This window comes from Peromyscus leucopus, chromosome 1 (assembly GCF_004664715.2).
Source record: "Peromyscus leucopus breed LL Stock chromosome 1, UCI_PerLeu_2.1, whole genome shotgun sequence".
NCBI lineage: Eukaryota > Metazoa > Chordata > Mammalia > Rodentia > Cricetidae > Peromyscus > Peromyscus leucopus.
The window spans coordinates 153,165,935-153,284,585 of NC_051063.1; the positions used below are offsets into that span (position 1 = coordinate 153,165,935).

General features: G+C 43.2%; 5 protein-coding genes, 1 non-coding gene and 1 pseudogene across 9 annotated transcripts; 3 read left to right on the forward strand and 4 right to left on the reverse strand.

Moving 5' to 3' along the window:
• Positions 1–4,912: 4,912 nt before the first annotated feature.
• Gtf2h1 (general transcription factor IIH subunit 1) lies at positions 4,913–34,236 on the reverse strand. 2 transcript variants are annotated; one of them, XM_028860287.1, is made up of 15 exons: positions 34,049–34,236; positions 26,741–26,909; positions 22,573–22,765; positions 21,562–21,724; positions 19,458–19,551; positions 18,082–18,231; positions 17,873–17,952; positions 14,790–14,917; positions 14,591–14,678; positions 12,785–12,873; positions 11,756–11,873; positions 10,318–10,408; positions 9,743–9,858; positions 7,654–7,746; positions 4,913–5,877 (listed from the first exon to the last, which is right to left on the reverse strand). In XM_028860287.1, exons 2-15 carry the CDS (start codon positions 26,892–26,894, stop codon positions 5,791–5,793), a joined length of 1,644 nt encoding a protein of 547 aa, XP_028716120.1. In that variant the 5' UTR covers positions 26,895–26,909; positions 34,049–34,236; the 3' UTR covers positions 4,913–5,790. The 2 variants fall into 2 exon arrangements, 1 of the variants encoding a protein (XP_028716120.1); XR_005089981.1 differs by lacking the exon at positions 9,743–9,858 and having other exon boundaries at positions 5,788–5,877; positions 34,049–34,217.
• On the reverse strand, positions 17,675–17,778 carry LOC114685656. Its single transcript, XR_003733482.1, has one exon. It is a non-coding gene; the product is annotated as a U6 spliceosomal RNA (small nuclear RNA).
• A 116-nt stretch (positions 34,237–34,352) lies between the features above and the next one.
• On the forward strand, positions 34,353–78,646 carry Hps5 (HPS5 biogenesis of lysosomal organelles complex 2 subunit 2). Of its 2 annotated transcripts, XM_028860288.2 has the most exons (23): positions 34,353–34,914; positions 39,814–39,969; positions 42,997–43,107; positions 43,233–43,297; positions 43,960–44,152; positions 45,743–45,876; positions 49,335–49,547; positions 49,840–49,911; positions 55,517–55,605; positions 56,585–56,763; positions 57,378–57,536; positions 58,581–58,767; positions 59,426–59,549; positions 62,256–62,405; positions 62,921–62,992; positions 63,267–63,844; positions 69,247–69,367; positions 69,560–69,715; positions 70,641–70,760; positions 72,144–72,257; positions 74,971–75,077; positions 76,300–76,570; positions 78,020–78,646. In XM_028860288.2, the coding sequence occupies exons 2-23, from the start codon at positions 39,862–39,864 to the stop codon at positions 78,078–78,080; spliced, it is 3,384 nt and encodes a 1,127-aa protein (XP_028716121.1). In that variant the 5' UTR covers positions 34,353–34,914; positions 39,814–39,861; the 3' UTR covers positions 78,081–78,646. The 2 variants fall into 2 exon arrangements, with proteins under 2 accessions (XP_028716121.1, XP_037054994.1); XM_037199099.1 differs by lacking the exons at positions 34,353–34,914; positions 39,814–39,969; positions 43,233–43,297.
• A 6,767-nt stretch (positions 78,647–85,413) lies between these two features.
• LOC114685652 (serum amyloid A-5 protein) lies at positions 85,414–88,327 on the reverse strand. 2 transcript variants are annotated; one of them, XM_028860284.2, is made up of 4 exons: positions 88,225–88,327; positions 87,730–87,824; positions 86,163–86,301; positions 85,414–85,759 (listed from the first exon to the last, which is right to left on the reverse strand). In XM_028860284.2, the coding sequence occupies exons 2-4, from the start codon at positions 87,818–87,820 to the stop codon at positions 85,621–85,623; spliced, it is 369 nt and encodes a 122-aa protein (XP_028716117.1). In that variant the 5' UTR covers positions 87,821–87,824; positions 88,225–88,327; the 3' UTR covers positions 85,414–85,620. The 2 variants fall into 2 exon arrangements, with proteins under 2 accessions (XP_028716117.1, XP_028716118.1); XM_028860285.2 differs by having other exon boundaries at positions 87,730–87,821; positions 88,225–88,322.
• Positions 88,328–99,304: 10,977 nt separating this feature from the next.
• Positions 99,305–104,445, forward strand: LOC114685650 (serum amyloid A-4 protein). The gene is made up of 4 exons (XM_028860281.2): positions 99,305–99,487; positions 100,180–100,274; positions 101,287–101,425; positions 101,781–104,445. The coding sequence occupies exons 2-4, from the start codon at positions 100,184–100,186 to the stop codon at positions 101,941–101,943; spliced, it is 393 nt and encodes a 130-aa protein (XP_028716114.1). The 5' UTR covers positions 99,305–99,487; positions 100,180–100,183; the 3' UTR covers positions 101,944–104,445.
• Positions 104,446–113,671: 9,226 nt separating this feature from the next.
• Positions 113,672–117,004, forward strand: LOC114685651 (serum amyloid A-3 protein-like). Its single transcript, XM_028860282.2, has 4 exons — positions 113,672–113,759; positions 114,299–114,394; positions 116,251–116,389; positions 116,740–117,004. Exons 2-4 carry the CDS (start codon positions 114,304–114,306, stop codon positions 116,876–116,878), a joined length of 369 nt encoding a protein of 122 aa, XP_028716115.1. The 5' UTR covers positions 113,672–113,759; positions 114,299–114,303; the 3' UTR covers positions 116,879–117,004.
• Positions 117,005–117,950: 946 nt separating this feature from the next.
• Positions 117,951–118,651, reverse strand: part of LOC114685642 — a 3,324-nt pseudogene continuing 2,623 nt past the window's right edge.

Sequence of the window (118,651 nt, forward strand, 5' to 3'; positions counted from 1 at the left end):
GACAAGAGTCTCATGTAACCTAGGCTGCCCTAACTTACTATATAAGAGTGTCCTAAGAGTTTCTTTTGCTGAGAGAAAATCATCATGAATAAAAGCAACTTGGGGAGGAAAGGGTTTAAGGGTCTTATGTTTCTGGATAACCATCTATCAATGAGGGAGTCAGGCAGGAACTCAAGTAGAGAAGGAGTCTGGAAGTAGGAACTGAAGCAGAGGCCATGGAGGAGCGCTGCTTACTGGCTTCCTCAGCCTGCTTTCTTAGAGCAACTAGGACCATCCACAGTGAGCCTCCCTAGTGCTAGAATTACAGGTGTGCCATCTTGCCTGGCAAGGGACTGGATCTTAACCCATAGTCTGTTGTGTATATTAGGTGAAAGACTGTGCTAAAACAAAGTTCTGTGACTATGAAGTTTGAGAACCACTAGATGGCAAGGTTCCCAGTCTCTTCTGTGACTTTAATACACATCCAAACAGGGAGGTGGATTATACACAAGGCTAATCACTCCTTAATCAGGTTAAGGCAATGTCCCAGCTCTGGGCAGTTTAAGGGCTGAAAATAACTAAGACTGCCCTGGCCTCTAGAACTCCAACAGCTGAGTCTTGAACAAGCTAAACTGGGAAAGGGCAGAGGTAACCCTGAGGAATCCCAGGCAAGACCTGACACTGGAGACAGAGATCTAAGTTTAAAACAGGCAGCTTTCCATCTTGTTCTGGTGTATGCAGCACAGGAAGGTACCTCCTGGGTAACCAGCAACCCATTACTTTTTGAGCTTCCAATATTGTTTCAGACCAAAGGAACTATCACAAGGTCACGTAGAATGACTTCAAAGCAGACTAACCCTACCAACCTTAGTTAACTCTATCAGCTTCTTTGCAGAAGGCAAGACATGTTTTCCAAACTATTGCAACTTGCAGCTCATGGGCTCTACTACCAGGTGACCCTGGAATGTACTTTGCAGAGAATGGAACCAGAGGCAAGGATGCAGCAGGACAGTTAAATTAAAAGCCAGGGCATGACAGCCTGGGCTTGGGAATTACTGCTCTATCACAGATACTTCATTCCTAAGGGACTGGAGGAGGCTTTGCAGTTCAGGGTAAATCCCAACCATCACTTAAAGTCAGTTACTCAGTTGTTTTTTTTTTTTTTTTTTTCCCCGAGACAGGGTTTCTCTGCGTAGCTTTGTGCCTTTCCTGGATCTCGCTCTGTAGACCAGGCTGGCCTCGAACTCACAAAGATCTGCCTGCCTCTGCCTCCCGAGTGCTGGGATTAAAGGCGTGTGCCACCACCGCCCGGCCCAGTTACTCAGTTTTAGTTAAAACTATTTTTATATTATGTGTCTTTATATTTTCCTCTCTTTTTATATATTTCTATACACATCTATATGTGTATGTATGTTTCTATATTATGAGTGTGTTGCCTATGAGTGTGCATGCTGGTGCCTAAGAGATCCCTTGAAATTGGAGTAATGAATAGTTTGAGCTGCCATGTGGCTTCTGGGAATTGAACTTGAGTCCTCTGCCAGAGCAGCAGTGTTCTTAACCATTGAGCCATCTCTCTAGCCCTCTAAACTCCAAATCACTTCTGATCTGTAGAATAATCTTTAGTATCCTCTGCTCCACTAGTTGCTTTGAAAAGAAGTGAGATAGGGCAGTTAACTGCTCTGGACAGGGCAGCCCTGTCACTAGCTGCCATTACTGTCCAGAATTTGGGGGGTAGGGTGATACTAGGCTTTGCAGTGGGTAAGGGTCGTTTTTTTTTTTTTTTTTTTTTTTTGGAGACAGGGTTTCTCTGTGTAGTGCTTGCTGTCCTGGAATTCGCTCTGAAGATTAGGCTGGTCATTTTTTTTTTTCTTAAATTACAGTTAAATTTTTTTTATTTTTTAATCAGTGTGTTGCCTGCATGTATACGTGCACTACATGCAGTACTCAAAGAGATCAGAAGAGGGAGCTGGATACCCAGAATTGGAGTTACGAATGAACTGCCATGTGGGTGCTGGGAACTCAACCTAAGTCCTCTCTACAAGAGCAACAAATGCCCTTAACTGCTGAGCCATCCCTCCAGCTCCTAAAGTTCACATTAAAAAAAAACTTATGATTATTGAGATAGGGTCTATATAGCCCTGGTTGTCCTGGAACTCACTATATAGATCAGACTGACCTCAAATTCACAGAGATCTGTTTCCCCAGTGTTGGGATTAAAGATGTGTGCAACCACATCTGGCTAAATAATTATTTTTAGTCACGTGTATGCGCATGAGTGCAGGTGCCCACAGAGGTCAAAGGTATCAGATACCCCTGAAGCTAGACTGATAGGTGTTGGGAGTTGCCTGATGCCAGTGCTGGGAATTGAACTCAGGTCCTCTGGAAGAGCATTATGTGCTCCAACTGCTGGAGCGTATCTCTAGCCCCTAAAGTTTACTTTAAAAGGATCCCAAAGTCAAACTATTTCATGTATAAGATAGACATAAAATAGAACTACTTTCTTGAACTCCTGAGACATGGTTATATATGTGTACTTTTTGAGGACAGGGTTGAGTAGCCAGCCCCTGGACTTGCAATGTAGCTAAGGAAGACCTTGAACTTCTGATTCTCTTGCCCCCACTCTCTCAAGTGCTCACATCACAGGGCACACCACCACGCCCGGGATGGTACTTGGGGTTGAATCTGGGGTCTCTGGTATGTTAGCAGGGTGCTATACAACTAGGCTACACGCCCCGCTCCTGGACTCCACCTTTGTCATCTTTCTAGTTCCACTCACTCCAAAGCGTGATAGATTCTGGCTTCCCTGTCTGTCAGGCCTTTTATTTAAATCACCACCAACCCACATAAACAACTTCATACTCAAACCTCTTCTTCCAGCTCTGCCATGCCTAACACATGGGGCCTGGATTTCTTTTTCTTTCATTTTCTTAAAATTTATTTATTTTATTTTTCTATTATCAGCTTGATACAGTATAAATTCTTATCCTAATAGTGAAATGTTTCATTGAGGCTTGCCCAGTAATTGAGTAAACCCAAAAGTTATTATAAGCCACAGTCATCCTAGGGTCCCCCCTGCTATATAGCCTCCCTGGTTCTGTGGGTTGCAGTCTGATTGTTCTTTGCTTTATATCTAGAATCCACTTATGAGTGAGTCCATACCATGTTTGTCCTTCTGGGTTTGGGTTACCTCACTCAGGATGACATTTTCTAGTTCCATCCATCGGGGCCTGGATTTCTTACTTGGGCATACAAAGCCATTTACAATCAGAATTAAAGCTGTGTTTCCAAATTAGGTATGGTAATTACTTTACTCAAGAGGCAGAGAGACTGCAAGTTTGAGGCCACCTCATCATCTAAACAGTGAGTTCCAGATTAGCCTAAACTATATAGTAAGACTATTTCAAACAGAACAATTAGCCCCAGCCCCCACCCCTCCTTTCCAGGCTCTGACTATACCTAAGCCTCCAATTTCAACACATTTTCCTCATTTCCCTGGCAGTTGGGTGTCTTTCAAATCTTCACCATGCTCCCCTCCTCCCTAGAACAAATGATTTACTTTATAAAGCCTTAACCCCTAAGGCTTAGCTGGAATGTTATAGGTTTTACTGTGTAGCTCAGACTGGACTGGGATTCTGTAGCCTCCTGTTTCCACCTTGAATGCTGGGATTACAGAAATGTTCTATCATGTATGGCAAAAATTTTTAATGGTGTCTACCCCAATTTCTTAAACTTGTCTGTTCTCCCTCAAGCTCCTTTATGTATATGTATCATTTCATCTTTTTTGTTTATTTCTTTAAGACAGTCTATGTAGCTCTGGCTGTCCTGAAACTCTCAATGTAAACCAGGCTGGCTTTGAACTTAAGAGCTCTACATGCTTCTGCCTTCAGAGTGCTGGGCTGAAAGGTATGCGCCACCACACCCATTGCTGTATCATTTCCTCTTAACAACACTCCACAGTTTTGTTTATGCCTGCTTTTCCCAACAGACATCTTTTTCATTTCAATTTTTTTTTTCCTTATTTGCTTTACTGGTATTACTCTGAGTAACTGTGTTAGTAACACAGTTGAAAAGCACTCTGTATAGGTAGAAAGTGATTGGCCTCTCTTCCATTTACCAGTTCACAGCCTACGCTTACTAGTGTGATAAGTGGGTCGAGGTGGCACAAGACTTTAATCCCAGCACTCAGGAGGCAGAGAGGCAGGTGGATCTCTGAGTTCAAGGTCAGCCTGGTCTAGAGTGAGGAACAGTGAGGGATACACAGAGAAACTGTCTCAAAACAACAACAAAAAAGAATAATCAGGCCGGGCGGCGGTGGTGGCGCACGCCTTTAATCCCAGCACTCGGGAGGCAGAGCCAGGCGGATCTCTGTGAGTTAGAGGCCAGCCTGGGCTACCAAGTGAGTCCCAGGAAAGGCGCAAAGCTACACAGAGAAACCCTGTCTCGAAAAACCAAAAAAAAAAAAAAAAAAAAAAAAAAAAGAATAATCAATGTGGATCTAGGCAGCGGAGGCGTACCTATTTAATCCCAGCACTCTAGAGGCAAAAGCAGGCAGATCTCTGAGTTCAAGGACAGCCTGGTCTATATGGTGAATTGCAGAATGCCCAAGACTACACAGTGAGACCTTGCCTCAAAAAAAAACCAAACCAAACCAAAATCCCAGCCATGCTCTCTCAGAACACAAACCCCAGCAGTGTCCAGTTAAAGGAGCACCTCGCCACCTGCAGAAGTTCTGCTTTTGCACAGTGTTTAATACAAGTACCTACAAGTTTGCAGAGAGGCAGGAGGTGACCCATGGGAACAGGATGAAGCACGGACTCTAGGAACAAGGAAGGTGTATGTTATCAATGTCAGTGTCACACTTAGGCTCTTCTGTGACTCTGCAGTAATTACCAACTCGCCAAGCAGCAGCAGTCAAGACACCAAGAAGAGCAGGTATGAGAAACTTCCTTTATTTCTTCTAAACAGGTGAAAATAAGCAATTCTTATATTTCTCACTTGTAAGATTTTTAAACTCTTAAAAATGCAATTTCTTCTTTTCAAAGCACATGCCATCTTTAAAAAATTTTCAGCAATATACATTTGCACCCAAGAAATACATGCAGCATCACTGTCGCCTGACAACAGCCTGCACTAGCTCACTGACTCCTGCAGGTGTGCCTTTACTTGGGGACTCCAGAGCACAGGCTTCAGTGCAACACTTATTTCCGTAGGAAACACAGGACCAATGGTACCTTCTGACAATTGTTTCCTCATGGCTACGCAACAGCCTCCCTTATTCAAAGTACTCTCTTTAACGTGCTGATGTAAGGGACAACTAGAATTCAGTAACATTTGAGGATCCTGGTGGGGGATGAGGAGGGATACTTAGGGTTACCCTGTGCCATAAACTTAGGGAAAAAATTTACCCAGAAAACAAAAATGAAAAAACTCAGATTTTATCAATGCACCCTTTAAGTATTTTTTTTAAATTATTTTTTCTTTTAATTTTGAAAGCAGCTTAACGTGAACCAAAAGCAGTTCCTGAGTAACTGCAGTAAACAGTCTTTAAAATACATATACATGTACACATACACATATATTTGCAACTTAGCTCATTTTGGTTCTGCCTTAGTTTACTTCCCCAGAGTTAAGTGAATCTCGTCCCTGCCTTCTTTCGGTTCTTATGTGCAAGTACAATAGCATCAGCTCTGGGAGTTGGCATGCAGCAGATGTTTCCCCGGTGTGAGCATCTGCTTGTCCTCAGCCAGGTTTCCAGAGTCACCGCAGGTCAGTTTTTTTCAACCCACAAAACCTGTGAGCACCATGAATGCTTCACGTCTTCTTCATCAGACGCCGTGATTGCCATGAGTGGAGCTTGTTGTAGGCTGTCTGCAGCATCTCTTCTATGTGACTTACCAGCTGAAAGTCAGAGGGAGACACTGAAGTGAGCAGTCACGGACGCTGATGCTTCACATCCAAACCTGGCACATACTTTCCAGTATATCTCTCAGTCAACAAGGTGCTGCACAAGCCCTCAGCAAAGGTGCAACCATATACTGTAGACAGGTGATGGGGTGCAGTGCAGGGTCTGGACAGTCACCTGCTCTGTCTGGGTCATGATACTGCCTGGCCATTAACCATCACTTGCTTCTTTTGTTCAATGAGAACCAAACCAAGTTGATCTCTAGATTAACAGACTGGTCAGCTAAAGAAAGAAGGCCAGGATGACAGTAGCAACACTTTTTCTCTTGAGACATGGTCTCATTGTGGGAAGCTCAGGCTGGCCTGTCTAAGTGCGGGATCACAGGCAGGCACCATCATACCGACTCAACACTCATCTTTATACCCCTTTAAAGAGTTCTGTCTCCACGGGTCTAACAAGTCAAGTCAAAGATCACACTGACTCTTGAGGTTAGAAAGCCTTGTAATGTGTTTCTGTAAAGGTATGAGTGTTCACATGGTTAAGTTTATCATTCTAGGAGGAGGGGTAGTTTTGAGGCTCTCAGTCCTTTTAGCAGTCAGTGACTCTGATCTAAAATAGAGATTGAAGTATGTCCCAAGCCCAGTTTGAAGTGCAAGGCAGAGGAGAGTGCTTGCCTAGGATGTATAAAGTACAGATTCAATCTTCAGCAACCCCCACCTCTAGTCCTGTTTTAGAGGGGAAGAGGGTGTATCATCTCTGTCTGGAAAATGTAATAATTTCTCTTTCTGCTTGACAGGTAGCAGTGGCTTTACAGTATCAGTGAGATGCACTCCATATCCTACTATATAGCTACACATGGTACTGCAAACAGAATCAACCGAGGTGAAACAGAGAACCTGCTTAGTGTTCTTGGCCTATTGTGAGAGACATTCAAGGCTTACTGGGAAAAACAGTAAGTGAAGATTTTTCAAAACCCTATTTCTGATCATCCCAGTTACTGAAATGCTGGCTGTTCTGTCGACATATAAGATTTCTCACTAAGTCAGTATCTCCTGAAGGAACCTCTTCTACATTTGCTCTACCTTTGCTTGGAAACAATGCTAGAGACCTTGTGCAAAACAACCTCCCCAATCACTGGCCTTCACTGCTGTAAAGCACCATTCAGTGACAGCTCAGTTTTTTCATCAACAATTTGCCTGTCCTTCACTGGCAGGTTTGTGAATGCTACTCAGTTTTTCCAAATTAGTAACAGATTTTTAGGATTATACACTTAATAAATCTATCAAGAACAATAAGGAGGGCTTGGTGGGTAAAGGCAGTTGGACCCAAGCCTAACAATCTGAGTTTGATCCCCACATCCCATTTAGTCTGAAGAGACCTGACTCTGCAAGTTGTCTTCTGAGGGTGGCATATATACACCTCTGTCCTGCCTCAACATACTATATAAAATAAAACAAAAAGAAAGAAAAACATTGGGATGGTTCTTATAAATGCTGGTAGAAGGCACTGATGTACAAACAACCAGATAGGGCACTCAGAATATATTCACAAACTGGCAAGTATTTTTTTTTTTTTTTTTTTTTTGAGACAGGGTCTTTCACTATGTAGTCCAGGCTAGTTTAAGTATATGTATTTTATATATTCTTTTGAATGCACGGCACATTTTAAAATTAAAAAGTATACCGAGCAAAGAAAAGAACAATGTAGTCATTTATATGAAAGCAAAGTTAATTTCATCATTAAATACAAAGAGGCAGAAAATTGGGACTTACATTTGTGCTTAAATACTGCCTCCGAATCTTTTCTTGGAATGGGCAGAGCTTTGTAACTTGGAACCGTTCCAAATTACTCTTCATTTTCACTACCTAAAAAAGATGAGAAGCAATGGATTATAGAGGAATAGCAAAGAACCTGTAGGAACCAAGAGAAAAACACTATCTTCTTCCTAAGAAGGTGATTTCTGTTAAACAAAACAAAACAAAACAAAACATGTATATCACACTACTCAATCATCTTTTAACAATGATGCTTACAATTCATATTCCACGTATTTGGTGTAGAGAAGTACATACTATTCCAAAATTTCTCTTTATTTAATTTGAACATCTTTTATTCAGTAAATACTTTTCCCTGCATAACAGCACTGTCCTAGAACTCTGTTTGTAGACCAGGCTGGCCTTAAACTCACAGATCCACCTGCCTCTGCCTTCTGAGTGCTGGGATTAAAAATGTGCGACATCATGCCCAGCTTTAGCCGTTTTAAATGGCTTCAAACAATGTTCGAATATATGAACAAACCACATAGTCAATTCTCTTCTGGTAGATATATTTGAGGCGTTTCTACTTTTTGATGGCACTGGAACATTTCTCTAGCTAAATATTTATACACATTTTAATTTCCTTAATGCAAATTTTTATTATTTATCTCAAATGGTTTTTAAATTTTATTTTATGCTTGAGTGTTTTGCCTGCCTGTATGACTGTGTGCCATATGTGTGCCTGGTGCTGTTGGAGGAAGGCATCTACTGGAACTGGAGTTACAGACGGCTCTGAAACACCATGGGTGCTGGGAACCAAACTCAGATCCTCTGTAACTTCTCTTGAGAGCCTTCTCCAGTCCAATCTTTAAGGCAAATTTTTAAATGATGAATTCTAAGTCAAAGAATGTTTATAACTGTGGAAAACAGACTCTTCTCTTACCAATTCAGCACTAGTAATCACTTTGAGTGTTTTACTTACTTCATTAAAAAAAATGTTCTTTTACTGCAATATGAGTGAGTCTGAGCTACCTGGGTCCTCTCCTCTTTGATAAGAGATCAAACCCAGGATCTTGCACATGGCTAGAAAAACTGCCACTGAGCTGAGCTGTCAGCCCTCTTCCTTCCCCACCCACTTAGGTGGTACAGGGAATCAAAATTCGGGGCTTCATACCTACTAAACAAGGGCTGGATGTTCAGCCTTTTGTTTCTACTTAGTTTCAATATACAGTTCAGAATTTTTCTTTAAATATAGGGTCTCATCATATACTCCTGGATGGATTGAACTTCCTATGTAGACCAGGCTATCTTCAAATTCAGAGTTCTGGGATTAAAGACTCCATTCCCAGCTGGAGTCTAGATCTTGAACTCAAGATTTTATCTCCTTTGCCTGAATGCTGGGATTACAGGTATGTATCATGCCTGACTGTCACTTAGATACTACCTGTTAGGTCCTCTGCTTATTGTTTTTATTAAGTAATTAATTTTTGACAGGATCTTACTATGTAGCTCTGGCTGGCCTGGAATTCACTACCTGCTGCTTCTGTCTCCCAAGTGCTGGGATTAACGGTATGCACCACTGTTTTAATTTTTTTTTAAATACATCTTTTCTCCTTTCTTTTGCTGCAGACTGAGCCCTGTGCCTCAAGCATACTTAGCACATGCTCTACCACTGAGCTTTACCACCTGTCCCGTCTTTTCCTTAACATTTGTTCAAAGAGCAGTTTATATAGGACAGTTTTTTTTTTTTTTTTTGGTTTTTCGAGACAGGGTTTCTCTGTGTAGCTTTGCACCTTTCCTGGAACTCACTTGGTAGCCCAGGCTGGCCTCGAACTCACAGAGATCCACCTGGCTCTGCCTCCCGAGTGCTGGGATTAAAGGCGTGCGCCACCACCGCCCGGCTATATAGGACAGTTTTGATGAGTAACAAATGTACCAAATAAATAGTGATCTGTGCTGAGTCTATGTAACTGCTATGGCTCAGTTTCCTAATCTATGAAATGGGTATTGAATCTAACAGTTACACTAATCTGGCACATGGTAATGCATGTTTACCTCTCAGTCATTACCACAGTAGCTGGCTGTATTTATAATCAGTTCTAACCTTTTCTTCTAGGAATGGTGTATTAACAGGAAAGCAGGACCAGAAATGCCGCAGAAGTTCTCCAACAGCCACGTACAAGTGTTTCAGTTCAGACTGAATATCGTTTGGCACCATCTCTGCAAAAGGAAGAGGGCCCTAGGGCAACAGCTACTTCCACAGTCCTAAAAATGACCACTCTAGGTGCTGAGCATATAGTTCAGCAGTGTAGTGCACGCACAGCACGCAGGTCTGGGTTATCATCCCCCAAACCCACTCCCACACACGCACTTACTCTCAGCAAAATATCCCAACTCTTAGAGAAAAGCCAATACAGTGCTGGTGAGGTGGCTCAGTGGATAAAAACACTTACTGCCAAGCCTGGTGACCTGAGCTCAGGCCTTACATGGTGGGAGAACTGACTCTTGTAAGTTCTCTAACCTCCACATGGGCCATGGCACTCAGACAACCTCCCCACCCTCAATAGAGAAACTTAGTAGTAATTAAAAAAAATAAACAAGACAAGCCAGCACAATCTTGCACTTCCTTAGTAGTAAGTAAGCAAAGGAAAGAAAGGGGGAAGTGGGCCCAGCACGTACGGTTTACGGACTGCTGTGTCCCTCCCTGCATAAGTGCTCCTCCAGGTGATAGGGCTGTGATGGTGCTACTAGCAGCACTGCTTGAGAGAACCTGAAAGAAACGAATCAGGAACTGACTTAGCTCCCTTTTGCCATCTGTCTTTTTTTTTTTTTTTTTTTTTTGAGAGAGGGTTTCTCTGTAGCTTTGGTGCCTGTTCTGGAACTCACTCTGTAGTCCAGGGTGGCCTTGAACTCACAGAAATCTGCCTGTCTCTGCCTTCCAAGTGCTGTGACTAAAGGCGTGTGCCACCACTGCCTGCCCCGCCCAGCATCTGTCTTTTTTTTTTTTTTAAATATGTATTTGTTTATTTTTATGTACAAGTACTTTGTTTGCATGTATGCCTGCATTACAGAAGAGGGCACCAGAACCCATTATAGATGGTTGTGAGCCACCATGTGGTTGCTAGAATTGAACTCAGGACCTCTGGAAGAACAGCTAGCATTCTTTTTTTTTATTTTTTTTTTATTTTTCGAGACAGGGTTTCTCTGTGTAGTTTTGCACCTTTCCTGGGACTCACTTGGTAGCCCAGGCTGGCCTCTAACTCACAGAGATCCGCCAGGCTCTGCCTCCCAAGTGCTGGGATTAAAGGCGTGCGCCACCACCGCCCGGCTAGCTAGCACTCTTAACTACCATTTCTCCAGCCCTCCCACTGGTCTTAATAGCAGGTTTTATTCCTATGTAAAAATATTATACATAGCAACCAGAATGAAAAACTTTTTTTGACACTAGAAATGGTATGTGTAGAAAATCCATCTGCCAGGAATACAGTAGATCCCTTAACAGAACCTTTGAAAAAACTGTACAATATACATGTGTGCGTGTGCTGTTGGAATCCAGAAAAGGATAGCAGATCTCTTGGAGCTGAGTTATAAGTGGCTGTGAGTTACCCACTATGGGTTCTGGGAGCCAAATGTGAGTCCTTTGAAACAAGAGCAGCATACATTACAAGTCTCTGAACTACTTATCTATCTGGCCTCTCTCCATAATTTTGATTTTTGAGGTTTTAGTTTCCTATAGTCAACTACTGTCTGACAATATTAAATAGGTGACATCAAGATAGCTCAGTTTGTAAAGGTGCTTGCTTGCAAGCTTGACAATCTGAGTTTAATTCCCAGGACTCACATGGTGGAGAGAAATGACTCCCGCAGGTTGTCCTGTATGCTTAGAGTTATGCAATTGCTTTGCTCTCAGTTTCCTAATCTACGGGTCCTAGTTTTAAATAGACACACACAATTACTTATGCGGCTCCTAGTACACTATAATGAAAATGGCCTCAGGCAACCCAGTAGAAAAAAAAGAACAAACAAATGTTCTGTTATGTAATTCACTCTGGCTGTGCTTGTAAACTGAGGTAGCAGCTATAAGAATTCTGGCCTTTAAACAGTAAAAATCACCTACCTGAGTTAACTTGGGTGTATAAGCTTCCATTTCTTGTCTAATACTTTGAAAAGAATTAATAATGTCCTGACTTGTTGCATACTGTAGTGACTGAATTGGAGTAGGACCATGATAATACCTGGAGGTTAGCACAGGAAAAATAACCAATTATACATCATAAAGGTGTTCAGTATCAGTCTTTCAAATATTTTAGCATCAACAAAACATTCTCTCTTGGCAAAAAATCATACAACACTTAAAGAAATTTAAAAAGTTATTAATTTCCTTTTAAAAAATCTTATTTTTGTTATTTTTAGTTATATGTATGTTATGTGGTGGTGGGCAGGTATATGCATACGAGTGCAGGTGCCTGTAGGGCCAGAAGTGTTGGATCCCCTGGAGACAGAGTTATATAGGTGGTTGTGAGCCACCTGTTGGTGTTGGGGATTGAACTGGAGTCCACTGTAAGAACATGAGTTCTTCACCACTGAGCTATCTCTCCAGTCCTTATAATTTAATTTTTTATAAAAGGCAGTAAGAAAAAAAAAAAAAAAACAGAATGAAGATCCAAAATTTGAGCCTGTGAAGTGGCTCATAGGCTAAAGGCACCTGCTGCTAACTAAGCCTGACAACCTGGGTCCCAAGTGGAAGCAGGGAACAGATCCCAGGCTGTCGTGACTTCCACACATTTGCTGTGACATGCATACACACTGACTTCCACACTTCTGTGACATGCGCACACACACTAATAAGTATAATAAGAATTAGTTTTCTTGGCATTTAGGATACATTCCAGGTATGTTAAAGTTAAAATAACCCAGACTAGCCTTAATTTGCTACACAGCTGAGGATATCCTTGAACTACTGCCCCTCCTACTCTTTCCTCCCTCCTGCTTAGGTCACGGTGCATTTGATCATACCCAGTTCACAAAACAAACTTTAAAGGAAATTGTATATTGTACTGTTATGGCAGCAAACTGACTTTAGACTTGCAGAGTACATTCTGTGCTAACTACTGATAAGTGTTTCACTTCCATCAGCCAAACTGACCTGTCTGACTTCTTGAGATTCAGTGCAATCGTTTTCACGGAATTGTTGTTTCCCAAGTCTTCATATTCAATGGACTCCTGTAACTTTGCCTACAATTATTGACATAGTATTTTTAATTTTGTAAGAAACTGACTAAAAACTGAAACTTCACAGAGCATGAAAAAGGAAGCCTTCCCACCATGAGCTACAAATGGCTAAGCCAGTGTTCTCACCAATAATGAAAGGAAGTACTGTTTCCTACATTCTGGTCATACCAGGTCCCCTGCACCCCACTGAGACAGGGTTTTTCTGTGTAGCCCTGGATGTCCTGGAACTTGCTCTGTAGACCAGGCTGGTCTGAAACTTAACAAGATCCACCTGCCTTTGCCTCCTGAGTGCTGGTATTAAAGCTGTACACCACCATACCTGGCTTTTTAAAAAATGTGTATAAGTGATATGCAGTATATGATATATAGACCCTCCCACCCCCCTCCAGAGTTTTCTCTGTGTTGTTTTGGTGCCTGTCCTGGATCTCACTCTGAAGACCAGGCTGGCCTTGAACTCTGAGATCTGCCTGGCTCTGCCTCCCAAGTGCCCAAGGGATAAAGGCCTGCGCCACCACCACCTGGCAATATATAGACTTTTGATCCTCTTAGTCTGCTAAAGTCTGGGATTATGGCTGTACACTACCATATCTGGTGCTATGAGCTCTTTTTGAAGCAATATAGACATTCTTTATTTTAAGTTGGGCCATACATATCCTACTATTACAAGCTGAAAATATTAAGTTGAAAATGTGTTCAATGGCCGGGCGGTGGTGGCGCACGCCTTTAATCCCAGCACTCGGGAGGCAGAGCCAGGCGGATCTTTGTGAGTTCGAGGCCAGCCTGGTCTACAGAGTGAGTTCCAGGAAAGGTGCAAAGCTACACAGAGAAACCCTGTCTCGAAAAACCAAAAAAAAAATGTGTTCAAAACCCTGATAATGCTATCACAAGAATCAGTAATTGTAAGATGGGGCTCATCTGTATGTCCTTATTCCTTTTTACAATTATTATTATTATTTTTTTGGTGCTTGAGAATCGAACCCAGCACCCTCTGAATCTTCAGTAAGCTCTTTAGCACTAAGCTATGTCCCAGTGCCATCAATTCTAACCAAGTTATAATGGCTGAATAGACCTCATCTATATGGTTATGCCACAGACATCAACATTTTGCTTTTGTGACTGCAGTCCTGTGGTAAGTATTTCTATCTAAATCTTTGCACACTGCTTCCATCTTTTCCACAAATGCGCAGAAGAGTATAAACCTTTAAACTTTTTGTATGTACTGCTTGACTTGGCTCTATGTAAGTATCCTTTCTGTAAACAGGGAGAAGGGACTCAGAAAGAAATCAAATACTGAGCAAGTAGCTACTTCGATTCACAATTCCTCATTCTCTCAAATGACTTTTAAGTGAGATGTTTTAAACCAAGAAATACCAGTTTAATGGGAGGGCCAATTAACTTTCTTTGCAAACAAAACACATCAAACTTTCTATCTACTGTCTTTGTTGAAAACTTTTTCATAGAAAACAGGATCACATACATGCAAAATTTATTGTGTATCCATAGGGAAGGAAAACTGAATAAAAACTGATCAGAACTGAGTCAATGAAAAGTTAGCTGGTTAAGCTATGTTGAGTTTCATAATGTTCTGTAAGTGATGGTAATGCCTCTGACATCTTGGTTAAAATCAAAACCAGCCTTAGGAAATAAGCAATATAAATAATTTAGATACCTTATACCCAGAGAAATGCAATCCCCAAATGGCCTAACTTGATGCCCATACCCTTTTGACTGCTGGCTGAAAGCAGTCTGCATCTCCAGAATTTCCATCTATGCAGCTGGGCTCACCATTCTGTCCATTTTGTGCTTGTCTTAAAAACAAATGGAAAAATAAGCTCATGTTAAAATTGCTGAACTGAACACCACCACTTCACCTGGTTACCCTGAAAAGGTCAGTAACAGTCTTGACATGTATACTTAACTGTTTCTTGAGACCAGCAGCCAGGACCATGGCACTGTGGTGGTTAAACCTTTTGATGATGGCAGCATTACTATTCTCCTTTATGGATTTGGAATTGGAAGTAGATGGCATGGAGGAAATGCCATAGCCCTGTGAGAGACAATTCAGTAGAATAAACATCAAAATAAAAATTTCATTTATTATGAAATACATGCTTGGGTAGCTAGATATGGAGCACACACTTAGAACCCCAGTATTGGGATACAGAAACAGGCGAAATCCTGGGGCTTGCTTACCATTCAGCACATACCACCTAATGAGAGATCTGGCCTAAACTATCAGGTCAGTGATCTCAACAGCCTGGCACAATTACACTATTGGTGTAATAGTGGCATGAGTATTATAGAGGTAATTAACTGCTTTCTGATTGGATTCCAGACCTGATCCACAGGCAGCAACTCATGCTTGATACAGGCCCAAAGCAGGGAATCCACCACTATTTAAACTGTTTTCTGAATGTCTCATGTCCACATCCATATACTGGTGCTGCCAGATTCATCAAAGAAGCTTTAAAAAAAAAAAAAAAGCCAGGTTTGATAGAGCATGTCTTTAATATTAGCATTAAGGAGCCAGAGGCAGGTGAATCTCTTAAGTTCAAGGGCAGCCTGGCCTACAGAGAAATCCTATCTCTAAAAAACCCAAAAACTTAAAAAAGAAAAACATTTTCTTTGACATTACAATATAATTACACATCATTTCCCCTTCCCTTTTTACTTTCCAAAACCTCCCATATACCCCCTTCTTGCTCTCTTCCAAATTCATGATCTCTTTCTTCATTATTGTTCTTACATACACTGATGTAGAAGCTTCTTACTGTAGTGGGTGGTGGTCATAAAGCTGAAGTGCTGAAATTAAGGGATGGTAGAAAGCTTGCTCTAGGTCATTCATTTCACACCCGCTAAGGCTCAGGGAACATTGTGGAAGGAGGGGCACAAAGAATGGAAGAGATGGAGGATGGAGAGGCATGCTACAAAAAGGCATCTTCAGGATATGATGCCACCACTGCACTCACTTCAGCTATTGCACAAGACCTGCCTAAGATCAGGCATGACCACTTCATCATGGGAGGGGTATTGACAGTTAATTGCCTCTGGGGAAAGGAGTGTCATTTTTTTTTCAGTAGTACAATCACTGATAAGCTGCCCATATTCCAGTAAATAAACTCCTATCATGTTCATGAAAGAAACCTTGACAAAACTCAGTGGGTCACACACATACAAAAGACATGAAAGGAGGACTTCTTATTGGGAAGGGTTTCAGCAGGAGTGGGGGAACAGCAGGGGTTGCTGTGGGTGAACATGACTAAAATTCATCATACCCATGTACACAGCTGTCTAAAGAAACAGAAAATGAAAAAGGTGGATGGAATCTGAGAAACAGTAACTGAGGTTGTCCCTGTCCCTGTGTACACATGTATACACACACACACACACACACACACACACACACACACACACACACACACACACACACACACACACGCTCAAAATGAACAAACAAGAAGATACAGATTCAACTTCTGGTTTTATTACATTTTCCAATTGTTAGTCGAGGCACGTGATCAACTTTCTAAGGTATAACTATAACCACCCCCAACCCCGGTAGTTATCTATACCACCCTTTCTGTTTTCTTCAAAAAAGACACTACTTTTTTCATTTGACAACTGGCAATCAATCTGCTTTCAGCAAAGTGTAGTTGCCATGAGTCTGCCTACTCTTGTTCACTGGCCTTCCCTAGCACATCATATAAATTCTTTGTAATTATTTGATGAATTGCTAAAAATGTACGCTAGTTCATTAAGGTTAGGAAATAAAGGAACTATGAGGGAACATGATCAACATTACTGGAGGGGAGGTGGTTCAAAGTCACCTAAGCAAATGTTAATGCTTTTAAAATAAAATATGGAAGAGCCAAGAACAGGTTCATGAGGATCATCAAAGGTTTGTTTCATTCTGCATGTGAAATATCTAAGCAGATGGACTGGAGAGATTGCTCAGTGGTTAAGAGCACTTGCAAAGGGAACAGGCCTAGTTCCCAGCATTCATGTGGCAATTTACAACTGTCTGTAACTTCAGTTCCAGGGTATATCTCTTTTGGCATTCATGAGCACCTGCATGTACATGGCACCCATTCAGATAAGACAAACAGGCAGGCAAACTAAAAAAAATTTTTTTTCATGAAAAGAAAAAGGAAATATCTAAGTAGTAAATACCAATTTTACAGTTGGGTAAATGATTTGAGACCTTTGGAGTTAGATGAGGGCTATATAGGATTCATCCTTACATAATTAGTATTCAAAGAAATGAACAGGGAGCCTGGAATCATAACCTGTTTAAGGGTTAATAGTACAAGTAGAGGCTAGCAGATAAGCAAATAGACGTATGCTTATTTACTGGAACAATGGGGTGAGTCTAGTTTCTGGAGAACTGCTCATGGGGAAGCTTAAAAATTATTTCTAAAAAGGTTAAGCAACTCACAGAGAACTCAGTTCTCTAAGGCATTTTAACTTACTTATAGCATTTGTGTAGTATGATGGATGTGTGTGAGCATGATTGCTCATGTGGAGGTCACAGGACAACTTTTGGGAGTTGGTTCTCTCCTCCCACTGTGGGTTCTGGGGCTCAAACTCAGGTGGTCAGGCTTGTGAAGCAAGTCATTTCCTCCACTGAGTCAACTCAATGGTATTCTAAGACAATTTTAATGGCAAATAGCAGTGCAAAAAAAAAAAAAGGTTGTTTTTTTTTCTTTTTTTCTAAATTATGGGACTCAAACCCAGTGCCTGTTGCATACTAAAAAGCACTTCTGACAAGTTAACAGTATTCTTTTTTCTTTTCATTTTTTCTTTAAAAAATATGGAATGCTTCACGAATTTGTGTGTCATCCTTGCACAGGGGCCATGCTGATATCTGTATTGTTCCAATTTTAGTGGATGTGCTGCCGAAGTGAGCACAAGTTAACAGATTCTTAAGTTAGGGCATATTTAAAACATAACAATACTGAAAACCAAGAAAAGATGATAATTTTGTCTCTTTATCACTTCTTACCTCATCTAATGGTTTATCCTCCAAAGCTGTCAAATCTAGCATTGGGTTTTTCACTCCTAATGAAACCATTGTTTTTAATCCTAGAAAATCAATGAAAAAACTGGTTCAAAGTTCATCTTTCTCAGATATATTTTAAAAATTTTACTAATAGTTCTAACAGTCAAGAATGGCAAGGTGAGTGTCAGGGTGCCAGGGAGAGAGACACTTACCCTTTTCATCTATTTTGGCACATTCTGCAAAGAGATCCTTTGATCCTGTATTTAGTCGGTCCCTGTGAAAATAATGGGACTGGAAAAAACGTGTCCAGAACTCCTTTTCTGTCATGTTGTGTGGTACAGTTTCTGCATATTTCATTTTTACTGTGGGGAGAAAAAAAAACGCATATAAGATATCTTATATAATATAATTGAGTTCCCATTTCTTAAGAACCTTCCACCTTAGGAACTGGATGAAGACTAAAAGCTCTCTTGACACTCTTGTACTACAGGATTGTAAGTATGGAATAAAATTTAACAGATTTAGGTAAGGTAGCATCCGTGAATCTTTATAAACTATAGACATCATTTACACACTGGGAAGGTTTTTTTCAATAACAAACCTGGAAATTAGACCTGACTAATACAAGGCAGTGTTAGTTGGTGGGAAAATAAAACTTTTAATACTCATAGCATTACCAGTTGAACTCTCCTGAAAGCTTCCAGTTTAGTGATTAGCATTCAGAAGCACCAGGTCTGTCATTTATTGTTTAGGTGACCCTGGAGCAGACTTTTTTCTTTATACCTTAGTTCCTTATTAAAAATATATTAACAGTACCTACTTCACAGATATTTATGATGATTAGAGTATATGGAAAGGGCCTTAGAATAGGAAACACTACAGTCTGCGCTGATAGTCTAACAGTGGTTCCCAACTTGTGGGTTGTGATCTCTTTGGGGGCTGCATATCAGATATTTACATTACAATTCATAACAGTAGCAAAATTACAATTATAAAGTAGCACTGAAATAATTTGATGGTTGGAGGTCACCACACGAGGAACTGTACTTACTAAAGGGCTGCAGCATTAAGAAGGCTGCGAAGCACTCATCTAGAGGTGGCAAGCAGGCATCTCCAGGCAAGTGAGACAAGACAGTATCTGGCTCAAGGAGTACTGTTCAGTGAGTAGAGTAAGCGAGCAAGCAGTGGCTCTCACTCTTGGCTGCTATCGCAAACCATCAGGGCTGGGGTCAAGGCATGAGTTGGGAAAGTCATTCTGTATACACAATGAGGGATGAGCTGGGAGTGGGGCGGAATAGCTCACTTACTGATATCTGTAGCATTCATTTTATTCTGGCTGTGCTGAGGGCTAAAGAGCCACTGACAGGAAGAATGACAAACATTACATGCATGAACTAATGACTGCACTGAACTTGAATTCATTTACTGAACCCTTAGCATCTACCATGTCAGGAACTGAGAAAAATATTTTTACATACTATGTTATATTTCATCAGGAATGAGAGGATTTTCATTGCTATAAATAGAATTTACCTAAATAATTCCCTTAATGATCTAAAGTTAAAATTCAGTAACTGACTCTTCTTACCTGCTGGATAGGTCCTAAATATAGATTCAATGATATCAGAAGTTAAATTATATCTCAAACCATTACATCCATCTGTTTGGGGCCGGACATCAGCCTAAAACAAAGATCACAAATATATGTACTTACATATCTTTGTTAGATATTTGCAGAGTATGTATGTCTAAGCTCCCAATGGATAACACAGAGGTGAAACAGACTTTCTGAGCAATCTGCAGACAGAGCAAGCCCCATACACCAACTCTATATAGAGAGACAGGGCTCAAAGAAGCCTGGACATGCTTATCATATTCTGGGGAGACTTGTAAGTCTGCTTCTTTGGAAGTCTGAAATGACTAAACATACATATTCAAGAGCAGCCAACATGAGAGATCTACTGCAGTTTTAATACTGAAGTTGTATAGTTGCCAAAACTGCTGTGAACCTAAGCTAATAGTTTAAAGGACACTGGCTAACTGGTTTCCTTAGGAAAGGCTTTATGAATTTGGCTCACTACTAATCACCCAGAAACGTACTGAATATGTGTAACAGCTACTCAGTTTTTAGCTTGTCTGTTGAGACAGAGACCAGCTTAGGCTAGAACTCCTTATGTAGTCCAGGTTGGCCTTGAACTCAAGAGACTTCTGCATTTGCCTCCCAAGTGCAGGGATTATAGATGCACACTACCATTCCTGGCCTCCTATTCAAATTTTTGTTAATGAGTAAATATTGTTATTCTTTTCCTATAAAAAAATTCATTTCCTAATTGAAAAGATAGCCCTAATTTTTCTATTAAATGTTTTATAGTCTTATTTTTTTCTAAATGATTGCAGTCTCTGTACAGTTTACTCTGTATTATGAGTAAAACAGCAATCATTTTACAAAAGTACCAGAGCTGGGTGTGTTGGCACACATCTGTAATCTTACTTCTCTAGAAGAAAAGGCAGGAAGATTACTCCAAGTTTGAGGCCAGCCAGGGCTACACAGCAAGATCTTACCTCGATGTAAAAATTTAAAATTATATTTAAAATTGCATTTAAAAGGTTATTTTAGAAGGCTACCATTGACAACAAAATTTTCTTTCTTTTTGAGACCAGGTTTCACTATGTAGTTGTTCTGAAACTCACTATATAGACCAGGCTTCCTTGAACTCACAGAGATCTACCTGTCCCCTGCCTCTTGAGTGCTGGGATTAAAGGCATGTGCCATTACATCTGGAGGCAACAAAATCTTTACTAATTTACTTCAAAGGAAATGTCAGAATTTTCAAGAGAAATGGCTTTTTTGGCTTGGGAAGACGACTCAGTGGATAAAGTACAGGAAGACTGAGTATCAATGCCTAAAACCTACTTAGATAAACTGGACGCTGTAGGGCATGTATGTGTCATCCATGTACTGCTACAGGAAAATAGGAGGTGGGAACAGGGGCAACTCTGAGTGAATGGGCCAGGATGCCTGACATATGTAGCAGAAAACAACAAAACCCCAAACCCATAGGAGACTTGGCTCAAACAAAGCAGAAGTCAAGGACCAACATCTAAAACTGTCCTCTGACCTCCACATACACACGATGGCACATATGTGCCTGTGTTTATACACACCTCCAACCCAGGGGTTGGAGCACTCCAACGTTCTTTTGTTGTTGTTGTTGTTGAGACATGTTCTCACATAGCTGGGTGGTCTGAATGAGATGCTCCATAAGTCTCAGGCATCTGAATACTTGGTTCCCAGTTAGTGGCTGTTTAGAGAAGATTAGGAGGTATGGCCTTGCTAGACCAAGTGTAGCACGGTGGTTGTGTTTTGAGGTTTTCAAAAGTCTCACACCAATCCCAGAGATGTTAAGTTTTCTAGCAGCCTGCTGCCACACCTTTGCTCACCTATCATAAACACTAACCCTCTGGAACTAAAAGCTCAATTAACTCTTTTATAAGCTGCCTTGGTCACAGTGTTTTATTACAGCTATAGAAAAATAATTACAATATTGAGACTGGCCTTGAACCACAGACCCTTCTGCCTCTACCTCCTAAGTGTTGGTATTACAGATATGCTCCTTCAACCCCTAAATGTCTATTATAAAAATACTAGAGTTTTCCTACTTTTCCCTCAGAAATCTAAAAAGGTCACATACCAGAAATGCTGCAGAAATGCCAACATCCTGTTTGTGACTGGATGCAGAACTATCTGTTGCATTCACATTTAAACGATTGGCCCAGAATTCCTCAGCACTGATCACTTGGCTCATAACAAGGTCTTTATAGAGCTGGAATAAAACAGGATCTTCTTGGAGCATTCTGGTGATAGATACAGTAAATGTAATTAAACTTCTGTGATATTCACATGACTACTTTCATTTTGTGATGACTGAGTAGAAGTCATTGGATTAAATCATTTTTAGAGTGATAAATGAAACACAAATAAAGGGAAGGAAGTTTTAAGAAGCAGACTAAATTTTCTGAGACAAAGAATTGTTCTTATACATCTTTCCATTCTTGCAATACAAAGTTCACTTTGTATTTGAACAGTACTGTATTCTCCCACACATAAGGGTGAACAAGAGAAGGGACAGCCACAGAGTTCCCAGTACTTATTCATCATTCTGACAAACACAAAGAACTGTAAGTACCAATAACTTGGACAGATACTGTTAATGAAATAATTTCTCTTACCAGAACATTTCAATGTTTTTCTATCTCAATCTTTCACAGTATGGATTTTTAAGATTATTAATTTTTAAAATAATTTAATAAAGGCTTTTATTAGGGGGTAAGGAAACACAGAACAAGGCACATGGGGAGAAAGACCCTCTGCAGAGGTGGGACTCAGAAGTCTAAAACCCCACAGTATGGGTTCTTGGTTTCTTATTCACAACACACCTCTAATAGTTTAGTATCGTCTCTGTAATAAGAGCTGGAGAAAGAGCAAGGAACCACAGTGTTTTGTAATGTCAGGAATCCTAATCAAATGGTAGGCTTCATGCAGTAATTTTGGGGCTGCATGGTCTTGTTTGCCGGAAGTCACACAGCTAACACATGGTAAAAGTGGAGAACTAGAGGCAGTAACAGCATGGATCCTATTTTCCTACAGAAGGGAGACGTGCCAAGCCCCTAAGAAAGTGGGGAAGCAGAATCTCCACTTTCACCTGTTCTTTTCTTCCAGTTCTTTATTGGCTTTCCGCTTGAACTTGGGCAGCAACTGCTGAAGGAGGTCCTTCACTGCATCCCGCTCTTTCACCGCTGTGCTTTCGTTGGAAAAATGGAAGTTTGTTGTGTCCCCTGCATGCAGGACCAGCTGAAGCTGAATTTTAGCTTTTCCTTCTGGACTGATTTTCTGGCCTAAAAGAAGCATGAAGCTAATTAGACAAGGACACTCAGAATCTCAAGGACATCCTGGGCTATAATTTCAAGCCTGAGCCTAGCTTATGATATAGGAGACACTGCCACAAAAGTGAAAATAACTCAAATACATTATATACATGTATGACCATGTAAAAAATGTTTTAATATGAAGAAAAAAAAAAAAAAAGAAACTTAAAGTGAATGATTAAGGAACAACCTGGGATGTAGTAGCAGTTAGTGGAACTCTTGCTCATCTCCTATTGCAGACCCTACATTTGATTCTTGGCAATGTCAACTTACCTGTCTCTCAACAAACCCCAAGCATACAGGTTCTGAGAATATTTGATATAAGCCTATTGTAGTATATGCTAGATGAGGCCAGAGTGCACAATCAATGGGACTTTTTCTTTGGAGGCAGGGCCTCCTATATAGCCCAGATTTTTCTCAAACTCTATTTGTAGCCAAAGACGACCTTGATCTTATGATCTTCTTTCCTCTAGCTACTATGTGCTAGGATATATAATGTGCTGCCACCCTGGGTTTATGTAATGCCAGGGACCAAACTCAGAGCTTTGTATATGCTATATAAGTACCCTACCTACTGAGTTATATTCCTAGTCCCTGAAGATTTTCTTCCTCATCGTAACCACCACATGTAGATTGAAAGTTCTTAAATATATGTACATAACAGAACCCGTGGTCTTTCTTTTTCTTATGTATTTTGCCTGCATGTATGTATGTGTACCATGTGTGTGGCTTGGTGCCCAAGGAAGCCAGAAGAGGGTGTTGGATCTACCCTAGAACTGGAGTTACAGATGGCTGGGAGCTGGCATGGGGTCTTTTGCAAGAACAGCAAGTACTCTTTTAACATTTGAGTCATTTCTCTATCCCCAGGATCTATGTTCTTAACAAATGGCTGTCATGGCAACAGTGCTTCTCCTTTCTCAAAGAGGAATCAGAGATGGAGGGCTCTGTCCCACTAAATAGGCAACTCATGGCAGCGTGGCATACTGTACAGAGTTCTCACTAATAAACAGATTTCTGATATGTGTGTGTATGGGGTGAGGGGGAAGAAAGACACACACACAGAATGTCTCTCTCTTTGTAGTCCAAACTGGCCTGTAACATGGAACTTTTTACTTAAGTCTACACTGGCCTCAAATTTTTGATAACCCTATTGGCTCTGCTGTCTCCTGAGTGTTGGGATTATGAAATGTGCCACTTTACCCAGCTTGTCTAGACAGATTTTATGAACCTTAAACAGAAATTTTGGTCTCAAAGATGACGCTTCTAAACCAATAGTTTAGATGAAATATTTTAGCAAAAATGAACATATTTAACCATCAGCCTTCATGCTGCATTATTCTGTCCCTCCGAAACAATCAATCGCTTTCCCCCAGGCTTTTTGTTTTGTTTTGAGACCGGGTCTCACTACATAGAACTTGTAATTCTTCTTCCTTAGCCCCTTAAGGGCTGAGATTAGAGGCATGTACATTATTCAGAGACGCTACACTTAGATGTTTAAAGACACCTGTAATTTTCTGAATTCTCACTATACATGCCTCCAGTGCACATTGCCACTGCTTCATCCTTGCTCTGGTTTGGGCTCCTGTTCTGAAAAGTCATGTCCCTCTTAAAAAAAGATTTCATTATTTTAATTACGTGCATGTATCTGTGTATGGCTATGTGCACATGAGTGCAGATATGTGAGGAACCTAGAAGCATCAGATCCCTCTGGAGCTGGAGCTTCAAGTGGTTATGAGCTGCCTGATGTGGGTGCTGGGAACTGAACTCAGTTCTTGAGAAGAGCAATACATGCTCTTAACTGCTGAGCCATCTCTCCAGCCCCATATCCTTTGGTTTAATTAGCCAACTTCTGTTATGATAGGTACATAATGCTCATTTTACTTGAATCATTTATTATTTATAACTTTCAATGGCTTCTTTCAGAATAGGCATTTTCCTGATGCAAACTATTCTGATACAGCTCTAGACTGGGGTATATACTCAACAGCTTATATTGTAGAAAAATGGGAGACTGGCATATTCTTTTTGTACACCATGGGTATAAAAGTATATATATTGTAAAGACATGGAGCTAATTTCCTATTCCCTTTTCTTTCTTCCCTTTTTTGGGGGTGGAGTGGGGTGGGTGGGCATGAGGCACAACAAGGTCTCACCACATAACCCTGACTGGCCTGGAATTTGCCATGTAGCTCTACCTGTCTCTGCATCTTGAGTGCTGGACTGAAGGCTTGCACCACCTACCCAGTCTTTCATTTCCTATTTCTAAGTAATACTAACACAAATAGCTCCCAGTTATAAAAGAAATTGTTTTAAATATTATTTCTTTGGGAAATTAAGATTCTAAGTTATTTCAATGGAAAAAGGTAGGTATCTTAGTCATTTCCAACAGTTACAGGGAGTTGAATCTCTGGAAAAGGACTGTTACTTACACATAAAGGATGCCTACCTGCATGCTCAGAGCTTTCTGCCTTTGGAAGTACCATGGTGCTTGAAATCTACACAAGACTTTTACCTATGAAAAAACTCACCCCCTCCCCGACCCCGAGAAGGGTTTCTCCGTGTTGTTTTGGTGCCTGTCCTGGATCTTGTTCTGTAGACCAGGCTGGCCTTGAGATCTACCTGGCTCTGTCTCCTGAGTGCTGGGATTGAAGGCATACACTACCACCACCACCTGGTGAAAAAACTCTTATATCCAGGGAATTAAGTGGATCTACACTAATGGTCACAGTTAAGGACTCTCCTGGGTTGTTCTTATTCAAGATCTTAGTTAAGGGCCATGGCTGTGGCTAAGTGGTAGAGTGCTTATTTAACATGTGGGAGACAATAGGTTTCTACCCAGCAGATATATATATAGTTTAGGAGATTGTAAGAATTGTAGAAATTGCTTTCAAATTAAAGATTCCAAATTTCTAATGCACTTAAACCTACTGTTCAACTCCAAAATACTATACATTCTGAATAAATTCCAAGATAACCTTGCAAATATGGAAAAAGAAGGTATGTTTATTTTAGCCTTTACAGCTGAATGTTCTTGGGCAGAGGATTGTAACTCAGTGGCAGAGTGTGCACCCAGAATGCAAAGAGTCCTTGGGTCTGATCCCCAATAGTCCCTATTGTGACCTCAAAAGCTCTGTATATCTCCCATCTACCTTCGTTATAAAGTTAAATATATTTTTTCAGCATATAATGGCCATAGAACAAAATTAGGTAATTTGTCTAAATGCAAAATTTTTGTGAAGGGACAATCTGGCATCATCTACCAATCTACCTACAAAACCTCAATGATATTAACACACAGATTTTTGTTTGTTTTGAGACAGGGTTTCTCTGTGTAGCAGTCTTAGCTGTCCTGGGACTCACTTTATAGATCAGGCAGTCACTGAACTCACTGAGGTCCACCTGCCTCTGCCTCCCAAGTGCTGGGATTAAAGGCATGCGCCACCACTGTCCGGCTAAAGATTTATTTATTTATTATTTATTTATTATACATTGTTCTGCCTGCATGTATGCCTGCACACCAGAAGAGGGCATCAGATCTCATTACAGATGGTTGTGAGCCACCATGTAGCTGATGGGAATTGAACTCAGGTCCTCTGGAAGAGCAGCCATGCTCTTAACCTCTGAGCCATCTCTCCAGCCAGCCCCTACCACAGTTTTATAATATGAAATATTTGCAGTAAAAAATTCTGAAATAATCTCTTAATTGTCCTTCAAGAGAGAACAGTTATATACCAGACTGTATATCTACTCAGTGGACTATTATGGAACTTTTTAAAGCACACACAGAAAAAAAATTTTTTTAATGAAGGCAGGTTTACACTATGTAAATCTGCAATGCACAGTGTATATTTGATGATCCTATTTTATAATTACCACTGTATGTTCTTCTAATATAAAATATAAAACTGTCAGACTACACATCAGATGTTAGTACATGTGACTTACATTTAATATCTGCATACATATGGCTGATCGTAAATCTATCTTTGCCTTCAGGTGCCCAAGCAATTCTTTCTGCCATGAGGTACAGTGCTCCATCCTGCTTCTTCTGACGAACCTTCTTCACTATCAGCAACACTTCTTCAGATGAAGTTGCCATGATGGCTATAAGGTGCTAAGAGGGAGGCAAGAGAGAAAAAGAAATCAACCACATCAATGTAGGTTAAAAATAAGTAAATAAAAATAGATGTATAGGGGCTGGAGACATGGCCCAGTGGTTAAGAGCACATGGTGCTCTTCCAGAGGACCCAGGTTGGATACCTAGCACCCACGTGGTAGTTCACAACCATCTGTAACTCCAGTTTGATCCAACTCCAGGGGATCTAACACCCTCTCTGGCTTCTGCAGGCATAATATGCCCCTGGTACACATACATACATTCAGGTAAAACACCCATACAAATTAAAAATAAACAGATGTACAATTAACAAACCAACAAAAGGCATTCTGACTGTTTTAAAAACTGTATATGCCTACAAACCACAACCCAAACCACATGGAACACTTTTGGAACATCCCCAATCTCCCCCAAGGCTTATTTCTAGTTAATTCTTTCTTTTCTCAAGTAGCTAATTCCTGATTTGTACCACGCCAATTTCATTTAGTACAGGAATGCTGGTAATGGTATGCCTGCAATCCTTGTACCCAGAACTGTGAGGAAGAGGATCAGAGTTCAAGGTTAGTGTGTGCTATAGTAAGACTGTATTTTCAAAGTGGGGTGGGGAGGTCTCGAGGAAGAAGCAATGGCAGATAATACAAGGTGCCATTTAATCTCATTTAGTCCCGACTTAATCTTATGAAGCAGGCTCTATTTTTAGTTAGGTTTTGTAGATAAGGAAACTGGATGTGAGATGTCAAGATGTTTTTCTGAAGCATCCAATAAGTAGGACTAGGTTTCTGTCTTTGTCAGGCTGACCTCAGAGTTACACTACATACATGTCATGTATGTTCTACATGTATGACTAGAAGGATAGACAAGTTGATTCCCCCGCCATTATCTATTAAAAAATATGTATGTATTTTTGCATTGTGTGAGCTGATGACTTGAATTTAATCTCTGGATCCCACAAGATGACAACAGAGAACTGATTCCTTTGTCAGTTGTCCTCTGACTTCCCAGTTAAGTTGTGTTTTGTGAGTTTGTATGCACACATGCACCCATAGACTGAATAAAATCACCTGCACTTAGGAGGCGGCAAAATGATGGCTGCAAGATTCAGGCCAGTCTATTCTACATAGCAAGCTCTAGGACAGCCAAGGCTACATACAGGGAAACCCTGGCCCAAAATGATCTTAAAAAAAAAAAAAAAAGTTCCCTCACCACCTCAAAAAAGTCTTCCCAACAGCTGATTCTCTATAAAACCAAATTAGAATAACATGTGGGTAAGAACTCAAACAGTTTTAGTTACTTGTAATTCTGCAAGAATAAACATTTACATTTTAATTTAGAAATGTTAACTTTGTAACATTTACGGAGCTATGAAATATACCCCCCGACCCCCGTTTTCTTCTATGTAGCCAGGCTATTCTGGAACTCACTCTGTAGACCAGGCTGGCCTCAAACTCAGAGATTTGCCTGCCTCTGCCTCCCAAGTGCTAGGATTAAAGGCGTTGCAACGCCACAGCCCAGCATCTGTTAAATGCTTAATATTAACTTTGTATAGATATTATAACAAGTAACTAGGAAAAACTTAAATGCTCACCCTGACAATAGAATATAAAATGATACTGTGTACTATATAAAACACAATTTAGGAAACATCAATCAAAACCTGTGAAAGATTGGAGAGAAGTTAGGAGGGTGTTACCACATAATTACCCCAATAATGTTAATCAGTAGTTTGAAGAAAAGTGCCAGCACAAGCTTCCAATGAACTGGGCTGGGCTTGGAAAATAACAGAAGCACCTGAGTGGGGCAGGTAAAGAAGCAAATGAGGTAAAGACAGAACCTGGAAAGTAAAGAGTTCAGCACATCAATAGAACTGAGTTTCAGTACTTAACAATGGCCTTTCCTACATAACACAGAAACCATTTCCACTAAAATTTATTTAAGGCAGGGCTGAGATGCAGCTTAGAGGTTGAATGTTGTCTCAGCATTCTTTCTCTAGGCCCTGGGTTAATCCTCCCCATTTAAAAATTAAAAATTTCAGAGATAAGTTATTGAACACTGGGCACAACTGTCAATTGTCTCAGAAAATTTGCTTGCCAAGTTTCTCTGGTCATCTGTAGTATCTTTGTTAAGTGTAAAGAGGACACATTTGGGAGAGCTAATAGACCCACTAGGGTTACCCTACAATGGCTTCTGTGATTTTCAGATTCCTTGGGTTCTTCCCAATAGAACTCTGTAAGAGCCATAGTGTTTCTTTTGTGAAAAATATTGCTGTAGGCTACTTTAAATCTAGTATGATCAATGAAGAGATGTATTATTTTATGGAATTATCTGTTACAAGACTTTATAGTTAAAACCTTGCCTGAAGCTGCATGTGTATGTCTTTGTTTTCTGATTTGATACATTTCTCTCTCTCCCCTCAACTAGTTTCATTTTTTCCCAGTGGATTCTAATCTCTGAAGTTGTTACTGTTTTCTAATACTCTCTGCATAGCACTTACTTTGGGGGGTGGGGGTGTGGGTGTTTTGAGACGGGGGTTTCTCTGTGTAACAGCCCTGGCTGTCCTGGAACTTACTCTGTAGACCAGGCTGGCCTGGAACTCACAGAGATCCACCTGCCTCTGCCTCCTGAGTGCACCATCACGTCCTGCTAATAAATTCATTTAAGTAATTCTCCCAAGGTAGCATGCACAGGCAGGCCTTCATGGGTCTGCACCAGGTCCTTTAACTATATTACAGCTTCCAGTTCAGGGTTTTTATGGAGTTACTGAGTGAGTAAACGTGTGGGTCTCTGTTTCTTTTACCTTCTCTTGGGCGATGTTCCTTCTGTTTGTTTTGCCAAATTCTGATGCGTTAGTTTTTGTTTTATCTTACTATATTTTATTTTGTTATTATCCTTTGCAAGGGGATCCCGATGGGAACTGGAAGGAGCAGAGGGAGAAACTATACTCAGGATATATTATGTGATAGGGGGAAAATCTATTTTCAATAAAAGGAAAAAAATCATTTAATGAAAAAAAAAAAGAAACAAAATTGTCTCTAAAAACAAGGTCTTGTAAGTAAATATGCAAAATTAAAGGATACACTGGTTTTCAGAAAAATGTGTTGAATATGTACAAACTATATAACATATTTCCTTAATATTTTACAATGTAAAGGCATGACTAAAAAATTTACAAAAAAAAAATCTGTTTTAAACTATAAGCATTATACTTCAAAATTCCACCACAAACAAACCATCATTTGTTTTAAAGATCATACTGGATAAGTGTTTGAGCTCTTTGTAGTAAATGCAGTTTGGGTTCATAGTACCATGTTTTTCTTACAGATGGAACCCGGGAGTGAAGTTCCACTTAGGTAGCTCTCCTCAGCCCTAACATCCCTGAAGTAGGCATTGTTGCATGAAACATTTTTTTTTTTTGTTTTTCAAGACAGGCTTTCTCTGTATAGTTTTGGTGCCTGTCCTGGATCTCGCTCTGTAGACCAGGCTGGCCTTGAACTCACTAGAACTCCGCCTGGCTCTACCTCCTGAGTGCTGGCTGGGATTAAAGGCGCGTGCCACTGCCTCCCGGCAGCATGAAACATTTGACACTTTCTTGAACCAGCAGCCCAATTTGGGATTTAGGAAATATGCATACTTTAAATAGTTCTCTTGACTTCCAAAGGTTTCTGACACACTGGAAATCATAGCATGAAATCTGTAACAGCTACGGGATCATTGTATTTTACCTTCCAGCATTTATGTTTGTGTGTGTGTGAGAAAAAACATGTATGTCTGTCTCCCTTGGTAGACTGCAAGCTTCACAAAGATCAAGATTCAATGTGTTCTATTCATTATAGTACAGCACCCAGCAGCAAATCGTAATCCTCAGAAGGGTCTAATATGTATTTGTGACACTGAACGAAAATCTTTATTAAAGAATAGTCTTGCCAAGACACAAGAAACCTTTGCACATACATCCTAAACTCAACTACAGGATACTATAGCTTTCTATTCATAGACCAGAGTGTCATTCTCACAAAGATTCCCAAAATTGGATCCTGCCCTAGAAAGAAATTTTAGGAAAAATTTACAATGGTCAAACAGAAATCTGTAATTACTGTCTTTGAATTTCCATTACCTACCTCTTCTTCTTCCAAAGTATACAGAAAAATAAACTCCTTACCATTCTTGCCTCCTGGAAAGGAGGTTTACAAGAGTGAGCTATATCTACTAGCATAAGACATGGATATCTGCCCAGATATCAAAGGTAGAGTGAAGAATTGCCATGCTCAAGGGCAGCCTGATATACATGTTAAGATCTTAAAGAAAACAATGAGTGAAAAGAGCTCTAGAATGCTTGCTATTAAGCAATCCAAAAATGTTTTATCAGTACAGCAATATAGAAAATAAAACTTTGGAAGTATGTAAAAAGGAACCAAATGTGGCTGGACAGACAGATGATTTATCAGTTAAGAGTTGTTCTTGATTAGGACCTGGGTTTGATCCCACATAGTGGCTTATAACTGTTTGTAATTTTAGTTCCAGAGGATCTGATGCTCTCCTCTGGCCTCCTCAGGCACTAGGCACACAGTTGGTGGGTGCACAGACATACATGTAAGTAACCCCCCATCCCCAAAACAAAACCACAAAAATTAAAAGGAAACCAAAGTGGAGTGTTATTGTTATAAGGATGGTTTCACAAGTGAAGTATTAGGGAAAATACTAAGTGCATGATAGAAGGAAATAGCCAAATACCCACTAATAAAAACTGCACACTGATAAGAGTATATCACTAAACTTGAGAACGCCAGTGCTAGGATCAAAAGGTGTGTACCACCACACCCACATTTTTTTTTTTGAGTGTAATAATCTTCCAAGTATTTTTTAAAGAACTCAGAACCCTCTGCATTCACTTAATTACCTTTCTTTTTTGCTGTGGAACAATCCTTTCTGTATATTATGTGAATTTATGTTATGATTGGTTTAATAAACAAGCTGGCCAATAGCTGAACAGGACAAAGTTAGGCAGGAAAGCCAAACTGAGAATGATGGGATGAGGAAGAGGGAGAGTCAGAGGTTGTCAGCCAGATGGAAGAACAAGTCGGATACACAAAATGGGATAGAGGTAAGTCATGAGTCTCAGGGCAGCACATGGATTAATAGAAATGGGTTAAGTTGTAAGAGCTAGTTAGTAACAAGCTTGAACTATCGGCCTAGGTTTTATAATTTATATTGTCTCCAAGTCAGGTATTTGGGAAGTGGCTGTCAGTTATTTGGAAGCAGGCAGTTGGAACAGAAAAACTCCACCTACAGTTTTCTTTTTCTGAGATAGGGTTTCACTATGTAGCCCTGGCTAGCTTGGGACTTATCCTCAAATCCAAGAGAATCACCTGCCCCTGCCTTGCAACTGCTGGGACTAAAGGTGTGCGCCACCACCAAGCCTAGTTCTTAAAATTGCTTTTTTATATCTGTACTTCTACAGATATAAGAAAGAAATTTATATAAGAGGAATTCAAATTCATCGAACTGTTGCACTGCTCAGTTGGCCAAGTAAATACAGCAGATGATCTCTCCCTTTAAGTGCAGATGATATAAACTGGGTGTGTTGCCTCAAGCCTGCAATCCCCTGGCACTTGGGAGGCAGAAGAGGTGTTGCTGAGTTCAAGGCTAGTTTACACTACACTGTGGAGACCCTGCTTCAAAAAAGATTCAAGCCTACTAATAGGCACAAAATTCTTTCCAGAGTTGTCCTCATAAGCCATTAGGATGCCACTAGAGGTTATATTTATAGTCCCTTGTATTATTATCTCTTCACACAACTATTCTGGTTTTGGCTTTTAAGAATCTTAAGGTTGACAAATTTGACTCAGTGTTTTTAGGAAATGTCCTTAGAGACAGGGCACTGATCCACCTAAATTCAGCTTCATTGTAGCTTTTTTTATGATTTTTAAAAATCACAAGTCTGGGATAGGGTATGGTGGTGTACACCTTTAATTCTAGCACTTGGGAGGCAGAGGCAGGTGGATTGCTGTGAGTTTGAGGCCAGCCTGGTCTACAAAACAAGTTCCAGGATACAGCCAAGGATACACTGAGAAACCTTTTCTTGAAAAACCAAAAACAAAACAACAAAAAATGACAAGTCTAGACATTGAGAACATTGCCTGGAGCCAGACCTTGCTTGGTGTGTTTTTTCATACCATTCAGTTTTCTGTACCTAGGCCTGCATGCTTTCCAATCAGTCTACAATGAGTTGTACCCACAGCCCTACTTTTATTTTTTTTTCTTTTGCCGGTTCTGGTGATGTAATCTAGCACCTTACACAAGTTCAGCAAGCACTCTTAGCTTTGGGCTGCATTCCTGACTCACAAACCTTTGTTTTACCTTAATTTAAACTGTAGTCTTTGAACGAACAACAAAACAAAACACAACAAAAACAAGATTAAATTGTGTATATTAGGGTACAACTTCCGGTAACTGGTTCTCTCCTTCCAACACGTGGGTACCAGGGGTGGAACTCTGGCTTAGCAGCAAGCACCTTTACCAGCTGAACCATCTCACCGCCGCCCTGGGCAAAAGTTTTAACATCTCTCTCCCACCCTTGTTTTACAGATGGTAAAATGGGCATGTAAGCGTCAATTTCACCGTAATTTAGCCTTAGAGAACACTGGAGAATTTATAAAAATAATCACATATTGATGGTCCATTTTACATTGCATGGCTGTCAAACTGGTTATAACTAAAACTGGGTGTGTGGCTCACGCTTTAGGAACAGTTTGAAGTGTACGGGATGACAGGTGGAAGCAAAAAGACACGCAGCCACCAAGGTGAGGACTTCTTACAAGAATCGAAAGATTCTCCGGGGCAGACTTTCTAACGGGAAGGGCCTCAGTGTCCCGGAGAGGCCGCACTTCCTTCCTTCTCAGATGAGTGTGACCCGGGAAACCTTCGAGTCCCTTCGGCGGAAGAACGGAATGCCTTTAGGCAGTAGATTAAGGGTCAGGGCACCTCCTTCCCACTCCGGGGTAAGAAGGGCAAACCACACAGCCAGCCTGTGGGGTCGCGGAGACGACGGCAGCGAGGGGCTGAACCCGCAGCGCTCCGCGCCCCCGGGGCCTGTCAGACCCTCACCGCCCACCCACCCCCATTCTTCAGTCTCAACTTACCAGGTGGGGGCCACTGCCTCCGGCCTGGGCTCCGGGAACCACGTCCGGTCAGGTTTAGCTCCGCCGCGCTCCTCACAGCCGCTGCAGGGACGAGGCCGAAACCCAGCGGCCAGAGCCGTCGCCGCCGCCTCTGTTGCCGGGGGGTCTCGCCTCCATCGCTGGCTGCGAGGGCGCTGAGGGCACGTGACCGGAAGTGGAGGGGCGGGCCTCCGGGGCACGTGACCACCGGTGCGGCCGCCATGACACCTTCCGCTGGCTCCTGCCCTTCCCCCCCCCACCGGTTCCCGCCTGTTTTGCTTCCCATCTCCGGTCTCGACTGGCGAAGAGTTTCGGGGATTCAGTTTGGCTCGCCATTCTGCCTAGAGAGCATCCGGTCTGAACTGGCGGCGCGTCCTAGGCCCGCGGCGGCTCTCCCACTGCAGGCCGCGGGGAACGTAATCGCGACCGCGGCCGGAGGGGGCGGGACCACGCGCGGGGAGGGGCGTGACCGTCACGTGACGAGGAAGTGCCGTTAACAGCGCTTTCCCCGGCCCCCGGCGCCCCGGGATGACGTTTCAAGGGCGGGGCGGGGCGACAGGGATGCTGAAGTTGAGGTTCTGCTGTCAGTGCGTGGTGCGTACGGGGCCTGCCTAGGGAAGTGGCCGCCTGGCTTTGGGGGTGCCGCGGCTGGCTTGTCAGCCTGCGGTTCTGTGAGCCTAGCTTGGAAAACCTGCTCCCCAGACTCTCCTCCTCCACAGCGACAGATGCAGTTCAAAGTCATGGCGGCTTAAAAAGTAGTTGTGATTTACTAGGAGCTTCTTGTGGTCAGGGGCTGACTGCTCTGTTCATCCTGCATCTCCAGAGACGCCTCCAGGGCCTCGAACACGGTAGGCGCTCGCAATATTGAATGGATGAATGAATGCATGAGCGAGTCGTTAATTTTTCTGAGGCAGAGTTTCCTAATCATTATTTCTTGAATAGGAAGATTCTCTTCTGGAAATAAAGTCTATTAATTTCCCTTTGCATAAAATTTCTTCAGTTTTTGTTACCCTTGTCGAGTCTTTCCTCCCGTGCACCTAGTGGGACTGGGTACGTTGTGATTTGCATTGGCTGTGTGAGCAGCAATCATTGTCTGCCACTTTTGAATTATCATCAAAATAATCCGGGGAAGTGGAAAAAAAGTTTTGATCTTTCGTGTGTTCTACTTTCATTTATTATTGGGGGAAGATGTGACATGACACGGCACGCACTTTGTGTGGTTGTTCTGTCTTTCCATTTTCTGTGTGTTCTTGGGACCAAAGTCACCAGGCCTGCACAGCAAAAAACCATCTCTTGGGCCCTCTCTTTTTCCCCTTTTCTCTCGTGTATTCTATTTTCAAACCTACATTTTGTGAGCGTTGTGACCCTTGGGAAAGCCAATCTTTAAAAAAGGTGTTAGAAAAAAAAAACAAAAACAAAAAACCAGGTGGTGGCGGCGCACGCCTATAATCTCAGCACTCAGGAGGCAGAGCCAGGAGGATCTTTGTGAGTTCGAGGCCAGCCTGGTCTACAGAGCAAGATCCAGGACAGGCTCCAAAACTACACAGAGAAACCCTGTCTTGAATAACCAAAAAAAAAAAAAAAATTAGATGTTCACTGATTTTTGGCAAGGATTTGCTGCCATCTTCTATGAGGTTAGCGTTTTTTTTTTTTTTTTTTTTTTTTAAAGTTTTGTTTTTAAATTTGCCAGCACACAGAAGTAATGTTTAAACTCAGCTTTTTAGAAAAGTAGGGCTTATTGGTCTGAGAATATTCAATGAACAGCATAACTAAAACTACAGTAGTTCATATTTATGGAAGGAAAGAAGAACAGGATATTCAGATAATCGGAGAGAGTAAGATGGGAAATGAAACTAAAAAGGAAGTACAGATGAGATCACATTATATGGAAAAGGAAGCTATTCTTTGCTTTTAAGATACTACTAGTTTCAAATCAGTTTTAAGTCTTCTCTTCTCAGAATGTCAAGAGAGAGGCTTTCTTCTTTCCTGTAGACTTTCTAGGTAATGGGAATGCCTCATCGTAACTTCTTTATAGCTCACTTTTTACTTTTAAGTCCGTGTTTTCTAGCGTCTGCCCATAGTACTTTATAGGAATTGTATAAACTCTCCACACTACATCCTTCGGTTACTTTCTGCAGCCTACCAAATTAAGTTTAAGTTCCTTGGCTTAAGGTTGGAAGTGTTTTGTACCTTGAGCCCTATATGACCACAGCTTTATTATTCCATTATTTACATTTTATATTTAACTGAGGACAAAACTTGTATTCTCTGAATACCTTCAGCACTTTTCCACTCCTACTGTTTCAGCTCTGTCTGCTGTCTGTCCCCTTTTCTCATGAGAAAGGCTGACTTGGGAATAGTGTTATTCCTTTTAGGACATTTTCTTTTTCTTTTCTTTTTTTCTTTTTCTTTTTCTTTTTCTTTTTCTTTTTTTTGAGACAGGGTTTCTCTGCGTAGCTTTGCGCCTTTCCTGGATCTTGCTCTGTAGACCAGGCTGGCCTCGAACTCACAAAGATCCGCCTGACTCTGCCTCCTGAGTGCTGGGATTAAAGGCATGTGCCACCACCGCCCGGCAAGGACATTTTCTTTGACTTACTGTGATCCCTTATGAGAGCTATGTGTATATTTACATTATATGTATGGTATTTGTGATTTTTTTTTTATTTGACTAGAACTGATTTCTGGAATTCTTTTATTTATCATGTCCTCACAACTGTCCCTGTTAATTTACTAACTACTTAATAAGATAAATGACTTGGGGCTGGAGAAACGCCTTTGTGGTTAAGAGCTCTGTCTGCCCTTCCAGAGGATGCTCTTCCAGACGACTCAAGTTCTATTCCCAGCACCCACATGGCAGCTCACAACTGTCTATAGCTCTACTTCCAGGGGATCTGACAAAACACCAATGCATATAAAATAAAAACAAATTAATTAAAAAAAGATAAATGACTGAAAATTTTTTCTTGGGTAAGGAATTGTCAAATATTTTGAGTATAGTCATGCTAAATTTTGTTTGCCTGTTTTAGAATATAATTCCTATAGAGGTCAAGTTATACTAAGAACATATTACTGCTAGCAGAGACTAAAGCTATATTACATGTATATAATTTTAAAAAATATCACAAGGGAGGGCAGTGATAGAACACATGCCAAGTATGTAAAGATCTTGAGTTTGGTTCTCTCACATCACAAAAATAAGAGAAATCAGCCTCTACATATTTCTGTATGTTTTACCACTGGAAGGTATGCTCTGTGAAGGTTAGGACTTTTTTTTTTCCTTTTTTGTTATTTCCTAGAACAATGTCCAGCATATGAGTGATGCTCAGTACATACTTGCTGATGGAATGAATGTGCTTCTAAAATAGTGTCAAAAATATAAAGCATAGACAAAAACACAAATAGATGCTTCTGAATTTTTTTCATGGTATCTGTTTGCTTTAGGATTTTTAATTCTTTTTTGTGTATGTTGGGGTGTGTGTCTGTGTGTGTGTGTGTGTGTGTGTGTGTGTGTGTGTGTGTGTGTTCAAGCCCATTTGCATGTGGAGACCAAAGGTAAAAATACCATCATGTGTCTTCCTTGATGTGTTACCATGTCAGGCTTTTATGTGGGTGCTGGAGATCCAATCTGAGGTCCTCATGTCTACGCAGCAAACCCCTTACCTGTAGCACAAATCCTAATTGGTCTTAATAATAAAAACCTGTAGCCAGATATTGGGGGTAAATGCTGAAAGTTCAGTAAAGGAGCCAGCCATTACAGAGACTTTTTTTTTTAAAGCTTTTTCCAGACAGGGTTTCTCTGTGTAGCTTTGGAGCCTGTCCTGGAACTCGCTCTGTAGACCAGGCTGGTCTTGAATTTACAGAGATCCACCTGCCTCTGCCTCCCAAGTGCTGGGATCAAAGGCGTATGCCACCACTACCCAGCTGGAGAGACTTCTTACCTCTACCAAATCCTCAGCCTGAAAGGGCTTGAGTTCCTCTCTCCTCCTGCCTTATATTCCTCTCTCAGCCCAGCCATATCACTTTCTGTCTCCACCTCCTTAGTGCTGGGATTAAAGGCATGTGCCACCATGGTCTGGCCTCTATGGCTAACTAGTGACTTGGCTCAAGCAATCTTAGTTAGAGCACAAACAAAATATTACCCCATTTACCCACTGTGCCATGTTCTCAGCTGCTGCTGCTGTTCATCCTTCTTCACTAACTTGGTAATGAAGGTTGAGAAGTTAAAAGTAATGAGTAGCAGGTTTTATTTTATGTTATTTTGGCTTTTCGAGACAGGGTTTCTCTGTGTAGCTTTGAGCCTTTTCTGGAACTCACTTGGTAGTCCAGGCTGTCCTTGAACTCACAGATCCGCCTGCCTCTGCCTTCCGAGTGCTGGGTTTAAAGGCGTGCGCCACCACCGCCCGGCCTAGTAGCAGGTTTTGAAGCTACCGATGTGCCTTGTAGCTGCTTGACATCAGCCATGGTCAACTCCACTGTATTCTTTGACATTGCCATTGATTGGCAAGCCCTTGAGCCTATCTCTTTCAAGCTGTTTACAGATAAATTTCAAAAGACAGCAGAAAACTTTTGCATTCTGATCACTGAAGTGATTTGGTTATAAGGGCTCCTGCTTTCACAGAATTATACCAGGACTCAAGTACACAAGTGATGATCTCATGTGCCATCATGGCACTGGTGACAAGTCCATCTGTGGAGTAAAACCTCCTGAGGATGGTGAGAACCTCAACTTGAAGACTGCAGGCCCTGGCATCATGTCCGTGGTGAATGCTGCACTGAACACAAGTGCTTTTTTGTCTGTCATGTGCACTGTCCAGACTGATTGGATGGCAAGCATATAGTTTTGATCATATGAATGATGAGAATCTTTAAGTTCAACCAAGACCAACAAGATCACCAACTTCTTTTCTCTTTTCCCACGTAAATTGGTAACATTTGATCACAACCTCCCAAAAATGTACTTGAGAGTAGTTAAATAGATAAAATGTTTCATTTGGCTTTTACTGCCTTATATTCTTACCCTACTCATTCCTCTCTAGTTTCTTTTGTTAAAGCCTTCGTTCTTTATTGTTTTTTGAGACAGCTTTGGAGCCTGTCCTGGAACTTGCTCTGTAGACCAGGCTGACCTTGAACTCATGGAGCAATCTGCCTCCTGAGTGCTGGAATTAAAGGCATGCACCACCACTCCGAGCTCGAGGTAGCTTCTTTTTTTTTTTTTTTTCCCCGAGACAGGGTTTCTCTGTGTAGCTTTGCGCCTTTCCTGGAACTCACTTGGTAGTCCCGGCTGTCCTCGAACTCACAGAGATCCGCCTGAATCTGCCTCCCGAGTGCTGGGATTAAAGGCGTGCGCCACCACCCGCCCGGCTGAGGTAGCTTCATAATGAAAGCTTCCTATAGACAGGTGATTCATGACACAAAGAAACACAGTGGGATTGCTACCTTACTTTTGAGGAGCTTGGCCAGTTTTCAAGTCCTACTTTTTTTTCCTTTCTTAAATTGCTCCATAGTATAGTGGGATCGGACTACAGAGGGACTTGGAAATCCAGACCTAAAACTCTGACAGTCAGGGAATGACACTGTGAATAAACTTTTGCATATAATTGGGCCTAGGTGTGGCTCTGTGTGCCCCCCCCCCAACAGCCAACTTCCATGGATGGGCCACCTTTTTCTCTGTTGATTGTTATTATATGTTGAATGGGCGGTAATTAATATTTAATATTTTGCAGGGTTTTTTTGTTTGTTTTTTTCAGTGAGGAATCCTGTGTCAATTACAGAACAACCTTCGTCTTTCTGGCTAAATGACTTTTGTGCCAGTGATACCAGAAGCCTACAGCCATGTTCTTGCAGAGTTTGAGTCCTTGGATCCATTACTCACAGCTTTGCGGCTGGACTCCAGTCGTCTAAAGGTGAACTTCTGCTTTGAGACAGTCTCATGTAGCACCCTACTTTCACTTCATATCCACGTGCTCGTGTGCTCTGCCATTCTTGCCCCTGCTCTTTGTTTTGTGGACTCCTGGGGGCTTTTGCCTGTTTTACCTTACATAGAAGTAGCTCATTCTTTATTTTTTGAGCTATCACTTGAATTTTTTTCAGTTCTGGAATACACTACTATTGATTTTTTCATCCTTCTTGGTAATCTTGCTGTCTTCTCTCAGGAAGTAATATACATTATTGGCATTAAAATAGCATAAATGAGCATACCTCATTACATTTTGAACAACATGAACTACAGCAGTTACTTCAAGAGGAGGACTTTGATACAACCCTGTATAGGGAATAAATCAAAAGCCAGTTAGCTCTGTGGAAAGGACATGGTTCCCTGAAACCTCAGATTCTTGATTAAACACAGGGAGTCACAGTGAAGAATAAAGTCTTAATCACAAATGATTTCATTCTGAAACTTTGCTGTTGCCTTAAATTACCCCCTTCTCCTCTCCCCTTTTTCTTTCCTCACCTCCTTTCTTTCTCTTCCCTCCCCTCCCTTCCCCCTTTCTCTTCCCTCTCCTTCCCCTTTCTCTTCCCTCCCCTTCCCCTTTCTCTTCCTTCCCCTCCCTTCCTTCCCTTTCTCTTCTCTCCCCTCCTCTCCCTTTCTCTTCCTCCCCTGCCCTCCTTTCCTCCCTGTCCTCCTTTCCCTCCCTTCTCTCTTTTCCCTCCCCTCCTTCCCCCTTTCTCTTCCCTCCCCTTTCTCTTCCTTCCCCTCCCTTCCTTCCCTTTCTCTTTTCTCCCCTCCTCTCCCTTTCTCTTCCCTCCCCTGCCCTCCTTTCCCTCCCCTTTTCTCCTTTCCCTCCCCTTCTCTCCTTTCCCTCCCCTCCCCCCCCCTGTCTCCCCTTACTCTTCCTCTTCTTTCTCTTTTTTTGGAGACAGAATCTCGCTCTATAGCCCAGACTTGTTGGAAACTCACTGTGCAGCCCAGGCTGGCCTCACATTCCTGGTGGAATGCCCGCCTCAGTTTCCTCAGTGCTGGGATTGCAGGCCTAAGCCTGATGTGCCAGTGCAGATTTCTGTCTTCTGAGAAAAGGGAGAAGAGGAAACAGCAGTCAGGCTAGTGCAGTCAACAGTGGTGAAGATCAATCAGAATGTTTTCAGCTGCAAGTTATACCATACCTTACTGCTGGACACGGTCTAAGAGGGGACTTGTGTGAGAATTCTGTTTGTGAGAACACGCCAAGAAAACATGACAGTTTTTCAAAGCACAGAATAGTTCTTGGAATGTATTTTTGTGCTCCTCCCAGGTGTAGCAGACAGAAATGAGTTTCCTTCAGCTGTTATTATTCCTGTGCCTCTATGGAAACATGTTTTTACATGTGTGGCTTGTCCTTGTGATTGAACATCTTACTCATATGATTCTTTTCAACCCTCAGGGTAAAAATTGTCTGATACTCTGAATAAAGTTGGCTAATGCATGAGGCTTTAAGTCCTCCTCATTTGTAGGTCCAGCTCTTCCAGGTTCGTGCTGCCAACTAGAGTAGTAAACACTTTACAAATAGAAGTTAATGCACGGAGGCAGAGGCAGGTGGATCTCTGAGTTTGAGGCCACTCTGGCCTACAGAGCAAGATCCAGGACAGGCTCCAAGGCTATACAGAGAAACCCTGTCTCAAAAATCAAACCAACCAGCCAACCAACCAAACAAACAAAACCCTTACTGGACTTCAGCATTACTAGGTTTAGGGTAGTGGCCCATTGAGGGTCCTGAGGACACAGGGTTCTTCATCTTCCTTCTCCTATCATACATGTTGGCTTAATTATAGTAGTAGTAGTATAATATCCTGCCTGATCTTATCAGCTTGTCTACATTAGTAACTGCAGCAGAAATGAGGGGCCAAGAACAAAGTTTTGCACATTTTCTTGTCTCTACTTTTCATTAGGGAAGACAAAGCTTCCAAGAAGTTTCTAGCAGCTGAGTCTGCTGGCTGGAACTGAGTCCCCTCGCCACCCAAGGCAGCAAAGGAACCTACAAAAGCGAATATTTGGGCTCATCAACTTCTGTGTTGGAAAGACACAAAGTTGAAGAGGATTAGGAATGGTTTTTAGTTAACGACAGGCACCAAAACAACACAGAGAAATCCTGACTCGAAAAGCCAAAAAAAAGAAAGTATCTTTGTTGAAATACTTTTGTCCAGAGAATGGCCCTGGCCAGATGTAAGCTAATGAAGAATAAACACAGCTGGGGAAAGTTATCTATCCAATTACCCCAAAAGTATAGGGGAAGTTGTTCCCAATTAATGATCAACCACACTGTTATAAGTTCTTTGGTTTTTTTGTTTGTTTGTTTGTTTTGGTTTTGGTTTTGGTTTTTCGAGACAGGATTTCTCTGTGTAGTTTTGGTGCCTGTCTTGGATCTCGTTCTGTAGACCAGGCTGGCCTAGAACTCACAGAGATCCGCCTGGCTCTGCCTCCCGAGTGCTGAGATTAAAGGTGTGTGTGGCCTGGCTCTGTTATAGTTCTTGAGGGAAGAGTCGAATGGGGAAATTACAATAGCACATAAGAAATTCATTGTAGGATACAGCTAATACATTCAAAAGCCAATATCACCAAGACTCTTTAAGTCTTGGTTTTCCTCTGGAAAAGTCCATAACTTTTTCCTTACCAATATCAGCTGAATTCCTACTTCATATCTTTGTGGCTCATAGCAAGCTTTTTGAGATTCCACTAAAAAAGTTTAAAAGCAAAATGTTCTTTGGTATATTTCAGTATTCTAGAATTATAAATGAGTGCTGTTACATTGTGTCCTTCTAGGCAGGGTAAAGAAGGCAGGCAGGCAGTGAACACAGACTTGCAGTACTTATTCTAGTGGCTAGGTTATTTTTAACAGTGTTGGGAATGCAGCCTAGGTTCTTGACCATGCCAGGCAGGTGTCCTGCAACCAAGCTGCATCCCCAGTGCATAGTGGGTATGGCACAATCATCTCAGACTTGTCTCTTCATACTCTTAGTGTACCAGCATAGCTGTGTCTCGGAAATGGTTGGCATTAGGCAGCACAGGAGGAGGACTCAATCTTATTCAGAAAGATGGCTGGAAGCAAAGGCTGTTTCTCTCTCACCGGGTAAGAACAAGGACATTTACACGTTGCTTGGAGTATGCTTCATGAATGTGAATTTTTCCAATGTCATCAATCATGTAGAGTAAAAAAAAGAATGGAAACAAACTGTTCTTTGTCTGATGTCCTAGGAAGGTGCAATCTCTCAGATTGCCTGCTGTTCTCATGATGATGATTATGTTGCTGTAGCTACCAGGTAAAACACTCTTAGAATGATGATCTTTTCTAAATGCATGTTAAGCTGACAAGTGTGCTTGTTAGGATGACTAACTGTCTCATTTCTCCTAGCACTGTACTGGTTTAGTACTGAAAGTTGTGTCCTGGGGAACCAAATCTGCTCAGTGCCCAAGCCATCTGGGAGGGTTAGTTGGTCACTCTAGTGTTTGTGGAAAATGCTAATTCAAGGCAACAACATCTAAAAGGCCTTAAAAGAGAATGGGAACAGGCACTTCTCCTTGAGGAGCCCCTACTCACACCTGGGTCTGTCTTACTTTTCTCTCAGAGCCTCCTTTTACTAATCTCCATGCATAAGCCTATATTAAAAGATTTTTAACAGTATCTCCAATCTTGCACACACACACACACACACACACACACACAGAGAGAGAGAGAGAGAGAGAGAGAGAGAGAGAGAGAGAGAACAGAATCAAAATTTAGAACATTTAGGTTCTCCTAATTTACTGATTTGATGGCTAAAACAAGGAAGGGAATGCTTTGATTTGTACCTTTTCCCCCTTACACACAAGAGTTTACATTGTATTTAATATGGTTAATATTATGTTGTAATTCAATTGTATCTTTTTTGTCATTGCTATAACTTTTTTATGGTAATTTGATTTGCCTGAAACTTATCTGCAGTCAAGGTGTTGTAGTTGTTTGGGAGTTAAATCAAGAGCGTCGTGGGAAACCAGAGCGAATTCATGTGTCTTCAGAACACAAAGGCCGAAAAGTTACTGCCCTCTGTTGGGACACAGCTGTTCTGAGAGTCTTTGTAGGTGACTGTGTGGGCAAAGTATCTGCCATCAAACTCAACAGTTTGAAACAAGCAAAGGTAAGGAAACACTCCAGCTCCTTGTCCATGTGCTGTGATGTAAGGTGTTAGCTTATAGAACTTTGAATGGAAGGATACAGTTTTATTTGCTGTATTTCCTAAGTCTCGGACAATTTATCTCTTACTGACTGCTTCAGTGTAGAGTCCTGGCAGAAGAAATATAGCTTCCATTGTCTAAATGGACATACCAGAATATTCTGGCTTGTCCCTCATGATCCATCAAAGTTATTATTTGTTTCCCGATAAACATTTGATTCAAAATACAACTGAGCCAGGCAGTAGTGGTGCACGCCTTTAATGCTAGCACTCGGGAGGCAGAGAACAGATCTCTGAGTTCAAGGCCAGCTTGGTCTACTGAGCAAGATCCAGGACAGCCAGGGCTACACAGAGAAATCCTATCTTAAAAAAACCATAAAGAAAAATACAATTGAAGCCCTACATATAGCATCGACTTAATTTGCTTTTTATTCAAGAGGAGAATACTGTCAATGGGTGAAAAATTCTCTTACATATTTCAAAACTAATACTTTTTTTCCATTCCAAGTTCACAAATAATTACAAACAGAACATTGAGAAATTTCTGTAGTTAGGTATCAAATTATTTCACAGATTTTTATTTATTTATTTTGTTCTTTTGAGGTAGGGTTTCTCTGTGTAGTCTTGGCTGTTTTGGAACTTAATAGGTAGACCAGACTGGACTTGAACTCATGGAGATCCCCCTGCCTCTGCCTCCTGAGTGCTGGGATCACATCTAGCCTCCCAAATTTTAAGTGAGGGAAACTTTAATGTCATTGTAGACAAATTAAATTCTGGTTTATTTTATTTATTTTTAAATTTTTTTTTAAAGATTTATTTATTTATTTATTTATTAGGTGTACAGTGTTCTGCCCACATGTATGTCTGCAGGCCAGAAGAGGGCACCAGATCTCATTACAGATGGTTGTGAGCCACCATGTGGTTGCTGGGAATTGAACTCAGGACCTCTGAAGGAACAGTCAGTGCTCTTAACCTCTGAGCCATCTCTCCAGCCCCCTATTTTTAAATTTTTAAGATTTATTTATTTTATTGCACATGTATGAGTATCTTACTCAAATGTCTATGTTTTGTGCATTCTGGGATTGGAGTTATGGACAGTTGTAAAGAACCATGTGGGTTTTGGGAATGAAAACTAGTCTTCCACAAGAACAAGTACTCTTAATCTCTGTCTGTCTGTCTGTCTGTCTATCTATCTATCTATCAACTTATTTGAGACAGGGTCTCTCTACATAGCCTGACTGTCCTGGAACTCATTTGTAGACCAGGCTGGCCTCAAACTCACAGAGATCTGTCTGCCTCTGCCTCCAAAATGCTGGGATTAAAGGTGTAAGTCACCATGCCGGCTTCCTTTTTAAGTGTTTTGAACTTTTTTTTATCAAGACAGGGTCTTACTTTACAGCATGGGCTGGCCTTGATCTCACAGCAGTCCTCCTGTCTTGGTTTCCTGAGTACTGGGAATACAAGTGTGTGCCACCACTCCTGGAATTTAACAGGTCAGGCAGAAGAGACTGTGTGCATCATTGTGAATGTATTTCCTTCTCACACCCCTTTTAGGCAGCTGCTGCCTTTGTGATGTTTCCTGTTCAGACAATCACAACAGTCGACTCCTGTGTTGTCCAGTTAGATTATTTGGATGGAAGATTACTTGTGTCTTCACTGACTCGATGCTTTTTGTGTGACACTGAGAGGTATACTAACTGACCGCAACATCAGCTATCTAGAATTTCAGAATTTTCAGGTCAAGTACTGCTAGTCATGGAGCCAGAACCCTTCGAGTAATTTTGTAGATGTTAATAAGGAACCAGTTAAATACAAGCTGACGTTAGAAATAGGAGAAAGAGGTGACAAAGACAGTCTAGTGGATGACCATGACAAGCAATCAGTGAACACTACCCTGTGGCATCACTTATATGCCATGAGAGCACCAAGCACTTGCTTCAGTGTGTGGAGTCAGAAAGGCTGCCCTGATTTTCTCTATTGCTCTTTTTAAAATTTGTTGTGTATTTAATGGCATTTTACTAATGGGCAAAATTGGCTAAGGAATTACTAGAAGCTTTATGAAGCTGACAAAATCCCATTGAAGTCTAAAGGTGGAAACACAGGTGCAGTAAATGACAAAGGAATGTTTCAGAGGCAAAATATCAGAGCAGATTAGGAAGCAGCTTAAACGAGTATTACCTTTCACTGCCAAAGTTCCTTAGCTGTTTTCTATGCTCAGAAGTGTTCAGTGGCCATTCTTTTCATCCTGGCCCTGGTTGGTTTGCTGGCTACCCTATTTCTTAGGATCATTCTTTCTTTAAAAATTTGTTATGCATCCATCTTGATGAGGTCAACAGTCAAGCTGTTGGCCAACCACAGTTACTGAAAATTTTTGAACTGTGACCCAGCTGCCTCCCACAAACACACATGCATACACATACGCATAACACCACACAAGCATGCATAGGCACAGGTGTACACAGAGGCACACACAGAGACACACAAATACAATTTGAAATTAAAGTAAATGTACAATAAAGTAACAGAAAAAGAAATTGAGGGCCGGAGAGATGGCTCAGGGGTTAAGAGCACTGCCTGTTTTTCCAGATGGTGCTGAGTTCAATTCCAAGCAACCACATGTGGCTCACAACCATCTGTAATGAGATCTGGTGCCCTCTTCTGGCCCACAGGCATACATGCAGGCAGAACACTGTATACATAATAAATAAATCTTAAAAAAAAAAAAAAAGAAAGAAAGAAAGAAAAATTAAAAACTGACAGTCAGAACAACCTTCCTGGAGTTAAAGAAATAAAAGGAAACTGGGTGTGGTCATATATGCCTTTAATCCTATCACTTAGGAGACAGAGGCAGATGAATTGGAGGCAGGTCTTAATGCATAAATGAATGAATAGAAATAAGTAAATGAATAGAAAAAATTGTTATGGAAAACTTCAAGCATACATAAAAAAGTGAGAATTCTGCAATAAACAAGGTCTGAAGTATTCATTTCATGGGGTACAGCTAGAGTTGAGTTGCAGTAATGTAGAACCTGCTGCAGAAGTAGTATGTTAAATTGCCTCCTGTTATTAGCTAGGATTCAGTTTGGAGAATCATGGATAGTATAATAATTTAAAAGTTCACATAATTTTTTTTTTTTAGTTTTAACCCACATTCTGTCCAACAAATGGCATTCTCTAAAAATTGGGACTCCGATGGGCACACACCTTTAATCCCAGTACTCAGGAGGCAGAGGCAGATGGATCTCTGTGAGTTCGAGGCCAGCCTGGGCTGCAGAGTGAGTTCCAGGACAGGCTCAAAAGCTATATAGAGAAACCCTGTCTCAAAACTGCCCCCCTCCCCAAAAAAAAGAAGAAAAAAATTGGGACTCCTAAGCTGGGCATGGTGGTACATACTGTAACTCTAGCACTTGAAATAATGGAGGCAGGAGAATTAGGAATTCAAGGTTGCCTTTGGCAACATAACAAATAAGCAGCATAATAAATAAAATTATAACTTCTTATAGTCCTCTGTATATTTCAAAGCATTTTTACATCCATGTTCTTACAGTAAAACAGGAAATAAGTGGATAATTTCACAAAGGAAATAAGTGGAAAATATTGATTCATTGAAGGTCTCAGAGTCGATTTCTGCTAAAGAGCATATTAAATCACTTTCCAAGAACAGACAGACATCATGAGCTGAGTGAGCTGGAGCATGCCTGTAATCCTAGTACTTGAGGACTGAAGTGGGGACTAATGGACTGAGTTTGAAGCTAGCCTGGACTGCATAGTGAGACCCCGCCTTAAACAAAACAAAACTACTGAGTGCTTTCTGTGGGCCAGACACTGTATTCATAATTCAAGTAGACACAAGTGTCATGTGTAATGTGGTACTTGCTGTGAAAGCAGCATATAAGAAGCAGGTAATTGAGCAAACGGAAGCCTAGGGCATTTCTCAAAGGAAGAATGATGCAGCCAAGTCATGAAGAAGACTTATCAGGAAACAAATAGACAAGTGTAGAATCTAGACTTGAATAAAAATATATATGCACACATGCCTATACATGAATGACCTGAAGCAGAAGGGAGACTGTTAGAGGGGAGGAAAGGGACAAACACTGCAGTTTTCACTCATGTAGATTCTAGAATTATATAGAGATGTGTATTAAAGAAGCATATTTATTTGTTTAACTGCATCTGCATCATTTGACCTGATCGGTAGGTACTTGTCAAAGCAGCTGGGGAAGGGAACTAGTAGAAGAGGAAATCAGAGGCTAATGAGGAGGTAATTGCAAGCAAAGTACATGACATGCATGTGTGAAATGTCAGAGTGAAACCCATTATTTTTTTTTTTGCCAGCTAAAAACAATTGTAAAAAGAAAGTCCATGCTTGTAATCTCAGCATTTGGGAGGCTGGGGCAAGAGAATTGCTGAGAGTTCAAGTCTAACCTGGCCACATAATAAGTTGTAGGTCTGCCTAGGCTACAGAGGGAAGGTCTGTTTCAACAAAGAAAACCAAAACTCAAACAGACAAGAAACAAAACGAGAATAAGTAACAGGAGTTTTTAGGAAGAAGCAAGCTGGTCATTATCCCTCTGTATCCCATGCAGCTCAAACTCTCATTTCTAACTCATGGACTGCTAAGGGAGCAGAATGTTCCAAGACACAGAATTTCAAAAGAACCTGGATTTTAAGAAAATGAAGAGTTCATTGGATGTTTGTAGGGTAATAGGGTCTTGGAGACAGTTGGAAAGGTAGAGTAAGAGCTTGCATGGAGTGTCCAAAGAATTGTGTTAAACATAGTGACTTGGAAAGCTAGTTGGTAAGGTTCACAGGTGAACAGAGTGGTTTTTAGCAGTAATACCTTTTGGATCTGAAACAGGCCCTCCTTGTTCTGTTGATAATAAACAGCACTGATGTGAAGACCTTGGCTTCCTGTCACAGAGTGGTTATGGTAACCGGCCCTGTTTGGACCAATCTGTGCCATTGTTTTCTGGTACAGTACCGCAGACCAGAAAGAGGAAAGGGCATGTGTCAGTGGGGGTGCGGGTGGGGCTGTTATATGGCTGTGCTGATTTGTAGTGACACTTTCAGTTCTTTAATACAATTGTTTTTAACATTTCGTTTTTGTAAATAAACCTATTTTGTCTTTGTTTCTGAAAATTAGGGAAAAGTTTTGGAAAATTGGAAATAAGGAAAGGGATGGAGAATATGGAGCTTGTTTCTTCCCCGGAAAATTTGCTGGGAGCCAGCAGCCTTTGATCTACTGTGCACGCCCAGGCTCCAGAATGTGGGAAGTGAACTTTGATGGAGAAGTGCTGAGTACGCACCAGTTCAAGAAGCTCTTGGCATTGCCACCCCTCCCTGTGATCACTGCAAGGTAGCCACTCTCCGATTGGAACTTCCTGGAGGCATTGGGTTAAAATCTAGAGTACTGTGGGATGTCCGAGATTTGATTAGACCTTTTAAGGATGAGGTGTAATTTTTATCAAAAGATTTAGAGATGCCAGAACAGTCCTTAAGCAGTTGTCTTTCTTGTGATTAAAATGATTGAATAAGGGGGATGCAATTTAGGCTCTGGAAGTTGTTTTCATGTTGAAATTTTCTCTATATTGCAAAAAGTACAATTGTAAGTTGTGATTAAATCGTCAGCAGGTGTGTTTACCTTCTAGCTCAGAGCCTCGGTATGATCATACAGTTGGATCCTCCCAGTCTTTGTCATTCCCCAGACTCTTGCATCTTAGGTAAGTTTTTCCTTTGCCCTTTTCTCTTTATTCAGAAGCATTTACTTTTATATTTATTTTTCAGTTTTTGTTGTTTTGTTTTTTTCAAGATAGTCTCACTGTGTAGCCCTGGTTGTTCTGGAACTCACTCTGTAGTTCAGGCTGGCCTTGAACTCAGAGATGTGCCTGCCTTTACCTCCCAAATGCTGCAATTAAAGGTGTGTACCTCCACTGCCTGGCCTATTTTTCAGTTTTTAAAAATGATATTAGAGTTTGAACACGGCCTTTTACAGCTGAGTGATTCTTCTACCCATGAGCTAAACATCAACCTGTCAGCTTAAAAATTTTTTTGTGTGTTGCTGATAACCAAACTTGGTCTTATGCATGCTAGGCAAGCAGTCTACCCCTGAGCTGAACCCCAGGATAGAATTTGTTATGTTGTTCAGGCTGACCTCAAATTCTCGGACCCAAGTAATCCTCCTTTCTCAGTCTCCCAAGTAACTGGACCTATTGGTGCATGTTACTTCATCCAGGTCTTTCAACTTTAAAGTGTATGTGTGTGTGTGTTCTTTAAAATTTTTATTTTATCTTATTTTACACATATGAGTGTTTTGCCTGCATATATGTCTGTACACCATTTGTGCCAGATCTCCTGGAACTGGAGTTACAGACAGTTATGAGCCATGATGTAGGTGCCAAGAATTGAACCTAGGTCCTCTGGAAGAGCAGCCAATGCTTTTAACCACTGAGCTGTATCTCTAGCCCCACTTCCAGCTTTTAATGTTTTTATGTTAATTTATTTTGGGGAAGTTTGGAGATGACTATGTTGCATACAGTATTCAGTAATAAGAGAAATGAAGAGATCCTTTTCATTTTATAATTGTCAGGGAGCTTTCTGGCAGTTTAGTACTCACTGGTGAAGGTACTCATTTCTCTTTATAAACTCCCTATTTGGTGGGGCACTGTAATGATCTAATGTGTCAGTATTAGTACACAGGACATAAACAGTTGTGGAGCCTGCTTTGAAAGCTCAGTGAAACTTCAGCTTTCTGCTTTTAGGATTTCCAGCAAGTAACTTGTATGAAAGATCTGCTCCAGGCCTACTCAGTCCATTCTCACTTAGGATTAGCTCACCTAGTTGCATTTGACCAGAGTCAAACACTAAGCAGCATGGAGTGCTACTCTGGAGTTTGTCAGCAGCTTTTCCTGCATAGGCAGAGGTGCAGTGTGGGATCTGTGCTTACTTTACAGTGAGAAGTTATTCCTAATATCCTTTCTGCCAGTTAATATAACCGAATGAAAACTCAGAGAATGATAGTGATTTTTATAGGCACCCTGCAGTATGGTCTATTAACAGGGGCTTTTCAAAGGTAACTAACTGCTTTTTTAAAATACAGTGAAGCCGGGCGGTGGTTGCGCACGCCTTTAATCCCAGCACTTGGGAGGCAGAGCCAGGCGGATCTCTGTGAGTTCGAGGCCAGCCTGGGCTACCAAGTAGTTCAAAAGGCGCAAAGCTACGCAGAGAAACCCTGTCTCGAAAAACAAACAAACAAAAAAAAATGCAGTGAAAATGTTAACTTATTTTCCCCAAAGGTTAAATTAACTCATGTCACAACATCTACACCAAGATATTTAAAGTGAATTATAGCTATTTTAACACTTCAATTTGCAATTTATTCTGAAAGTTGCTGGAGAACGGCAGGCACTTATTTGCTGATGCTTACTTACATATAGCTTATTAAAAACTCGCTCTGTTAGTGATCTCCTTGCACAGCATTTATCACTGTTTATAATTTTATGTTCATAAAATATTTATACCTTCCTTACCCATAAATAGTAAGCTCCATGTGGACTTTGTGGCTACTTTATTCACTGCTCTGTTTGTAGTGCTTGACATAGTATCTGGTAGATGGTCGTCATTTCATAAATATTTTTTTAATATGTGATATGTGACACCATGGCCTAGCTACATTAGAGATTGTATTCTTTCTCGAGGTTTAGCTCAGTGGTAGAGTACTTGCTAGACAAGCAGAAGGTCCTAGGTTTGGTCCTCAGCTCTGGGTGGGGGGAATGTATTCTTTTTTAGGAACATGATTGGTTCTCCAGGTAGACTGTTGTTTTAATGTAAGAAGCTAGGCCTTTCACGGTCATGCTCTGCTTCCTCAGCTTATGCAGTAATTGATGCCGCTTTGCCTTCGTGACTGCTCTGGCATCGAGTAGATACTTGTTTCTGCATCCTTTCTTCAGACTACATCCATCCCTCACTTATTGCCACTATCAGTATCCATTGGAGCTTCACAGTGCTAGGTACACATTAGACTGTCAGACAAGTAGTTCATTCAATGAAGACTGCTTTTGAAAAACAAGAGCAGGCAAGCTGCTTCTGTTCTGTTTGTTTATTCCTGCCCCCACATTTGTGTCTGATGATGTTTTTACAGGTATAGCCTCCAAATCTCACAAGGAGGCATTCTTTAAAAAAATTATTTTTGGATATATTTACTTTATGAATATGAGTGGTTTTCTTGTTTTGTTTTGTTTTTCGAGACAGGGTTTCTCTGCGTAGCTTTGTGCCTTTCCTGGAACTCACTTTGTAGCCCAGGCTGGCCTCAAACTCACAGAGATCCGCCTGCCTCTGCCTCCAGAGTGTAGGGATTAAAGGTGTGCACCACCACCGCCCAGCTGACTGTTCCTTCTATATGGATGTATATGATCCACATGTGTGTCTGGGACATGCAGATATCCTGGAACTGGTGTTATGGATGTTTGCCAGCTTCTTATGTGTTATATTTTCTGAAGGTACATTTGGTGACACTCTTTTCTCTTACTTTGTTGTTGTTAATGTTTAAGATTGTTACATAGCCCTGGTTTGTCTGGTACTTGGTTTTTTAGCACAGTCTGACTTTGAACTTGTGGCACTCCTCTTGCCTTAGTTTCCTTACTGCTGTAATTACAGGCATGTGTTATCATGCCTGGCTTCTTTGACTTTATTTATTTATCTGTTTTTGAGACAGACTTTTTTTTATGTAGTCCTGGCTGGCCTAGAACTTGCTATGTAGACCAGGCTGGCCTCAAACTCACAGAGATCCACCTGCCTCTGCCTCCCGAGTCTTGGGATTAAAGGTATGAGACACAATACCCAACCTTCTTTGTTTTTATTTATTTATTTATTTATTTATTTATTCATTCATTCATTTATTTATTTAATTTTTTGACTTCTTAATTCTTTTAGCTTTAGTGTCCTGGTTCATTATCAGTGAAGGAATAACAGGATAAAGAATGTTATGAATTATAAGTATGGGCTCTTAGGTCTCCTTTATATCCTTCATTTAATCCAGGCTACTATTTCTTTTATATTCATTTCTCTTAGTGGTGTGTGTGTATGTGTATGTGTGTTTACATATCTGCCCTGTGTGTAGAGGTGGAGGAGGTCTGGAGACAGTGTGTTGGGTCCCCTGTTGCTAGAGTTGCAGCACTTAGAAGCTGCCGGGCATGGGTTCTGGGAACTGAATTTGGGTCCTCTGGAAGAACAGAATGCTCTTAACCACTGAGCCATCTTTCCAGCCTCTGGGCTATTATTTCTTTTCTTTCTTCCTTCATTTTTTATCTTATTTATTTATTTTTAGTTTATATGCATTGTTGTTTTGCCTGCATGTATATCTGTGTGAAGGTGTCAGATCCCCTGGAATTGGAGTTACAGATAGTTGTGAGCTGCCATGTGGGTGCTGGGAATTGCCCCAGGTCCTCTGGAAGAGCAGCCAGTGCTCTTAGCTGCGGAGCCATCTCTTAGCCCCTGCAGGTTGGGTGTCTGACATGGCTCAATGGATAAAGGTGCTTGCCGCCAAGCCAGACTGCCTGAGTTTGATCCCTGGGATCCACATGGTCAAAGGAGAGAACAGATATTTGTACGTGGTTCTCTGACCTTCACAAGTGTTTTATGTCACATGCATTCTCATACACATACACACACAAAATAAATAAAAATAGAATTTTTAGCCTGGTGTGGTGGCACACTCCTTTAGTCCCAGTATTCAGGAGGTGGAAGCAGGCAGATCTCTGAGTTCCCAGACAGCCAGGGCTACGCAGAGAAACTCCATTTGGAAGAAAAAAAAAACCAAACAAACAAAAAACCAAACAAAATGTAATTAAAAATAAATTTTGCAAGTTGAATATCAAACTCATGATCATATATCTCTTTACCCAGTGATTGTCTTGTCATTCCCCTCTGGCTCTTAAAGGTATTTTTCCAATTTTACTGATTTTGAATTAGGACTTTTACCATATCCTTCATCTTTGTCACATAGATTACTTTCTTGTAGGGATAGAGATCTTGACTTCCAACTTGACAAAATGTTTAATATTTAATACAAGCACACAAATGCCATTCAATATTGCTGTTGCTTTCATAGCTACATGAATCATTTTTAGTACTGTTGGGTTTATATGGAAAAAAGCTCTAAGTTCTCAGGACTATAAACTTCTTGGAGAGATGTTTATTTCTGCAAAAAAGATTGTAGTGTACCATAAAGCAGTGAGTGGGTGGATAAGAAACAGCCAAGTGCAGGCGGAGGTGCTAGACTGTGGGGCAGTAGCAGAGGAAAGTAGATCTGCTAATCCTTTGAGAGTGGCTAGAGTGGGAGATTGCATCTGGGCAATGCTCTGACCAAGAGAAAGAGGGGATGATGTGTGCTTTGTAAAAACTTGGCAGTCATGAGAAAGCAAGTGACATATATAGATATACTCACACTTGAAAGTAAAGTGGAATAGAAAAAGACAAGCAGAAAAAGAGAGGCAGGTGGAGAGCCAGGGATGTGAAGGGAAGTCTGAAAAAGGATCAGTTATCTGCCTGGGAATCACGAAAATGGGGGATGATGACAGGATTGTTGGTGATGATAGTCAGGGAATCTGTTAGTTTTTGAGAATTCTGTAAAGTTGCCTAATCAGGACCCCAGGAAAGAGGGAATGAGTTTCTGTTGGTAAATGAGGGAGAAAGTTCTGTGAGGTTCAGAGGGAAGCTCCAGCTCTGGAGGCTGCACTCCGCAGTCTAAATGTGAGGCCTTCTACCTTCATGCTGAGTGATCTTGATATGTGATTTCAGCTCGCTGACAAAGTAACACATGGAGCTGATGGGCCTCATTAGATGATCTAGCTGGAGCCCTTCATAATACCTTTGGCATGGAGTTGGCCAGGTCTTCTCAGCCTTTTGTCACCTACATATACTAATGAAGTCAGAATTTGCTTCTGAGGGACACCTGAGGTGATTAACTATAACTTGCTGATCTGTTTAAATGAGTATCTGTCTATTTTATCTGAGAAGTTGAATAAGGGTCACGTAAGTCCTTAATAGGCTTTTCTTTGTCCAAGTATCAACTTTTTCTTTTTCTGGAAGCTACTTGTGTTTGTGTCTAAATTTTCCCAGTTTGACACTATCTGATGCTATGCTATTATTGGGCTCAGAAAGGAGATGGTAAAGTTTGATCAGCTGGGCCACTGCTGTATTTTCTTTGCACAGTCTGATTTTACTTCAATAGCCAATGAGAGATTGAGTCCAGAGAATTGTAAAGTTCTATGCTCTAGTAAACATGAGAGGTTTTTGTTTTGTTTTTTTACCTCTTATTTTCTCTTCCAGTGAACACTGTGTGCTGACTTGGACAGAAAAAGGAATTTATATTTTTATTCCTCAGAATGTTCAAGTTCTTCTTTGGAGTGAAGTCAAGGGTAATTATATTTTTCCTTCTTAGATAACTTAGTTTCTTAATTGTGTGTGAAAATTAATTGTATTATGATTATTTTATAATGTGAGAAGTTGAAAATGCAGAGAATAGTCATTGTATGTGACTAACAGAAAATCAGCCCCTGTACTCATGGTTAAAACCAGAAATACGGGGAAGTTTAGCATTCCTGGTAAGACAATGCTTTGGCTTTGACTTTGGGAGTCTTTTCTTCAGAGAGAAGAGGGGGTCATTATTGATCCACATTGATTCTTATAGGTTTTTTTTCCCCCCAATTGAGTATGTCCCTCAAAAACTAGTATGTTAAATTCTTTCAAGGTATTCAGCCGAGACAGATACTTCCTCATGTGTAACTCATTCATTTATATACTTGTTAAAATCTTTGCATGTGAACAACAGGTTGTAATTTTCTCAAATGTTATAGTCCGACTCAAAGCATATTCCCTACTTTTGCACTCCCAATTCCTTTTCGTAGGAAATAGCATTTTAAGCTTAGGATTTTAGATCAGAAAGCTGTGGTTCTTTGTTTTCTAATCTTAGAAAAGTATCTAAATATGGTTTATCGAAGTACATGTATAAAAAGAAATAAAATTCCACTGAGCCAAATTTTTTTTTTCCTAGACAGTTTATCTGTGTAGCCTTGGCTGTCCTGGAACTTGCTTTGTAGATCAGGCTGGCCTTGAACTCACAGAGATCCACCTGCCTCTGCTTCCTGAGTGCTGGGACTAAAGGCATGTGCCACCAACGCCTGGCAAGGCAAATCTTGTTTAAGATTTTATAAGCATGATTGTAGCCCATGTAAAGATGATTGGATTTCCCTTCCACTGCTAGAGATCAAGAGAAGGGGTCTTGTACATTCTAGGCAAGAGCCTATCACCAAGCTGCTTCCCTAGTCCAGGCCTTACAAAAAGAGCAAAAGGTGTTTGATTAATGTCTTGTCTGTTCACCCTTGTGGTTTTTTGTAGATATTCAGGATGTAGCTGTCTATAAGAATGAGTTGTTCTGTTTACATTTTAATGGGAAAATCTCACATCTTTCCCTGTTGTCTGTGGAACGCTGTGTGGAACGCCTGTTGAGGAGAGGCCTGTGGGACCTGGCTGCTCGCACATGCTGTCTCTTCCAAAATTCTATCGTCACCAGCAGAGTGAGTTAGAGTTTACCTGAGAATGTTAATTCTGGGTTGGTCAAACCATCCTAGCTTTCAGGATTGTTATAAAGTTGCTTATCTTCATTAACTTTCCTGTCTGACTTATGCATGTAGAGTTAAAGTCTCCAAAGAAAGCATGGCAATTGTATCTGAGGGTGGGTGAGGGGTAATAAATATGGTGTATTTTTTTGGTTTTAAGAAAATATCAGAGCTGGGTGTGGTGGTACATGCCTTTAGTCCCAGCACTTGAGAGTCAGAGGCAGGCAGGTTGGAGGCCAGCCTGGTCAACAAAGTGAGTTCAAGGACAGTAAGGGCTACACAGGATCTCTAAACGCTGTTTTGAAAAACAAACAAACAAACAAACAAGTCAGATTAACTTATAAATATATTTTAATTTCAGAAGTTAATTTTAGGAGGATGGTTGTGCATATGGTAATTCTTAACTCTTAATATATAATATGTTCTGATTAAGTCCTGCTAGGTTACCTAACCTTAAAACACCTGTGAAGGCTTATTCTTGTGTGAGCACCTTTAGCACTTTGGCTGTTGGGATATAGATGCAGTTGCAAACAGTAAGCTGTTCTGTTGGGATTTTCTTATCCTTTTATTAGGCAAGAAAAACATTGACCACAGATAAATTAGAGCATTTAAAATCTCAGCTGGACCTTACAACCTACAGTGAACTAATTTCTCAACTGGATGAATTGATCTTAAAATTTGAGCCTTTGGATTCAGCTTGCAGCAGTAGAAGAAGCTCCATTTCATCACATGTGAGGGCTTTTCTTTTGAACTTCATTGTTTGGTGTGTGTGTGTTGGGGGAAGGGGACATGCACATGCCACAAATGGAGGTCAGAGAACAGCTTTCAGGAATCAGTTCTTTCCTTCCTCCACATGAGTCCTGAGGATTGAACTCAGGGCATCATACATGTCATCAGGTACCTTTTGCCAGCCCAGTAACTCCTTTAAGAGTTTTTGGATTTTGCAGGGAAATGCGTAAGTCCAAAGATCTGTTTTGCTTCCCATGTAGTTAGTACTTTTTGCTGAATAGTGGCATGGAGATGTCAGCTTTTTTGTTACTTTGTCAGACTACATGAGCTCAACAGTTTGTAAGAAGGGAAAGCTTATTTTGGCTTGTGGTTTGAGAAAGTTTAGTAGATGGTTGGTTGGTATTGTCTGTTAGGCCTTGGGCTAGGAGAACATGATAGAAGAAAGCTGCTCACCTAATGGCATCCAAGAAGCTGAGAGAGGAACAAGGAGGGGATGGGTACCAGTATCCCATTCCAGAACATACCTCCAGTAACCTAACTTTCCACTGAGCCTACCTCTGAAGGTTTACCACCTCCCAGTAGCACCATAGATTGGGCATCAATATATGGACAATTCAGAATCCAAAATGTAGCAGGAGAGCTTTCTTCCATGATGAACAGCTAAGGAAAGTCAGGTGTGTTTTGAAGCTGCCTTTGTTCATGTCACTGTTTACTGCCTGCTGTTCCCAAATGTTCTTCACATAGCTTCCTGTCTAGGTGAGGTGTTTTCAGTCTGAGGTTTGAGATGTTTTGTGTCACCTGCGGTCTCAGTGCTGCGCAGGACTGTCTCATTTCAACTCCCTCCCTCACTGCCTGCTTTCCAAAGACAAGCTGAGGACATGGTGGATGACACCCCATGATGGTGCCCGTACTCTTCACTAGTGTGTGCTGGTGAACTGTAGTTGTTGCTGTTGACCTCCGACCCCAGTGCTAGTATTATTCTGAAAAAGATGTGTTGTGTTACACAGGAGAACTTTGATTTTGAGGGGAATTATTATCATTTTTAGGAAAGTTTTAGCATCTTGGACTCTGGTATTTATCGGATCATCAGTAGTAGAAGAGGCAGTCAGTCCGATGAAGACTCTTCCTCCCTTCACAGTCAGACCTTCTCAGAAGATGAAAGACTTAAAGAATTTGCCTCACACCAGGAAGAAGAGCAGCCAGAGCAGGGCTGTGGTGCAAGCAGAAATGAAGGTGATGAGTATGTCTCTTGTTGGTCACTGATGAGGAACAGTTGCTTTCTGTGAATGACAGGATAATCTTATGCAGAGAGTTTCTGTCAGGTATGAGTTAATTTTAGTACGTTAGAGACTAGTCACCCATAGATAAGCTGGTCACTAGAAACAGTGATGCGTGGGTTGTTTTTAATCTCTCGTTTGCACTAACATGGGTAAAGTGCCTAATTTGGATCATACATCAAAATGCTGGACAGGTTAAAACAGATCATTAGCCAAAATAATTAAGAATTTTTTTTAACCCTCACTAACCACGTTATTTTCCACCAGGAATGAAAGATAGCTCCAGTTTTGGGAGCCATTGCCTTCCCTTTTCAATGTTCCAGCATTCCTGTGACTGAACTGTTGAGAAGAGATTAGTAGAAACTCTAAACTACCTTTGTGGCTTGTGGGGATACAGGGTTAGTAAGTTGGATAAAAGTACCTGGCTCAGTGTTTCATGTGGACCATCCATGCATCCCATAAACCTGTCTTCTGTGCTCATTTGTATCTGAGTCAGTTATAATTTTGGTATTGAATCCTTCATCTCCTTTGGTTTATTCATTTCTGAATTTGTTTAGCTTTGTAAAAACGTCCATGTGATTAGATGTTTGTTTCTCCCTGATTCTGTTTATTAGACAGTGTTCCCCATGGTCTAGTGACGTCTGAGACAGAGAAGAGTGAAGCTTTTCTGCCCTTCAGCATCCCACTGCCGTTTCGTTCTCCGTCTCCTCGGGTGTCTCTCCAGGCTGTTAAAGACAGGTGAGTGAACCAGTCGTGTCATTAATTCCATTTCTCATTTTGCTTCAGTTGTCACATGACACACTGAGAATGGAAAGATATTTTACATGTTAGAAAAGTCTCAAGTTATTTCTCTAATAACCTGTTAATATAAACTGCTAATTTCTCCTTTTAACCTGGGGGTACTAAGTGTTCCTCTTCATTTGCATAGCTGAGTATTTAAGTTGTAGATGAGCCCCTACTCCTACCCTAGACATAGCAAAATTAAATATTTGAGCCTCACCCTGGTGTATGCTATAGTGTGTCCATGTGGAGGTAGAGGACAACTTTATCTCATCAGTTCTTCCCTTCTCCTGTGTGGATTCTAGGGATTTAACTCATCTTGTCAGGTGTGGTGCAGTACCTTTAACTGCTCAGCCTCTCTCTGGCTTATTAGTCTTTTTTGTGTATGTTAAGATTTATCTACTTGTATTGATGTATGTGAAGTTGTGTGAGTTTATGTACACCATGTATACAGATGCCTGTGGAGGCTAGACCATATCAGATCCACTGGAACTGGAGTTACAAATGGTTGTGAACCTTCATGTGGGTACTGGGAACTATACCAGGTTCTCTAAAAGAGCATAAAGCACCTATACCTACTGAGGTGTCTTGCTGGCCTACTAGTGATTTCCTGATCCTTTCTCATTTAATGGGTTAATTTGGAGGAATTCCCCCCCCCTTTCTTGAGACATGTCCTCACTATGTTGCTTTAGCTGGCATGGAACTCTATTTGTAGACTGGGCTGGCCTCAAACTCACAGAGATTCACCTGCCTCTGCCTCCTGAGTACTGGGGTTAAAAGCACGCCATCACACCTGGGAGAACTGGAGATTTTTAAAAAAATTTTTTATTTATGTTTTATGTCTGAGTACTCTGCATATATACCTGCATGCCAGAAGAGGGCATCAGATATCAGATCCTATTATAGATGGTTGTGAGCCACCATGTGGTTGCTGGGAATCAAACTCAGAACCTCTGGAAGAGCACCCAGTTCTCTTAACCACTGAGCCATCTCTCCAGCCCCCAAATTAGAGATTTTTGAGAATTCTTTCTAGTTTGTGTATTCAACCAATCTTGGCACTGAGAATGAGAGAGATGTATCTTCTGCCCAGCTACTGGTACTAGTCCTGATGGGTACACATTCTTTTTGTAGAAGGTGCTACAAGCTGCAGGAAAATGTAATGGAATTCAGCTACTATCACAAAAGCAACGACTTGGAAAAGTCAAGGACTTTTCTGAAGGTCAAGCCATGGCTTAAGAGGTCTTGGTGATATTTTAGCTTTTGTATATATGTTTAGCTGGTTCCTACAATGACTTTCTTGTATGCTTCTAAGAACTTCTAACAGTGTATTTATCTAAAATACCTATCAAGCATCCAAGGCCAAACTATCTCCTGAAGTAAGTAAGGTAACAAACACCCTTGTGGAAATGACACCTGTTTCCTAGGTCAGGTAGATAGCGTTATTTCTTGTGCAATCTGAGACCCTCCTTTTCTATTACTAACTTTATAGACTCCTAACTTCTTACCTAACCACTTCTAGGAATGTAGACTGAGCACATAGATCTCCTTCTTGATATACTAACGGATTATTAGCTCTCAATTGACCTCCTCCTTTACCACTTCCAATTTTGGGTTGTAAAAGAAAGCCTGATGTCACTGCCTGAGGAAAATTCTTACCTGCCTTTATGACCCCATAAGAATTCAAGCCTGGTGACCTGGCTCTACCAGAGGATTGCTATTGCTTGGGTTTATAACTGGATACCTCAGGGACAGGAGACAAAAAGACAGTTATAAGGAGACATAAAAGACGAGATGGAAGATGAGGAAGAGCCAGATGGGAAAGTACTAGATGGGTAAGAATGAGATGAGAAGGACCTAGATGAGGCAGAATTAAGATGAGAGAATTAAGATAGAACTTAGAGGGGACAGCAGATAAATGTAGAGAGAAATCAGGCAAGAAAGGAGCTAGGCACGAGAACAGAACTGCAGCTGTGTAGACAGGATTTTATCCCAGAGGAATAAAGTAGATGAACAAAGAGCTTGGTGTACTTAGATTCTTTTCCTGAAAATAATGCTCGCCATTCGTAGTTTCTCTTCTGAGCACCTGGGAAGTGTATTATTAAGGCTGGTCCTTTTAGTATTATATAAGAAGGGTCTGGCTGGGCGGTGGTGGCGCACGCCTTTAATCCCAGCACTCGGGAGGCAGAAGCAGGTGGATCTCTATGAGTTTGAGGCCAGCCTGGGCTACCGAGTGAGTTCCAGGAAAGGTGCAAAGCTACACAGAGAAACCCTGTCTCGAGGAAAAAAAAAAAAAAAAAAAAAAAAGAAGGGTCTGTTCCTTGTTATTCTCTGACCAGGAAGTGGCTGATGATCACATGCTTAACTTACCTGAGTTGAAGGAGACATTGCATTGAAGAGACAGCTGGATGAGAGACTTTCCCTTTAGCATTGACTCATTAGCCTCAGGACAGTTTTATAAACACAATGAATCACCTTACTGTACGTTTTTACGAGCCTCATGTGAAATGTTGTTGATTAGAGAAATTGTTATGAGCAGTCTGTCTTGTTGTTAAGCTCGGGCTGGTTTTGTAGTACTAATGGAAACAGAAACATCAGGAACCAGAGTTTTTACTCTTGACAGTGTTGATATATTTTCATGTTAGGTTTTTGTTATCTGACTTCCAGTGTTTCTAGCTTTGTGCGTAAAACTACTGAGAAGATCGGCACCTTTCACACAAGCCCAGAGCTGAAAGAGACATTTGAATCTAAGGATGTTGACCAAGTACATGAAGAGGAAGTGAGTGCAGTTACCTGCCCTCTGGAGGAAGACACTGAGTAAGCCTTGTGTCTGAGTCTGGAATCCTAGGGGAACTAACTACCAGTGTGAAGAAGTCATAGACTGTACTGTGGGAGATCCTGTATGTATGATACTGCCTACTGAAGATTTTGCATAGCTCAGAAACTGCAAATTCTACAGTTTACAAAGAATTAACTCTGTTGAGACAGACTTTGAGTTTCATATCTCGTTCACCTTTCTCCCTCTCTGTTTTCTTATCACATTACTGGACTGTCAGAGGAATGTTAGATTAAGATCCAGGTCTTACTAGCTCTTCTCACTAGCTTGTAACTTTATGTCATTAATGCTGTATGGTCTGTCAGTTCTAGGATGTGCCATTGTGTAATGAATAAGAGTGGAACATTTGATGAAGATAATGGAATGAAAGACTCTTTAAGGCAATGTAACGTATGGCACACTTGCCATTTAACAAGCAGTAGAAGTCTTGGTCCAAGAAAGCTTTGATGGCCCTAAAACTTGTGAATAGGATTATTTCTTTTTCATGCTTTTCTAGGGAGGAAGAAATTAGTCAACTTCTTGAAGAAGACAGCCTTCAAGAACTCACAGCAGTGACAGCAGAAGCAATGTGAGTGGGGTGGCCTTTGGACAGCATTAGTAGTGCTCTTGACTGTCTAGGTCAGAAGTAGCCTCATTTGCAATAGATGTTCAATAATCAGTAATGTACTACAGAGTCAGTGTTGTCTGTCTTGTTGGCTTGTTGGGATAATTGTCATTTGAAGAACTCAAAAGCAACATTTACTCTAGATGATTATGCTTTATCAGTTAGGTTTGTTTAAACTGAAATAATCTATTTTTTTAAAATGAATGAGACCGTTTTCACATTCATCTGTTTTGTATAGGACCAAGTTACTGGACCCTCTGGTTTTATTTGAACCGAAGTCACTAAGAACAGTTTTACGTGAGTGGCTTTCACAGTTAGAAAAAACATTTGCCTCGAAGGACGTCGCTGGTGTTTCCAGTACCAGCAGTCTACCCATGAAATTGAACCTGGATGTGCACGTCCTTACTGAGTCAGAAGAGAGAGTATTAGGTGAAGACAGTGAAGAAGAAAAAGGGAATTCTTTAGGCATTGAAGAACCTGGTGGTCATATAGCCTGTGAGTCTGTAAGTAGCTTTAGTGAGCCCTTGGGCGACCTTTTTCGAGTATGTTCACCGTACACCATAGCAAACAGTCTTCAGAAGGACCTGGTGGAGTTGACAACACTGTGCTTGGAACTGAATGTGTTGACTTCTGTAGTGGAAAGCATAGGTGGACATGTGGACCGTGCTCTACAGCAGCTCTCTCCTGAGATCCTGGCTTGTCATTTCCTTAAGAAGTATTTTTTCCTCCTGGACTTGAAAAGAGCAAGGGAGAGTATCAAGCTAAGTTACGCCAACAACCCTTGTGTTTGGGACACTTTTGTTGAAGGACTGAAAGGTAATTTTCAAGTGCCAGTACCAAATGTAAGGTGTTTTATAATGGGGCTTGACAAAAGATTTGAGTAGAAAACTTACCTCTGTTTTGGCCAGGCTTTCTATTTTCTATTCATTCCTTTTTTTCTTTTCTTCTTTTCTTTTCCTTTTCCTTCCTTCCTTCCTCCTCCCTCCTTCTTTCCCTTCCCTCCCTCCCTCCCTCCCTCTCTCTTTTGAGACAGGGTTTCTTTCTTTCTTTTTTTTTTTTTTTTTTAAGATTTATTTATTTATTATGTATACTGTGTTCTGTTTGCATGTATCCCTGCAGGCCAGAAGAGGGAGCCAGATCTCATTACAGATGGTTGTGAGCCACCATATGGGTGCTGGGAATTGAACTCAGGACCTCTGGAAGAACAGCCAGTGTTCTTAACCTCGAGACAGGGTTTCTTTGTGTAACATCCTTGGCTGCTCTGGAACTTGTTGTGTAGATCAGGCTGGCTTGAACTCACAGAGATCTGCCTGCTTCTGCCTCCCAAATGATGGGATTAAAGGTGTGCACCACCATGCTCAGCTATTTTTAAAAAAAATATTTATTTGTTCTAGGACAGCCAGGGCTACACAGAGAAACCCTGTCTTGAAAAAAACAAACAAACAAAAAACCCCAAAACAATAAAATTATTTGTATTTTTGTGTATGTATGTGTGCCTCTTTGTCTGTGTGTATACCATATACATGCAGTGCTTGAAGAAGCCAGAAGAGAGCATCAGATCCCCTGGAGCAGGAGTCATAGGTGGTGGTGTACCTCCTCTTGTAGGTGGATGGAAACCAAACCCATGTCCTCCTCAAGAGCAGCAAGTGCTTTTAACTACTGAGCCACCTCTCCAGCCCCTGCAGTCTTTTTAAATTTTTTTTATTTGTGTGTGTTTGTGTGTGTGTGTGTGTGTGTGTGTGTGTGTGTGTGCCTGTATACATGATTGAGTGTATCATGGCATATTTTAGAGATCATAGGATAACTTTGGGTTTATCAGTTCTTTCCTTCCGCCATGTGGGTCCCCAGGTGTGAATTCAGGTGTCAGACTTGGTGGCATGCCATCTTTTTTTTTTTCTTTCATTTTTCTTTATTAAGAAATTTTCTACTCACTCTACATACTATCCACAGATACCCCCCTCCTCCCTCCTCTCACTCCCAAGCCCTCTTTCTCAAGCCACTCTGCATCCCCACATCCCCCAAATCGAGGTCTCCCATGGGGAGTCAGCAGAGCCCAGCACACTGAGTCTAGGCAGGTCCAAGCCCCTTCCCACTGCACCAAGGCTGTGCAAGGTGTCACACCACAGGCACCAGGTTCCAGAAGCCTGCCCATAGACCAGGGACAGATCCCATTCACCCTGCCTGGGTGCCCTCCAAACAGTTCAAGCCAAACAACCATCTTCCGTATCCAGAGGGCCTAGTCCAGTCCCATGGGGGCTCCACAGCCACCAGTCCACAGTTCATGGTTTTCTACTGGTGTGGCCGGTCATCTCTGCATATCCTCCCATCATGATCTCGACGCCCCTTGCCTGCAGTATCCCTCCCCTCTCTCATCAATTGGATTCCCAGAGCTCAACCTGGTGCCTGGCCGTGGATCTCTGTATCTGCCTCCATTAGTCACTGGACAAAGGCTCTATGATGACAGCTAGGTTATTTGCTAGGCTGGTCACTAGAGTAGAAGACAGGTCCAGGCACCCTCTGGACCACTGCCAGCAGACCAAGTTGGGGTCAACCTTGTGGATTCCTGAGAGCCTCCCCAGCACCCTGCCTCTTCCTATTCCCATATTCTCATCTATCATGGTATCTTCCTCCCTGCCCTCCCACTCTGTCCCTGTTCCAGCTTGACTGTCCCATTTCCCTATGTTCTCCTCCCCCACTCCTCACCCTCTGCTGACCCCCCACAGCCCACTCATGTAGGTCTCATCCACTTTTCCTTCACAGGGTCATCCATGTGTCCCTCCTAGGGTCTTTCCCTGTTAGCTAGCCTCTCTGGAATTGTGGGTTGCAGTTTGGCCATCCCTTCCCTCACATTTAGTATCCACTTATGAGTGAGTACATACTATGTTTGTCCTTCTGAGTCTGGGTTACCTCACTCAAGATGATATTTTCTAGTTCCATCCATTTGCCTGCAAATTTCATGATATTATTGTTTTTTTACTGTTCAGTAGTACTCCATTGTGTATATGTGCCATATTTCTTTTTTATCCATTCTTCAGTTGAGGGACATCTAGGTTGTTGTTTCCATGTTCTTGCTATTATGAATAATGCTGATATGAACATAGTTGAGCATGTGTCCTTGTGGTAAGATTGAGCATTCCTTGGGTATATGCCCAAGAGTGGTATAGCTGGGTCTTGAGAAAGACTTATTCCCAATGTTCTGAGAAACTGCCATACCAATTTCCAGAGTGGTTGTACAAGTTTGCATTTCCACCAACAGTGGAGGAGTGTTCTCCTTGTGGCACGCCATCTTTTTCCACTGAGCCATCTCAGTGGTCCTGTATTCTACTCATTTAAGCTTTAATTGTTTTCAAATATTGACTTATTTTGTTACTCTATAAGAAATTAGCTTTGTCTTTCTTCCTCCCTCTCTCCCTTTCTCTTTCTCTCATTTGTTTGTTTTGTTTTTTTGAGACAGGGTTTCTCTGTGTAGCCTTAGCTGTCCCAGAGCATATTCTGTAGACCCAGCTGGCCTCAAACTCTGCCTGCCTCTGCCTCTCAAGTGCTCAGGCTTGGTTGCTGCTCATGCTAGCTGCTGTCCATCTTTATAGACTTATATTCACATGTGTTGCTCTTTTTTCTCTGCTATATTACACTGTTTTCCAAGTTTTTTTTTTTCCTTCAGAATTCTGCTTGAGTAACAGATGCCACATTGTCTCCAGCAACTGAGACATTAAATGCAATTTTTCTTCATTGCCCAGTCAGTTGCTATAGGTAGTGACATACTTGCATATTATCTAACTTGAGGGTTTTTTGGCTTCCTGGAAAATGCATCTGTAGTTACAGTTCTGCTTCAGTTCACATATAAAGCTTAAAAGTAGGTTGTGTTTTATGTGACATAAGCAAGATACTTCTTTTCAAATAGAATGTCTGACAATGTTCCTAGCTTAAATTGTATCTTTTTCTTTGTTGTGTGATCATACTCAAACTTCATCCCTAGAAATTGGCAGAAAAGTCTGTGAGTGCTCAGGTGGTTACTCTACCAGTGCAGGCTAGAGCATGCAGGGTGCAGATGAATTCAGGGGGACCCAGCATGAAGCTTTCCTTGCTTCTCCAGCTCTTTAAGTTCTTGTCTGACACGGTCAAATGGGAAGCAGTGTCGTGGCAAGTGTGTTCTTTTAAGTAGAAGCTGAACATTGGCTTTTGGACAGGTGCCACCTGTTTGATAATATTCCAATTATGGAGGATGTTTTTGTTGTTTTGTTTTTAATTAATTTGGGGGATCAGAGAGATGTTTCTGAGGGGAAAGCACTTGCTGTGCAAGGCTAGAAGTGTGAGTTCCATCTCCAGAACTCACATTAAGATGGAAGGAGAGAACACTGTCCACATGGTTGTCTTCCTACCTCCACAGGCACACGGTGGCATGCATTCCCACCTCCATGCATGCAAACACATCATGCACACACACATTGATAATAAAGATGTTTTCTAGGTTGACATAGAAATAAGGGGTTTCATCATGGCACTGTCATGTGTCATCATACTTTTTCTCACTCATTTTCTACTTTCTTTTTCCTCTTTCCAGCTGATGCCTGTTCCCTCTATTTCTCCTCTTTGTTCTATTACCATCTCTCTATCCGTATAAGAGAAAACATGCATTTGTCTTCTGAGTCTGGCTTATTTTGCTTAATATGATTTCCAGTTGCATCCATTTTCCCACAGATGTCATGATTTCATTTTCCTTTATGACCACATGAATTCCATCTATAGGGCACCACATTTTTTTTATCCATTCGTCTGCTGATGGACATATAGGCTCGTTTGGTTTCTTAGCTGTTGTGAACACTGAAGCTACAACTTGGATGCATTGGTATCTCTGTAGTGTTGACTCTGGATCCTTGGGGTGAATACCCAGCAGTGGGGTACCTGGGTCATATGGCAGATCCAGTTCCAGCTTTGTGAGAACCCTCCACATTGATTGTGATAGCGACTGTGTCAGTTTGCACTCCTGCCACAGTGTGTGAGCTCTTCTGTCCCCACATCAGAGCAAGCTGATTGTTTTCTTGATGAAAGGCAGGTCTGAAACTATCTGTGGTTATATGTCTTAGGACCATTGAAAACTACTGGAAAAAAAATCCTCATTTTACATTAGAATCAAACCCTTTTTTCCTTTTTTCTTTTCTCTTTCCTCCTCCCTCCTCCTCCTCTCCCTCTCCTTCTCCTTCTCCTCCTCTTTCTTTTCCTCCTCCTTCTTTCTTCTTTTCTCTTTTCTTTTCTTTATTTTTTTCCCTTGGAGTCAGGATCTCTCTACAGAGCCTCAGCTGTCCTGGATGAAGCTTACTACATAGACCAGGCTGGCCTCAAACTCATGAGATCCACCTGCCTCTGCCTCCTGGGTGCTAGGATCAAAGGTGTGTACTACCACACCTGGCATTTTCTCTCTCTCTTTTTTTTTTTTTTTAACAGAAAAGGTTTTTAACTAGAGTGCCACTGGCTTCATTTGCTAGTTTGGCTATAAATGATTTCTGGTTGCTCCCCAAAGTCAGTTCTTCCTTCTTAGGATGAGTAATTGCTGGACTACTGCTTTTTTGTTTTGATTTTAATTTTAAAGGTGAACTATTTTTAAATCAATTTTACTGAACTTATTTCTAAGAGGTGATATGGAAATACTGGTCCTGTAAAAACTGAGCAGTTTGGCATTGACAATAGAGATATGTGGCTTGTGATACACACACACACACACACACACACACACACACACACACACACACACACATGGTACACAGCCCTATAAACTTATTTTTCAAGGATAATAGTGACTTATATAGTCACTATTTGTTCTTTTGTCCTCTGAAAATTTCAGTACATGAGTCTGAAGAGGAGGCTTAGAAGCTGAGTGCTAGTGCTTGCTGCTCTTGCAGAGGACCTGAGTTTGATCCTGGCATCGACATCAGATAGCTTACAGCTCCAGCTCCAGGGGATCCGATGTTCCCTTCTGACCTCTAGGTACCCCAGCACACACAAACACAAAAATAAAAATTCTAGTAAGTTTTGTTTCCCAATTTGACTTAATGGTCTTGAAAAGTTGAGATTATATCCTGGTAGGTTTTGTTTTGTTTTCTGCAATGCTTAACAAATATTGGGGCCTTGCCCTAGTGGGTGACAGTTGAATCAATGTATCCAAGAATATCTGCGGCAAAGGGGTGAAGGGAAAGACTGTTTTCTGTTTCGTTTCCTTTCAGAAATGGCAAGTTCTAATCCTGCATACTTGGAGATGGAAGAAGGAGACCTGCCCACAGGGCTGCAGTTACTGGATGGCTCGGTCCCTTCAGATAGTCCCTTGTTGATTGCATTTGCCACCCGGTAGGTTGTCCTGTTTGTTTGTGGGACCCTAAACATCTGCAGTGTTTTTATGGCTTAGTATCTAAAGTGTGACTCACTTTGCATATTGTGCAGCTTATTATTATTTACTTTTCTTTCTAGTGAGTCCATAGTATAACAAATCTTACTATGGCACTGAAGTTGGGGACTGATGTGCTTTGTTTTCAAATGCAGATTGTATGATAGATTTGGGGAGTCTGCCCTTCGAGCCTTCATCAAGTTTTATCCATCCATCTCACCTTCGGACATCGCACAGCTTTGCCGTCATCATCCCGCTCAGTTTTTGGCCTATCTAGACAGTCTGGTGAAGTCAAGGCCTGAAGATCAGTGGTGAGAAGGCCTGTGTAGTCTCTGTTTAGGTGGAGCGTTGTTTCTATTGTGTCCCATTCAGTTGTCACATTTTCACTGCCAGCCATCAGGACGTCCAGGCACCTACTGTGGAAGATGAGGATTTGGGCAGTTTTCTACCGCCCCAGCACACACTTTACCCCCCTTCCCCTGCACAGCGTGAATCCCCTTACACCACAGATGCACACATACCACACTTCACCCCCTGTCTGAGAGTCTCAGGTTCTCCGTGTAAAATTAAATCCTCCATGCTGGAGAGATGGCTAAGCAGAGAGGAGGGAGCACTTGCTGCTCTTGCAGGGGTCCCAGGCTCCATTCCCAGCGTTCACATGACAACTCACAACAGTCTGTGACTGTAGCTATGGAGATCTGAGTGGCCTGAGGTACTGCATACATATGATGCATATACATGCAGGCAACACACACACATAAAATAAAAATAAATAATCTTCAAAAAGCAAATAAATTCTTGACTCAGCATGGGTTCAGCCAAAGCTGATTCTCCTTCCCCTGCCAGTGATGCTTTTCCTTGCAGTAGCCCGGCTTTCGGGAGTGGATCTCTATTCCTGCTTCTTTTCTTTCAGGCTGGGCCATCATTTGTCCTCCCCATGACAGTAAACTCCTGATTAATGATAAGTCTGGAAGCTCTTCTTCCTTTTCCATGTTTGCCACTCGGGACCCCTCCTTCCCTACTCTGGTGCTCACACCCTCTTTCCTACCTCCCTGTTGATTTTTCCTCATCGCCTTACAGCTTGCTCACTCACTTAGTGGACTGATGGTCTCACTAGCATCTCTAGCCGTTTGTAGTAGAGGAGCTTCCAAGTTATCCTTTATCGTTTTCTTTACATCCACACACTTTGTTTTCTCTCATGAAGATCAATGTTATTTCTCCCCAACTTGCTCTCAGGCCATCCTTCCTTGAGTTCCTTCTACAACCAGAATCTCTAAGACTTGACTGGCTGCTGTTGGCAGTGTCCCATGATGCTCCGCCAAGCACAAGCACAGTAGATGATGAAGGGCATCCCAGGTAAGCGTCCTCCTCTGTGAGCCTTCCCTCAAAGTGGAACTGATAGTTTCCCTTGTAGCGTCCAGGCTCACTTTAGGAACAGCAGTAGAAAAACTTAACCAAATACTGGGAGTAACAAGATTGTGTGTCCACATACATTCTTGTAGTTCTGAATACTGTGAGTGAGGTTACAGACCCTGTAAAAATCTCACAGTTTCTTTCAGAAAAATGCACATTCATGTAAAAATTTGCACATAACTTCAAAGAATTAAACTGGCCTCCCTGCAGTTCTTTTGGAGACCCACAGTGAACCCTGGATTAGCCCATTTTAAAAGAAAAAAAAAAGCAAAAAAAAAAAAACTGTGTGTGTGTGTGTGTGTGTGTGTGTGTGTGTGTGTGTTTCAAAAATGTGTCAATTAATTTGTAAATGTGCCCTGAGGAACACCAGTACATGACACAGAAACAGTCCTGTATTCTCCTCTAAGGGAAGCCTTTTGAAAGCACTGCCTCTTGCCAAATGCCTGTTTTATTTGATTTACTCCTCAGCAAAACCCTAGGTAGACAGCAGTGGCTGTGGTGATGGAATCAAGGTATTAGGATTAAACGGAATTAAATCGGTACAGTAGTAGGATTAAACTCAGTACCTGCATGCTATGCAGTCACTGAGTTACACCCCAGTCCCTATTTCTGTTTTGTTATTGTTGTTGTTTGTAACACAAATTTTTAAATGGTCTTAATAAATAAAACACATGGAGCCAGAAATTTGGATTAAAGCCCAAGAGAACAGGGCAAACCGTGAGCTAACCTCACCTTGCCAAGTCCGCAGCTTTCAAAGAAAGCTTCTTCCTATATACTCACGTTTATGTTTCCATTCTATTCTCTTATTGGCTCTTTTAGCCCAGCTACATCACTTCCTCTTCTTACAGCTCTGTCACTTTCTGTCTGTCTGTACAGACCTCCAGACCTCTATGGTTAGTACTGGGATTAAAGGCATATGTCACCACACCTGCCTCCTCCCTAGTGTGGCCTTGAACACACCCGAGATCCTGCCTGCTAAGTGATAGGATTAGGGCGTGTGCTGCAGCTCCCTGACTTCTTTGTTTACTTATAATGGCTGGCCTTTTCCCTCTGATCTCTAGGCAAGCTTTATTTATTAAAGCACAAATAAAATATCACATTTCAGCCCAAATAAAATGTCACCACAGTTGTTTTTTTTCATTTTGAAATGAACAAGTTATAAGAAAAGGAGCTATTTTTAATTTAATTTTTTAAACAGCAACATAGAAATATTTGGAAATTATAATAATGGTATATGCTTCAACTGTAGTCTCCCTATTAGATGACTACAAAGTACTTTCTAGAGTTTATTTCCTATCTAATTATCTTTACTTTTTCATTTCATAGGCCACATTCACACTTGCTTTCCTGGGGTTATAGTCAGTTGATCCTTCTTCTGATTAAACTTCCTGCAGACTTTACAACCAAAGAGAAAATGACTGACATCTGTAAGTCCTATGGGTAAGTGAGGATGTTTACATACGCTGGTCTGGAGGTTGAGATCCACAAATAAGCCTCTAGTTAAGGTCCTGCATTGTTGTGCTTTATTATGCAAGGATTCAATATGATACTTAAACATAAATGCACTTTTTTTTTAACACTATAGCTTTTACTTTCTGTGTATGGCCGTTTTGCCTACATGAATGTCTGCACTACAGAGGTCAGAAGAGGACATCAGGACTTGCTGGGACTGGAGTTATAGACAGTTGTGAGCCACCATGACAATCGGTTTTTTGGGTTTTTTTTTTGGTTTTTTTGAGACAGAATTTCTCTGTGTAGCTTTGCACCTTTCCTGGAACTCGCTTTGTAGACCAGACTGGCCTCGAACTCACAAGAGATTCGCCTGCCTCTGCCTCCCGAGTGCTAGGATTAAAGGTGTGTGCCACCACCGCCTGGCGCAGCCAGTGATCTTAACTCCTGAGCCATCTCTCCAGCCCTATGTTTTAAGTGATAGTAACCATTATCTTTCTTTGAAATTTTATTCCTATATTGTAAGGAGAGAATGGCCCATGTGAGTTCTTTGTATTCCTTCTGCCCAGTTGCTAGAGCCAGTTCTCAGGCCGTTACATATTGTTTCCACACCAGTTAGAATAGCTAAAAGATTTGCAAGAAGGGGGAGATCAGAGTAGGTTTCCTGGTGAAGGGCTCTGGAGGAAGGGAGATTGGGAGTCAGCCCTGAAGGCTGTGGAGCGGGGAGGGTCTGCTGAGGGAGGCAGCAGGAGGATGAAAAACTGACGCCACTGATGAGAGGGTCAGTCACTACTGTCTGGTGATCTTGACTTCTGCTCCACCTGAAGCAGTGTCTTTTAGAGGGACCTTTGTCTTTCTTTTCCCTTAGAGGGAATTCATGCAATGGCAACTATGTGGTATTTATTTATTCATTGATAATGAAGGATGAGACTGGTGGCAGGTGGTGAGATCATAAGATACTCTTGTGGACTTAAATAATAAATGGTAGTTTGTTTTATTTTTAATTTAATTTTGAGGAGGGGGCAGGTGCATGCATGTCGTCTGTGTGGAGGTTAGAGAACAGTCTTCTAGAGTTTGTTCTCTACCCTATGGGTCCCAGGGATAGAACTTGGGTTGTCAAGGTTGGCAGCAATGCCATAACCTGCTGAGCCATCTCTTACCCTCTTTTAGACTCTCCTGAGATGATTCCTAGTGTCATCCACGAGAAAGGAAATTCTACAGGAAGAGATTGTGTGAATTATTACAGGTTGAGGGGTTGGTGATTAGGGAGCCCACCAAGGAAAAAGTCCATGGACTAAGATTTGGAGACGCATTCTGTTTTTGTATTGAATGGTAAAACTTAAAAAGGAGGTTCAGGGGTTAAGAGCACTGGCTTTTCTTCCAGAGGATCCAGGTTTGATTCTCAGTGCAACCATCTGTAGCTCCAATTCCAGTGGATCTGACATCCTCTTCCAGCCTCCCCAGGCACCAGACTCACATGTGGTACATATATGTATACATGCAGGCAAAGCAGCCATATACATAAAGCAAATAAAATTAAAAAAACGAAACTACTTGCAAAGCACATAAAGCTTTATTTCTTAAGTGCACTAGGTCAAGGCTCTGGAGTTGAAGTGTGTGTGATAATGGAAATATTCTACTGCACTGCCCCCTAGCCACTAGCCACATGCAATCACAAGTTTTAACTACAAAACTGATTTTTAGGGACTAGAGAGGTGGCTCAGTGATTAAGAACACTTGTTGCTCTTGCTAAGGATCTAGGTTCAATTCCTAGCATCTACATGAAGATTCACAACTGATGTAATTCTAGTCCAGGGGATCTGATGCCCTCTTCTGGCCTTTGGGGACACCAGGCTTATACATTATGCACATATATGTAGACAAACACATATACAAAATATAAAAATAAATCTCGGGCTGGGCTGGGGTGGTGCACACCTTTAATCCCAGTACTTGGGAGGCAGAGGGAGGCGGATCTTTGTGAGTTTGACGCCAGGTCTACACAGTGAGTTCTAGACACCCAGGGCTACACAGAGAAACCCTATCTCAAAACAAAACAAAAAGCCAACAAAGCTGTAACTAAATAAGTAAATAAATAAGTACATACATACATAAGTAAATCTTGGGATTGGGAAGATGGCTGAGGGGTGAAGAGTACTTTCCAGAGGACCCAGGTTCAATTCCCAGCACTCACATGGCAGCTCACAACTCTCTATAACTCCAGTTCCAGGGGATCCATTAACTACTTCTGGGCTCGTTGGACAACAGGCATACATTTGATACACAGACATTCATGTAGGCAAAATACCTATATCCATAAAAAATTTAAAGTTCCTTTAAATAAATAAATCTTTTTAAAAAGACAACACTAGCTTGTGGTAGTGCATGCCTTTAATCCCAGCACTTAGGAGGCAGAGGCAGGCAGAATTTGAGTTCAAGGCCAAACTGGTCTACAGAGGGAGTTCCAGGATAGCCAGGCCTACACAGTGAAACTGTTTTGAAAAAATCCAAAAAAAAAAAAAAAAAAAAAAAAAGAAAAGAAAAGAAAAGAAAAGGATTGTCTTAACAACAACAAATTATCTCTGAGTTTTAATTTTTATTTACTTTTACCTTAAGCTTTAATGACCACATGTGGCTAATATGTTCAGTGCAGTTCATGGACATAGACTGCACTTACTCTTTTATCAACTTTGTTCCCTTTAAGTTTCTGGCCTGGATATCTGACACTCTGTCTGGAGCTGGAGAGGAGGAGGGAGGCCTTCACCAACATTGTGTATCTGAATGACATAAGCCTGATGGAAGGGGACAATGGTATGTAAATCCCAAATGTAACTCCTCATTGTGGTATTCTGGAAGTCTCTCCTCACTTTTCAGTAAGCAAATTTGAACATTTTAGAGGCTGTCTACATAATTTAGATAACTGTTAAATTGTGGACACCTTGCCTAGTCTTTGGTATATTATGGCTTCGTTTCTATTTAACAACTGCTTACTGTTTTAAGCACTATACTCCATATTTTCATATGCTGTTGCAAGTAAGGTAACTCTTGGGATAGATAGTCTCAGAACTGGACATCTGCCTTTCATTCTTGCCCACTTTAAAGCTCTTTCTGTTCAGCAGCTAGAATGAGTCTTAAAAAAAAAAAAAAAAAAGAAAAAGAGGGCTGGAAAGATGGCTGAGCAGGGAAGAGCACTTGGTGTTCTTGCAGAAGGCCAGAGTTTGGTTCCCATCACCACATGTTGGGTGGATCATACTTGCCTATAATCCTAGTTCCATGGACCTTAACACCCTTTTCTGGCTTCTGTGGACACCTGCACACATGTTCTCATATACACATGCGTACACACACACACAAAACAGTAAATTAAATCTTAGAAACAACTGAGCGATGTAGCTTCCTCCCTGTAAGCCCTTGCATGAACTCATACACAATTTATACTGTTAAGTGTTCCCGTGGGCCTGACCCATCGTCTTATCCTCACTGCACACTTTTACCTTTGTGCACTGTCAGCTTTTCAGACTATCCTGAACTCAGCAGGTTCTTTGCTGTGTCCCATCATCTTCCATGTCTCCTGGGTCAGAAATGCAGTCCTCTCCCCTTGCCGCTTGCCCCTGCTCCGAGTTTGGATGTCATGCAGGCTGCATGCATAAGCCCTTCTGCCTGTCTCATTATTTAGCTTTTGTTTGGATGTTGCTTCCACGTTAGAACCTCTCTCAGATCCTCTGAACCATGCCTGCAATTCTGTAGTTCCTTATTATTTTCCTTCATATACCTGACATGATTCATAAGTAGTGATTTGTTCATCTATGTAAGCCTTTATAACCTGATTGCTGCAGGAGTGTGGAGGTTGATTCTGTTTTGTTCCTTGTTGCATCTCCAGGAAGCTTGAGAATGATTTTAATTCTGTGTGTTTGGAAGATTTGTACTGAGGTGAAGAGACTCTGTTCTTAAATGTCTTTGTTTGGTCTTAAGTGTTCTTGCAGTTCTCACGTTTCATGTATGGAACCTGTATGCTCTGTGTTTCTGTGTGCAGGGTGGATCCCTGAGACCTTGGAGGAATGGAAGCTTCTCCTACATCTACTACAGAACAAGAGCTCAAGGCCAACTCCTCAGGAGTCACTAAATGGCAGCCTCAGTGATGGGCCTGCCCCCATCAATGTGGAGAATGTGGCACTCTTGTTAGCTAAGGCCATGGGCCCAGATCGGGCTTGGTCACTGCTACAGGAATGTGGTCTAGCCCTTGAGTTGTCGACAAAGTTTACCAGAACCTGTGACATCCTGAGGATCGCTGAGAGAAGACAGAGGTAAAGCCAGCCTGCCATACACTGTCTGTGGTGCCTGCATATGTAGGCTTGCACAGACTTTCAGCAGTAGGTAGATGGGAGTGCAGAGATCATGTAATCTCAACCCCTCACTAGCACATGAGGAGACTGAGACACATCTGATGATTATGGTGTAAATGAAGAGGCCAAAGTAAAATTTTACTCATTAGCATGATCAAGGTACTCTTCAGCTTAGTGTGAGTGCCCCACTACCATGCATCCTCAGTTCTCTAAGAATGGTATTGATACAGATCTGTGAGCTTGCTGCCTAGTAGGCCAAGGCAGGAGAACCATGAGTTCAAAGACACAGGGGATTTAGTGAAATCCCGGTTGAAATGTGAAAAGAGGCTGGGCATGTGGCTCAGTGGCAGAGCATTTATTTATCATGCATGAAGCTCTGAATTCAATATCCAGTTTAAAACACAAAGCAAAATTATTTACTTAAATATTACACACACACACACACACACACACACACACATTTATTTTACTCAAGTTTTTCTTTTTCTATTTGTGTTAAAATAGATATTGTAGAAAAAAACAAAACAACAACAACAAAAAAAAACATAAGCAAGTGTGATAGCACACACCTGTAATCTCAGCTCTGGGTGTGGCTGAGACAGGAGGATCAGCAGTTCAATGCCAGCCTGGACTGTATAGCATTAACTACCTGTCTTTAAAAAAAGGAAAAGAAAAGAAAAGAGAAAGCAAATCCATGTGAAATTTGCTGTCTAGAGCATTTAGTGATTTAGTGTGTGCAGGTTGCTTTGCAGCCAGTTTCTAGTATATTTTCCTCTGAATTGATGTGCCAGAGCTACTAAACAGGCCTTCATTCCCATACCCCTGACAACCATCATTCGACTTTCTGTTGAGTTGGAGCATCCCAGATGCCTCATTAAAGTAGAATGATAACAATATAGGTTGAGTATCCCATAGCTAATATACCTGGGAATGGAAGTATTCCAGGTTTCAGAGGTTTTAGATTTGAGAAGAGCTTCTCAACTGGTAGTGATGCTGAATGAACATTTGTGCTTACCAGCTTTGAAATCATCCTTGAAGAAATAGCTAAGTCTATTGCTCATTTTAGAGTCAGGTTGCTAGTTTAGCTGTGGAATTCCACCATATTCTAAATGTCTAGATGCCTCTTACCAGGTAGGATTTGCATGTACTTTCTCCCATTCCAGATTGCTTGTTCATTTTGTTGATCGCTTTCTTTTTTCCCCAACACTGGGCATTGAACCTGAGACCTCATCTATGCATGGCCACATTCCAGTTCCCAGATGATGATGTTCCCAGCCCACTCTGCTGGTTTCAGCCTTTGTCTTTTGATCACAGTGTTTTGAGTCCTCTTTAGTCTTTAGAGTTTTTGCTTTGCTATTAAGAATGAACTAGGACAACTGAATTTGCTTGTTTCCTTCTGTGGAATTTCAGAGCGCTGATACAAGGTATGCTTGAGAAGTGTGACCGGTTCCTCTGGTCACAGCAGGCCTAGTGGGAGATCTTTCGGGACATGGTATCATTTGACCAAGTGGAATCCTGCTCCAGAACCTTCAGAGGACTGCCACAGAAGGAAAGGGGATACCCCAAACCATGCCAGGAACAGAACCTGCCGTGCTGCTGCAGTTGCTGTTGCCACCATTTCCACCTTGGCACTTGGCTTTTGTGGCTCTATGACCTCAGAGTTTATCAACCAAAGTCGGCTCTTGGAAGAAGTTGGTCATGGTTCAGTGGCACCAGCATGGGACTGCTCACTGCCCTGTGGTGTTCAGTGTGTACACAGTAGTGTTTGCAATGTTAGTGCATCAGGGAATGTTTTCTACTGTGGCACATCTGTTGGGGGCAGATGCTTTGCTACATGAGGACAGATAATATTGTGAACTGGAGTTCAGTACTATATACACTTGTCTGAGGCCATCTAGAAATTACTGAGTTAAGACTTAGAACAATGACATTGTTTAAAGAGTATTACCCAAAAGAGTCATGCACTTTTTTTTCCTTTCTTTTTTTGGAAACAGGGTCTTACTTTGTAACTCTAGCTAGCCTGGAACATGCTAGACCAGGCCGACCAGGCTGGCCTAGACCTTTGAGATTTGCCTTCCTTTCTCTGCTTTCTGAGTGTTGGGATTAAATGTGTGTGCCACCCCCCACCGCCAACACACTTTTAAAAATTATTTTTAAAGAGCTAGGTAAGAGAAAGTCAAGCACTAATATAAGTTATAACAAATGATGGTGTTATTTAAGCCATGTAACTAGATTGTCATTTGTGAGCCTTTACTTTATGTTGTATTGGTAATAAATGATGGTTTTGTTTTAGCAGAACGTGGACATGAGATTGATTTCTGAGCAGTTTGCAGGAACATCTTGTGTAAATCCAGTGTGGAATGGTGTTAGACATACTGAATAAGTGACCTCTTTCTTTCCCCCCCCATTTTCACCAAGCCAGAGAAGCACACATTCTGTCGTACCTACCCGTGACGTGGATATGACCTCCCTGGTAGACTGAAGTGGTTGTCAGGGAATCAAGGCAGCACCTGGGTTTGGGGCGTGTTGGCTGACGCTGAGTGTGAGACTGTATTGAGGTAATGGGAGAGAGCCCTCCCTTCACTTTCTGCCTTGGTCACTACATAGTGGCTGAAATATAGCCCAGAGCATGTCTCAAGGCAAGCAGACACCAAGAACTGGCATGGCTGCCATCATGTCCTCATCTCCCTGTCTAGGGCAAGTTACCACAGTCGTTATTTCCCAACAAGTATTCCTGGCCCACGTCACTTGACTTTATCTTCCAAGGCAAAGAGAATAAAATCCTCTTCAGCCAAACATTGACATTAGAACAGTCTGAGCATGAGGCAGTGTTTTCACAACTATTGTTTGCTGAAAAGTTGGGGACACACTCGATTTGTGGTTGTCTCACTTTCATTTTTGTGTCTGGATCTGACTACTGACCACTACAGAGTAACAGAGCACACAAGAGCTTGTCCTGTGTGGGTGGCTGCTCAGCCTGGGTGTATCTCCCCACTAATGATCTTGGTGAGGTACTTTGTCTCTTTTAAGTTTTGATTGTGTGGATTAAATGATAGAGAGCTTTACCATAGGATCTGGCACCTAGGAACTGAGTGTAGAGCCACCTGCCCAGGAGTAAGAACTGACACTCCATATAGAACAGGTAAATGGGTCATTGAGATCCGCCTGTCTCTGCCTCCCAAGTGCTGGGATTAAAGGTATATGCTACCACTGTCCAGCTATGTCATAGTATTTTCAACTCTCCCGTGGAGTAACATTTCATAGTAAACTGTCCTATTTCATGGGTATGTGTGACCTTGTGGATATGCTTTGGGAATGCCTTAGGACTCAATCGACCTTTATGCCCCCAGGAAGCCCCATGTGTACACTCACAGTAACAGAATCTGCTGCTTGGAAGAGCTCCTGCTCTTGACTTAGTGCTCTGTTTCCTCAATCTTGAAATTCTAAATGGTTTCTGTAGTAGGACACCCACATTTCTGGTTTTTATGGTACTCACAAATTAGCTGATCCTAAATGTCACAACAGAACTGGTGGGGATCCTGAGGATTTGTACTTCTGACAAGATTCAGGGTGACCCTGATGCTTCTGACCTTCAGATCATAATTTGAGGTGCAAGACTGCAGTGTGGTAAAACAGCTTGGAAGGAATGTGAAATGCAGAGCTGAATGAAGCCCATGGTAGCCGAGATATGGGCCCTGAATTGCTAAGTGTGAGGTGCATTTGTAGGTTTCATAAGTGTCAGTATTTGGAGTTATTTTTGTCACAGCAGTTTAGCCTTATCTTAGTGAAAGACGTAAGCTAGAGGAAGCCACCTCTGAGGTGTGCAATGGAAACAGCTCCCGGCAGACAGAGTCAGCTTCCCTTCTCTGCAAGGCCAGAGGGGACTCATGGAATAGTGTTTCAGTTCTATGGTTTGAGAGACTGAGTTTGAACCATAGGGGAAAGGTCTCTTAGACCTCACAGTGCAAGGGTTATACTTTGAGTCAGGAATAAAGGGTGGAGAGACCAGTATATTGTGGGGCGTTTACCCACCACCCCCACAGCTTCCCAGAGTTTTCTTGAGTGCAATCACAGAAAATTAGATAGAAGATTATAGCGAAATCTGGAGATAAACAGAAGAAAATAAAGGATAGTGAAGGGGAATATTAACGAGGGACTGTTCTGGTCAGGTTTTTATAGAGACGCAAGGGTGGAGCAAAGACCTCCTCCAGCACAGCCAAGTGCAGGCCATCTCAGACACTGCACTCAGGCCGTGGTCTGATATCCTCTATTTGACCTCTGGGTAAAGCACGAGGAACCAGAAGGGCCACAGATATCAATTGCCAGGACTCCAGGGGTTCCTCTTCCCAAAGACGAAATGAGGTGGTAGCTAAAGGGTATAAGGCCTGGGAGCCGAGAAGAGGGATGACAGCACTGTCTTAATTAGAGTTTCTGCTGCTGTGAACAGACACCAGTAACATGACAACTATTATAAAGAAAAACATTTAATTGGGGCTAACTTACAGTTTCAGAGGTTCAGTCCATTACCGTCATAGTGGAGAGCATGGCAGTGCACAGGCAGACAAAATGCTGGAGAAGGAGCTGAGAGTTCTACATCTCAATCTGCAGGTAGCAGGAAAAGCACTGTGTGTAAGTAAATTGTTTGCAACTCTGTGGGTTTGGTCCCGGATTTTGGCACCAAAACGTGAGTTTTGCAACTCTGGGAAAGGTGTTCTGACTACCTGGGAGTCAGGCAACACCTTGAGCTGCTTAGGATAGCTCTGATGGCTGAACTGCAAGGAGACAGTTCAGCCCTGGAGGGCGAGGTATCCCGGACACCTCAAGCTGCTCAGAACAACAGCTCTGTCCTGAAGGTGTCCCAGATGCCTGGAGCTGTTTAGCACAGCTGTGACAGCTGGAACTGCTAAGACACAGTTCAGTCCTGGACGGAAGTTTTTCTGACTTCTTGGGAAAGTCAGGCCTGGAACTGCTTCAGCAGAGAAGGGTATCCTGACTTTTTTGGAAAGTCAGGCTATACCTGGTGTGATGGGGATGGTCTCCTCGCAGAATATAGCAATCCTGCTCTCCTGGAGAGCTGCTACAGCTGAGCTTTGCTCAGCCCCCACTTAAGGGGCCTTCCTAGCAGAGGTCTGCTTCTCTGGCCTAAGAAATTGCAGAAATGTAGCAATCTCCTCTGCCTCAGGAGAAAAGTGTTACTTTTCAGTTCTCTCTTGTCCACTGAGGGACGTCTGAGCAAAGATCTTCTGTTCAGCTTCTTGCTCAATCCACTATGGGATGTCTCAGCAAGGTTCTTCTGTGTATCAGTGAATGAAGATTTTGGGAAAGAGATTTACTTGGAAAGGAGGAGTCCAGGAGAGTAGCTGCTTTTTTTTTCTAACTGACCAGGCAGTCAGCTGGGGTTCTAGCAGCCTTCCTGGGAAGTTGCCACCAACAGGGCACTGCCAGGGAGGGGCACGGAGAGCCAGCCATGGAAAGAAAGGTAAGATACATACTTCTGAATCCCTTGGGAATGTAGCTGGGCTGTCACTGAACCTGTGGGAAGCAGACTTGGATTTTGTTAGTCCTAAAACTCTCTGGGATGGGGGGTACCCAGGGTCCCAGAAACACCAACTGGAAATAAAGCAAGTGTACAGAAGCCTGGGTCTTATTTCACGCTTGCCTTGGCAGCGCCCTCTTCTGGCAGAGAAGACAAATCACAGGAGGGCACAGGGGCTCGAAGTGGAATTGAGTACTCTTAAGGGGAGGAGATGATAAAGTTATATTTACAGAGGAAAGACAACTGAAAAGAATAAAAGAGCTGGGCATAGTGGCACATGCCTTTAGTCTCAGCACTTGAGAGGCAGAGGCGGCAGATCTCTAAATTTGAGGACAGCCTGGTTTACATAGTGAGTTCCAGGACAGCCAGGACTACATAGTGAGACCCTGTTAGAGAAAAACCAAACACTGAAAGAATAAAGGAAATGTGAACATAGAGCAGAGTAGTTCCCAACAGAACATCTCCAGTTCCTGTGAGAAGATTCAAATAGAGGTGAGGGAGAGGAAGAGGGGATAAGCTTTGTCTTGGAGTTAGGACAAAAGGAATTAGGGGCACAATAAATGAGATTGGGGAGAGAGTGGTGGCAGGGTGGCTCTGAGAGCAAACTCAAAGCACTGGCCTTGAGGGTAGTGTGGCCATGGACTTGACTCCAGGAGAGTGTAGTGCTGAGGGGGCAGGTGTGTGGTCAGATTCCTACAGCAGAGTGAGGGCCCAAGTCAGGTTCTAGATTTTCATGAAATGCAGGAAAAGAGAACAAAAGATCAGAGAAAGGACGAGCTGTGAGACTGAATAAAGCAAGCCTTCCAAGGCTTTATGAATATCCGTGCGGGAGAAGGTGGTTCAGTGGGTAGCACTTGTCTGAGAAGCATGAGGACTAGAGTTTGCATTCCCAGGGCCCACATAAAAGCTGGGCAGGTGTGGTAGCTGCCTCTAACCCCAGTGCCCAGGGAGCAAGGACAGAGAGCCAGCAGGAGCAGGCAAGCTGCAGCTTCAGCGAGAACTGCCTCAGTAAACAGAAGCACGAGCGACCAAGGCAGATACCCATGCCCGTTAGTTGTCAACTGTGCACAAAGTAGAGCCAGGAAACAGTGTTCCACTGTGGTCTCTGTTCCAGTGACGGCCTCTAGGTTCTTGCCTTGGTTTCCTTTGGTGACAGACTGTAACCCATAAGCCTAGTAAACCCTTTGCTCCATGACTGGTTAAAGTATTTACGACAGCAACAGAGAGACAAAGTAGGACAACAGCCAGCATCAACCGAGAGTCTTCTGTGCCTCCACACACTTGCAAGCATGAACAGACACGTGGCTTAGGGTTACCATTGCTGTGATGAAACATCATGACCAAAAGCAAGTTGGGGAGGAAAGGGTTTATTTGACTTACACTTATAATCATAGTCCATCATTGAAGGAAGTCAGGACAGGAACTCAAACAAGACGGGGACCTGGAGGCAGGAGCTGATGCAGAGGCCATGGAGGGGTGCTGCTTACTTACCGGCTTGCTCATCATGGCTTGCTCAGCCTGATTCCTTATAGAACCCAGCACCACCAGCTAAGGGATGGCATCATCCACAATGGGCTGAGCCCTCCCCCATCAACCACTAATTAAGAAAATGCCCTACAGCCAGATATTTTTAATTTGTGTGTGGGTTTTTTTTTTGTCTGTGTATATATAAATTTGTTTTTTACAATCAAATCAAAGTTTCCCCTCTCTCCCCTCTTCCCAGTTCCTACACCCTCCCTTTCCCCCACATCTACTCCCCCACTGTTTTTCATCAGATACAGGCAGCCATCCCTAGGTATCAGCAAGCCATGATATATCAAATTGCAGTGAGATTAGGCACCTCCTCTTCTATTATGGCTGGATGAGGCAATCCAGTAGGAGGACTGGATTCCAAAGCAGGCAACAGAGTCAGAGACAGCCCCTGCTCTCACTGTTAGGAGTCTCACATGAAGACCAAGTTACACAACCTCCAGCAGGATCTTTTGGAGACATTTTCTCATCGAGATTTCCTCCTCTCTGATGACTCTAGCTTGGGTCAAATTGACATCAAACCAGCCAGCACAGTACACTCCACACACCATACTCATATAAAACATTTTTAAACAGTCTGGTGTGGTGGCACATGCTTGTAATCCCAGAACTTGGGAGCCTGAGGCAGGAGGATCCCTTGAGTTCAAGACTATCTTGAGTAACAGTGTGAGACCCTGTCTCAACAACCACCACTTCTCAGCATGTGACAAGTAGAACATGTGGACAGAGAAGTCTGTTCACTAGTTTGGAAAGGCCAGGTCATCTATTTCTTAGCTGTGCCGTACGAGAAAAGCATTCAGACTTTCTATCTTAAGGAGGAAAGTGCTCAGACTCCTGAGGAGGGTGTAGGTTGTACAGCCAGAATAGGGTTTGAAGGACAGTGGCTTTTCCCCCAGAACAGGGATGTCAAGGGCCACACAAATAGGTTGCATCTTGGTGTTGATGCTGTGTCTGTATCCCCAGACACAGTTTTCCCTGTGATATTTCTCTGGACTCAATGCAAGTCAAGCAGAGGTGTGCTGGCTGGTTTTGTGTCAACTGGACACAAGAGGGTCATTGGAGAAGAGGGAGCCTCAATTAAAAATGTCTACAAGATTTGGCTGTAGGCATTTTCTTAGTGGTGGGGAGCGCCCAGCCATTGTGGGTGGTGCCACCCTGGGATGGTGGTCCCGAGTTCTATGAGGAAGCCAGCTGAACAAGCCATGAGGTGCAAGCCAGTAGGCAGCACCTCTCCATGGCCTCTGCATCAGCTCCTGACACAGGGTTCCTGCTCTGTTTGAGTTCCTGTGCTGACTTCCTTCAGTGATGTGGAAGTGTAAGCCAAACGAACCGTTCCTTCTCTAAGTTGCTTTGGCCATAGTATTTTCTCACAGAAATAGTGAGCTATGACAAGAGGAAACTACTTGGGAATATTTCTTAGGATGGAGAAGTTGTGCAATACTGGATTGTCAGTGCTGCTGAGGAATGATCGAGATCAGGTGATAGCTGTGGGGCAAGTCCTCCTGTGGTTGTGTGCCTGGTCCCCAGAGACAGGGAGCACTAAGAACTGAGGCTGTGGTGTGAGAACAGGTGACTGGACATGGTTGACAGGGAGGAAGGGACTGGACATGGAAAGGCCTGAAAATAACAACATACAGCACAGGAGCCCAGAGAAGGGGTCATGCCAGATTCTGTGAGAGTGGAGTCTGCCCTGTGTGAACCCCAAAATGTCCTTCAATGACAGATACTCAGTCTCAGCTCCACTTCCATGTTAGTGTTTATTACCCCCTTCTCAAGCAAGTAGTTACTACTCCAAGAACAACACAGTTTTGAAACTCTTGGTCCATATTCATGTGAGATAACTATTGCGTGTTTCCAAGCAACTTCAGTGTTCATGGGAATGAAGAACCCCAGGCCCTGTCCTCAGGGCCCACATCACAGCCTCCTGGGGCAGTAAGGAGGATGCTCAGTATTTGTCAGGCAGTCCTTTAGGTCTGTAGTGATTGGGGTCCTGGCCACTGCGGCCCCATCTGTTCGCTTCCTGGTCAGCCATGGAGTCCTCGTGTCCACGGCCTATGAGACTCTGAATGCCCTCTCTTGCATCACTAGGAGAAGCAGAGATGGAAGAAATACATCACCAAGATGCATGGCCACAGTCCACTGTTTTCCCCCTTTGCATGGAATGGCTTTAGGAGGAAACCAGGAAGGGCCAGGCAGGAGGTCAGCCCAGACTGGTCACCCCACACTAGCTGAGCATCACCAGAAACACTGGTGATGACGAGAGTCATTCCCTGTCTACATTCGGGAGCAGGCTCACATAGCATGGCTGTGTGCTGACTGCCCAAACCCAGGGTCTACACTGGGCGTAGATGGAGCCAGTATCTGATGAGCAAGAGGAGGAGGGATCTGAGATTAGCATGACCCTCTCCAGAGCTAATCTTCTACTACTTCCCCCAGAAATGTCAAGCCCTGCTACCCAGGTCCAGTCTTCCATCAATCTATGTTTACCTGATGACTTCAGCAGCCCAGACTCCTCCAGGACCCCTTTGGGCTGCATCATAGTTCCCTCTAGCATGGAAGTATTTGTCTGAGTTTTTCCAGTTGGCTTCCTTCATGTCAGAGTAGGCTCGCCACATATCCCCAGCCCCTAGATGGAAAAGACAGCAGGAACATAAACCTTAAAGTTCTGCCCATGCCTTAGAGAGGATGAAAGGGATGAAAAGAACTCATGGCTTGAGCCTGTGGTCAGAGCAGCTGAGAGCGTGAATGGAAGATCATTTCCTGATCCTCACTGTCATCTCCTAGTAACTCAGGAGGGCCATTCGGGGGCCCAGCTGCCCTGTGTTTGCCTTTCTTCCACAGTGCTGCTGTGAGCTGCCCCTCACCTGGGTGGGAAGCAGCCAATGAGGCAGCACAGTGTCACTACATGGCAGGGTGTGTCAGCTTCAGCATCGTGGAAGTGTTTGCTGCAGAGTCGTCAGCGTCTGCCACCGGACCTCATAGCACATTTCCTTAGTAGTGCAACCTAGTGTATCTGCAGCCATTGAAAATGCCCTGCGAGCACACCACCTCCAAGCAAGGGCCAGTGTTTCTGGAGGCAGCTACCCTCAGCTAGGAAGTCCCATGTGACTGTTAGTACACAGAAGGCAGAGGGAGGCTGCACACAGGGAGCATGGACTCTGATCCCTAAGAATTTTGTCCTGACAGAGAGCATGTGCACCACAGTGACACTGTCATCTCTGCCCTTGGACTAGACTGCACAGGTGCTGTGCTGTCTTGAGGGAGCTTTGGGTCTCAGCTGTGGCTGCAGGTTCTGATCCTCTGAGGAGACACTGAGAGTCACCATGCCAGGCCACACCCAAGGCCAATCTTAAGTCTCTAGGTGCAGGGGATGACTGGTCCAGATCTGGGTGGTATTACAACTCTCTAGGTTGGTACCTTATATTACTCACAAATGAATTTAGAAAGTGTCTGGCAGACTGACAGACAGGATTGTCCTCAAGCACAGCTGGATTGTTATCTCTGCTCCGCCCCCTGCTGTAGGCAGTGCATTTCAGGAAGTCTTGCCGGAGTCCCTGGTCCATCCTGACAAGCAGGACAGAGTCCAGCTCTTCTGAATGCTGTGGGTATTCACAAGGGTCCATGGAATGAAGACACAGAGGCACCTCAAGGATGCATCTTAGCCTTTTCCAGCTGCAAGGTGGATTCATCTCTCTGGACTGAACTACTGTAGCTTAGCAAAGGGCCCTTTTGTTGTTATACAATTTACACCTTCAGCAAGTCAATTCCATATATCAACACCTCTTATCTAAGCCCCCAAAGGGACAATGCCAAATGCAAATTCTCAGTAAAGGAATACCATAGTGTTCTGGGTTGGTCCTAAACCAAGTTTGCATAGGCTTTAACTCCCCTAGGAAACTCTCAGATAAGACTTCAAACAGAGGGTACCAGATACAGGAGCTAGCAATCACAAAAGGCAGATCAAAGCTAGGTGCTAACACTCCGGAATCTGCAGGAATTCTCCCAACACTCGGGAGACCCCTAGAGGCTGTGCCTCTGTACTATGAAGCCTTACCCTGGTAAGCCTCACGAAGGAATGAAAACCAGCTTTGACTGCTGACTCCTAGGACCAAGGAGCAGAAAATGAGTCCAGTGAGAAGCTTCATCCTGCTGAAATGAAAGGACAGGCTGAAGGAGATGCCCACAGTCTGGCACCTCCCTCGGGTGTCTCATCCACAGACCCCCTGATTGTTCTGTCTTACTGATGTTCAGTAGTGTCCTAGCAGTGGCCCCTGGAGACCTCACAGCAGGACCCCGCTCAGAGCCACAAGGTCTCAGTTCTGACCCCATCCTGCCTGCTGAACTGTTTATGATGCAGCTGCAGGAGCAGAGACTAGATCACCACTCCTGTCAGGAGCCTCTGATTCAGCAGGAAGCATTGCCCACGTGCCCGCTCACCAGGCACAAATCCCACACCAGGGGAAGGGAAGTGAGGAATTCCCTTGAGAGGAAAGCACACTTGCTGAAACACAGCACACACTAAGTATCTGTGCATAGGTTTGTCCCTCACCTGATGTCTGGTGGGCAGAGATGGGTGGCTGTGGCTGTCAGTGAGAGGAGGCTGGTATTTATGCTGAGCCTCCCTGCTGGGGTCAGGGGCAGAGAGAGACTGGCATGGTGCTTGGGGAAATCCCCAGCAGGTCATTTCTTCTAAAAGGCTGCAACAGAAATCTTGCTCCATCCATAGGTCATTTCCTGTAATTGTGTAATGTGAACACACTATACACCTTTGTCTTTTCAGTCTTCTGGGTCAGAGTACATACTTTTTAATACTGATGGAACTGAGGATGTTGAGAGGCAAGGAGTGGCCATCTCAGTAGAGAATCAGGGCTCCTAAGGATAGGAGTCAGAGTAATTCCTGTAGCCAACACTTGCTTTCCCAGGCATTGCCTCAGGTTGGTTTTTATTTTTTTAACCTGGAACTGACACTTTACCTTCAGTCATTTAGTCAGTCAGTCAGTCAGTCAGTCAGTCAGTCAGTCAGTCAGTCTCTCTCTCCCCCTCTCAAGTTTTTGAGACAGGGGTTCACTGTGTAGCCCTGGCTCTCTTGGAACTTACTCTGTAAACCAAGCTGGCCTAGAACTCACAGATTCACCTGCTTCAGCTTCCGAGTGCTGGGATTAAAGGCCTGTGCCACCACCGCCCAGCTGGCCATAAGTCTCTTTTTCATGTCTAAACTAAAATCCTCTGGAACAGCATCCAGTGCCCTTAACTGCTGAGCCATTTCTCCAGCCTGGGTGGGTGCCTGGCTCCAGGTACAGAAGGTTTAGTTCAGGTGCATAGGATGGAGTTATTCTTGATCCTTTGAATTTTAACAAAGCTTCAGAAATGATTTGATAAATTATATCTGTAGCCTGGCACTGGTGGTGTTCTACAGTGCAAGTTCCAGGACAGCCAAGGCTACACAGAGAAACCCTGTCTTGAAAGAACCCAAAAAATTATGTCTAGAAATGAGTTTTTATTTGAACCAATTTTTATGGTTTCATGAAACAGTTTGGTTTGAGCACTCTGTAACACACTATCCCTTTCACAAATGTTTTCAGAGTTGGTTTGAGCACTCTGTAACACACTATCCCTTTCACAAATGTTTTCAGAGGAGAGCACCAGCAACTTGTGTATAGGACGCAGTTATCTGCTGGCCCACACTGCAGGTAGACTCCAGATTCCAGTCACTGTTGCAGACAGTAGGGTGGAGACTGAATCCTCCCTCTCTCTCTGGTGTCCTTTGCCCTGATTCTTTCCTTTATGTGAAGCCCAGCAGGCTGCAGAAGGCAGGAAGACTGTGGAGAAGAGAGACGTGCAGAGTTGTGCACACAGGGCCTGCTGGTTCCTTCTGATGCTCCTGGGTACTTCTCACTCACCAGGTCAAAAGGATGTACCCTTCACTGTGGGTGCCAGCTTTGGAAGGGACACATCTCAACAGAGCTAGGAGTCTATTCCCTTCACCACGTCCTCTAGAACAGCACACGGGTGACTGGCTTGTGAGAAGAGGCTCAAGAGGGACACCATTCCCTCTGTCCCTCACGTCTGTAATGGGCTGCCTGCTGCCAAGAATGGGGGAGGAAATGGACAGTGGACTTGACTGCTAAGCCCCTGCTCTGAATTATTTTATTTCTTGTTTATTTCTTCATGGGAGATAGCAACCTTAGGCTGAATGTATCCTCTGCTTTAATGGCTTCTTAACTGAACTTTTATATATACACTCCTTCATGTATTTTTCTATTATTACCCATTTTGGTATTAAATACCTAGGAGAGTTGTCTTAAGCATGCATCACCATCCCCTCATTAGAAGTCTCACATTCATGAAATCATAGGCTGGACTTGGCCTCCACTGTCTGTCCATCTGCTTCAGTGACTGTCAGATAAAAGACCAGTGAACCCTTGTCCTATGATTAAACAGCCATGGGATAAAACCCAACACTTTAGTCACTGACACCCATGAAAGTGTAATGGAACAGAAGAACTCCTGTTGCTGACACCATAGCCTTGGGATCGCCATATACCAAGGTACTGCTCACATGTGGATGGCTACTGTGCTGCAGTTCACATGAAACCGCAGCCCACAGAATTCTATACAGGCTTTGATGGTGGTAAAGAATCTCTCCATTCCTGGTTTGTACTTACTCCAACGCACTTCTTTTGGTTAACCACGCTAGTGTACAAGAGTCTTCCCTGTTGTGCAGCAACAGCCTCATGCACCTGATACTCACTCTTTCTTTGTTGTCCTTGGAGACAACATGGGTGCATTAGCCTATATTGTCTAGCTGTATGCAGGTGCATGTTCACACAATGACCTGGGTGCCTTCTGCCATATTGTGATATTGAGGAGCTATGTCCTCCATAAGTAACCAAGATGGTAGAGCTGTTGGGACAATTGTGGGTCCTTTGAGAGTTGGAGCCTTACTAGAGAAACTATGTCACTGGGGGTGGGTTTTGAGTTTTTATATCTTATTTGCTGTTTACTCTCTGCTTCTTGCCTGCCTTTGAACTTCCTTCCACTTCCTGCCATGTCTCCTCGCCATAATGGATTCTTATTCCTCTGAAACCATAAGTACAAAACCATTCTTTTATAAATTTCTAAGTTATGGTATTTTTGCCTTGGCAATAGAAGAGTAACTAAGATTCTGCGTCTCTCAGAGCACATCCGGGTCTTTAAGCAGTGCATGCATGCAGGTGAACACGCCACTGGTGCAAATTCAGAAGGCCCAAGAGTACAGGGACATGGACCCCTTGATGCTCACTTTCTGTGAAAACAGCAGAAATGCTACTGAACGTCACTGGGACCACTCCATCCTACGCTTTTTCTTAGACACTATCCCCTATACCCAAGGACTTTGAGGGTCTCCCAGTTTCACTATGTTCATGGCTGAAGTCACTCTAGGTCCTGGACCGAAGGTGACTCTTACCCTCAGGACCATGCTGTTTCCAAGCCCAAGGTGCTGGATTTTAAGATCTATGATGGGAACTCAGGTTCATGGCCTCTCCTGGACATATCCTCTGGTGTTTTGTAACAGGGCTTTCACATAGGGAGAAGCGTGGCAGGGTACCAAAGGGACAATGTCCAGGTTTTTGTTGCCTGAAGCTGGATTGCTGTGACCCATGGCCCTTTCCAAACTAAGCCACCCATCCTAGAATTCCTGTAAGCCACCATTCATTTTTCAGTGGATGGACCAATTTCCAGAAAGTCTTCTTAGGGAGTTCTGAGGTAGAGCAGGAGTAGGCAGAATGCTGGCTGAGGGCTGCTATGTTCTGGGTGCTGGTCCTTGAATGACTCCTACAGACTCTTAGGCTCTCTGTAGACTCTCTACAGGTTCTTTCAGAGAAATGAATTTGGACATAGATGGTTTCTTCTTCCTATGTAACAGCATCCTTCCCAGGAGGGGTCCTGCTCATGATGGAAGGAATGGGTTGACTGTGACTCTCTGACACATGGATCCCATTCCTTAGCGTGAAACTTGAACCCTCTGTGCTGTATTTAAGGTTTTCCAAGTTCAGAATTAGTCTGCAATTCCTACTGTGTGTGCTTTCGTTTTGTTTATATTGCATTGTTTCAAACTACTCAGGACTTCACACATGCGAGCACGCACTATACCGCTGAGCCATATTCCTAGCCCCACATTCACTTTTATGTGCTGTATGTTATCTCTAAAAAGAAAATCTTGTTTATAAGCACTTTTTTTATGAGAATATCTAAAAAATATATTATAGACATATCTATCCCTACTAGTCAGACTTTTTAGTTTTTTTTCACTCTTGGCCCTCCATTCCCTTCTCTCTCTCTCTCTCTCTCTCTCTCTCTCTCTCTCTCTCTCTCTCTCTCTCTCCAAGGGTGGAATCTGGTCCCTGGTGAGGGTCTTGTATCTCATCCCCTCTGAGAACACCACACTGAGAGACAGATCAGGTCTGGTAGCTCAGGTCCCTTCCTCTTCTCACAAAGACATTAAAGTCATCATGGGGGTTCCATCTTTATGACCTTTTCTGATCCCTACTTACCTCTAAACCTCCAAAACCCACTGCTGGGGGCTGAACCTGGGGATGAAATTTCTAACATGTGGACTTGTAGGGGAGACATCCACATCACAGAGGCTTCTGTCTCTGTTGGGATTCTGTCAGGAAAGAACTCAGTGAGAAAGGCGGCAACAGCAGCGTTCCCCAAGGGGTGACAAGGTGCAGAGACACTGGGGCACCCCTGGACACAAAACACTGAATCCTATCAATGGTTCTCATGTTTTCTGCATATTAGCAATAGAGCAAGGCTAGAGGAAGGACAGAGAAATATGTCCCTGGGGCTGGGCGTTGAGTGTTTAAGGTCTCATTCCACTTCTTGTTCTCTCTGTTTCCTGCTTGGGTTTGAGCTGCCTCCTCCCACTGCCATGCCTTCCACTATGTCTCCCCAGAATGATGGAATCTTTTAAAACTTTCTTTATTCTTCATGTCTTTCACATCATGCCTCCAAACTCTACCCATCTCCCTCTCCCACCAAAACAAAACAAAATAAAATTTTAGAGAAAAAAAGGGGGAAAAGGAATAAAGTGAAAATCTAGTCATGGAAGCTGCATTGTGACACAGTGAGTTATGAAGATAAACCCTTTATCCATACATTTTTACATGCAGGTGTTCATCGTAAAGAATTGTTGATCTGGTTCAAGGTCCCTGGTCTCTGCTACATCATTGATACTGGGCCATCACTGGGATTCTCCCTGGATATCCGTTTCTGCCCTGTCTCCTGGAGATCCTGCAGCTCTGCATCTGCCAGATTGTCCACTCCCATCCCTGTTGGGGTGGTTGTTGGGCTTGATGTTGGGCTTGGCCAATCCTGGTTCTGGGCCTGGGTGGTTCCAGGGTTGGTCAGCCTGCCAGCTCTCCCCTGTCTTTACCACCAGGGGGAGCTCTTCAGCACTGTCCTGGCTAGTTCACCCCTTGCAACAATGAACAATGGCCAAGGCCAGTTCTCCAGCTTTCAAGTCCTCAGGGTCAGTTCTCCCACACCTACATCTTCAGGCCCAGCTCTACTGTGCTGCCCAGGTGAGGTATAGGGGCCACTCTCCTGAGTGCTGCAGCTGATAAGGGGCAGGGACAGCTCTCCCACTATTATGACCTCAGGGTGATCTCTTCCACGAGCCTCAGGTGTTGATGGGTGTGAGGTGGGGGCATCTTTCCTCAACCCCTGCCAGTATATGACAGATGAGTAATGGAGACAGCTCTCCCATGCACACAACATTAGGACTGGCTCACCCACACCTCTGCCAGAAGGAATGATGGATTCTTATTCCTCTGGAATTGTAACTAAAAATAATTTTTTCTTCAATAAGTTTCTTTGTTTAAAATATTTGTTGCCGGGCGGTGGTGGCGCACGCCTTTAATCCCAGCACTCGGGAGGCAGAGCCAGGTGGATCTCTGTGAGTTCGAGGCCAGCCTGGACTACCAAGTGAGTCCCAGGAAAGGCGCAAAGCTACACAGAGAAACCCTGTCTCGAAAAACAAAAAACAAACAAACAAACAAACAAACAAAAATTTGTTATAGCAACAGAAAGTAACTAAGAATCTGCATCTCTCAGAACACATTCCTGTCTTGTAACAGGCTCCCAGACCAAGTTTGGCACAACTATCTCCATGATGGAAGGACCATTCAGGCCATTAAAAACTCAGCACATCGACAGCATCACCTACCAAATTGAAAACAAAGACCTAATTCATCAAAGTTCTGTGAGAGTCTCTAAATGTACTAACCTTGCCTTTTGGTTTCTGCAGTTCTGCCTCTAGCTAACTACTGTTCTTGTTAAATAACTGAAGTGTGTTGACCCAGAACATGGTATTTGTGATGACCCTGAGAAAGGTTTGGAGCTTCAATGGGATTCCAAAACACCAAATGTGGTCACCATTTGGCTACTAAAGACTTATTTTCTTGGCTTTTGGTTTTTCATGAGACAGGTTCTTACTATCAAGAAAGGGTCTCACTATATAGCTCTGGAACTCACTATGAAGAGCAGGTTGTCCACAACCTTACTGAGATCCACCTGGTCTGCCTTCCAAGTACTGATATTAAAAGTGCGCACTAACACTCCCTTCTTTAATAAAGACTTTGTACTTAGACCTGTGTCTGGTAGTCTTCTCTGGTGGACACCCCACAACATTCTTTAGTCAATGTACGAGTGCAGGTGAACCTTCCAGTGGAGGAAATTGTGAAGTGGCAGGTGAACAGAAGCATGGATCTGTTGATGCACAATTTCCTAGGATTTCACAAATCCGTAGTTTCACAATGGGACTGTGAGTGAACATAAATGGGCCCGTTGCATCCCACCCTTTCCTTTATTCATTATATCTCCTTTTCCAGGACATTGAATGTCTTCCACAGTATCAATTCAGCACATAGCTATAGATGTAACCAACCGTCTTATTAAATAAGAAACACAGAAACAATGTAAAAAGAGAAAGCCGAGAGGTCAGAGCTCAGAGCTAAAATCTCACCCTTCCTCCTGCTGTCCCAGCTTCGCGAAAAAAGAGACCTACTTCCTGTCGGTTCGTTTTTTTTATAGTATGTTGTTCTGCCTTCTCATTGGTTGTAAACCCAAACACATGACTGCCTCGTCACTGTCTGAATGTACAGCCCCCTAGGTCTTAAAGGCATATGTCTCCAATGCTGGCTGTATCCCTGAACACACAGAGATCTTATGGGATTAAAGGCGTGTGCCACCACCGCCACACTCTTGCTATGGCTCTAATAGCTCTGACCCTGAACACACAGATATCTATGGGATTAAAGGCGTGTGCCACCACCGCCACACTCTTGCTATGGCTCTAATAGCTCTGACCCCCAGACAACTTTATTTATTAACATACAATCAAAATAATAATTCTGTACAATTAGATTACCACCACACATAGCTGAAGTCACTGTAGGTTTAGAACCCAAGGAACCAAGTGGCCCATCACCTCAGGACCATGCTCTTTGCAAATCACCTTGACTGGAATTTATGATCTATCATGGGAACTCAGGGTCAAGGCCTCTCCTGGACAGGTTCTCTGGTATTTTGTAACAGGGATTTCTCTTGGAGATAAGCATGGCCAGGTACCATAGGGACAATGTTCAGGTTTTTGTTGCCTGAAGCTGGATTGCTGTGACCCATGGCCTTCTTCCAAACTAAGTCACCCATCCTAGAATTCCCATAAGTCACCCTTCATCTTTTCTAGGGGTGGACCAATTTCCAGAAAGTACACTGATGGAGTTCTGAAATAGAGAGCTGGGGTAATCATAGCACTGGCTGAGGGCTACTATGTTCTGGGTGTTTGTCCTTGAATGACTCTACAGACTCTCTTAGGCTCTCTGTAGACTCTCCACATCTTTTTCAGAGAAATGGACTTTGACATAGATTGTTTCTTCTTCCTGGGCAACAGCATCCTTCCTTGGGTGGGTAATGATCATGACAGAAGGAGTGGGTTGTGTGGTGGTATTGTGTTCCCCAAAATATTGTGTACTCTAATAAATTTATCTGGGGTCAGAGAACAGACAGCCACTAGATACAAAGGCTAGAAAATGGTGGCACTCACACCTTTAATCCTAGCATTCCAGAGATAGAAATCCCTCTGGATCTCTGTGAGTTCAAGGCCACATTGGAAATAGCCAAGCATGGTGACACACCTTTAATCCCAGAAAGCCAGACTTTAATCCCAGGGAGTGGTGGTAGAAAGCAAAAAGATATATAAGGCGTGAGGACCAGAAACTAGAGGTTTTGGCTGGTTAAGCATTTGGCTGGTTCAGTTCAGCTGAGATTCATTCCGGATGAGGACTCAGAGGCCTCCAGTCTGAGGAGACAAGACCAGCTGATGATCTGGCGAGGTGAGATAGCTGTGGCTTGTTCTATCTCTTTGATCTACCAGCATGGACCCCAATAACTTGCCTCAGGTCTGATTTTATTAATAAGAACTTTTAAGATTCCTGCTACAGGGTTGACTGTGGTTCTCTGACACATGGATCCCATTCCTTAGGGTAAAACTTGAACCCACTGTCCTGTCTTTAAGGATCTTTGAGGGCAGAGTTGCCTGAAGGTACTTATGTGCAGTCTTTTGTTTTGTTTGTTTTGTATGGTTTAAAATCACTCAGGATCTCACATGCGCAAAGCAAGCGATACACCACTGAGCCATGTCCCTAGCACAACACCCACATTTGCATGGTGGGTGTCATCTCTGGAAACAAATTCTTGCTTATAAGCACTTTTTATTAGAGCTATTTCAAAAAACATGTTATATCCATATGTATCCGTGCTAACCAACATTTCTCTTCACATCTTGACACCTTCACACTTCTCTCCTAACTGCTTTGAAGAGTAGACTAAGCCCTGTTGGAGAAAACCAGCAAGGCATCCCCATGATTCACCTTACAGTCTACTTGATCTTTGGGAGAGGGTGTCATGCTGGCTTCTGAGTATCAACCACTCTAAGGAGCCCCCAAACTGTGAAGAAGGGAGGCTGTTGCCTCTGACCAGAGTTCTGAATATTCATTTCCTTAGCTCCCTCTCTCTCAATGCACAACCTTCATTCAGTGACCAGAACCAGCCTCCCTGGATCCTCTCCCTGGTAACATGATCTCACTAGTCCCCCTTCCCCTGCTAACCCTGCCGGCATCACTGACAGTCCTTGGTGCTCTACAGGCTGCTCTCCCAGTGTTCTGTCCAGAGCACAGCTCAGAACTCCATCCAAAGCTCTCTGTGTTGGTCTAATAGCACTGGCTGCTGCTGTGGACTGGTTCCATGAAAAGATTTCACCATAGTTCTGAAACCAGCACCCTCATCTATGTCTTAGGCATCATGGCATCTTAAAAAATAATTCATCTTTTGTCAAACAGCTGTCCTGTGTGTCATTCATTTTCCCCACTCATCTGTCCTAGGGGTGTCTGCTTTCAAGACAAATGCTGTAAAAGTTTCCTAGCATTAGTTTAGCTTCTGCATTGAAATTTGAAGGTAAAAAAATCACAATTAGCACATTGTGCCTTGGCTATATGCATCTTCTGACCATTCCTAATGCACCATCTCCTTACCTTTACAATTTGGTCTTTATTCCAGCAATTTCAGAGCTTGTTCCACAGTACGTACACATCACTGTCTCCTCACCCATCCCTTCAAAACTCTTTGTTTATCATTTCCACCAATAATAACAGACATTTGCAGTTTAAACAAGAAGAAAAACAAGTTAGTAAGTAAAGAAAGACAGGGAGGGAGGAAAAAAAGAAGGAAGGAAGGAAGGGAAGAAGGAAGGAAGGAGGACAGAAATGACTGCAGCATCATCTGTACACATGTACATCAGCAAACCAACTATCCAGTCAAACATCCAACAGTTCGAGGACTTTCCAAGTCTCTAGAATGTACCTTGATTGAACTAAGTCCCAGGGTGTTTCAATGTGAGGGAACTGGTATCCACCAAATGGATTATATTCTGAAGTCATGTGTCCAGGTTGAGCACTAGTTTCTGTGTGGGATTCTTTCTGGGTGGGATTAGCATTAAAATTGGTGAACTCAGCAAAGTAGATTGTCCTCTTCTGTGTCTGGGCATCAGCTAAGCCAATGAGAACCTGAGCCCATCAGCTAACTAGGACTCTAGCTGAGAGGAGGGGGAGGACGGAGGAGGAGGAGGAGGAAGAGGAAGAAAGGAGGAGGGAGAGGGAGAGGGAGAGGGAGAGAGAGAGAGAGAGAGAGAGAGAGAGAGAGAGAGAGAGAGAGAGAGGAGAGATTATTTCCAGCCTTATTTCATGGCTTTAATACATGTGCCTCATCATTTAGACAAATGGAGATACTTGCCCTTTTTGTTTTGCAAGAGTTTCTAGTGTAGCCCTGGTTAACCTGGTACTTGTTCACTCTATAGACCAGGCTGGCCTTGAACTCAGTGATGCAACTGCCTCTGCCTCCTGAGTGCTGGGATTAAAAGGCATGTACCTCCTTAATACCTGCCTGCTTTTTGCCTTTTATTTGTTTTGAGACAGGTTCTCATTATGTAGCCAAGGCTATCTCAGAACTCATATACCTCCCATCTCAGCCTCCTAAATGTTGGGCTAGCACCTTTACTTGGCTGCGACTTGTCATTTTAATCATACATCACATAAGGAAATATTTAGAACCCTCGGTTAGGTTCTTCCTTGTGTTCAGTTGGCAAATATTTATACAGACTTACTGTGTGCTGGGTGGGCCGGTAAGTTTTAAATGTCAAGTTTTCATAACCTAGAATTACCTGAGCTGGAAGTCTGAACTGAAGAATTGCCTAGACCAGATTGGCTTGCGGGCTTGTCTGGGGTGGGGGGGAGTTTCTTGATTGTTAACTGAGGTGGGAAGACCCATCCAGAAAATGAGATGTTCCCTTTCATGTGCTAGCCTCAACTGTGTAAGAGTGAAGAAAGCTAACAAGAGCAGCGGCAAGCAGGCAGCATGGCTGCATTCATTCTCTCTGCCCTTGACCAGATGTGGTGTGACCAGCTGTCTCACACTCCTACTGCTGTGACTCCCCTGCAATCATGAAGTGTCACCTCGAACTGTGAGCCAGATAAACCCTTTCCTCCTCTGAGTCTCTCTTCATCAGGGTGTTTTAGAAGCCTGGGTGGGCATTGTTTCAAGGAACAGGGATTCCTTGTATGGAACTACTGTGAACAAGTCTTTAGGAGCCTTTAGAAGTCTGGCCTTTTGGAACTGTGTCCATGTCCTATTAGGGTTTCTACTGGTATGACAAAACATCATGACCAAAAACAAGTTTTGGAAGAAAGGGTTCATTTCAGCTTACAGCTTACAGTGTATCATCCAGGGAAGTTAGGGCAGTGAGGTAAGAAAGCTTGCCAAAAATCAAGCATTTTATGTAATTTAGAACAAAACTCTTATGGACAAGGAAACACTTGTCCATATTCTCTCTCTCTCCCTCTCTCTCTCCCCCTCCCTCCCTCTTTCTCTTCTTCCTTCCTTCCTTTCTTTCTTCCTTTCTTTCTTCCTTGTGCAGGATATTGAACTCGGCCTCACACATGCTAGACAAACACTCTGCTACTGAACTATAGCCCCAACCAGTAACTGTTTATTTACCAGGAAAGATTGAGCAAGGCCGATTCTGCCAAGGCTTGTTGGATTTAACAGCTCTCTTCTCATTAACGTTAAGTAGAGAGAGAGCAGCTGCTCCAGGGTAGCAAGGTCCTGGCAGCCCTACCTCCTCTGGGACCTCAGCTAGAGAAGGGGACAGAGCTGGCACTCTCTTCCAGGGACTGTTGCTCTTGCTGTACTCCTGAGATCCATTTCATATATGGTTGGTAAGTTCTAGTGGGGAACAATTATGTTTTCTGATGGTTTGCTCTCTAGAGATAGGGTCTCATGTTGGCCATGCTGGCCTGGAACCAGCTTTGTAGCCATGGATGACATGAAACTTCTGATCCTTCTGCCTCCACCTCCCCAGTGCTGGGAACACAAGCTTATGCTGCTAGGCTAGTTTTGTGTGGTGGTGCTGGGGATGGAAGCCATGGTTGCAGACACTCTGGGAATGTGGACTATTGCTTGACTTCCAGCTCCAGCATTTCTGTATCTTTGGGGTCTGAGCTAAGTGGAAGAGGGACTCAGGAAAGGCTAGTTGATCAGCTTTAGTCGGCTTCACTAGGTACAAATGGGCTGCAAGCCAGAATTCCCTGGAACTCTTGGTTATGCAGTGATCTGGCAGAGTCCTAAAGCCCGTTATTCATGTCCTTGCAGCAGAGATTCGGAGATGAAGAAGGAATGCAGGTTAGATTGCCTGTACTAGTCAGAGTGTGGGTCTGTCTTTTTTTTTTTTTTTTTTTTTTGAGACAAGGCTCATCTATGTAGCCTTGGCTGGTCTAGAATTTGCCTAGTAGACCAGGTTGGCCTCAGAATCAGAGATCCACCTGTCTCTGCCTTGGAGTTCTGGGATTAAAGGTGTGTGCCCCATGCCCTGCCTGTGGGTCTGTTTTGACTGCTCTTTCTGGTCCTGCAGCACCATGAGGCTTGCCACAATCCTTGTCTTTTGCTCTTTATTCATGGGAGTCAGTGGTGATGGCTGGTATTCATTCTTCAAGGAAGCCATACAAGGTAAGAATTTGGAGATGATGGGCACATTTAACTGTGTCAGAGATGCCCTCTGAGCAGAGGCCACATATCTGTAGGGTCACAGAGGTGCACATACACCTTTAAAAACTATAAATGAGTCAGGGCAGGGATGTGGCTTTCTGTGGCTTCCCCCTCCTACACTGGTCACTTGGCACCCTCTGAGGGATCTTCAGACACTGTTGACAAGGTCCAGCCTGTATTGCTGATGCTGATCCAGAGGGATCAGGATTTCCAGAGAGTGTGCTCCACAGAGGGAATTCATAGACAGCAGATCCCCTGTCTCAGAGTGTAAGTGGGCACTCTGTGTCTCCAGAGGCACATGAACTTAGTAAATGTGCACATGACTACAGATAGCACTCCCTACAAAATTCCCATCCTATTCTAGACAAACAGCCGAGAGCAAGCATGCAGAACTCCTGGAAATTCAGCATTGCCATGTCATGTATTTTGATACCACAGTCTACTTGTAGTCTGCACTGCTCACCCCAGCACCATGTGTTCCCCTCAAACTGAAGCCAAATTACAGCCTCTTCCCTGTGTTGCTTGTCAGGGATTTTGTCACCAGGGTGAGAAAAGTAGTTAATCACCCTCTTGGTCGTGTTTTCCTAGTGGCCGTAGTTAAAGTAGATTCTCCATCTCCTCTCACTGCACAGACTGTCCCCCATCTTCACCTGGGATGTCATTGTCCCTTGTTTGTGCTCCTACTTCACAGCTCCCTCCCTTCCTTGTGCAGAGCACACACAGCTCCATATAAGTCACAGCCCAGGACACAGAAACTGTCAATCAGTCCCCCCCAATCTAATCCTTGGAGAAGTGCCCTCCTTATGGTCACCAGGGAAGCCCTCCCTGGGGACATACAATCACCTCTATGGATCATTTCAAGGGATTGGAAATGTGAAAGGTGGAAATGTGAAAATCCACACAAAGATTGCATTCCTTCACCTTTGCAATGAACTGGCCCCGGTTCACCTTTGTAAGTTTCCTTCCTTTGTAGGGACTTGGGACTTGTGGAGAGCCTATCGGGACAATCTAGAAGCCAATTACCAAGATTCAGACAGATACTTCCATGCTCGGGGCAACTTTGAGGCCCAACAAAGAGGAGCTGGGGGCGTCTGGGCTGCTAAAATAATCAGGTGATGGTCCTGCCGCTTCATGCCTCTCTCACTATTCCTGCCTGTGGCCTCTCCTGCTGTCTGTGCTTGCAGGGTCTGAGTGGTCTGGAGAGGAAGAAAGGGAGGGAAAGGATGGAGAGTGGGGATGGATCCTCACACAAAGAAAAAGTGAAACCCAGGAAGGGGTCTCAAATGCATCTTGTCAAGCAGGCTGAGGTCTTTGCCCAAGAGGCTGATATTCCCTCTTCCTTGTGCCTAAGTTTTTACTCCTCCAGTATGTTCTGGGTCATTTTTTGGTAGGAGAGGAGGAGGGACATTGGAGGTGGGGCTGTCTCTCTCTGGGATTCATCTCCTGTCTCCCTTTCTTGGATTTCAGCACCAGCAGGAAATACTTTCAGGGTCTCCTAAACCGGTATTATTTTGGGATGAAGGACCATGGATCGGAAAGCCTGGAATCTACCCGGAAAGCTGAGGAATGGGGTCGAAGTGGCAAAAACCCTAATTACTTCAGACCCCAGGGCCTGCCTGAGAAGTTCTGAGCCTGCTACACAGGCCGCACTGAGGAGACTAGGCTGTGAGCCGCATCCCTCTCCCCTTGACAGGATGTCACTGGTGTCCACAGGAATCACAGAGAAGCTAGAGATGCCCAACAAATACTCTGTGGATGGAATTTGTTGATGGAAATGGGGAACTGTCAGAAATACGTTCTGGGAAGAATTGCTTTGTATCACATAGAAGATAAGTAGAGGAGGAGCTGTGACCACCAGGCAGTCACCTGAAACCATGCAGGTCCCTCACACAACCCCACCAAATCTGCTCTAGCTTTTGGCTACACCAGCTTTCCTAACAAGCAGGCCTGAGGTATCAGAGTGTTGCTAGCCATGTCAGCCGCCTCCACAAGTGAAATTTGCTCTGAGATGTGCCCTGGTCAGCTATCCATCAATTCTTCCTTGATATAGACCAGATGTGTTTCCCTATCCCTAACATCTTCTAGTCATACCAGGGCCCTCTCTGTTTATGTTTTTGTTGTTCCCAGGCTTTGCTGTGTAGTGATGCCACGCTGCCTTATCAGTTATGGGCTATGGTCTGATTTCAGTCCTTGTCCCCTGTGACCTCTTCATATAGAGAAGTACACCACCTTGACAAAGCTTCATCCTAACCTTTGAAATCCTAACCTAGACACTGCACTGGGGACCAGGGATATAGCTCAGTTGACAGAAAGTTTGCTTAGCATGCAGGAATCCATAGGAGAATCCCCAGAACTATGTAAACCTGGTGATGGTACCTACTTACAATTCCAGCACTGGGGACATAGGGGCCCACAGACCAGATATTCAAGGCCAGCCCTGCCTATATAACGAGTTCAAGGCCATCCTGGGATAGGTGAGATCCTGTGTTGTAATCAAATACACACACACACACACACACACACACACACACACACACACACACACCAGTGCCTACCTCAGCACATGTTCTAACTAGTGTTGGTCCGTTTTATCTAAAAGAAAATGCCTATAATGTCACTATTCCTTAATTTTATTCTCATTGTCTTTTGATCTAAGCAAAATTTTACTTACCGTTCTGGAAGGGAAGTGAGGCACAGCAGAACTGGGCAGGAATGAATGTATTAATTTACTCACAATGCAAAGGCATGCTGCCCATGAACGTCAGTATAGTTTGTTGGAACAAAAAGGCACGGATGGAGAGGGTGATACTGGTCCTAACTGAATAGCTCTATGCCAAAGCCAGGCCCCTAGGTGGAAGCCTAACTCCAACGGAGTAGAAACATCAGTTGCTCAAGAAAAGAGAAGGGAAGAGGACAGATGGAGCCTCTGGGATAGAGGACTAGGGACCTGGGGGGTCAGTTGTGCCTGCTTTTATTACAGATTGCTACCTTTACGATTCAGCACACTTCACTATATTGGCCTATGTGTCTATGTGCCTACAGAGAAAATATAAAAAAACAGAGGACAAAACTGTCTGTATTGCTGTATGCCATCTTTGCACCCACAGTACCTGTTTTAACTCCTGCCACGAGTAGATGCTCTACAAACATGAGCTGAAAGAAGACAATGAAACAGTGTGTATTCCCCAGAAGTCAACACATTTGGAGGAGCATCTAGAAGCTGTACAATGTATGAATGTTTCATTTAAGTTTTATTTGCAGAACATGGTGATGAGTCACCTTGAGATGAATCTGGAATTCTATACCAAAATCAATGCTCAAATTCTAGCCAGATGAGAAAGTCTTACTGTGGCATAGAACAGGTTGGATTTTCTCAGCAATGCTTTGCAGCTGTCACAGAAATGAAAATTATGAAGTATAAGTAAACTATGAAAAGCCTCAGAAGAACTTAATAAATATTTTGATACTAAGTGTGGTGACATATTCTTAAATTGAAGCACATAGGAAGTAGAGACAGGAGGATGGCTGCAAGTTTGAGGCCAGCCAGGGCAGCATATCTATATAGCAGATCTTGTCTCTGTCACTCTGTCTCTCTTTCTCTGTCTCTGTGTCTCTTTTACTCTCTCTCTCTCTCTCTCTCTCTCTCTCTCTCTCTCTCTCTCACACACACACACACACACACACAAATACTGTTTTTTTCACAGAGAGCATTAGCAGAAAACATACCATGTAGTAGTGGCATACTGTATTTCTTTAAAGGACAAAACACCATATCTTGAAAGATGTACACTTATGTACACACTGCCAAGATAAACATGGTTCCAATTAAACTGAGATGATGGTCTCTTATCATTCAGATTCTTATACTCAATGAAAATGTTGTAGTCTTATTAATATGGTTTTTGTCTTGTTTTTGAGTATGTTCAAAAAGAAAAGAAATAATTTATTCCTATAGGTTTGACTAGTTTCATCAATGCTGTCTTGTTATTAGTAAACTTAAGGCATATCCTAATTTAGGAAATTCATAATCAGTACATGTATGTTTGAGATTTGACAAAGCATGAAATGAAGCTTGCTCTTCATAATAGCTACCGAGAAGAAACAATAAACTTTCAATTATGGTGATGCTTAATTGTGGTTCCACTTGACTCAGTATTGACATACCTGGGGGAGGGGCTGTGAAGAGGGCTCAGCCTGTAAAGTACCTTCTGCACAAGCATATAGACCTGACTTTGGACCCACAGCACCCACACAAAAGCTGAGCATTGGGCATGCATCTATAACCCAGGTGCTGAGGAGGGAGATGCGCAGATCCCCGGGTTTGGAGACCAGCCATCCAAGCCCAAAGAGTGAGTTTCTGGTGCAGTGAGAGCTTCTGCTTTAAAAAGAGAAGAAGACACCAGATATCAACATATGTCTTTCATTTGCATGTGTACACATATGTACCTCTACCTGTGCGCGCGCGCGCGCGCACACACACACACACACACACACACACACACACACACACGGATACATATGTACCCCTCACATTAAAATAATGTTTAAATATGAATTTTTAAGGTACTGAGGGTACACCAGTTCCTTTGGTAAAGTCTTGCCAAGATGTGTGATGCCCTGGGTTCTATTCCCAGCACTGAATAAATTGGGTTTAGTGTCTCTTACAAGGTGCAGGCAGGAGGATCAGAAGTTCAAAGTCATCCTTGGGTACATAGGGAGTTGTAGATCAGCCTTTGATAGTCAAGACAATGCCTCAAAAACAAAAACATTTCAGGTAAATGATGGAGCTGTAAACAATCATCCCAAGTGACCTAACCTGGCTCAGAAAGGCAAACATCACATGCTTTATCTCTTTTGTGGATGTTATCTCTGAATTTGTGTTTCAGTTAGAATTCCCACAGAGGGGAGGGATCAGGAAGGCACAACAGGTGGGGGTAACTTTCAAGGGGGAGGGGGCAGTCAGCTTTCTCTGAGGGTGTGAACCATGGTAGGTGGAAGAACACACATCCCAGATTTGGAGGACACAAACGGGCCTTGGTGACTTTAAAAAGAGAGAGAGCTTGGAGATGGGTGCACAGGGAGGTGGGAGGTAGATCTGGGAGAAGCTGGGGGGTAAATATGATCAAATAAATTCTGTGAAATTCTCAAAGATTTCATAAAAAATATTTAAAAAGAAGAAGAGGGTCTTCCGGTCGGGCCGAGCTGGTAGCTGGGTTTGTTGAAGGACATCAGCTGCGGAATTTGTGATTTGGGCGAAGATAGAAGTCATGGCTGGTCCAGAAAGTGATGGCCAATTCCAGTTCACTGGTATTAAAAAGTATTTCAACTCTTACACTCTCACAGGTAGAATGAATTGTGTACTGGTCACATATGGAAGCATTGCTTTGTTGGTCTTATACTTCAAGTTAAGGCCTAAAAAAAACCCCAACTGTGAAGGCAACATAAATGGATTTTGAAATGTCTGACCTTATCTGTTAGTCCCATGCCTGAAGAAGCTGATGTCAACTCATCATGTAATACTCAATTTGTACAATAAATTATGAACCTGGAAAAAAAAGAAGAAGAGAAAAGGAGAAGAAGAGCAGGTTGGATGGATGAGCAGATGAAGATTCCTGGCACACAAGTCTAACAGCCTGAGTTCCATCCCCAGAGCCCATGTACAGGTGGAAGAGGAGAACTGACCCCACTAGATACCCTTGGATCTCCACAGCTGTGTGGTGGTGTGTGCCTGCACATACACTGACCACCAATAAAAATGCTGGGGTCGGAGAGATGGCTCAGTGCTTAGGAATGTAGTGTGCTGCTTTTCCTCAAGACCTGAGTTTGGTTCCCAGCACCACATTGGGAGGCTCAGAACACCTGTGATTCTAGCTCCAGAGGATCTGGCTTCCCCTCTGACCTCAGTGGGAAGCTGCATTCATGTGTGCTCCCACATCCATGTAATTAAAAATAAAATAAAATAATAACAAAGGAGAAAATGAACCTGTTTCAGGCATTAGTGAGGCACAGTTTTAAGTGTCTCTAGGGAAATTTCCAGAGAAGAAGGAAAGGTCCTCCATAAATGTGGGTGACATCATGGCATGATCTCAGATGGGCACACATAAAAATAAACAATGAAATAAATCTAGTTTAAGTAAGTAAATCTTAGTGTGCTTCTCTTGCTGTATATAATATTACCATCTGGAAACTTTATAAAATGTAGAAGTGTATTTAACTCATGATGCTACAGGCTGGGAAGTCCAAGGGTGGAATCTGGTCCCTGGTGAGGGTCTTGTATCTCATCCCCTCTGAGAACACCACACTGAGAGACAGATCAGGTCTGGTAGCTCAGGTCCCTTTCTCTTCTCACAAAGACATTAAAGCCATCATGGGGTCCCATCTTTATGACCTTTCCTGATTCCTATTTACCTCTAAACCTCCAAAACCCATTGCTGGCTGAACCTGGGGATGAAATTTCTAACATGTGGACTTGTAGGGGAGACATCCACATCACAGAGGCTTCTGTCTGTCAGGATTCTGTCAGGAAAGAACCCAGTGAGACAAGGTGGCAACAGCAGTGTCCCCAAGGGGTGACAAGGTGCCGACAGTGTAGAGAAATGAGGCCAGGCAGCCCATTCTTTGAAGCAAAAATTACTGTGGGTCGGTTGTCAGTATCTCATCAAGACACTCAAGACAGGTGGTTCCTGTACGCAAATGTGGAGGACAGGGAAGAGCGAAGGGGAATGACAGACAGGCAAAGGCAGAAATCTTTGCAGAGAGGCATTAATGACATGAGTTAGGCCCTTTGGATGAGGACAAGCTGGGGTTTGGTGACCCCTCTTTGAAGGAGTTATGTGAACAAATCATTAAATCTCTCTTTCTTCCCTCCCCCCAGCTCCTGCCAGGGCTCCTCATTGGCAAACTAAACTGGAAGGGCACAGAGCGAGTCAGGGCATCTGTGCAGGCCAGCCTCCTAGAGCAGAATGCAGAGGGAAGAAGGGCAGAGAGCCTCCGGGGAAGTGAAGGGGAGGCACCTCAGGTTGGGGCCGATTTCCCAATCAGAGTGCTCGGCCTAGCTAACAGCAGCCAAGTGTTGCTGAAAGAGTGGAACAGTGACCCGAAGGTGCCATCCAAATCCCCTCTCCCCGATCTCAAAGTCCATGTCTGAAAAAGTCCTAGATGCCACAGGCACTGGGAGAGCAAGGTGTGTGTGTGTGTGTGTGTGTGTGTGTGTGTGTGTTGTGTGTGTGTGTGTGTGTAAAAGCATGCCTGGCAAAGTTAGATGAGCAGACTGAAACTTAGTTCTCTTCCCCTCCCTTTTATTATTTCTTTGAGAATTTCCAATAAAGTAATTTATCACTTTCACCCTCTTCCTGGTCAGCCTTTTGTCAACTTGACATAAGCTAGAGGTACCAGGGAAGAGGAGCCTCGATCGAGAAATCTCTGTCTCTCTGTCTCTGTCTCTGTTCTTTCAAAGCAGGTTCTCACTATGTAGCCCTGGTTGGCATGGGACTGGCTATGTAGACTAGGTTGCCCCCAAACTCACAAATATTCTCCGGAATGCTGGAACTAAAGGTGTGGGTCATCTTGCCCTGCCTTGTTGGGCATTTTCTTGATTAGTGATTGGTGTCAGAAGTCCTAGGCCACTGGGACAGTGCTGCCCTTTGGCAGTTGGTACTGGGTTGTACAAAAAAATGGGGCTGAGCAGGGCAGTGGTGCTGCATACACTTAATCCCAGCACTCTGGAGGCAGAGGAAGGCAGATCTCTGAGTTCAAGGCCAATGTGGTTCTACAGAGTGAGTTCCAGGACAGCCAGGTCTACACAGAGAAGCCCAGTCTCAAAAAACAAAAACAAAAGACAAAACAACCAACCAAACAAAAGAAAATGGGGCTGAGCAAGCCATGGAGAATAAGAGGGTAAGCAGCATCCCTCCATGACCTCTGATTCCAGGTTACTGCCTTGAGTTCCTGCCTTGGTTTCCCCTGATAATGGACTGTATGTGACCCACAAGCCATGTAAACTCTTTCCATCACAAGTTACTTTTGGTCATTGCCTTAGCAACTTTTCTATTGTTGTGACAAAACATTGTGATAAAGACAACTTATAGAAGAAAGCATTTAATTGGGGGCTGGTTTACAGTTCAGAGGGTGAGTCCACCATGGCAGGGAGCATGGCAGCAGGCTGACAGGCATGGTGCTGGAGCAGTAGCCGAGAGTTTACATGTTAAGATAACAACCACGAGGCAGAGAGAGAGAGGTCAAGATGGAGATTGAGAGCGAGGGAGGAGGAGAGGGAGAAAGGGAGAAAGAGAGAGAGAAAGAGAGTACTCACTGGGTGTGGTGTGTGGGCTTTTGAAATCTCAAAGCCAACCCTAGTGACACACCTCATCCAACGAAGCCACATCTCCTAACACTCCCCAAACAGTTCCAGCAACTGTGGACCAAGCATTCAAATGTGTGAGCCTATGGGACCGTTTCCATTCCAGCCACCCAAGTCATGGCGTTTATTACAGCAGCAGTAAACATGATAATTCTCTCCCCACTCCTCCCAGGTCTACCCTGCCTTCTCTACGCACCCACCTTTGTGTTCTCCTAGATTTTTTAATCTACCAATCTAGTTTCTCTGCTCATATACCCTTGGGTGTGCGGCCTTTCACCACAGCATGGCTAACTTACTAGGCCTGAACCCTTCAGGAAAACCCACTCTCCCTCTCCCAGCACCTATCAATTGCCAATGGTTCCTTGGCTAGGGCGGGACTTTGTGCTGATCTCCCTTCTCCATGCTGGGATGCGGTCTAGCCTGAGCTTGTGCAGACTGTCACTGTCACGATTGCTGTGCTATGAGTCTACACGTGTGAGCAGGGGCTGTGTCTGGAAAACAACTTCCCTGTAGTCATCCGCCATGTCTGCCTCTTGCAGTCCTTCTCTCTCCTCTTCTGCAGTGGTCTGTGAGTCCTGGGGGAAGAGGATGTGGTACAGATGTCCCAAGTGCAAAGGAATTTGTCCGAAAAATGACACATGCTGCCTAAACACAACCAGTTTAGAGTGCTGGTTTAGGAGGCTTCACCACAAACTGCCTTTTTTTTCCCAAGCCTGGTTTGACTGTGAAGGTAAAATTCTCCTCTCTGTCCTTAGCACTGGGTCACTGTTGGCTATTGGAAGTCCCTGCAGTCCTGTTTCAACTGCAGTGGCAGGTCTGCTTTAATGTGACCCTCCCACATTACAGGCTAGTTGGCTGTGGGGACACTTGGAGGAGTGAGGACCAGAGGGTCCTCTCATGCAAGTGACTTGGAGGTGTCTTTCCACCACGGCTCCCAGCCTCAGGACTGGGGGAGGGGAATGCTGTAGGGAGGGAGTATCACCAGGGCCCCCGGACAGTCTAAAATACTCCTAATCACGCTAACATTCTCTGTTGACCTGGGGGTCTCTGAAGAAATGGTGTGCATGGCTGCTCCTAAGAGGAATTTCACCTCCTCATGAGCTCCCTCAGCAGTGGAGGTTATTACCAGAAAGAGGAGCAGCTGCATCCACTGCTCCCTGAGGAAGGGTTTGCCTACCTTCACCTACCCAATGCCTTCACCTGAAACTCAGGGGTCTTTCCAACCCAAGTGACCAAGTGGCAGAGATGAATAGAACATCACCCTATCTGTCTGGCACACTGCCAATACCCTTCAAACTCTGATGATCTGGGCTATTCCATCCTTCCAAAATACCAAGATGAGGAGCAAGCACCAGGGTGTTCAGGGTTTCCCCCAGGACCCCCTCACCACACTCCTGTCTGCCAGGCAGGGTGTGGGGTCAGCTGGCAGGCTGTATCACCTGCTATGAAACCTGCTGAGGACTCAGGAGGCTTGTCCTTTTCTTCTGGGCACCTGAACCCACATGAAGAGATCTAACTCCACAACTACTTTTTTCCCTCACAGAAGAGCAACTCTAGTCCTATTGGCTACTCAAAGTCCCTGCAGTCTCGGTTCAACTCTAATGGCAGGTCGGCTCTAAGGCCCCCCTCAAGCAGTGTGGATTAGCTGTCCTGTCCACTCCCTGAGTTCTTTCCACATGCACAAAAGCAGGAGTGAGAGGTGAAGGAGAGGTTGGGACCGAGAGCCTGCGCTCTGCCTCCTCCCAGACTTTGGGGGCTCTGAGGTCAGGCTCAGCTTCTTCCATGAATTCTCCAGGGTGTGGAACAGTCAGAGCCTCTTCATCCTCTCTGGTGTCGGTAACAGGAGAAAGGGGTTCATCAGAAAAATTTCAAACTCAGCTGCCAAAGAAGGCATTGTGCAATTCTCGACTTTTCCAGGTTTACATTTTGAAATGTCTGGTTATGGGAAAGAAAATCCAGGCTCACACTCTGAGAACATGTATTTAGACCCAAGTTCCTTGTTGGTGGAGTCCTTGCAAACTTGCAGGCAATGGTCTAACGCTATGGAGTAATCTATGGGAGATGCAGGTTGGGCCCATTTACAGTAAGTTAGTGTTGGGTCTGGTGTGGGTCGTTCCTGCATGTGCTGGAGAGATGCAATGCACTGTGGATCAACCTGTGTTTATTCATTGTGGGCTAGACTCAGAACCATCCAAACTGGCATGCTTCTCTCAAACATTTGGAGTCCTTTAAAATCCTCTTCCAGTTCTACCTTTAATAAGCTTGCAGAATGCACAGATGAGTGCATTTTTATATTTATTCACCACCTGCTTAAGGAACCAAGAGAAATGTCTGGATGATAGCGAGACAAAAACAGACAGCTGTCTTCTCGAGAGATCCCATTCCATGGAGACACATTAGGAACGAACAAGGGGCAACTTTGTGTGACAGTAAATGAACAATAAAGAAAAACATCCCTGGACACACCTATCACATCCCATCCCCCAGGCTCAGGGCTCTTCTTGGAGTAGGGGCAGAAAGAATGTAAGAGGTAGAGGTGGTGGATGACTTTAAGGACAGAGTGTTTTACAGACACAGCAGGACACTGCACAGGTGAGCTCATGGGGATCGTGAGGAGCGTGAATAAGACCTGTGCAAGCTCACAGCACACAAGATCCCAGCATGGAGGGGGCGAGATGGACACAAAATCCCACCCCAGCTGAGAAGTTATTGGCATTGGATAGTTGGTAGGAGAGGAAGAGTCAACTTTCTTTAATGGTATGACCTCTTGTTGACCAACCTCTAGGGCAGACCCCATTGGTCTCATAGTTGGCCCATTCAAACTGGACTTGATGAAGGGGGAAAAAAAGAAAGCTTTAAGTTGGGTGGGTAGGGAGATGAGAATGGAGTTGGAGATGAGGAGTGAATACGATCAAAATACATTGGATAAAATCCTCAAAGAATTAGTTAAATTATTATTAATAAAGAAAAAGTTCATGTAAAGAGCTCTTCTTAATGTCTAGGAAAGAACTCACTTGTCTTCTAATATTTCTATCAAAGAAGAGGGCAGGGACTGGAGAGATGGTTCAGCAGCTAATTGAATCTGGGTTCAATTCCCAGCTCTCACATGTTGCCTCACAACCATCTCTAACACCAGTTCCAGGGGAACTGACATGCTCTTCAGACCTTCACAGGCACTAGGCATGCATGTGGTGCATGCACATACATCCAGGCAAAATACACATAAAACAAAACCAAAGTAAAAGAGGAGGAGAAGGGTGGATTGAAAGAGTGGACATGTGGGAAGTGAATTTTGAGTCTAGAATGGCTGAGGAGGTCAGTACATAATCACTGGCAACAAATGTCTGTCCCAAGGAAGTCAGGACAGAAGAGGGGGCTGCTTTTATGTGCAGTCTTTGGTGAAGCACCTCCCCAAGCAGGTCCACAACCAGGGCGTGTGGGGGGTTGTAGCTGCTGCCCACTGCCTACTGTTAGAACAATGTGAGCCAAGCCAGCCGGACCCCAGGCCACTAAAGAATCCCTTTCCCAAGGGATGGAAGTCGTGTAAGGAGCAGCCAAATGTGGCTTGGCAGTGCCTTGGCTAAGGACCAAGAGACTAAAGAGACATCATCTGACAGCTTTTCCATTACAGCTCTCATGTCATAGTGCCCCAAACACCTAAACAAAGGACAAACCTAGAAAGAGGCTTCATTCCCAACAGCTCTAATCTAGGACGATTCTCAAACATGGTGCCCACCCTGGCCTGACCTGCTTCATCCTGCATCACTTTTACCCACATCCTCCACCACCATACCGCCCTCTGGTTTGTAGCCCAACAAAAAGCTCTTCACTTCCATTCTCTTCGGCTGTTATCCCTTCTTCCTGGCTATTAGGTACCGTCTTCCAGCTTATAGTTTCTCTACATCAGCTTGTTTCTCCATTGAAATATTAACATTCCTCTTCTGGTAACAAACAATTTCAGGCAAAAAACAAAAACAAACAAACAAACAAAAAACAAAAAACAAAACAAAACAAAACAACAACAACAAAAATAAAACAAACCCCAAGCTATTTCTTTCTGGGTGGGCTCTTTTGGCCTTACTGCTGTCCTCAGGCTTCCAGCCCCGGGTCCCTTAGAACAGAGGAACAAATGTGATGCCCTCATCATGTAGCTATCGATACCCCTTCCTTCTCTAGGGAAGTCAATGTATTTAATTTTTTCTGTTGAATAAAGAGGTGGGGATACAAATTGAGCTGTAGTCCCCTGATTGCCTGAATGGATTTTCTTCACAAGACAAATGCATGGAGCAAAACCTGGTGTTGCTTTTCTAGCTCCAACTGCTGTTTCCTGGTACTACCTCCCAGCATTCCTCTGTTGCGCCCTGCACTTTCTGCCTGAACCCTCTGTTAGCATAATTTCACAGCCAGTGGGCCTTCCTCATGCTTGCTTGTGGTGTGTTATTTCTTCACAACTTTGAAGCAAATTCCTGTACTACTGTTTTGTGTCCCTGGTTTATCACAGTATCTGAATTTAATCTATCCCCTTATCGTCCATAGCAACTGCTCAAGAATAAATACACTTGAGTCTGGAGAAGTCTGCTCCCAGTGTTGAGTTTACCCATGTGGATGTTAAACATCAGTTTCTGCCTTCCTTTCTCCTGTTTCCTCGGCCCAGCTTAATTCTGAACTATGCTTTGAAAGGACTTTAGCTCAGCCTTTGGAGTTGCCGTGCACCTCCATGATTCAGTACATATTCAGATTTCTTTTTCCAATATTAACATCCCTCCCTTAGAAATTGGCACTACATGATTGGATGGAAAGTACTCATTGTGCTTAATTCCCAGTTCGGATGGGGAAGACTCTGAAATCCCAACTTGCTACATTCCTGAAAATGGCCAGATTGTGCAATCTGGGAAAAGCAGACCTGTGTGTGAAGAGAAATCTTTATGTTCTGAAAGATAAATTACGGCCAAGTGGGATTATGCAAGATGAAACAGGGGATTGCTCCACTAACTGAGTGACAGTATATATAGATAGCCTCAGCCACATCTCCTCAACAAGTGACACAAACCACTCACCAGGAGTCTCAGCAGGAACTGACAGCCCAGGTGAGTTGTCAGAACTTTCCAACATTTGCTCTTTGCAGATTCTTTTTCCCACCAGCATTCACTTGTTGTGTTTTCCTGCTCTGTCTCTTTCCTGAATCTACTAGATGGATTAGAATTCACTGGAGGCAATACTTTTATCATAGAGATTTGTTGTATGCTTCTGTGTGAATTCAGGGGAGGGTGGAGTCAGCCCTCTACAGATAGACTGCAGAGGTCTATGACGGTTATAAAGCCCCTACACGCCTCTCTAGAAACTTCCTATACACTTGGGTTTTGGCTGGCAAGATTGGAATGCAATGTGCTTTATGCTAACGATCCATTTGCAAACTCTCAGACAGTGGGAGTCTAATGAAATGTGGAAATGGGGAGCTAGATAGCGCCCTGGAATCCACTTACATCATCTATCTCTACATGTGTGTGGGTTTATGTATAAAATCCAGTGGGATTGGTTATTGGCATGAAAGGACAGCTCAACATTACAGACGCATCCGCCGCCCCAAGAAATGGTATATTCATCCTTGTGTTTTTCTGGCCCTACAGCAGGATGAAGCTATCCATTGCCATCATTTTTTGCTTCTTGGTCCTGGGAGTTGACAGCCAAAGATGGTTCCAGTTCATGAAAGAGGCTGGTCAAGTTAAGGGCAAAGGATGGGGACAGGAGGTTGCATTTGTGAGTTCCAAGTATTTACCAGAGCAGGGACCACATAATTAAGGGATAACGTGCTTGTGAAGTCTCCATGGATAGACAAGCTGCGTTGCTCTTCCCATGTAGTTCTGAACTTTTCTGGTCAGTGTTTACTCTTTTCTGTGAGGATCCCAAGCCTGAGAACACGTAATGTTTGTACAACAGCTTTCCCACAGGAATGTAGGAACCAACAGTCTGTACTTGAAAGTTGCAGATTCGCCAACAAAAGAGGGGATCTGCTGCCCCCTTGTGGCAGCTCACGTCTATGTCTGGTGACTGTGAATTGAAGTACATCCCAAGGGTAGAGTGTTCTAGGCCAGGCACAGGAGAACCAGTGCAGTCCCCAGCCCACAGTGACAGCAGCCAAGGCTAACTGAACTCTTCACACAATGAAAAGGAGTTGTCCAATATGTGTGGAAATGAATTAGTTTTTAAATTAATCTTGTGGTGTAGTGCCACACCTATCTTTTAAGGAAACGGAGGCACAAAGCATAATAAGCTATCTAACAACAACAAAAGCCTCTGGAAGAACAGAGGTTAGCCCAGGTTGGCCAGCTCCTCATAATCCAAAACACAGCTCCCTGGACAGAGAGAGGACTTCATGAGCACACACTCACTGTTGACCTGAGAAGCAGCAGGTCATGGGTTGGGGAAGGCAGCTGTCTGTGAAGGACACTCCAGATCCCCTGCCACCCACGGAAGACTGTGACTTGCTTACCTGGAATATAGGTCTTCTGGGACTGAGACATGGACAAGAAACTGTCACCAAGGGAAATACATCCCGCCAGCCACAGCACAATAAAAATTAAACGAACCTAGATATTGGGCTTTCCCTTTTCTCCTAACTTGTCACTTTTGAAGATATTTCCCATCTAATGTTAGCTGGATCTGTCCTTCAGTGCACAGCTCACCACAGCTGTCCTTGGTTTACACCTTCTGCTGTTTGTGGTACCTTCCTGAGAAGCAGATAAATGAGATGATAAATTGAGCATCTTCCATGAACATCCCACGTGCATTTTCTCAGGTTTTCTGCATAACCACCAAGGTGGCTTATACCCTTCCCTGTTCTTGGAGAGGATGTAGACATTTTAAACCTAGTGTGCCCTTTGCCACCTAGAGTCTCTGATCATCCAGCTTGTTTCTGTCTGTATCAGAGAACTCACTGTTGTCTCCGCTAATGGAGAGCTGAGAACAGCTCACATTGCAATAGATCCTGGACATTCTGTGGGGTCAGAGCAGAACCGCACTCACTCTGCCTGGAGAGCAGTGTCTCCCATGGCCTGTGCTAGGAGAGAGCTGTGGCTGCAGTGGTGATTGTAGCACTTGGGAGGCTGAGGCAGAAGGATTGTGAGTTTCAGGCTGTCTAGGGTTATATAGAGATGCATGCTGCCTCTAAAGGAAGAGAACATAAGAGAAAGGAAAGAAATGGAAGAAAAAGAGAGAGGAGTGGAGGAAAGGAAGAGGACTCATGTCTCACACGATAGACAGAAGTTTCCCTGGGGCATTTCAGAGAGAGCTTCATCATCACATGATGAAATATCCCCTAGAGAGCATCTCTCCTCTATATGCTTTTGGAGCAGCCAAAGACCAACATCAACAGAGTTAAGTCAGGAATCCCTTAGAATAAAACTTGCTCCAAAAGTACTTCTCTTTGCAAGGCATGGGGAAGTAAGAACTATTCTTTTCAAGCCAGCAACATTTCTGTGGTTTTTGAAAGGCCAAAGTCATTGGGATGAGTTGGACGGAAGTTTTAACCCACTCTTTTGCCTAAATGCAATCTTTTTCATCATTCTCCTAACTCTCCAGGGACTAGAGACATGTGGCGGGCTTACTCTGACATGAAGGAGGCCAACTGGAAAAACTCAGACAAATACTTCCATGCTAGAGGGAACTATGATGCTGCCCAAAGGGGACCAGGAGGAGCCTGGGCTGCTAAAGTGATCAGGTAACAGAGGTCTCAGTGAGCAGAGCTTGACTGCTCTGGACAGTCAGGAGGGGCTCTCCTCTGCATCCTGTGCACACTGCCCATTAACCGTCCTCTTTTCTGTGCATAGTACTGGGAGTGGTTGGCAATGATGCATGATACCCCACCCTCTCTCCCCTGGTGCTGCTCATCCATCATGAGGGTGACTTCCTGGGTCGAGCAGATGTTTATTCAGGCAGGATCAGTACCATCCTCTCCTTCCCTGGTGTTCCTGGGCTCCTCTTAGGGCCATCTCTTGAAGAAGGGAGTCCAGAGGGTGGGGCCATTGCCATCAGCTTGATTATGGGTCTTCTTGTCTGTCTTGATTACAGTGATGCCAGAGAGGGTATTCAGAGGTTCACAGGACGTGGAGCAGAGGACTCAAGAGCTGACCAGTTTGCCAACGAATGGGGTCGGAGTGGTAGAGACCCCAACTACTTCCGACCCGCTGGCCTGCCTAATAAATACTGAGTTTTCTCTTCATGTTGTTCCCAGCCAAGCAGACCCAAGGAAAGAGGCCATTACTGAATTGCATTAGTTCCTAAACTCTGGATCCCTAAGCACCCCAAAATGTTGAATAAATACTTGTGAAATGTAGCTTGTCACTGTCATTTGAAATAGCACAGGGCAGTCATATTGAGGATTGTGGGCCATAGGAATGACCAAGAAACACCACTGTTTTTTTTTTTTTTTTAAAGAAATATATGAAAAGATTAGAATTGGAGTATAACTCTATATGTCTATACATGGACCAAAACATATATTATGTATCTCCCTCAAACACAGGCAGATAGCAAGAAAGCCTTGTGTACTATTTTGGTTATAAAGTTAAAAACTAGATAAAAACCAACACATTCTGGGCTAAGGATATAGCCTAATAACAGAGTGATTGCCTAGCATGTGTGAGGCCCTTCCAACCCCATGTCCTTCCTATAAAAAAAATTAATAAATTCTTGCTTAGCAAAATATAACTCACAAAGACTGAAGATGAAATCAGAGCCATCCTGTAATTGTTTTAATAGACTTGATGCTTCCCACAAAGAAAGCCTCAGATCTAGATGTTTTTATAGATAATGTTAACCCCCCAAAAAGGCAAGTCACTCCTATTTTGTAAAATTAATTCTGGAGAGAAGACAACATATTCTGCAATATGTCTCTGGAATAGAAAAGCTTTGGCATCTCCCTCCCTACAACCTATAAGAAATTATCAAAAAGCAAAAGTATGCTGACCTATGATGGACTGACTCCAGCAGTGACCAGCTCCAGGCTCCAGGTATAGCCTGGTGCTGCTCCCTTTACACAATCCCTGAAGATTCTCCAATCTTGGAAACTGGGGCTCAGATATCCCATGTTGTTCCTTTACCAAACCATAACCTTCCCTGGGTCATGCTGGCTCAGGTAGTCCTTTTTTGTCTGGGCAGCTGTGTCCTCTGTCATTAGCTGCCTCCTCCAATTCTGGTCTCCTGTTGGTCCCTTCCTTGCTTCAGTGGCCTGGTCCCAGGAGTTCTTGCATCTCTCACCCACTCCTTTGCTGAGGTGTAAACTAGTTTGTATTCATTATATATAAATTCTTGCTTGCTGAGGCCAGGCTGCAGGCCTTAACATAGGCAGAAGACAGAGAGGACCCAGCAGAGGGGTCCAGTTTCACCTTGTCCAGTAGAATCTTTTTGAAGGCAGCAGAGGACAGGGTTTCCTGATCAGCCATGGTCTGCAGCTCCCATGTGCAGGTGCAGGAGGCCTCCACGGCACTGATAAGCAGGGAGCAACACTTTGCAGCACACACAATGCATGGATGGTGGCCCCACCAGGAGAGCAGACACTATCCTTGAGCTGCCAAGTATGCTGTTCTGAGTCTAGTAGCATTTTGGCTGACACCAACAGGGCCTGGGCCCCAAGGCAGACTGTCAGGCCCCTTGAAAGCCCCATTTTCACATCACCATCAGCCAGAGCATCCAGGGCTTGAAAGCATAGGCAGGGCCGCTGCCACTGAGCGCTGTGACAACTGAGCCCTGTGACAGCATTGGTCAAATCTCCCTCCACTTCTGTTCAGAAGTCCACACTGCCCATGAGCCACTCTCTGAGCTGGCCATCCTCCACCTGAATATAAGTGCATGTGGCATGCACAGTACCCCCCTCCTGCACATCAACTGGGGTGTCAGCCACACAGTGGATGACTTTGGAAGCTGTCAGCTTCTTTTCAATGGAGTTGATGATGGCGTCTGCCACAGAGAGCACCACTGAGTG

What these genes read in the sequence shown, in the direction of transcription:
- Gtf2h1 (XM_028860287.1), bottom strand. Translation starts at nt 26,894, where the DNA reads ATGGCAACTTCATCTGAAGAAGTGTTGCTGATAGTGAAGAAGGTTCGT. An exon ending in GCATTTCTGCAGCATTTCTG is followed by an intron (nt 19,552 to 21,561) that starts GTATGTGACCTT and finishes TCTTTGTTTTAG; the next exon opens with GCTGATGTCCGGCCCCAAAC. An exon ending in GCTGCTGGTCTCAAGAAACA is followed by an intron (nt 14,679 to 14,789) that starts GTTAAGTATACA and finishes TTTGTTTTTAAG; the next exon opens with ACAAGCACAAAATGGACAGA.
- Hps5 (XM_028860288.2), top strand. Translation starts at nt 39,862, where the DNA reads ATGACTTTTGTGCCAGTGATACCAGAAGCCTACAGCCATGTTCTTGCA. An exon ending in GAAGCTCCATTTCATCACAT is followed by an intron (nt 57,537 to 58,580) that starts GTGAGGGCTTTT and finishes TATCATTTTTAG; the next exon opens with GAAAGTTTTAGCATCTTGGA. An exon ending in CTCCAGGCTGTTAAAGACAG is followed by an intron (nt 59,550 to 62,255) that starts GTGAGTGAACCA and finishes TCTGACTTCCAG; the next exon opens with TGTTTCTAGCTTTGTGCGTA.
- LOC114685652 (XM_028860284.2), bottom strand. Translation starts at nt 87,820, where the DNA reads ATGAAGCTTCTCACTGGACTCATTTTCTGCTCCTTGGTCCTAGGAGTC. An exon ending in CCTTCGTGAGGCTTACCAGG is followed by an intron (nt 86,302 to 87,729) that starts GTAAGGCTTCAT and finishes TTTTCCATCTAG; the next exon opens with GGGCTGGGGATATGTGGCGA. An exon ending in TGGGCTGCTGAAGTCATCAG is followed by an intron (nt 85,760 to 86,162) that starts GTAAACATAGAT and finishes TGCTTCTCCTAG; the next exon opens with TGATGCAAGAGAGGGCATTC.
- LOC114685650 (XM_028860281.2), top strand. Translation starts at nt 100,184, where the DNA reads ATGAGGCTTGCCACAATCCTTGTCTTTTGCTCTTTATTCATGGGAGTC. An exon ending in CTTCAAGGAAGCCATACAAG is followed by an intron (nt 100,275 to 101,286) that starts GTAAGAATTTGG and finishes CTTCCTTTGTAG; the next exon opens with GGACTTGGGACTTGTGGAGA. An exon ending in TGGGCTGCTAAAATAATCAG is followed by an intron (nt 101,426 to 101,780) that starts GTGATGGTCCTG and finishes CTTGGATTTCAG; the next exon opens with CACCAGCAGGAAATACTTTC.
- LOC114685651 (XM_028860282.2), top strand. Translation starts at nt 114,304, where the DNA reads ATGAAGCTATCCATTGCCATCATTTTTTGCTTCTTGGTCCTGGGAGTT. An exon ending in CATGAAAGAGGCTGGTCAAG is followed by an intron (nt 114,395 to 116,250) that starts TTAAGGGCAAAG and finishes CTAACTCTCCAG; the next exon opens with GGACTAGAGACATGTGGCGG. An exon ending in TGGGCTGCTAAAGTGATCAG is followed by an intron (nt 116,390 to 116,739) that starts GTAACAGAGGTC and finishes TCTTGATTACAG; the next exon opens with TGATGCCAGAGAGGGTATTC.